The 144179-nt window shown below is 43.2% G+C and overlaps 1 protein-coding gene across 1 annotated transcript; it reads left to right on the forward strand.

Annotated features, from left to right (window-relative positions):
- The first annotated feature begins 18957 nt into the window (after positions 1-18957).
- Positions 18958-103618, forward strand: LOC126474220 (cytochrome P450 4g15-like). Its single transcript, XM_050101684.1, has 7 exons — positions 18958-19163; positions 40844-41045; positions 46777-47004; positions 66456-66689; positions 79549-79749; positions 93033-93391; positions 103453-103618. The coding sequence occupies exons 1-7, from the start codon at positions 18958-18960 to the stop codon at positions 103616-103618; spliced, it is 1596 nt and encodes a 531-aa protein (XP_049957641.1).
- Positions 103619-144179: the final 40561 nt, after the last annotated feature.

A 144179-nucleotide genomic window follows, 5' to 3' on the forward strand; every position in this document is an offset into this window, starting at 1 on the left:
TAGGATCCTACGCAGTGCCGTAGGGGACCGCACCGCCACTTCCCAGAAAATTAGGGACACTGTTGCTCCTGGGGTATCGGCGAGGACCATTCGCAACCGTCTCCATGAAGCTGGGCTACGGTCCCGCACACCGTTAGGCCGTCTTCCGCTCACGCCCCAACATCGTGCAGCCCGCCTCCAGTGGTGTCGCGACAGGCGTGAATGGAGGGACGAATGGAGACGTGTCGTCTTCAGCGATGAGAGTCGCTTCTGCCTTGATGCCAATGATGGTCGTATGCGTGTTTGGCGCCGTGCAGGTGAGCGCCACAATCAGGACTGCATACGACCGAGGCACACAGGGCCAACACCCGGCATCATGGTGTGGGGAGCGATCTCCTACACTGGCCGTACACCACTGGTGATCGTCGAGGGGACACTGAATAGTGCACGGTACATCCAAACCGTCATCGAACCCATCGTTCTACCATTCCTAGACCGGCAAGGGAACTTGCTGTTCCAACAGGACAATGCACGTCCGCATGTATCCCGTGCCACCCAACGTGCTCTAGAAGGTGTAAGTCAACTACCCTGGCCAGCTAGATCTCCGGATCTGTCCCCCATTGAGCATGTTTGGGACTGGATGAAGCGTCGTCTCACGCGGTCTGCACGTCCAGCACGAACGCTGGTCCAACTGAGGCGCCAGGTGGAAATGGCATGGCAAGCCGTTCCACAGGACTACATCCAGCATCTCTACGATCGTCTCCATGGGAGAATAGCAGCCTGCATTGCTGCGTAAGGTGGATATACACTGTACTAGTGCCGACATTGTACATGCTCTGTTGCCTGTGTCTATGTGCCTGTGGTTCTGTCAGTGTGATCATGTGATGTATCTGACCCCAGGAATGTGTCAATAAAGTTTCCCCTTCCTGGGACAATGAATTCACGGTGTTCTTATTTCAATTTCCAGGAGTGTATGTTATAACAAAATGATGCAAAAAAGACAATGCACAACCTGAGAGTTTTATTGCTTTAATGGCTTCGTTTGTGTCCCAGTATGACTTCCTAGGTTTTCTCCCTCGGCGGAGTTGTGGAAAAGTGGTGGGGGGCAAAAATGTACCACAAAAAGGGGGTATTTTTTTGGTTTTGTGATTATATCTCGTGAAAGACTCACAATATCGAATATAGGGGAGCGTTAATGCTCTAAATAAAAAAAATCAAAGCAATCAAAATTTTTATTAAAAAGTTATGTTTTTTAGATTTCCTGTAAAATTTGTCTTTTGTCAGGTACGTGGTCTCCGTTCTTAACCGTCGATATAATATAGTGATACCCATTCAACTGATATGAAGGAGGCAGGAAGAGAGAGACACTCCTTGAAATTATGTAGTGGTTATTATATTTCGTAATTACAAAATTTTATATGAGTGTATGAGATGAAAAGGGTAAAAGTAGGTATGTATACGTTGACGTTCGACTGTCATTGCACCACTCAGCTTCTCAAAGTCTGTAATTTCCGTGTCCGACACCCAGTGACTCGGCTCCTCAAAGTCTATTTTCTTGTGCTCCCCACACAAGGAACGTTGACAATTTACACGTCGAAGAAACTTTCCTGTCTTTCTGTCACAGAAATCACACCTTTTTCTGAATTGTGATGGTCCTGATACAAGAGCTTCCGCTTCGTCTTCTTATATCCCCAGTAATACTTTTACAGCCGCGAGGAGTAGCTGCGTCGTTTGAGGCGCCATGTCATGATTGCGCGGCCCCTCCCGCCGGAGGTTCGAGTCCTCCCTCAGGTATGGGTGTATGTGTGTTGTTCTTAGCGTAAGTTATTTAAAGTTAGCTTAAGCAGTGTTAAGTCTAGGGACCGATGACCTCAGCAGTTTGGTCCCTTAGGAACTCACACACAACTGAACAACTAATGCTTGTACTGTTTATCGAAGCTTTCCTGGAAGACGCATACTTCTCGTCATCCAGGTTTGAGTGAGGTCAAGAGCAAAGGTTTTTACGAAACCCGTTCTCTCTCCATGGGAGTAGTTCTCCAAGTTGAGGTTAAAGGTATGCAACGCGAAGCAGTTCACGTTAGCCATGTCACGAAGTACAAAAAAATATCTTAGTGGCCAGTGCCTGGTTGTCTGCTTGGTGGTCTTTCGTGGCTTAACTTGTCCAAGACGTCAGCTTCGCCCTTTGCTAGGTTATACAATTCTGTTATTTCAGGTTTCAATCCGCCCATTTGACCAGCACAATGAAATGAGGAAATCAGTGCCATTTTTTATTGTTCTTTGGGGTGCAGGAGATAATCAGGTTAGTATTGATATCTGCAAGATGAAACAGGTGTTTTAGAAGCGAACATAGATGGTGGCATTTGAGGTTGCTTTTACTGAGAATGATAACTGCCGTCGCTAACTCTTCTGCCAACTGGGTAGACGAAAATCATTTACCACATGTTACATTCCTGTTGAGGCCAGTAAGTGAATCAGTAATGATGAACACGTATTGTGCAGACACCCACATACGATATTCCGTTCAGGAAGTAGACGGTCCTCACCTCACTCAGTGAAATAATCTTGAGGCCGTAGATGTCAGGCTTTGAGAGGATATACATCCTAAATGGACAGTTTCCGCGAAAGCTAAGAAGGATCTTGTTTAAAAATGATTCAAATGGCTCTGAGCACTATGGGACTCAACATCTTAGGTCAGAAGTCCCCTAGAACTTAGAACTACTTAAACCTAACTAACCTAAGGACATCACACACACCCATGCCCGAAGGAGGATTCTAACCTGCGACCGTAGCAGTCCCGCGGTTCCGGACTGCAGCGCCAGAAGATCTTGTTTAAAGTGACATATCCTGAAGGAGTGTAGTATTTGCCAAAATTGTCTACAAATTGATTCCACATATGACGAAAAGGGATAAATTGACGCTGACTTCTTGTTACCTCGTCATAAAAATAAAGACTTCTAAGGAGGAATTTGAATCTGTTTTTCATATTCCGCAGCGAAACAAATATGGGCCGAAAATAGAAGAAAACGTGTCCGTCGTACGCTAGCCTGAATTTTCGATACACCACTTACGTAAAGTGTATCTAACAGTGCTTCTGTTTCTAATGCATCAGTATGAGACGCGTATCCCTCTGCAGATTTATACAACTTTGATGTACATCTGTTTCACTGCTAGTAAATCTCACAATAGACAATCATTTCTTCTATAATGAAAAGAGAAAATAATGTGATACTTTTTTTTACACCAGCATCTTCTCCTTTAGGACCAGGAAGAGGGGAAATCAATTTTTTTGGTGGTACCTTCGTAAATCGAGAAATCAGAGGCTTATTAATCCAGAAGGTTTCATTGTCCTTGGCAAATCAGAAATTTCTATCCGAATCGTTTTCCTGGAGAGTAATGTCGATGTCGTTCAAAAATGTTCAAATATGTGTGAAATCTTATGGGACTTAACTGCTAAGGTCATCAGTCCCTAAGCTTACACACTACTTATCTTACATTATCCTAAGGACAAACACACACACCCATGCCCGAGGGAGGACTCGAATTTCCGCCGGGACCAGCCGCACAATCGATGTCCTCTGCATCAAATGCATCCTCGATGTTATCGTCACTAGACAACGTACAGTCTTCGGTGTCTTAAAAATCTAGATCGAGCTGTTCCATACTTTCTGCATCCAACTTACACATTTCCCGGTTCAACTCCTGTAGAATTTCTTCTTCTCTACAAAAATATTTTGTACATTTTTCAAGGTACTGTAAACAAAAATAAAAGATAATAATTGTACACTAAAAACACAAATCAGGAAAGTGAGGTGCGAAAAAGTATGTTTCGAGATACCCTATCCTGGTAGGAGATAGTAACACAAAAACAAAAATAAGATGACTTATTACTGAATTCTGATAGTAAAATTACTCGTTATCAAGACGATGCGTCTAGGTGAAAAATGTAACGTAGAAGACCACGTGGGATCACGTGACCCCTAAACTGTCACGCGTTGTTTAAATGTAAGATAAGAGGCAATCTTCACTTACCTCCACGACGTAGCCTGACGGATGGCTGTAACGGTACAGGAAGAAAGGTTATCTGCAGAGAAATGGCTTCCCTGTATTTCACGAAACGCTAGGGAAGAGGCTGTGGCGCATGCGGTCGTGCGGACGCCACCTGGTGCTATTTGAGGGTAAATAGCAAACGCCACATTGCACCACTAGTCTCAAAGCAGAGAGGCGTCGTGGTATCCATCCCACCCTAACAGGTTAAAATCTAACCCACCTGATACATAGAACAGATTCTAACTTAACCACCTTCACCGCGCCAAATGCTGACGGAGATTGGACGCACCGCGGCCAAGCTGTTGGTCGGTGTTATTGGGCGACCTCTGGTGACGAGGTCTGACGACGGTTGTCGGCGCCACTGTGAATGCAGCCTAGTTACCGGCCAATTAGCCTCTTGCCGACCCTTGGCAAGGTGCTCGAGAGAGCGCTGTTGAAGAGGCTCCATGACACGCTTACAGCGCATGATGTTATACGACCCGAACAATTCGGTTTCAGAGACAAGTTATCTGCTGAACTTCAACTTCTACGGATCACCGAACGGATACAAGAAGGATACAACAAGTAGCACTTCACGACTGGTGTCTTCCTTGATATCGAAAAAGCTTACGATAAGGTGTGGCGGCCCAACCTTATCGTCAAACTGCATCGCGCTACCCCTATTGCGGCTTGTTACATTGGACTCATAGACAGCTTTCTGCAGGACAGGAAACTGTATGTCCGAGTCGACGATAAAAACTCCGAAATGAAACTGATCTCCGCAGGAATTCCGCAGGGCTCTGTCATTTCGCCTCCGCTTTACAACGTATATATAAATGACATCCCAACAGTCCCCCTTGTTACGGCGAGTTTTTATGCGGACGATACGGCCTTTCTGACAACTGGACGACACTTGGACCAGCTAATCGCTAGGATGCAACAGCAACTTGCTGTAATGGAACTCTGGGCGCTGCAAAATAAGATAACGATCAACCCGACGAAGACGGCAGCCGTTCTGTTCACACGGAGGAAACAAGTTCTGAACGACAGACTCCAAATAGCTAATCAATTTATCCCATGGTCGCCGGGAGTGAAGTATCTCGGTGTCTACCTTGACAAAAATGACTCTTCACGCAGCATATTGACGACAAGAAGACGCCAGCCCAGAAGATGGCCAGGTCATTGATTCCGTTCCTGAAGAGTAAGGATCTCAACCCGAAGACTAAACTCCAAATGTATAAGGCAACGGTGGAAACCACAATGTTATATGGCTCCACCTCGTGGAGAACTACGTGCGTCTCCAACTACAAAAAACTCCAAGCGCTGCAAAACATTTGCTATCGATGGATCACAGGAGCTCCATGGTGGACAAGAAACGTCGACATCCGCACCGCACTCCACGAGACCACTATGCAAGAGAAGGTCCATGACAAGGCTCTACGAGTTTTTAACAAAATTGATGCCCTTAGGGACGAAGTTCGACACTTAGAATCGGTAGGAACGGTAAACCCTGCAAGATGGCACAAGTATCGAGTACCGAAGTCAATAACGTTTCACCCCCCATAGGCAATCTGTCATAACACGAGGAAGCAGTCACACATAACAGCCTCGACACATTTCACCCTCGACAGGAGATAGATATCACCAAGGACAGCAAGCTAAAGGACCCATTGCGTGCCCAAGTCTAACTGAATGTGTAATAAATAAAGTGTTTTCCTTTTATCCTTACATCCCATCCTAGAAGAATAAGTCATCAAGGATGATCTCTTCAGTCCACACTACACAAATGCAGCCTTAGAGGCACACTTATTTTATATATGCGCGACTTTTCGATCGCACTGTAGATGTCACATAACATTACGTTCGATCTCTTGATCTACATCGCTACTACGCAAGCCTCCTTAAGGTGTGTGGGGGAGAATACCTATGATACCCTTAGCCCCCCTCCTCGAATGGTGCGTTGGGAAGAGAGACTGGTAATTAATTAACTTTTTATACCTAGGATCCACAGTCATATAGAACTTTATAAAAGACATCATATTTACGCCAGTGACCGTAACACTTTATTTCGCGATTGCAATTTCGGCCTTAGGCCATTATCAAGTGAAGATGTTGTGGCTATTAGGCCATGTCAACCTAAAATGAGCTGACACATTTATATGTCGTCGTCATTACTATTAAATACATTGGTTACGCTGTTACATAGTGCGAGCACACATATTCATATGTCATACAACAACATAGTCTGTCGATACTCATGTTCGTTGGCCCGTAAATATGATGTCTTTATAGACACTGGTAAGCCTCTTTGTGAGCTCGAATCTCTCTAGATTTACCATCGTGGTCTTAGATCAAGGAATGTGTGTCAGAAAGCAAAATACTGAAGGGCCCTTGTAGGAACGTACATTCTCGGGATTTCTACAATAAACTCTGTGAACAACGGCTGACTTGTAGCTGCGCTGGAGTTTGATGAACTTCGTAACACTCTCGCGCAGGCTGAAGCATCCTGAGATAAAACAATCCGCTCCTCATTGGATCTTGTTTCGGTAGTTGTGCTATAAAAATATTTGTTTGCAGTTATGTACTTACCCATTTAAATGGCATTACACGGCACCACATCCAGTCAAATTCTGGGTAATTTCCAAGAAGCGTTGTCTATCGAACGCGCAGGCTCCGAACTTTCATACATCGAACAGGTGGCTGTCGTGGCAGGAGATTGCATTGAACGCCGCCACGATGCCCTACAGACGTATTCGTCGTCGTCCTAAGCAGACAATCTACAAATCAATGGAGAACATCGAATTTACAACATCTGCTGCAGACAAGAAGAAGAATACTGTGAAGAACACTGCTGCTACTGCACTTGTCGGTGGACCATCTGTTTTCTGTGGCTGTAGACTTAACTTTAGCATTGACATTAATGATTCCTTTACACATGGTAATGGTTGGCTTACTGTAGCTATTGTACGAGGTGGTACTGGAGTTCCTAACGTGCCTGGCCTTGAAAGTTTTGTAGACAGAGACATTATTGCCTACCGTACCTATCATATTGGAGAACTTGCAAATAAAGACTTTGGTAAATCTGTGTATGTGTCACCTTCTCCATTGTCTTTGTATACCCGTAGTAAGAGAAAAATATCTGTAAACGAATCTGTATTCATTTGGATTAAAGGCAATGGTCTATGTGAATATGTAAAATTTGTTGGAGACTGTACTGTAATGGGGCCCCTTAGGGAAATGGCAGCAAGAGAGGGGAAGAAAACCAATGTGCACTCCGTGTGCATACCGGGGGGAGTCATTCCAGATGTGGAAAGGGTCCTTCCGGATGCCATGAAGGGTACAGGGTGCACCCATCTGCAGGTGGTCGCTCATGTCGGCACCAATGATGTGTGTCGCTATGGATCGGAGGAAATCCTCTCTGGCTTCCGGCAGCTATCTGATTTGATGAAGACTGCCAGTCTCGCTAGCGGGATGAAAGCAGAGCTCACCATCTGCAGCATCGTCGACAGGACTGACTGCGGACCTTAGGTACAGAGCCGAGTGGAGGGTCTGAATCAGAGGCTGAGACGGTTCTGCGACCGTGTGGGCTGCAGATTCCTCGACTTGCGCCATAGGGTGGTGGGGTTTCGGGTTCCGCTGGATAGGTCAGGAGTCCACTACACGCAACAAGCGGCTACACGGGTAGCAGGGGTTGTGTGGCGTGGGCTGGGCGGTTTTTTAGGTTAGATGGCCTTGGGCAAGTACAGAAAGGGCAACAGCCTCAACGGGTGCGGGGCAAAGTCAGGACATGCGGGGACCAAGCAGCAATCGGAATTGTAATTGTCAACTGTCGAAGCTGCGTTGGTAAAGTACCAGAACTTCAAGCGCTGATAGAAGGCACCGAAGCTGAAATCGTTATAGGTACAGAAAGCTGGCTTAAGCCAGAGATAAATTCTGCCGAAATTTTTACAAAGTACAGACGGTGTTTAGAAAGGATAGATTGCATGCAACCGGTGGTGGAGTGTTCGTCGCTGTTAGTAGTAGTTTATCCTGTAGTGAAGCAGAAGTGGATAGTTCCTGTGAATTATTATGGGTGGAGGCTACACTCAACAACCGAGCTAGGTTAATAATTGGCTCCTTTTACCGACCTCCCGACTCAGCAGCATTAGTGGCAGAACAACTGAGAGAAAATTTGGAATACATTTCACATAAATTTTCTCAGCATGTTATAGTCTTAGGTGGAGATTTCAATTTACCAGATATGGACTGGGACACTCAGATGTTTAGGACGGGTGGTAGGGACAGAGCATCGAGTGACATTATACTGAGTGCACTATCCGAAAATTACCTCGAGCAGTTAAACAGAGAACCGACTCGTGGAGATAACATCTTGGACCTACTGATAACAAACGGACCCGAACTTTTCGACTCTTTAAGTGCAGAACAGGGAATCAGTGATCATAAGGCCGTTGCAGCATCCCTGAATATGGAAGTTAATAGGAATATAAAAAAAGGGAGGAAGGTTTATCTGTTTAGCAAGAGTAATAGAAGGCAGATTTCAGACTACCTAACAGATCAAAACGAAAATTTCTGTTCCGACACTGACAATGTTGAGTGTTTATGGAAAAAGTTCAAGGCAATCGTAAAATGCGTTTTAGACAGGTACGTGCCGAGTAAAACTGTGAGGGACGAGAAAAACCCACCGTGGTACAACAACCAAGTTAGGAAACTACTGCGAAAGCAAAGAGAGATTCACTCCAAGTTTAAACGCAGCCAAAACCTCTCAGACAAACAGAAGCTAAACGATGTCAAAGTTAGCGTAATGAGGGCTATGCGTGAAGCGTTCATTGAATTCGAAAGTAAAATTCTATGTACCGACTTGACAGAAAATCCTAGGAAGTTCTGGTCTTACGTTAAATCAGTAAGTGGCTCGAAACAGCATATCCAGACACTCCGGGATGATGATGGCATTGAAACAGAGGATGACATGCGTAAAGCTGAAATACTAAACACCTTTTTCCAAAGCTGTTTCACAGAGGAAGACCGCACTGCAATTCCTTCTCTAAATCCTCGCACAAACGAAAAAATGGCTGACATCGAAATAAGTGTCCAAGGAATAGAAAAGCAACTGGAATCACTCAATAGAGGAAAGTCCACTGGACCTGACGGGATACCAATTCGATTCTACACAGAGTACGCGAAAGAACTTGCCCCCCTTCTAACAGCCGTGTACCGCAAGTCTCTAGAGGAACGGAGGGTTCCAAATGATTGGAAAAGAGCACAGGTAGTCACAGTCTTCAAGAAGGGTCGTCGAGCTGTTGCGCAAAACTATAGACCTATATCTCTGACGTCGATCTGTTGTAGACATTTAGAACATGTTTTTTGCTCGAGTATCATGTCGTTTCTGGAAACCCAGAATCTACTATGTAGGAATCAACATGGATTCCGGAAACAGCGATCGTGTGGGACCGAACTCGCTTTATTTGTTCATGAGACCCAGAAAATATTAGATACACGCTCCCAGGTAGATGCTATTTTTCTTGACTTCCGGAAGGCGTTCGATACAGTTCCGCACTGTCGCCTGATAAACAAAGTAAGAGCCTACGGAATATCAGACCAGCTGTGTGGCTGGATTGAAGAGTTTTTAGCAAACAGAAAACAGCACGTTGTTATCAATGGAGAGACGTCTACAGACGTTAAAGTAACCTCTGGCGTGCCACAGGGGAGTGTTATGGGACCATTGCTTTTCACAATATATATAAATGACCTAGTAGATAGTGTCGGAAGTTCCATGTGGCTTTTCGCGGATGATGCTGTAGTATACAGAGAAGTTGCAGCATTAGAAAATTGTAGCGAAATGCAGGAAGATCTGCAGCGGATAGGCACTTGGTGCAGGGAGTGGCAACTGTCCCTTAACATAGACAAATGTAATGTATTGCGAATACATAGAAAGAAGGATCCTTTATTGTATGATTATATGATAGCGGAACAAACACTGGTAGCAGTTACTTCTGTAAAATATCTGGGAGTATGCGTGCGGAACGATTTGAAGTGGAATGATCATATAAAATTAATTGTTGGTAAGGCGGGTACCAGGTTGAGATTCATTGGGAGAATGCTTAGAAAATGTAGTCCTTCAACAAAGGAGGTGGCTTACAAAACTCTCGTTCGACCTATACTTGAGTATTGCTCATCAGTGTGGGATCCGCACCAGATCGGTTTGACGGAGGAGATAGAGAAGATCCAAAGAAGAGCGGCGCGTTTCGTCACTGGGTTATTTGGTAACCGTGATAGCGTTACGGAGATGTTTAATAAACTCAAGTGGCAGACTCTGCAAGAGAGGCGCTCTGCATCGCGGTGTAGATTGCTCGCCAGGTTTCGAGAGGGTGCGTTTCTGGATGAGGTATCGAATATATTGCTTCCCCCTACTTATACCTCCCGAGGAGATCACGAATGTAAAATTAGAGAGATTAGAGCGCGCACGGAGGCTTTCAGACAGTCGTTCTTCCCGCGAACCATACGCGACTGGAACAGGAAAGGGAGGTAATGACAGTGGCACGTAAAATGCCCTCCGCCACACACCTTTGGGTGGCTTGCGGAGTATAAATGTAGATGTAGATGTAGGAGATATGGAAAGCGTTTAGTGCATTGCCGAGAGAAAGTCGTGTAACGTTTAGCGATGGGAACAGGAATGAGTGAAGCCGTTGTAGTCTCAAATGCGGATATTGCTACCTGGTGAAACGTAATTCCCCGATTGGGTAGTATGTAATCTTGTTTCGATTTCTGTTGGGAATATATATTGCTACCAAATGACAATTTCAAGACTTGTCAGAGTTGTCCTGGAGACAGATGTGACAAACTTCGTAAGAAAGTCGCCGATGCCGTTATCCTATTTCAATTGTACTGTGCGCAGCGTCAGAAAAGGATATCGATAAGAGAAAACACATGGATCGACAATTGTAAGTTCACTATCGAAAAGAGCATTATTTTAGCTTCGTGTTAGGTAAGAGACTATACCGTACAAGTGACCGCTTCCGAGGCTCAGTTATCGACAAGCACCGTTTGTGACTGCTGTGAGTTTTGTGAAGACTGGTATGCGATAGTCAGAAATGCCAGTGTTCCTGTCGGTGGAGAAAACAAGACAGTTGCAACAGACGAATGGTATATACCTATCGGAAATGCAAAAAAGGACGACCACTAGAAAACGAAATAGAAACGTATGGATCTTCGGAGGCTCTGAAAGGGAATCCCGGAAGTACTTCATAGAGTATATACGAGGTGCAAGAAAACTTTAGTGCCTCTTCGTCTTCCCAACGACCAAATTTATAGCTGACGACTTTAAGCCCTACAAAACCTTCAGGAAAGAAAGATTCAAACATGAATTTTAAATCATTCTGTGGAATCTGTCTCTTCAGACGCCCCATCTGTTCACACACAAAATAAAGAGCGTTTCTGGAAATCTGTCAAAACGTCGATTAAAAGACAGGGCCGATTGAAAGACAGGGACGAATTGTACCTGTTCCACAATTTGAGATTTCATGAGAAAATTCAACCTTCTGAGACTCTCCCAATATTCTTCAGACATATATCTAGTGTGCGTACCAGGATCACGAGAAACAAGGCTTACTTCCGGCGACGTATACAACCCGCGGAATGGTCCATGAAGAAGACGTGGCTGACGAGCAAAAACAAGTGAAATTATCTGTAATGAATGTTAACTTATTAAACGTTCGTATTTTGTCGTATCTGTAGCCAACAAAATTAGCAGTATCTGTATATTTGCCGCCTGGAGGGTGAATTACCTAAAACTTACAGCTCAAATGTTGATGTGCAGTTTTCACATAATGGATTAGTAGTCAGGGGCTCGTACTGTTAGCCAATAAACAGATTGTAATAATACTTAGAAAGTGTATTTTTTTTGTAAACATACACTTGTCAAATAGAAGAATGCCTATTGGCACTAACAAACTAAAAGTAGGGTAAATTAGAAAGCCATTGGTGATTACTGCAGGATCCTAGTGCGAGTCGTTTAGGAGGTATCGTATTTTGAAAACTTTACACACCGACTCTTGTACAATACCTGTGATACTACAGATTAAAGAACAGTGCATACACTATGTGGATTATGGCCGAGACAATTGACCATCACAAGTAGTGTTCAAAATGACCACCGGCGGTGGCAATACATCCTTCCAGTCTGGTATGGATCGATTGCTGCACAAGTGCTAGCATTTGAGCGAGATTCCCGAGCAGGCTGAGGTAATATGTCATTGCATATCATCGGTTGTAATTGCTATGTCCCCGCAGAAAAAGTCTACAGGCTTCAAATCCAAGGAACGGGCCGGCCAAGGTACAGGTGCTCTGAGTCCAGTCCAACGATTCGGAAACAATTCGTGAAGACATTGTAAGCTACCCCTTATTTGCAGATTTTACTTTATTTCCAGTTTTGCTATTTCACATACGTGAAGTGGATGTATCGACGCTGCAGTAGGTATGCAGTGAGGAGCGAGCGGTATGTTCCCTCGCTGGCAAGCGGAGGCGGTTGGCCATCTGGCGCTTTCTGGGTCAGTGAGATGAGGTGCCGATGCAGAAATTGCTCGTGACGTCGGCAAAGAGGTATCTAGGGAAAGGACGTTTATTCTGGCGCGAATCAAGTAATTGTTATTATTAAATATTTCCTAAAAAAGTGTGCTTTTTCCACTCAGCCAATAGGAGATGTCTACGGATCATAAATAGTGTAACGCCGGAAATGCATATCCTCCTATTTCCATCTATTGTACTATAAATTTTTTCCTTATTTTGTTACATGAAGGTATGACATTTCTGTGTCTTTAGATATTGTAATTGTTTTACTATATATATATATATATATATATATATATATATATATATATATATATATATATATATATATATATATATATATAGGTCTTGTGGAGAACCAGAGTTTTTAGGAACTTTGGTAGTGTTAACTCTGCCGCCTGGAGTGCGGGCAGAGGAGAGTCTGGCTGGAGTAGGGCGGTGGAGCAGGTGTGTTGTGTGACGCTCCCGCGAGTTGCCGCGCTTTCGGTCTTTGGCAGCATTTAATTGCGCTTGACTTGCTATGATAGTTTCTGACACGGTGTCGCGGACGGGAAGCATTAGCTGGCGCACATCAAGAGCCCGTTTCGCCTGGTGACCGTGTCGAGAAGAAGGCGCGCCAACATCCAGCTTCTGCAACAGCGACGGCCGACAATGAGTGACTGTCGCCACCTCCTCGATCGACGACTTCAAACCTTCAATCAACCAGCAAGGAAGACTGGAAGCACGTAAAGTTTTAGAACTGTATGGCAGACCTCAGCTTTTCGAACTGTTCAAATCACAAAATTACAGCAACGTAGCATGAACGTTTGTTGCTCATTGTCCCAATTGCATTACAAAGCAGGGTCCCTTCCTTTTCCGGAATGAACCCGAGTGTCGTTGAAATTCTAACGCCAGCATTAAAGCAATATTATTCTATTTCACTGCTTTAATTTCAAAGTTCAGTTAAGGTATTCATAGCTGGCTACAATATTTAGATTACACAAGCACAAATTAAGAGTGCGAGTTTTGTTACCATAGTTTAGCTTACCTGTGACTGCAGCTCAGCTTGGTACGTACAAAATTTTACTATTGTTAATTGTTCTGAATCATTTAATTCAAGTTCAAAGTTCAATCCCTTATTTCGTAATTGCGTAGATCCAAGTAGCTTTTGAAATGATTGTTGAGGTAGTCCAAGACTAACCTTATTTTATTGAATTTCGTAGTACTTCAGAAACAAATTTCAGTCACTAAATTAACTTTCAGTTTTCCGGTTTTATTAATTCTTTTGCTAAATTAAGTCAGAGTGTAGCGAAATTTATTACTTCTGACAAACTTTCAGTTTTCTCACTACACGTGTCAACCTTCAGTTGCCACGCTTTTAGTGCTAATTATATGTGCAATAACCTTTCTTTTTCAGTGGTGGCGGTGGTGGTTAGTGTTTAACGTCCCGTCGACAACGAGGTCATTATAGACGGAGCGCAAGCTCGGGTGAGGGAAGGATGGGGAATGGAATCGGCCGTGCCCTTTCAAAGGAACCATCCCGGCATTTGCCTGAAACGATTTAGGGAAATCACGGAAAACCTAAATCAGGATGGCTGGAGACGGAATTGAACCGTCGTCCTCCCGAATGCGAGTTTCTTTTTCAGTTATTATAGCAGTTGTCCATAGGACTGGCGACCGTAATTTTCCCCAAATCCCAAATATCTAATTAACGCCAGTTAATTGTTAACGTAACGACCGCACATTTACTTTCTTTATTAATTTTACCCTTTTCTTAAAATTAATTTTCACCAATTTCATTTGCATTTCTCCTTTCATTTAGATGTAACCCTTTCCTCCCTCTTTACCGACAAATTAACTTCGGTGACGATTGCTTTTCCCAAATTTCCATTAGGTGCACGCGGTTTAATTTTTCACTGTCATTAAGGTCGATAAGTGAGGGGGAGGTTACAATAGATCTAGTAATTTTACAATGCCGGGAAAAGTTGACATTAATAAACAAATGAATAACTTTGGCGTAACCGAAGAGCTACGATCTTATACGAACTATACCGATTGTATGCTCAAGTTAGACTGTGCTCCGTAGTCGGCAGTCGTCGATAGGATGCCTTTCGATCTAGTCATACGGTAAACAATACTCTCGTACCGTTAACTGTTAGCTTATATTAGTGTAAACAAGTTCATTTTACGGTGTTTCTTAAAGAAACGCACCATAACGGCATCCTGTGTAAAAAGTATTTGCCAAAAAAATAGCTTCTTCCCGCGTCATTACGTAAAACATAAACAGTAGTATTACACTTCCAGGATCCGACGGCGCTGCTATGGTTTTGCAAGGAGACATAAATTTACGAAAGGATATCCAGACAACAGTTAGGAAGAATTGCTACGCGGCGTCTCGCTAAGTCAGTTCAAGGACAGACCGGCTTAATTATCTCAAAACTCGGATGGGAAAGCATGGCCATTTGTACTGTACGCAACTTGTACCACCGGCTACGGACTCACAGGCTACAGTGAGACTTTTCTGGAGATTTAGCTCGAGTGGGGGGATTCTTGCAACGTGCTGTAGTACTTGGTGCACTATGGGCTGGAGAGCCATCATGGTACCACAGGTTCCTCCTGATCTGCAGAGGAACGTCTTCTAGCATCCGTGAAAGACGGGTGCGTGCTCTGTCTATGAAAAACGGGCCTGTCAACTTATGGTTCACTATCTCACACCACACGTTTGCACTCCATGGACACTGACGTTCTACCTGATGAAGCCAAGAGGGATTGTCAACACCCAATAACGTAGGTTTCGGCGGTTTACCTGGCCATAATTGGTAAATGTGGCTTCATCACTAAACAAAATACACCTGGCGTATCCTTACTTAATTTCCAGGTACGGAAGTTAACACCATTCTCGTAATCGTTTCCACGCAGCTGTTGATGGAGAGATGGAACATATGTCGATGGAGAATGCGTGGGACACTTTCCTGACTCATGCCACTTCCTCGTGCGATTGCGCGGGAGCTAACGTGCGGATTTACTGCAACAGCAGCAAGAACATTAATTTCACCCTCTTCTGTCGTCACTTCCTTCTGTTAACGTTGTCTGAGAGTTACAGTGCCACTTTCACGTAAGTGGTAAAAGAGGCTGATAAATAATTGACGAAAATGTTGATGTCTATGGGATACCTTGCTGCATACACCGTACTGGAACGAACTGCAGTCTTCCTACACTCTCCATACACCATGAGCATGTCGGCTTCTTCTGCATTGGTAAATCCCGCCGTCCACTCAGGATCCCCTGCTTGGATTGGCACACACTAACTAAATAGCAAGTTGTAATGCACTGCCGGCCGCTGTGGCCGAGCGGTTCTAGGCGCTTCAGTCGGGAACCGCGCTGCTGCTACGGTCGCAAGTTCGAATCCTGCCTCGGGCATGGATGTGTGTGATGTGCTTAGGTTAGTTAGGTTTAAGTGGTTCTAAGTCTAGGGGACTGATGACCTCACATGTTAAGTCCCATAGTGCTTAGAGCCATTTGAACCATTTCTTTTGTAATGCACTCAAGATATACACAAGCACATTGCAAGCAAACACAAAAACATCTTATGTAGCAACTGCGCAGCTTGAAAGGCGCAAAGAAGTGTTGGTGTGCAAACCTTACACAGTACGATATCTTGTAAACGACTCGCACTAGACTCCTGTAACAAACTCCACCGACATTCTAATTTACCCTATTTTTAGTTTGTTAATGTCAATAGAAATTATTTCATTTAAGAAAATGTATGTTTGCACAAAAAACCACTTTTTAAGTATTATTACAATGTATTGATTGGCCGGCCGTTGTGGACGAGCGGTTCTAGGCGCTTCAGTCTGGAACCGCGCGACCGCTACGGTCGCAGGTTCGAATCCTGCCGCGGGCATGGATGTGTGTGATGACCTTAGGTTAGTTAGGTTTAAGTAGTTCTATGTTCTAGGGGACTCAATGCCTCACATGTTAAGTCCCATAGTGCTCAGAGCCATTTGAACCCTTTGAACCAATGTATTGATTGGCAACAATAAAGGTCCCTGATTACCAGTCCATTTTATGAAAACCGGACATCAAATAGCACTTCCAATTTCCGCAGTAATTGCGGATAGGTTTTAAGTGATTCGCCTTTTATATCTTCCGGAGCCCGGGTGTTCGATAGGCAACGCTTCCCGGTAATTACGGAGTTTTGGTTCAAATGGTTGAAATGGCTCTGAGCACTATGGGACTTAACATCTATGGTCATCAGTCCCCTATAACTTAGAACTACTTAAACCTAATTAACCTAAGGACATCACACAACACCCAGTCATCACGAGACAGAGAAAATCTCTGACCCCGCCGGGAATCGAACCCGGGAACCCGGGCGCGGGAAGCGAGAACGATACCGCACGACCACGAGCTGCGGACTACGGAGTTTTGGAAATAACCGTGTTCTGTGAACCCCCACCAGATAGGAGGGTGTTCCACAGGACTGTATACCAATTAGGTTCCTTCGGAGTATGCTGATGCATTAATCCTACACTTAATCATATACAACCGTTCGCTCGACGAAAGATTCGTACCCAAAGACGGGAAAGTTCCACAAGTCACACCAATATTCAAGAAAGGTAGTAGGAGTAATCCACTAAATTACAGGCCCACATCGTTAACGTAGATATGCAGCAGGATTTTAGAACATATATTGTGTTCGAACATTATGAATTACCTCGAAGGAAACGGTCTATTGACACACAGTCAACATAGGTTTAGAAAACATCGTTCCTGTGAAACACAACTAGCTCCTTATTCACATGAAGTTCTGAGTGCTATAGACAAGGGATTTTAGATCGATTGCCGGCCGGGGTGGCCGTGCGGTTCTAGGCGCTACAGTCTGGAACCGCGTGACCGCTACGGTCGCGGGTTCGAATCCTGCCTCGGGCATGGATGTGTGTGATGTCCTTAGGTTAGTTAGGATTAAGTAGTTCTAAATTCTAGGGGACTGATGACCTCAGAAGTTAAGTCCCATAGTGCTCAGAGCCATTTTAACCATTTTAGATCGATTCCGTATTTCTGGATTTCCGGAAGGCTTTTGACACTGCACCACACAAGCGGCTCGTAGTGAAATTTCGTTCTTATGGAATATCGTCTCAATTATGTGACTGGATTTGCGATTTCCTGTCAGAGAGGTCACAGTTCGTAGTAATTGACGGAAAGTCATCTACTGAAACAGAAGTGATTTCTGGAGTTTCCCTACGTAGTGTTATAGGCACGTTGCTGTTCCTTATTTACCGTATATAAACGATTTGGGAGACAATCTGAGCAGCCGTCTTCGGTTGTTTGCAGATGACGCTGTCGTTTATCGACTAATAAAGTCATCAGAAGATCAAAACAAACTGCAACACGATTTAGAAAAAAATAGCTGAATGGTGCGAAAAGTGGCAGTTGATCCTAAGCAACGAAATGTGTGAGGTCATCCACATGAGTGCTAAAAGAACTCGTTAAATTTCGGCTACACGATAAATCAATCTAATCTAAAAGCCGTAAATTCAACTAAATACCTAAGTATTACATTTACGAACAACTGAAATTGGAAGGAACACATAGAAAATGTTGCGGGGAAGGCTAACCGAAGACTGCGTTATGTTGGCAGGACACTTAGAAAATGTAACAGACCTAGTAAGGAGACTGCCTACACTACGCTTGTCCGTCCTCTTTTAGAATACTGCTGCACGGTGTGGGATCCTTACCAGATAGGACTGACGGAGTACATCGAAAAATTTCAAAGAAAGGCAGCATGTGTTGTATTATCGCGAAATACGGGAGAGTGTGTCACAGAAATGATACTGGATTTGGGCTGGAAATCATTAAAAGAAAAGCGTTTCTCGTTGCGACGGAATCTTCTCACAAAATTCCAATCACGCGCTTTCTCCTCCGAATGTGAAAATATTTTGTTAACACTGACCTACATACGGAGGAACGACCACCACGATAAAATAATGGAAATCAGAGCTCGTACGGAAAGATATAGGTGTTCATTCTTTCCGCGCGCTATACGAGATTGGAATTATAGAGAATTGTGAAGGTGGTTCGATGAACCCTCTGCCAGGCACTTAAATGTGATTCGCAGAGTGTCCATGTAGATGTGGAAGTAGATGGTGATTCCCTGAGTTGTGAAGCAGCTTATCGCTGTAAACACATCGGGACGGTAAACACCGCTGCCTGCCTTCCTTCGCTTCGCCAGATCAACATTGTCTCACAGCCTGCTGACCTCTGGCCGTGTTTTCGTGTACACGGAAACGAAGGCCAGAGGGAGTTTCCGGACCGGCGCCGCCATGTCTGGCTGTGGATGCCGGGTAACGCATATATTGGGGCACCGGCGCGGACGCCGCTCACACGCGGTGACTGACTTCGCGCACGGAGATGTGGACGCAGCTGATGACGGGCGCGGCGTGGGCGGCGGTTTGGCTGGCGGTCGTGCTGTGGTGGTTGTGGGTGACGCGCGCTCGCACCTCGGCGCCGGGTCCAGCCACGCTGCCGTTGCTAGGCAACCTCATGCTCTTCCGCAAACTTCCTGTGCTCGTGCAACAGCTGAAGGACATGCACGCGCAGTACGGAGACGTCTTCAGGTGAGTTACTGGTCTCATTGTACAACGAGGTGACAAAATTCATGGGATACCTCCAAATATCGTGTCAGACCACCTTCGTCCGGCGTAGTGCACCAACTCTACGCGGCATAAACCAACATATCGTGAAGTCCGCGGGTCAATTCTAGTGTCCGATACCACCCGTCGGCTTTGACCAATGACGTAATGTGTGATGTTATTTTGTTTGTACCGCAGATTGCTGTCGATGAACATTAAATGATTTCTCTCGATTTCCTCGTTACGCGCATATATTTAAAATTCGATGTAGCTTCTTTTGTTTTCATCTCGTAATTTGTTTTCGACATCTTTTGTTAATGAAAGTAGTCGTGATTTGTAAGGTATTGATTTCTGACGCTGTTCGTTATGGATGAGGCAGTTGTTTTTACTGTGAAAATTCTGCTTCAGAAAATGAGTGACCGTAAATCAACTATAAAATTTTTGCAATCATTGGGCATAATTGCTGAATTTTGCAAGTACAGTGTCTGTGGAAATTATATGGTTTTGACGAAGGTTGCGTCATCACGAACTTGCCACGAATTCAAGTGGAGGTGCAGAAAAAGTAACATATGCAGATCCACACGCAGGGGGACGTGGTTCGAAAGATCGAGGCTGAATTTAGAAGTAATTGTCATGCTAACCTACTATTTTTTGCTGTGAATATTCTTGCAAATCTGTCATGCACGAAGCAGGGGTTTCGTGTGGCACTGTAGTCGATTGGTTCTCGTTTTGTAGAGAAGTCTGCGGGGAATTTATAAAGTATAGGGGGTAATTGGGGAAGGGGGGGGGGAGGCTTTATAGTTGAAGTAGATGAGTCACATTTTGGAAAGAGGAAGTACGAAAGGGGGCACGAGGTTGTTGGGCTTTGGGTTTTTGGAGTAGTAGTTTCTGGAGGAGATTGTGCTGATGTTGTATTTAGGGTTGTGCCAAATCGAACAAAGGAAGTCTTCACATCTTTAATAGAAGAATATGTGGAAGAAGGTTCTGTAGTCATGTCGGATGGGTTTGCTTCGTACAAGGGGTTGGGTGAAATGGGTTATCATCATTTGGTCGTAGATCACAACATTCAGTTTAAGGATTATAAGAGGGGGGGCATGCACTAATACTATTGAGAGGTGCTTGGGGGGGGGGGGGGGGGGCTGTAAAATCTGTTATCGGGCGAGGAAAGAGACGGATTTCTGTGTTGCAAGGCCATTTAGATGAATACTGTTGTAGGAAGAGTATTCCTAAAGGTTGTTTATTTCTTGCATTTATGAAAGCAGTCAGCAAAATGGAGAAGCCTCGTTTTGTTAGTTAGGTGTTGGTGGGTCTGATACTTTTTTCTTGTTTTAGGTTGCGTTTTTCTATGTTACTACATCGTGCCAGTGTTACCTTTTTGGTTTCTCTCGTGCCGAGTGGTATTGCTGTGTCTTTGCCGGAGAGCTTATGTTATTGACTCATGGTTTCATTTTTTTTTTTTTTTTTTTTACTATTTTAAAACTTTGCGTCTGATTGAGGACGGATGGTAGGGAAGAATTGATTTGGGTGGTACCTCAATCGTGCCGGTCAGTTTGAGTTTCTTATATTTTTCATTAGTTATTCTGAATTTTGTCTCCTTCGTTACTGTTCGAACTTCTAACATTATTATTTCTTGTTATGTCCTTATTTCGTTCTTGTCAGCCTCGATCTGTGACTCCTTTGGAAGTTCATATGCAGTAAGTTTCGTTTTATGTAGCCACTTTTATGTTTTTCTTTTCGATGTTTCTGCTACTCTTCTCTTATTTTTACTGTCACTCCTGGTGTATCGATTTTACTGAGTGTTATATGGAGCTACTGTAGCTGGTGTGACTTTCGGTAGTATAGTTATCGGTTGCAAGATTTGGTCATTTTTAAGTTTTATTTCTTTGCGTGTGCAGTAACGTGTGTAAAGAAGTTTATTTTTTGAAAGTCTAGATGTAATCTGTTGTTCACTAACAAGATCATTTTTAAAGCACGTTTCTGATATAAGATTTTTGCGCAACAAACAAATATTGGAATCGGTAACTATAAATGACCTCTTACATAGGTTGGTTGGAACTAGACGGTTCATTATTTAGATCGTTTTAGCAGTACGTGTGGGAAAATATATATGCACTCGTAATTGCTCACATTTCTTATTTATTTCACTCATCTTAAACTCGTTTAAATGAAATTCAAGCGTAAATAATAGTCGCATTAAATGTATTTTACGGCATGCTACATTCGTTTAAGAGTATGATCCGTTCCATTCATAGATTGTCCATTACAGCATCTTTGCCTTACGTATGACGTCATTGGTCAAATCCGACATGTGGTATCGGACACTAGAATTTATCCAAGTCACCTGCAGAAATATTGAGCCATGCTACCTCTACAACCGTCCACAATTGCGAAAGTGTTGTCGATGCAGGATTTTGTACACGAACTGACCTCACGATTACGTCAAATAAGTGTTCTATGGTATTCATGTCGGGCGATTCAATCAAATAATGAATTGTGGCCTGGTGACATGGGGCATTATCGTAAACAAAAATTACATCGTCGTTCGGCTCATGAAGTCCATTAATGGCAGCATATGGCCTCCAAGTAGCAAGGTATAACGCATTTCCAGTCAATGATCGGTTCAGTTGGAGCAGAGGACACAGTCCATTCCCTGCAAACACAGCCCAAACCATTATGAAGTCACCATCAGCTCGCATACTGCCTTGTTGACAAATTAGGACCATGTCTTCGGGGGTCTGCGCCAACTCGAATCCTACCATTAGTTCTCACCAATTAAAATCGGGGCTCGTCTTACTAGGCCACGGTATTACAGTCATCTAGGGACCAACCGATATGCTCACGAGCCCAGGAGAAACGCTGCAGGCGTTGTTGTGCTGTTAGCAAAGGAACTTGCATCGGTCGTCTGCTCCCACAGCCCATAAACGCTAAATTCGCAGCAATGTCCTAACGGATACGTTCGTCGTACGTCCCACATTGATTTCTGAATTTATTTCACGCAGAGTTGCTTGCCTGTTACCACTGACGAATCTGTGCAAACGCTGCTGCTCTCGGTCGTTAAATGAAGGCTATCGGCCTCTGCGTTGTCCGTGATGAGAGGTAATGCCTGAAATTTGGTATTCTCTGCACACTCTTAACACTATGTACCTCGGAATATTGAACTTCCTAATTTCCGAAACGGAATGTGGCATTCGCCCAGCTACCACTCCACATTCGGTTGATTCCCGTCGTACGGCAATAATCAAGTCACGAATCTTTTCACATGTATCACCTGATTACAAACGGCAGGTCCTCTAATGAACTGCATTTTCATACCTTGTGTACGCGACGCTACCACGCTATGTATATGTGCATATCGCTATACCATTACCTTTGTCACCTCAGTGTATAGTAAACATTTCCTAATTTATTGGTGCCTCAGAATATATCCTATGAACCGATCTCTTCTTTTAGTCAAGCTGTTCCATAAATTTCTATCTTCTTCAGTTCGATTCAGTAGCCGGCCGCTGTGGCCGAGCGGTTCTAGGGGCTTCAGTCCGGAACTGCGCTGCTGCTGCTGCTGCTGCTGCTGCTGCGGTCGCAGGTTCGAATCCTGCTCGGGCATGGACATGTGTGATGTCCTTAGGTTAATTAGGTTTGAGTAGTTCTAAGTCTAGGGGACTGATGACCTCAGATGTTAAGTCCTACAGTGCTTAGAAATTTTTTTTCGATTCAGTACCTCTTCACTAGTAATTCGATCACGCCATCTAATCGTACACATTCTACTGTAGCAGCCGAATCGACGGGCAACAGTTGGAATCAATCAATAGATACAAATACATGGGTGTAATACTTTGTAAGGATACGAAATGGAATGATCACATAGGCTGAGTCGTAGTTAAGGCAGGTAGCAGATTTAGATTTATTGGTGGAATACTAGGAAAATACTATCAGCCTACAAAGATAGTTGCTTACTTATGGCCGGCCGGAGCGGCTGAGCGGTTCTAGGCGCTACAATCAGGAACCGCGCGACCGCTGCGCTCGCAGTTTCGAATCCTGCCTCGGGCATGGATGTGTGTGACGTCCTTAGGTTAGTTAGGTTTAAGTAGTTCTAAGTTCTAGGGAACTGATGACCTCAGATGTTAAGTCCCATAGTGCTCAGAGCCATTTGAGAGCTTGCTTATGTTTGTTGCGACAAGGGTCAGAAACGTGATAATATCCTGAAAGTAATGAAAGGTTTCCTGCAACGAATGTTTTGTCCATTTTATTTTTATTTTCCGTGCTACGACATTTCGGCTTTGTAGCCATTATCAAGTAAAATCTTTAGTCTGTTAACTTCATATGTTTTGGGTTAGTTATTTTCAGAGACAGTCCGTGCTTGTCCAGACCTTAGAACTGTAGCGATAATATTCGATACAGTATAAACAGCAGCACACAACTACGCTTTATATGTATATAAAACAAACGGTGCTCGAACTCTTACGGGAATCGGCGCTAAAGCCGCAAGTAATGAGTATGATGGGCAGGGGCACAATGACTATAATGCGGAACAATAAGTTGCGAATGTGGGTCTCACGGGAGGCGTGCCAGAGATAAGTCCCTGCAGTCGCACTATCGTCTGTGTCCTCGGTGACTCAGATGGATAGAGCGTCTGCCGTGTAAGCAGGAGATCCCAGGTTCGAGTCCCGGTCGGAGCACACATTTTCAACTGTCCATGTTGACTTATATCAACGACTGTGTGCAACTAAGGGTTTTCATTTCATTGTAATTTGCGCAATTTGCTATTATCAGGTAGCACTCAACTGTGTGCAACGGCACCTCGGCGCCATGAGGTGTGGCTGCGCACAGTGGTAAGCAAATCAATATTAAATATAAATAAAGAACAGTCTCTGCAAGAAACGTATTTCTTCCAAAAAGCTTACAAATCGCTCGTGCGATCCATCTAGAACCGACTTTAAATGATAACTGTCAAAATATACTAAGACTCCTTACGTATCGGTCTCACAGGGATCTTGAGGGAGATTTGATTAATTACAGAGCGCACAGGGGCTTTTAAACAGTCATTTTCCCGCGCTCCATACGTGAATGGAATGAGAAGCAGCCCTAACAGGTACAATGGGAGGTACTCTACACAATGATTTGCGGAGTGTGAATGCAGATGTAGATATAGATTTCAAAACCTTCTTTTCCTTTCTTGTCTGAACTGTATATCCTTCACGTTTCACTTCCATACGGGACTGCACTACAGGCAAATCTATATCTACATGATCACTCTGCAATTCACTCCTAAGTGTTTGGCAGAGGGATCGTGGAACTACTCTCAGGCTGTTTCCCTATCGCCTCGCCGGCGGGAGTGGCCGTGCGGTTCTAGGCGCCACAGTCGGGAGCCGAGCGACCGCTACGGTCGCAGGTTCGAATCCTGCCTTGGGCATGGAAGTGTGTGATGTCCTTAGGTTAGTTAGGTTTAATTAGTTCTAAGTACTAGGCGACTGACGACCTCAGAAGTTAAGTCCCATAGTGCCCAGAACCATTTGAACCTATCGCCTCATCCCCAGTCAGAGCGTGGAGAAAGTGAAGACTTAAATCTTTCCCTACAAACTCTGATTTCGCTTTTATGGTGGCGATCTTTTCTCCCGGTGTAGGTGGAAATATTTTCGCACTTGTAAGATTTCACCACAACTAGAGAAACCCTTGTTTCAATTTGAAATTGTTTGATGCCCGCCGCCAGTAGATCAGAAGAGTACGGACTAGCGAAGTATAGGCAATCTCTTAAGAATTTGTTGCATGTCGTAAGTGTTCTGCCAATGAAACGCAGTCTCTGCTTCGCTTTCCACGCAACGCTTTCTGGTGTTGGTTCAGTTTAAATTATTCGTAATTGTAATTCCTAGGTATTTAGTTGAATCAACAGCTTCTCAATTTGAGTGATCTATTGTAAACGAAATTTAAAGTTTTTTTTAGTACTCAGGGGGAGGACCTTACACTTTTTGTTTAAGCTCAACTGCCTCTTTTCGCACTATATAAACAGCTTGTCTACATCATTTTGCAATTAGTCTTGACCTTTTGATGAGGGCTGTTTATATCTTCAAAGTCGTTTATGATGTACAGATTGGGAACAGCTGAGGGCCTACAACGCTTCCTCATGGAACCTCAGATACCACTTCTGTTTGTCTCCATTATTCCCGGTCAGTTATTACGAACTGTGAAGTTTGATAGGAAATCACGAATCGAGTCGCGCAACTGCAATGATATTAGATAGTCGCGTAATTTGTTTAGGCGCCGCTTGGGAGGAACGCTATAAAAAATCAAACTATCGAATCAGTTTGAGGTCCCATATCAATATGACTGATTACTTCGTGTGAATAGAATCGATTGTGTTTCTCAAAAATATTTCCTGAGACCCTGATGGTCGACGGATTTCATAACGTAAAAACAGACATGTTCCAAAATTACTGCAAATAGATATCAGTGAATGGGTCTTTGATTCAGCGGATTAGTCTATTTCTTTTCTTGCGTAATTATGGGACCGGTGCAACTTTCCAGTCTCTAGGAACAGATCTTTCGTCTAGCGAGCGGTTAAGCAGTATCTAGTCACATTAAGGCGACATTGTATGTCCTATGCCGCCAATGTTAAATTATTGAACTTTGTTACTCACTATCTTGGAAACTTTTAAGACACCAACTTACAATTTTACTTATTGAATGCACCTTTCTAGATACAGTGAACTAGAATTATTATTAAAATTGTCGAACCTTAAGTCTTTCATAGTTCCCACCATTAAAAGTTACTACAACATCAGACACTGCTAACTTTAGTCATAACACCAACAAATACATTTTTAGGCTTGCGGCACCACACTACGTTATTGAAGGACTCATTCACATTCTGGGTCTTCCCATGTAAACACTTCTTTAGTAGCTCAGGATTTGCCAAATCTCTGTAAATAGGTTTGATTGCCTCCATTACTGCCAAAGGAAGAGAATGTTTGTGTGTACATTCATGCAGGGTGCCAGAAAATTCAGCTTGCCTATATTTACACCAAGTGTTTGTTGGAGGTGGACACAGAGCATGAGATGGCTTCCTTCACCACTATCACACGTGTTTTCAAGTACTTCAGAAGAAAATGCAGGTCTCACATATCTGTTACCCGCAAATCTGCGTTTCTTGAAGTTACTTTTACGCTAGGTCATTTTATTTACGTATAAAAAGCAATAGAAGTTAGCTTACTACAAAAATAGCCGATAATCACACTACTTTCAACGAAAACTAGTATCAGAAACAAAGGACTCATTTGTTTATTCGTAATGCCAACTTCTGAGACGTAGCAGTAGGCACAAAACAAAACAATTCACAGCCTTGTAGACTGTGTAGATCCCAAGATATTACTGCTCAACTGTGGCAATATATGCATATCCACGAAATTTTAGTCACACGTCAACATTCAAATTATTATTTGAAGGTCTCACAATTGTCTGATTTTATTTGTATTATATACCAAAATGTTCAGGAAAGCTCAAAGTACATTATGGAGTAAAAAACTGAAAATGGCAAATTTCAACGAATTTCACGTACGATGTCCCCTTAACGTGGTCACCTGTCAAAAGCCTGCGTAACCACCTTTTGCAGTACGGACTGTTGCGAGACGTGCAGGAAGAGTGGATGAGGATCTGGAACGTACAGCCATGGATACTGATTCCAATGACGTAGCCAGCTGTGCTACGTTTCTCGATTGACGGTCCGTGGCGCGAACAGCCTGATCGATTTGGTCGGGGTGTTTGGTGGCCGGAGGAGTACAGTAAATTTATTCTGGTGCTCTTCGAACAACGCAAATACACTGTGAGCTGTGCGACGCGTCACATTGTCCTACTGGTAGATGCCGTCGCCCCGAGGGAAAACAAACAGCACGTAGGGGTGAAAATAGTTCCAAAAGGATATATGCATACTTGCGTTGATCATTGTGCCTTCCAGAATGACGAGGTCACCCAGGGGATGCCGCGAAAACGTTCCCCGCACCATTACGCTGCCTGGATCCTTCAGACTATTGTTACAGGGTGTTTGCTTTCGGGGTTGCACGCCGTACGCGCATAAAGCGTGATTCGTCTAAAAAGGCGACCTGTCTCCACTCAGTGGACGTCTGGATGCATTATAGGCGTGGGAACTCCAGCCTCCGTCGACGATGAATAGCAGTGAGCATGGGTGCACTAAGTGGGGGTCTGCTGAAGGGGCCCATACAAGGCAATGTTCGCTGAACGGTCATTGAGGAGACACTGTTGGTAGCCCCTTGGTTCATCTGGGTCATCAGTTGCTCAACAGTGACACATCTATTCGCCGCACGTATGTCCATAGTGGCGGTTTCACCCCTGTCATCTATGGTCCATGGTGCATCACAGATACCTTCGCGCTCGTATTGGATAGCGCCATTTTGCCATGCGTGGTATACTTCAAACACAGCGACTTGCGAGCAGATTACAAACTTAGCCGTTTCGGAAATTCTTCCACCCTTGGCACGAAATCCAAAGCTCTATTTTCCACCCCACCCCCCCTTCCCAACATGCTTTATATACCCTCCACAGCTAGTGCTGCCACCGGCCGTCTGTGCGTGATTATGACGTCGAACATAGGCGATGAGCACATTAAAGTGACTGGACCGCGTCTATGATCGATAAAAATTGAATTATTTCATCAGAATACTCCGAAAGGAACCTAACTGGTATAGAATATGGGCCCGCAGACTTTCGTTTATCAAGTGACTTAAGTTGTTGTTGTACGCAGAGGGATATCTACTTCTAGATTACTCATGTTGGCAGCTGTTCTTGATTCCAGTTCTGAAATATTCACCGAATCTTCTCTGGTGAATGAGTTTCCCAAAACCATGTTTAGTAACTCCGTGTTAGTGGTGCCGTTGTTGTTGGTAACATTACCATTGCTATCACGCAGTGAACATGTTGCCTTGGCGTCGGTAAACTTTACATACGATCGGAACCTCTTCGAATTTTCTGCCGTATTTCGAGACTGTTTTGTTGTGAAAACTATTAAAAGCAACTCGCACTAAATTCCGTGGTATGTTTAGAGCATCTTTGAATTTTGCCTAATTTGGAGATCATGTGTTCTTTTAAAAATGGCCTGCTTTTTCGTTGTTTCGGCAACAATGTCCTGAACTGTGTTGTGTACCATGGGAACCTATTCCACGTTCTATTATTTTACTTAGTAAAGAACTACAAATTTCTGTAAACACATCTTCAGAAAATACTTCCAAGCACATAAATGTATAAGCGATGTTAACAAAATTTTCAGAAACGAGTTTCTTGCTATTGCCAGTCTGCATTTTATATCCTCTACTTTGGCTATCGTCAGTTATTTTATTGCTCAAAACACTCATCTACTACTTTCAGTGTATCATTTCTTAATCTGATACCCTCAGCATCTCCTAATTTGACTTGATTACTTTCCGTTACCCTTCTTTTACTTTTCTTGATGTTCAACTTAACCTCTTCTCAAGAACCTAAGCATCCTATTCGACTGATCTTTCAGCCGCGCGGGATTAGCCGAGCGGTCTTAGGCGCTGCAGTCACGGACTGTGCGGCTGTTCCCGGCGGAGGTTCGAGTCCTCCCTCGGGCATGGGTGTGTGCGTTTGTCCTTAGGATAATTTAGGTTAAGTAGTGTGTAAGCTTAGGGACTGATGACCTTAGCAGTTAAGCCCCGTAAGATTTCACACACATTTGAACATTTTTTCGACTGATCTTTCAAGTCCTTTATCTGACTTAATTTACTATGCAATCAGGTAACCTCAAAGTTTTTGTTTTAAACCCGTACTCCCAATTGATTCTCATCATTAACAATAATTTGTAATATGATCTTGGAATATATACATAGTAGAAAAAATATTTCGCCCATTAAGCACTGCTTGTCAAGGACTGTCATAATTATTTCTTCATGAAGGATAACATCATGAAGACTTCAACTGATAATTCACAATTTTGTATTGATAACACACAATTTCTGCGTTAGTCACTTATTTATTGCACCACTACGCATTTCGAAGTTCCATACCATCTTCAGGGGAAGAATTGTGTAGTTACATTCTTGGAATAGTGCAGAGACTAGAAGCCTTTCTCACAGTAGCGGGCAAAGTACAAAACAGATTGTATTTCGTTCTTGCTGGTGATAATTTTTATTTCAGAAGCAGAACTGCTAAAGCAATCAACATGAATTAGGCAAGAACAAAACGATGATCCGTACTGCTGTTCGTTGAATTCTCTCTTCACTGTACATAAAGTGTTACACTGTAACTTTACACAGGGCTGTTACACATGTTATATGACGCTACATTTACATTAAGTACAAAGAGCCATCTTTGTTATCCAAGAAATCATTCAAGAAATATAGATACTTGCCATATAAGTAAAATTATAGTAGGTTGGTGCACAAGTTCGGAGCGTTTTTGTTTTTCATGTTGGTATTCCAGTTGCTTTGGGTTTATTTATGATTGTCATTTTTTATTTGTGTTCACTGTTGGTATTTGAGTTTACATATTGTCATTTTGTCATTAGAACATAGTGAGTCGAGCTGTGGACGCTAGAAAATAGTGACAAGTGGAGAAGTCGGAACATTTCAGACTTGTTCTTCTGTTTGAGTTCAATAGGAGTGACAGCATCGCTTACGTCTACGTGATTACTCTATTTACAATAAAGTGCCTGGCAGCGGGTTCAATGAACCACCTTCAAGCTGTCTCTATCATTCCACTCTCGAAAAGCGCGCGGGAAAAGCGAGCACTTAAATTTTTCTGTTCGAGCCTTGATCTGTCTTATTTTATGGTGATAATCATTAGAACTATGTACGAGGGTAATCCCAAAAGTAAGGTCTCCCATTTTTTATAAGTACATAGACCTGTTTATTTCTACAATGGTTTACATCAGTTTACAGCTTGAACATCTAGCTATTTTTTCGACATAATCACCATTTCTGTCGATGCATTTTTATAGACGCTGTGGCAGTTTTTGTATGCCCATGTCATACCAGCTCGCCGCCATGCTGTTAAGAAAGTTATGAACCTCTTCTTTCACCTCGTCGTCGGAGCTGAATCGCTTTCCGGCCAAATGTTCTTTTAACCTAGGGAACAGGTGATAGTCACTGGGCCCCAAGTCAGGAGTAGAGGGTGGGTGGGTCATCATGTCCCATTGAAACTGTTGGAGGAGAGCAACAGTTTGCCGAGCGTTATCATAGAGAATGTGTACGCCCCTGCTCAAAATTCCTCTTCTCCGGTTGTGAATTGCCCGTTTGAGTTTTTCCAGCATCACACAGTACCTGTCGGCATTAATTGTGGTCCCAGCGATTCAGCTCAGAGGAGGAGGTGAAAGAAGAGGTTCATAACTTTCTAACAGCATTGCGGCGAGCTGGTATGACATGGGCATACAATAACTGCCACAGCGTCTACAAGAATAAATCACCAGGAATGATGATTATGTCGAAAAATAGCTAAATGTTCAAGCTGTAAACTGATGTAAACCATTGTAGAAATAAACAGGTCTATGTACTTATAAAAAAGAGGAGACCTTACTTTTGGGGCTACCTTCGTAGGTGGGTGCCAACAGAATGTTTTCCCAATCGGAAGAGAAAACTGGTGATTGAAATTTCATGAGAAGATCCCGTGGCAACGAAAAACGCTTTTGTTTTAATGATTGCCACTCCAATTCTCGTATCGCGTCTGTGGCACTATCTCCCCTATTTCGCGATAATACAAAACGAACAGCACTTCTTTGAACTTATTCGATTTCGTCAGAGGCGGCCAGAAACATTTGCGCCGTGTGTGGGGATAATGTCATTGTACAGAGCACGGCAAGATAATTGTTTTCTAGTTTTAGGAAGGGTCGTTTTGACATTAGTGACTCTCCATCTTAAGGAAGACTTTCGGAATTTGACGAGGATCTTTTAAATGCATTAATCTACAATGATGCATGTCAGTGTACTTGAGAACTGGCAAATGCGATGAATTGTCATCATTACGCCATCATGCGATATTCGCAAGCAAAGAGGAAGGTTCAAAAATCTGGTTTACGGGTGTCGCATACTCTAAGCTAAAATAATAAAATATTAACTGGTGGCCACATGTTCGTCTCTGCTTGCACGACATCAATTGGCTCGTGGACGACACCGACTATTCCTATCCTGTACCGTTACTAGTGACGAGAAATAGTGTCTTTATGCTAACATAAGGAAAAGGGAAAAGAAAGGACTGTTTGAGCCCAAACGAAGCAGCAACTCCCCGTACAGACCTGCGTGCTTCCACAAAAGACAATGTTTTGCATCTGGTGGAGCAACGACGGTGTGGTGTACTACGAATTGCTTTTCCGAGGTATGACCGTCACTGCTAATATTTATAATCGATAACTGAGATGTCTTGCAGACGCACTCCAAGAACAATGACCAGGAGACTGCGTGAAGTGATGCTACTTAACAATATCGTCCGCTCGCATTCTGCTGGACTGACAAGAAAAGCTGGACAGGTCTTTGGATGGGAAGTCTTTCCGCACCCACATTATTCACTGATCTTGCGCCCTCAGATTTCCACCTTTCCCGCTCTCTATCGAACAACCTTGAAGGAGCTTCCTTTCCGGATGAAAATGCGCTCCAAACATGGCCCTATGAATTCTTTGCCTCAAAACCATTGTTGGCAGACTTGTGAATACTGAAGGAGAATTCTAGAGTATTCTTGATGACTAAAGTCTATGTTATGTGGAACTACTGTGTTTATTAATCTAATAGAAAAACGCTAAGAACCTATGCACCAACCTAATACACTGAAGCGCCATAGAAACTGGTATAGGCATGCGTATTTGAATACAGAGATATATAAACAGGCAGAATAAGCTATAACACTGCAACATTATGAACTGATCACAAGTTAAGTCTCTCTCAACTAAATACTTTTCTATTTAGAATGAAAGTTTAATGGAATCCACTAACAGGTTACTTCTCAATGTCTTTTGAATACAGAAATTGTTTTCGTAAATAGTTGTCTTTCTGTTAATTATTATTTATCATGAGCATAAAGGATAACCTGTGGATCCTATTACACTATTAATAGGCGCTTTCAATACACAAAAGAAACAAGTGTTTAGCAAGCATGAGAATATAACTTTCCACAATTGCAGATTTCTACTTTTACTACAGTGAGACACAAAATTAACATATTTGTAAGATACTGACTCACCTTTTGCGATTTACAACAGGCAGCAATGTGATCATTTACTAAGAAAAACTTTATAAGCCTCAGTCTTAAGAACTTTTAATTTTGAAGTTGGCAACAACATATTAATAAGCAGTTTTAATAGGAAAATTATTTTCAGTAAGCATCATTTACTATAACTCACTCTCTTGCCACATTAACTTTCTTTTTACTATGTTCAAGGGGCATTAATTAGTTAAAACAATAGGCTTTAATGTTCTTTCAATAAGGACACTCGGTAATCGTTTTAGTTCAAACGGAGAGGAACCTAAGAGGTGTTATGATAAGGAAAAAAATCGAGGTAGGTACATAAATTCAGTTATAAATTACCTTATATTTGAGCACACTAACACATCCAATAAGCTGATCCTTCACTGTACATTACTATAGTGTTCCATGATAGTGACTGTGCAATGTGGTGGCGATTGCATGTTGGTAGGTGGATTTGCAGGTAGAATTGCTGGACTGTCATTTCTTGATGGCGATGATAGATACTAATTTCAGAATAATTCCAGCTCTTTATCCATCCATCAGAGGCATTGGAAAGCGTCAGGAAAACCTCTCTTGGCACCAGCACAATATACAACTTTTACATGAGCAGTTGAGAGTTTGGTAGCTCGTCCCCGACTGACTCTCAATTCCACCTTTTCTACCTAGGCCAACCACACTTTGCGCGCGCTACACAGTTCCGTTCCCGAGGGAAACCATAACACCTTTTACATACATAATAACTAAGAACCCTAAGTGAAGGCAATTACATAACAGCAAACAAACATTTTAAATAAAAACAGAACATTTGCATATATTGACATTTCTACAAAAAATTATTTAAATAAAATTATTTAATTTTAAAGATAACCAAAGAGATTATATGACAAAGACAAAACATATCATTACAGAGATTATACTTCATTACAGTATCGAATTAATCGTACACTAATTACAGAAGTTCAACGATGAGATGTTGAACAAAATAGAAAGCCAAATGAATCAACAAAAGGTATGTAGTGTCTAAGCTATGGTGTTACAAAACACTGTGATCGGCAACGCCTATATGAGAGAACAACTTTCTGGCGCAGCTCCTAGATCGGTTACTGCTGTTACAATGGCTGTTTATCAAGATTTAAGTGAGTTTCAATGTTGTGTTATAGTTATAGTCAACGCACGAGTGATGGGACACAGCATCTCCGAGGTTGTGATGAAGTGGGGATTTTCCCGTACGGCCATTTCACGAGTGTACCGTGAATATTAAGAATCCGGTAAAACATCAAATCTCCGACATCGCTGAGACCGAAAAAAGATCCTGCGAGAACGGGACCAACGACGACTGAAGAGAATCGTTCAACGTGACATAAGTGCAACCCTTCCGTAAATTGCTGCAGATTTCAATGCTAGGCCATCAAGTGTCAGCATGCGAACCATTCAACGCAATATCATCGATATCGGCTTTCGGAGCATAGGGACCACTCGTGTACACTTCACAGTACCAAGTGCATGATGGGAACTCATCTAGTGAAACAGAAGTTATATCTGGTGTTCCTCAAGGATGTGTAAGAGTCCGTTTACTCTACTCAGTCTATATAAAAGCTTTAGGAGACTATCTGAGCAACCCTCTTAAATTTTTTACAACCGATATCTACATTTACCGTCGAGTGCAGACAATGAATTCCTAAATGATTTAGATACAATATTGAATCTGTCTCTGGTCAGGGAAGCCTGTGAACATAAAATTATTAAAGCATAGATGGAAACTTGTAAACTTGCTACGAAAGCGTCGCCACCATTACTGGTACATTACCAGCTAAATGTAGAAGCTACAGCTCTATAGTTTAAAACAGTGCTGGCCAAGATTTCGGCTCACGGCCCTGCCCTAGCACAATTCCATAGCGCTCAGCCTCGCTGCACGTTTCCACCACCACCACCACCACGCTATGCCTTCTGAACGCTTGGATGGGTTAGAGGGGGAAGCTGGGAACACACTGCATTTAAATGGCAATGCTATCGCACTGTTTGTGACCTGGTTTTGTATTTGTCATTTCTCGACAACATAGATCACAAACAAAACAAATTTTCAGTATTTGATTATTTTGACACACTGAAAACGTGATATCGTATTTATCTGGTACAAATTTTCGGATTACGGACAAACGCTGACAATTTCACAGATATTCTCACTCAAGTTACCATTTAATCGTGATTATGTAGTTGCATAATCGAACAAAAATCTTTCATACAAAGAAATCGAGCGAAATATTGCAACACTTTTGCAGCCTCATTATGGATATGTGGAAAAACTGCCTGAGGAAAGCTATTTAGAGGTTCTGGACAGTTTCGACGTAAAAGAATTTGCCATTAAAATGGGAATTACCTTACATGTCAATCAGTTACATCAGCACATGCACAGGGACACTTTCGACTAGAACGGTAAACGCTCTCGCAAACAGCTCGAAAAACAAATATGAGATTGAAAGTGACCTCAAACCCTTTAGGAAACTATCCTTGTAGCTCATTCAAGGAAACACTAAATTTTTCAAACCTGGCGTTTCTATAACTGCAGCGAGCTTAGGGAATTGGACTGTGTTTGTCAGAATGTGTCCCGTCTATAACGGTATTTTCTTTTCAAACGCATCCCCATCAAACCAAAAAGTAGTTGTCTCTTATCGTACATGTCTTGCTGTGGGCATTGTGCAGTCGAGTCCACTTAAAATGCGACTAGTGCAATAAGTTCTGGATGTTCTAATTTTCGTTCCTGCATTCCTTTCTTTTCTTCATAAATTCAACAATAGCGAGTTTTAATTCGAAAAGCCCTTCCAAGCATACCCCTTTACTTAACCAACCTACTTTGCAGTAATAAAGTCTCCATACTCTTCACTCATTTGCACCTAAAACTGTTGTAACTGACAGTGCAATAACGTGTTTGTTGTTGTTGTGGTCTTCAGTCCTGAGACTGGTTTGATGCAGCTCTCCATGCTACTCTACCCTGTGCAAGCTTCTTCATCTCCCAGTACCTACTGCAACCTACATCCTTCTGAATCTGCTTAGTGTATTCATCTCTTGGTCTCCCTCTACGATTTTTTCCCTCCACGCTGCCCTCCAATACTAAATTGGTGATCCCTTGATGCCTCAGAACATGTCCTACCAACCGATCCCTTCTTCTGGTCAAGTTGTGCCACAAACTTCTCTTCTCCCCAATCCTATTCAATACTTCCTCATTAGTTATGTGATCTACCCATCTAATCTTCAGCATTCTTCTGTAGCACCACATTTCGAAAGCTTCTATTCTCTTCTTGTCCAAACTATTTATCGTCCATGTTTCACTTCCATACATGGCTACACTCCATACGAATACTTTCAGAAATGACTTCCTGACACTTAAATCTATACTGGATGTTAACAAATTTCTCTTCTTCAGAAACGCTTTCCTTGCCATTGCCAGCCTACATTTTATATCCTCTCTACTTCGACCATCATCAGTTATTTTGCTCCCCAAATAGCAGAACTCCTTTACTACTTTAAGTGCCTCATTTCCTAATCTAATTCCCTCAGCATCACCCGACTTAATTAGACTACATTCCATTATCCTTGTTTTGCTTTTGTTGATGTTCATCTTATATCCTCCTTTCAAGACACTGTCCATTCCATTCAACTGCTCTTCCAAGTCCTTTGCTGTCTCTGACAGAATTACAATGTCATCGGCGAACCTCAAAGTTTTTATTTCTTCTCCATGAATTTTAATACCTACTCCGAATTTTTCTTTTGTTTCCTTTACTGCTTGCTCAATATACAGATTGAATAACATCGGGGAGAGGCTACAACCCTGTCTTACTCCCTTCCCAACCACTGCTTCCCTTTCATGTCCCTCGACTCTTATAACTGCCATCTGGTTTCTGTACAAATTGTAAATAGCCTTTCGCTCCCTGTATTTTACCCCTGCCACCTTTAGAATTTGAAAGAGAGTATTCCATTCAACATTGTCAAAAGCTTTCTCTAAGTCTACAAATGCTAGAAACGTAGGTTTGCCTTTCCTTAATCTTTCTTCTAAGATAAGTCGCAAGGTCAGTATTGCCTCACGTGTTCCAGTGTTTCTACGGAATCCAAACTGATCTTCCCCGAGGTTGGCTTCTACTAGTTTTTCCATTCGTCTGTAAAGAATTCGTGTTAGTATTTTGCAGCTGTGACTTACTAAGCAATAACGTGTGCCACCTCAAAAATTTTACTATTTACAGCATCAGCTTCCCCACGCGTTGCATGCCTACAGATTTAGCAGAAAGTTCTTCCTGATGCACCGAACAATGAATCCCGTCGGTCGACCAAATGGCTCTGAGCTCTATGGGACTTACCATCTGAGGTCATCAGTCCCCTAGAACTACTTAAACCCAACTAACCTAAGAACATCACAACATCCATGCCCGAGGCAGGATTCGAACCTGCGAGCGTAGCGGTCGCGCGGTTCCAGACTGAAGCGCCTAGATCCGCTGGGCCACAGCGGCCGGCTGTCGGTCGATCGCTGTAATTTTTTTCTTTTCCATTGTTAACTAAATCTTTAAATTCTTTTTGTGTGGTATTGTAATATCGTTTCATAGCAAATTTGCAGTTCCCATTACTTAGGAGACTGCAAATAGGTACTGAGAATTCTCATCCCTCTCTTCTGTCAGTCCCGTTCATTTTAAAGGCTTCATAGATCGTTAGACTGCCTCTTTTTCTGCAAATAGCTGCGATAACTACGAACGTCCTTCATATCACAAAGGAAAAGCACGGACACCACGATTCTGCCGAAATGGAGAGAGTTGTGACGAATGAAAAATGCAAAAAAACGCAATTCAAAATGAAATGTCGCGCTGTGCCGGATACTTCCGGGATGGAGCACAGCTGTGGCCAGCACGTGGCCCGCACACGCTGCACACGTGAAATTTAGCGCGGGCCGACCCTGCTCTAGGATATAATATAGGCGCAGGTCCTTCAAAGACGGCTAATGCCCAGTTCTGGGGCTCCAAGGATTTCTACTTAGGTCCAACGGAGCACGCCATGGATTAAGTTTGTAAACAAGCAGTAGAATATGAAATTTCAAGGGCTTGATGTATTGATTCACCAATTAACGATAATGCTATACTTCAGCTTAAGGCCTTTAGGATGGCCGTTGCTTTCCTCCGACCTTCCTACGCTCTATGTGTGGCTCATAAAGTGTTAACCAGAATCTCATTTTCCGGATCGAATCTAGCAAATGTTTCGGCGAAAAAAGAAGAGATTAGGTTTTAGCACCCTGGCTGCATTATCAATAGCGAAGACGAACTAGGACTGGGCAATGTTGACACAGGAAATAGGTCATGGCATTATTGAAGGAATCATACCGGCATGCACACAGTTACAAGGTAGTCGGGAACTTTTGCTTTATAGTTGTTGACCATAACCAAAATTTAGTGCCAACAGAATGAGTGAAAATAAAGTTCATAATTATACGCTATAGAATGGAAATGAGAGTTCCTCATTAGAAGCTGTTCTCGAACTGGAAATATCAGATCGGTAAAATATGCAATCGTCGTTCTGGTGCGCCAGATATCTTGCGAACCATGGGTGAAGGGTATCAGACGGATGCCATATTCCTTGACTTCCGGAAAGCGTTTGACTCGGTGCCCCACTGCAGACTCCTAAATAAGGTACGAGCATATGGGATTGGTTCCCAAATAGGTGAGTGGCTCGAAGACTTCTTAAGTAATAGAACCCAGTACGTTGTCCCCGATGGTGAGTGTTCATCGGAGGTGAGGGTATCATCTGGAGTGCCCCAGGGATGTGTGGTAGGTCCGCTGTGGTTTTCTATCTACATAGATGATCTTTTGGATAGGGTGGATAGCAATATGTGGCTGTTTGCTGATGATGCTGTGGTGTACGGGTAGGTGTCGTCGTTGAGTGACTGTAGGAGGATACAAGATGACTTGGACAAGATTTGTGATTGGTGTGAAGAATGGCAGCTGACTCAAAATATAGATAAATGTAAATTATTGCAGATGAATAGGAAAAAGAATCCTGTAATGTTTGAATACTCCATTAGTAGTGTAGCACTTGACACAGTCACGTCGATTAAATATTTGGGCGTAACATTGCAGAGTGATATGAAGTGGGACAAGCATGTAACGGCAGTTGTGGGGAAGGCGGATAGTAGTCTTCGGTTCATCGGTAGAATTTTGGGAAGACGTGATTTATCTGTAAAGGAGACCGCTTATAAAACACTAATACGACCTATTCTTGAGTATTGCTCGAGCGTTAGGGATCCCTTTCATGTCGGATTGAGGGAGGACGTAGAAGCAATTCAGAGGGGGCTGCTAGATTTGTTACTGGTAGGTTTGATCATCACGCGAGTGTTACGGAAATGCTTCAGGAACTCGGGTGGGAGTCTCTGGAGGAAAGGAGGCGTTCTTTTCGTGAATCGCTACTGAGGAAATTTAGAGAACCAGCATTTGATGCTGACTGCAGTACAATTTTACTGCCGCCAACTTATATTTCGCGGAAAGACGACATAAGATAAGAAAGATTAGGGCTCGTACAGAGGCATATAGGCAGTCATTTTTACCTTGTTCTGTTTGGGAGTGGAACAGGGAGAGAAGATTCTAGTTGTGGTACGAGGTACACTCCGCCACGCACCGTATGGTGGATTGCGGAGTATGTATATAGATGCAGATGTAGCAGAACAAAACTATTCTGCAACTCAGTTGTGGGCAAAGAAAGAAACCATAAGTTATTCTTTCGATCGAATTCTAGGAACTTCATTATACAGATGTATTCTAATAACATAACCGAGAGAAAGTGTGCATTTCCCGTTGCGGGTCGCCTCGCGTCAACAGCATTCCAGACCAGAATGAGAACTATTGTTGGCGATACAGTGCTTGTAATAGTTATCGGTTCTTGGCTGTGCATTCGGCCTAGTTTTGTGCCTATCGGTCACTGCTACAAGCGTTTGGGAACTGGCTGTCAGTGTTTGTTCCTTCGCCTGATTAATGAATATTTTGTACATTACAGAGTGCTTGATTGATAGATTTACAGTCTTATATCTTGTCTGTCTAAAATGGTTCAAATGGCTCTGAGCACTATGGGACTTAACAGCTATGGTCATCAGTCCCCTAGAACTTAGAACTACTTAAACCTAACTAACCTAAGGACAGCACACAACACCCAGTCATCACGAAGCAGAGAAAATCTCTGACCCCGCCGGGAATCGAAGCCGGGAATATCTTGTCTGTCTCCTCCCTTCTGAAACAGAAAGGTACTGCATTATACTTGTTTTGGAGACTTGTGTTCCTCGACACAGATGCTGTAAATATTTATAAAAATTACTTTTGTGTTAATTTTCCTCTGCTGTCAATCATTGTTACTGGAACATTTTCAAGCACCTGCTCCATTTTTTATACTAACAACGGCGTTATACGCAACGTGTGGCGTATTACTTCCCGAATGTTACTGTTTTCGTTATTCACCATCCGTTTTTGATCCATTCCTTTAACTACAAAAAGACGAGATGGAATGCTCATTTAATTTTCTCGCTGTTTTTAGTTACTGCACCGTTTTCCATGTTAACTAATGAAATGTAGTGTCGACCGTACATACGTCTCCTTTTGCTCTTCACACTTTTTACTATGCATAATATGTCAAAAGTGCACGTGGACTTATGTAGATGAAAAATCTGTGATAGAATGTTAAAATTTGTAGACTTCTGCAGTTTCGCCCCGTTGGAGCGTACTAATTTCTCTCCGTTGATTCAGACTCACACAGGCCGGCCATGGTGGCCGAACGGTTCTAGGAGCTTCAGTCCGGAACCGCGCGACTGCTACGGTCGCAGGTGTGACTCCTGCCTCGGGCATGGATGTGTGTGATTTCCTCAGGTTAGTTAGGTTTAAGTAGTTCTAAGTTCTAGGGGACTGATGACCTCAGATGTTATGTCCCATAGCGCTCAGAGCCATTTGAACCATCAGACTCTCACTAACCACGTCTATCACGTAAAGTATCTATTTTCCAGTGATGCCGTTGTATGGTTTACCATTCTATTGGCTCTTATCGGTTTGGCTAGCACTCTTTTAAGACGATAAAGATCAGGTTCCCTGTTACCGACAACAGGTATCTATATGGCAGGTCTGAAGCACTGTATAACGCAAGCGCTCTTTTTTTGTTTTTAGGAATTTTTGTTTCACCGACTAAATCACATTATTATACTGAACTGCTCATTTCAGTGGTCACTTTCAGATCATATTACTGCTATGGCAATAATTTGATCTGAAGGTGGTTATGACAATCTGAGCAAGTAATTCAGTGCAGTAATTGGTTTCTAAAAGAAAAAGAGGTAGTCACGGCGAACCTTTCCGTTGCGACATAATGGCTTTGCAATACTTGCATTAGTGGTTGAGAGTCTAGTAAATTGTGAGATTTGAGTGATGTATTGTAGAAGCTGCGGACGGTCATGAGATGTCTGCTGGCTCTAGGTTCTACGTGGGGCCCAAGCTGTTCGTGGTGGTGACACAGCCCGAGGACGTGAAGGCGGTGCTGGTCGACTGCAAACAACGCCAGAGGGATCCCTACTTCATGCGGCCCATGCGCTTCTTCATCGGAGATGGGCTCATCACAAACAAGGATGAAGCCTGGAAGGCACACCGCAAGATAGTCCTGCCGACGTTCCACACTGAGGTCAGTCGCCACACAATTAACTCAGCTGGGAGAGACATCAGACGCAAGAATAGTTGTTCTGAAACTTGCTGGTACTTCAATATTGTTAGCAGCCCTGGGATTCACACCGAAAACATTGTCTTTCAAAGACATTAATACTACCGACTGAGCTATACAGGCGCGACTTATGACTGCTCCTCACAGCTTTATTTACGACAGTGCCTCCTTCCTATCTTCCAAACTTCCTAGAAACTCTTCTTCGTAATTTCCAAGACTAGCACTCCTGCAAAAAAAGATATTGCGGAGGAACGGTGTAGCCACAGCCTAGGAATTCGTTTACAGAATAAATCCTTCACGCTGCCGTGAATTGTGGACTATTATGGAACTTCCTGTCAGATTGAAACTTCGTGGTGTTTTTCCCACAGACATATCACGTTCGGCTACCGTGTCATCATCGATTGAAACAATCATGCATGGCTCACGACCCGCTCTGAGCTTCAATGCCATCAGCGTCTCTCTAACTCCCGGCCCAGGGCTTTAATTTTCCAGGAAATTTGAAAACAGGGCACTCTCAGCAGTAAAATGGTTCAAATGGCTCTGAGCACTATGAGTCTTAACATCTGAGGTCATCAGTCCCCTAGAACTACTTAAACCTAACTGACCTAAGGAGGTCACACACATCCATGCCCGAGGCAGGTTTCTAACCTGCGACCGTGGCAGCAGCGTGGTTCCAGACTGAAGCGTCTACAACCGCTCGGCCACAGCTGCCGGCTCGCAGTGAAAGATAAACTCTAAAAAAAATCTGCTACGTTGCCGATAAGCCTTTTCTTCGGTAACATCCTTTCTTCCAGCGGGTGTTAGCATCGCAAGATAAAAAGTGTTTCGGTGAAGTTGCGACCTTAGGAATGAGTTACTGGTGGCAATAAAGTTGTGATGGAGGGTGGAGATAACTGGGTAACTCAGCTCAGTTGGTAGAGCACTTGCCCGCGAAAGGCAAAGGTCCCGAGTTCGAGTCTCGGTCGGGCACACAGTTTTAATCTGCCAGGAAGTTACATATCAGCGCACACTCCGCTGCAGAGTGAAAATCTCTTTCTGGAAACTGGGTAACTGTCGGTAGTTTTGTCCACGAAAGTCATGATTTAGTGTTGGAATCCCATTCTACACTACTGGCCATTAAAATTGCTACACCACGAAGATGAGGTGCTACAGACGCGAAATTTAACCAACAGGAAGAACATGCTGTGATATGCAAATGATTACCTTTTCAGAGCATTCACACAAGGTTGGTGCCGGTGGCGACACCTACGTGCTGACATGAAAGTTTCCAACCGATTTCGCAAAAAAAATGGTTCAAATGGCTCTGAGCACTATGGGACTTAACTTCTAAGGTCATCAGTCCCCTAGAACTTAGAACTACTTAAACCTAACTAACCTAAGGACATCACACATATCCATGCCCGAGGCAGGATTCGAACCTGCGACCGTAGCGGCCTCACGGTTCCTGACTGTAGCGCCTTTAACCGCTTGGCCACCACGGGCGGCCCGATTTCTCATACACAAACAGCAGTTGACCGGCGTTGCCTGGTGAAACGTTGTTCTGATGCCTCGTGTAAGGAGGAGAAATGCGTACCATCACGTTTCCGACTTTGATGAAGGTCGGATTGTAGCCTATCGCGATTGCGGTTTATCGTATCGCGACATCGATGCTCGCGTTGGTCGAGATCCAGTGACTGTTAGCAGAATATGGAATCGGTGGATTCAGGAGGGTAATACGGAACGCCGTGCTGGATCCCAACGGCCTCGTATGACTAGTAGTCATCCGCATGGCTGTAACGGATCGTGCAACCATGTCTCGATCCCTGAGTCAACAGATGGGGACGTTTGCAAGACAACAACCATCTGCACGAACAGTTCGGTGACGTTTGCAGCAGCATGGACTATCAGCTCGGAGACCACGGCTGCGGTTACTCTTGACACTGCATCACAGACAGGAAAGCCTGTGATGGTGTACTCAACGACGAACCTGGGTGCACGAATGGCAAAACGTCATTTTTTCGGATGAATCCAGGTTCTGTGTACAGCATCATGATCGTCGCATCCGTGTTTGGCGACATCGCGGTGAACGCACATTGGAAGCGTGTATTCGTCATCGCCATACTGGCGTAACATCCGGCGTGATGGTATGGGGTGCCATTGGTTACACGTCTCGGTCACCTCTTGTTCACATTGACGACACTTTGAACAGTGGACGTTACATTTAAGATTTGTTACGACCCGTGGTTCGACCCTTCATTCGTTCCCTGCGAGTATAATGCACGACCGCATGTTGAAGGTGCTGTACGGGCCTTTCTGGAAACAGAAAATGTTCAACTGCTGCCGTGGCCAGCACATTCTCCAGATCTCTCACCAATTGAAACGTCTGGTCAATGGTGGCCGAGCAACTAGCTCGTCACAATAAGCCAGTCACTACTCTTGATGAACTGTGGTATCATGTTGAAAAACAGCTGCATGGGCAGCTGTACCTGTACACGCCATCCAAGCTCTGTTTGACTCAGTGCCCAGGCGTATCAAGGCCGTTATTACGGCCAGAGGTGGTTGTTCTGGGTACTGATCTCTCAGGATCTATGCACCCAAATTGCATGAAAATGTAATCACATGTCAGTTCTAGTATAATATATTTGTCAAATGAATACCCGTTTATCATCTGCGATTCTTCTTTGGGTAGCAATTTTAATGGCCTGTAGTGTAGTACACATTGTTACTGTCCCAGTTTAGAAACAGTTTACACTATGCTGCAGAATGAGAAATCCATTAAAGATTAGATATAGGCCTATTTGTTAGACGCCACAAGTACAGGAATTGCTTAAATGCCCTATAGTTGAAATCATTTATCATTGTTCTCGCTTATGTAGCCGAATTTTGGAACGCCACATGTTCATTGTGTCAATATTACGGGTTCCTTGTCAATACATTAATACAAAGAGACCGTCAACTTATTACATATTTATTTTATAAACAATCAACCATCACACGACAACATAAACCAACGTAGGTAACTTGTTGACATCGTAACATCACTAAAAACAAAACGGCATCTTGTAGACGGCTACAACAGACACAAACTGGGTTCGTAAGAGAGCTCAGCACGAAGTCCTCCCTTCCGTCTGAAGCGGTTTTACTTAAAAACAACATTTCCACTTCGTCATTTAGTGTGAAAAGGCGTTTTCACTAACGTAATTGTTAGCTGACACCCAGGTTCCTCCGTGTATCAATAAGATTACAGTTTTAAAAGATGCCCCCCCCCCCAGAATGCCTTTTTGTGTTGAACCAATTTTTGTAAATTACAATCAAAATTAGATGAAAGAGTTTGTAGGCTGCAGCCGAAATTTAATAGAAACACTGAATATATTTTAGGTTTTTTGTCTTTTTCATACATTTTCACCTTAACAGTGGATCGCTATGGTATAATTTGTTTAGGCCCCATACACCATAATGGATTGGAATCCATGTCTCCGGCTTTTTTATTCAATGACATACCACCTGTTAGCCGTATTATATTCTGGCGGACAATGAATGTTGGCTTCTAAGATCCGAGCTTTTAAGCTGTAATGTTTTCGTTGTGTATGTATAACTACATACATAAACACATCAAAAAATTTTGCATCACCTCCGTTCCGAGACTTGCGGAACCTGTGTAGAAAATTGGAGCAGAGATCAACATAAACATCATTTTCGCCCTTTTTATTGCTCATGAAAACCACACATTGCATGTTGTACCACCATACAGTGAGACCTTCAGAGATGGAGGTCCAGATTGCTGTACACTCTAGTATCTCTAATACCCTGTAGCGCATCCCCTTGCATTGATGCACGCCTGTATTCGTCGTAGCATAGTATCCGCAAGTTCATCAAGGCGATTCGGCGTGGATCCCTCAGTGTGGTTGGTGGGTCATGTCGTCCATAAACAGCTCTTTTCAGACTATCCCAGGCATGTTCGATAGGGTTCATGTCTGGAGAAGATGCTGGCCGCTCTAGTCGAGCGATGTCGTTATCCTGAAAGAAGACATTCACAAGATGTGCACGATGGGGGGCGCGAATTGTCTTCCATGAAGACGAATGCCTCGCCAATGTGCTTCCGATATGGTTGCACTATCGGTCATAGGATGGCATTCACGTATCGTACAGCCGTTACGGCGCCTTCCATGACCACCAGCGGCGTACGTCGGCCCCACATAATGCCACCCAAAACAGCAGGGAACCTCCACCTTCCTGCACTCGCTGAACAGTGTGTCTAAGGCGTTCAGCCTGACCTGGTTGCCTCCAAACACGTCTCCGACGATTGTCTGGTTGAAAGTATATGCGACACTCATCGGCGAAGAGAACGTGATGCCAATCCTGAGCAGTCCATTCGGCGCGTTGTTGAGTCCATCTGTATCGCTCTGCATGGTGTCGTGGTTCCAAAGATGGACCTCACCATGTACGTCGGGAGTGAAACTGCGCATCATGCAGCCTATTGCTCACAGTTTGTGTCGTAACACGACGTCCTGTGTCTGCACGAAAAGCATTATTCAACATGGTGGCGTTGCTGTCAGGGTTCCTCCAAGCCATAACCCATAGGCAGCGGTCATCCACTGCAGTAGCAGCCCTTGGGCGGCCTGAGTGAGGCATATCATCGACAGTTACTGTCTCTCTCTGTATCTTCTCCGTGTCCGAACAACATCGCTTTAGTTCACTCAGTCGCCTGGACACTTCCCTTGTTGAGAGCCCTTCCTAGCACAAAGTAACAATGCGGACGCGATCGAACTGCGCTATTGACAGTCTAGGTGTGTACCTCCATCCTGGTGGAATGGCTGGAACTGATCGGCTGTCGGATCCTTCCGCCTAATAGGCGCTGATCGTGCATGGTTGTTTACATCTTTTGGCGAGTTTAGTGACGTCTCTGAACAGTCAAATGGACTGTCTGTGATAAAATATCCACGGTCAGTCTATCTTCAGGAGTTCTGGGAACCGGGGTGATGCAAAACTTTTTTTGACGCGTGTACTTTAATATTCTTATGCAAGAGTTTTTAAAAGCTTTTATTTAAAAAAATGAAAATCTTAAAATTTAAAAAAATTACCATATCAGTGGCTGTCTCAGGGTTATTATTCCTTCTTGATTTGTTATGCTGATGTTCACCTGAATGTCTCCTAGTGCCTTGAAAGCCGGTCTTAATCTAAAAATAAATGATTAAATACAGCTACACAGGTTTATTAATATCCAAGATGACTCTTTAACTACGGAGATGGCATTGTCAATGGAGACATTAATTAATCAGCCGCCGTTGAACCATTGAGCTGTACTTGTCATAAAAACCTTTTTCCTAACAATTATTGGATATTAATACATAACAAGATAAGAAACATTTATTGTCTCAGCGACAAACTGTATATTTGTTTCAACATAGCCGTCCATATGAAGAAAACTGCTAATATGTGTCCCTGGGGAATCGTCACAGTAATTTTATTTATGAGAACAGGCAGGATTTAGACACAAAAGATGTGTATATTGATGTCCAGTCAGGGCGCTGATAATCAGGCTGTTGAGCGCCCTAAACCTGTTATCTTCATCAAATGTGTGAAGAGCAGGGAATAATCTTCTGAAGCTAGGCTAGTTTTATTTACTGTTACCAACCTGACAGGTAAGTTAAGACGTTAGGTAGTTTAGTACAAGTTCAGTGGAGTAACTGATGCGCTGGTGGGTGCGGAACTGCAGGTGCTGGGCCGGTTCATGGGAGCGTTCAACGAGGCGGGCCGCTTCGTGTGCGAGCGGCTGTCTGCGGCGGAGGGCACCGAGCTCAACGTGTACCCCACGTTCTTCCAGTCCGCTCTCCGGACCCTCACCTCCACTCTGTTCGGCGTCGGCCTGGACCAGCTGGAACCAGACCATAGCAAGCAGGTGCACTTCGCTACGGAGTTTTACAAATCCATGAAAGCAATCCAGGTAAGCCTACGCCGTCTGACCACTATTAACAACTAACTTACAAGGAGACGGCACGACCGTGGGGTCGAGGATTAGTCCGAAATTTTGTGTGGTGAAAGAGGACCCCTAACACCTCACGTGGTTAAATTATTAGCACGCACTACCCGGAAAATCCCGGGAAAAATCGATCCAAAGAAAGTTTCTTAGGTGCCTTATGAGTATAAAATGTTAGCCCATTTCCGAGCCGCCGTCTGGCCTGGATGTTTAGGGCGCGGACTTTTACGCCAGAGGTCTCGGGTTCGATTCCTCCTCCAGCACTTTTTACCTCTTCTGTTTCATTTTCTTTGATTATTCCACCAATTATTCAGAAAGATTCCCAAACCTACATTATCTTTAATAAATTAGTTATATTATTGAATAAAAAGTATTTTCTTTTTGTCCAACAACACAATTCATGGCGGTGGGTTTTCCATTTTTCATTGTAAAGTATATGAGGGGAAACATTGCGTTTTTAATCAGAATAACAAAGTCGATTGGGAAACATTCAATTATTTTTATACATATAATAATTATAAACAAGAACCGCAGTGGTAATTATCGTAAAAACAAACAAAGCAATAATTTTTGCGACATGGTTCAAATGGCTCTGAGCACTATGGGACTCAACTGCTGAGGTCATTAGTCCCCTAGAACTTAGAACTAGTTAAACCTAACTAACCTAAGGACATCACAAACATCCATGCCCGAGGCAGGATTCGAACCTGCGACCGTAGCGGTCCTGCGGTTCCAGACTGCAGCGCCTTTAGCCGCATGGCCACTTCGGCCGGCTTTTGCGACATCTTCCGCAGCATATAAAAGAGGATTTCTTACAATCACAGGGCGTTTGCAATAAATCTGTATAAAAATATGCCCCATTAACATTTACGAAAATGTTTTGAGTTTCTGATAATTTTGAGGCAAACCAGACATACTGAATCATGTCTCGGGATATTGGTGACGATAATTGATGGTGAATTATAGAATGAATTTTTATACAATCTTCCCGGGAATTAATTTCACGATTCTCCTGTAACAATGCGCTGCAATTTTGCAAGCAACAGAAGAAAAAAAAAAGTGCCGGAGGAGGAATCGAGCCCGAGACCTCTGCCGTAAGAGTCCGAGCGCTAACCATGTAGGCCAGACGGCAGCTCGGCAATGAACTAAATTTTATACTTATAAGGCACCTAAGAAACTTTGGATCGATTTTTCTCGGGATTTTCCGAGTAGTGCGTCCTAATATTTTAACCACGTGAGATGTTAGAGGTCCTCTTTCACCACACAAAATTTCGGACAAATCCCCGACCCCACGGTCGTGTCGTCTCCTTGTTAGTGGCCGCTGCTTCGCTCGCGTAAATTGTATGGCCTGCAGAGATTTTTTGTTTTTATTTAATCAAATTTGTAAGTTGTTTACAAACTGAAACACCTTCTAAGCTTTTCAAGTAATTATGTCCATGTAAGAATGGTCTTTTCCGAACTTCTGACCAAAAAGCGGTTTTGGTAGCTGGAATCCAAAGTTTTGTTACTCGTGCCATCTGCGCTCTTGTAGACATATTTCCATAGCAACTTTCACGCCTTAACAAATATTTCTTTATATCTAACCGCGAAGTGAAATACCGATTTTCATAAATTTGGCTTTAAATTTTTTTAATGTAACTAAATATTTTCATACAAATTTTCATCACCTATTGTACTCCCTTAGGGGCTGAATTTGCAGAAACACTGAAACACGCATTTTTTTATTTCCTACCGACAAGCCAAATAGCACATGCCATTGATGTAGCCTTAAAAACCCGTAAGTACTTCTTTAGTAATTATTTATTTTCAAATAACACTTTCACCCACAATTTTACCCCCTTAGTGGTTGAATTTCCAAAAATGCTGAAACATGTATTTTTTATTTCCTGATTGAGACATCAAATACCAGTTTTGCCTACTTCTAGCTTCAAAGTTCCCTTAATACCGATATAAGAGGTGTGGCTAGAAAAAAACCGGACTAGTACTGGTGAAACAATAAAACGAATGCAATAAGGCTGAAAGTCGCGTGGCCTGTCACGTGACTCTCGCTTCTCCTACTGCTCGAGTTTCATCTGCCTCCTGCACTCAGTCTTCCCGTGGCGTCTGTTTTAAGTAGTTGACGTTTTGTCTGTGCGTCGGAAAATGTTGAGTGTACAGAAAGAACAGCGTGTTAACATCAAATTTTGTTTCAAACTAGGAAAATCTGCAAGTGAAACATTTGTAATGTTACAACAAGTGTACGGCGATGATTGTTTATCGCGAACACAAGTGTTTGAGTGGTTTAAACGATTTAAAGATGGCCGCGAAGACACCAGTGATGACACTCGCACTGGCAGACCATTGTCAGCAAAAACTGATGCAAACATTGAAAAAATCGGTAAACTTGTTCGACAAGATCGCCGTTTAACAATCAGAGCAGTGTCTGAGTTAACAGGAGTTGACAAGGAAAGTGTTAGGCAGATTCTTCATGAAAGTTTCAACATGAACAAAGTGTGTTCAAAAATGGTTCCAAAGTGTCTCACAATTGAACAGAAGGAACGCCGAAGAATGATTTGTTCTGACATCCTGGAAAACATTGAAAGTGATCCCACCTTCTTAGAAAATCGATGCATTGGAAAACTCCTGGTTCTCCACGACAAAAAAAAAAAGCACGAATGTCAAAATCGAAATTCAAGGCAATGATGATTGTTTTTTTTTTGACATCAAAGGGATTGTGCACATTGATTGGGTACCAGAGGGACAGACAGTGAGTCACCATTACTACATTAGCGTCCTGGCTACCCTACGTGAGCTAGTACGGAGAAAACGGAACGATTTGTGGAGGAAAAAAGTCATTGATCCTTCACCAAGACAATGCCCCAGCTCACAGTGCGTTGTCAGTGAAGACGTTTTTGGCAAAACACAACATTCCCATCTTAGATCATCCACCCTACTCACCTGATTTGGCCCCCTGTGACTTTTTTCTTTTCCCTAAAGTCAAGTCAGCTTTGAAAGGAACTAGATTTGAGACTGTTTAAGCAGTAAAAGAAAAAGCGACGGAAGTAATGTATGGACTTACCGAAAATGATCTGCAGCATTGCTATGAACAGTGGAAAATTCGTATGGAGCGGTGTAGAGACCGAGGAGGAGAGTACATTGAAGGAGATAACATGAAATTGTAAATAATTGTAAATAAATGTTTTTTCCAGCATCAGTCCGGTTTTTTTCTAGCCGCACCTCGTACTTTCAAAAAAATCTTTCATGTGCTATTTCACCCCCTTAGGGTTGGAATTTTGAAAAATCCCTTCTAAAACGATGCCTACATTATAATATCCACATCTTCTCCAGATTTCAAGTTTTTAACCTTAGAGGTTTGGGCTGGGTGGTGATGTGTCAGACAGTCAGACAGTCAGTTAGTCGGGACATTGCCTTTTATATACAGAAAAGATGAAACCTATATTTTTGAGTGTAATGTGGATCACCCTCAGAACCCAACCGGTTAAATGATTAAGATCTTGTCATTGCAAGCCTAACAGTTCGGGAGTAAGGCAATCGGTTCCGAAGCACTAGATTGAGGAGGGGTGGGGTGGGGGGCGGCAAGGGAGAGGACTTCCTTTCACATAGAACTCACGCACCCGAAAGGAGTGTTAAAGGGCCGCTACCAGAAACAGATTTCAGGTTACCCGAGTGGTTAACGTGAAAATTTCATTTCCATCACTGGATATGTTAAGCATAAATGTACAACGTTCTACAGTAATGTCCAATAAGCTTTGCACGAATATGGGCCGAGTGAAGTTGTTACGGATGAGAAAGACCGGCCGTAGTTGGAGAGCTGCGTCAGAAAGCTGCTACAAGAGCAAAGAAAGCTTCACTGTAAATTTAAACGTAGCCAAAATCACACAGGCAAACAAAAGCCAAACGAAGAAATATTAGCGTAAGGAAAGACTTACTTGTAGCGTCCAACAAATTAGAAATTAAAATTCTGTCAACCGACTCGACAGAAAATGCTATGTTTTGGTCCTACATTAAATAAGTAAATGGATCAGATCAGTCTGTACACACACTGCCTTATCATAATGGTTTCGAAACGAAGGATGGCATAAAGAAGGCCAGAATACTAAATGCCCAAAACTGTTCCACTGAGGAAGCCCACACTGCAGTTCCTCCTTTACCTCGTCACATTAACGTCAAAATGACAGATTTCAAAATAAGTGACACGGGATTTGAATATACTGTAATAAATTTGACATATTACGGGCACACAAATAATACAGCAAGAGGTCCAGATCTTTGGACAAAAAGCATAAAAAATGGAGAGCCTCTAATTGCACACAGCTGCGCTAATTTGTATTTCAGCGCTACGTTTGAGCAACTGCACAAGTCTAATAATTCTGTGTCAAATTCATACACTGTTGAGCCAAAACACAATGACCACCTGCTTAACAGCTTGTGTGTCCATCTTTGGAAATGGTTCAAATGGCTCTGAGCACTATGCGACTTAACTTCTGAGGTCATCAGTCGCCTAGAACTTAGAACTAATTAAACCTAACTAACCTAAGGACATCACACACAACCATGCCCGAGGCAGGATTCGAACCTGCGACTGTAGCGGTCGCGCAGTTCCAGACTGTAGCGCCTAGAACCGATCGGCCACGTCGGCCGGACGAACGGTAATATGTGCATTGACGGTCTGCCATGCAGGAACGTAATGCTTTAGGATAACACCATCACAGACGTACACGAGAATCGCCATAACTTTCACCACAGTGGGGCTCTGACGCACTTTCGACTTTCGCGGCGACCCATAATGACGCCATTCGTTGCATTGGCGTTTCAGCTTTGGCTCGTAAGATGTGGCCCATGTCTCATCCAGTGCTACGATACGACGTAAGAAAGTCTCTCCTTCGCACTCACAGCGCTCCAAATGCGTCTGAGCTGCGTCGTAACGCATCCATTTTTGCATTTCCGTCAAGTCATGCAGAACCCATCGTGATGCAATTTCTCGCATGCCCAGGCGTTCCTTCAGAATGCGAAGCACAGTCGTATGCGCTAATGCGGTTTTGTGGGCGAGCTCACTGTCTACTAACGCGGCAACAGCATGAACTACTTCTTCAGAAACGCTAGGATGACCTGCCCAATGCATTTGTGCCACGGTTTGCCGACCTTCGTTGAAGGCTTTTACCCAACGTGCCACTGTTCTGTACGGCAATGCCGATTCCCCGCACGCCTCTTGAAGACCTTGATGACACTGTCGTGCTGTACGACCTCTGGCACATTCAATCTTGATCCAACCCCATTGTTTGTTTCGAAAGCATAGTGACACCGTTACGTTAGACCGCTCGCTCACTAGTGACTGTGTTTTCCTCGATTGTGCGCACGCCGGTGACGTGGAACGGGCGAGTCCATTTGCTCGGAGATAAGGTAGGTACGTCAACAACGTGTGCTATCAGCGACGATAGTAGATTCCACTACATAGTGTCCCCACAGCAGTGTTGTCACTATTTAAGTTGCAACCTACGTATCTAGGAGTTTTTGCTCTTTGGCACAGCGGGGATGTTACACTAGCGTGCAAACTTCAGGACGAAAATAACACAGATCGATGGACCATACATAGAAATAACTGCTGCAATATAGTACATGACGTAACGGGAAGAAATACGCAATGAGACGAACATACAGGGTGGTCCATTGATCGTGACCGGCCCAAATATCTCACGAAATAAGCGTCGAACGAAAAAACTGCGAAGAACGGAACTTGTCAAGGTTGAATGGGAGAACCAGATGGCGCTATGTATGGCCCGCTGGATGGCGATGCCATAGGTCAAACGGATATCAACTGCGTTTTTTAATAGGAACCCAATTTTTTATTACATATTCGTGTAGTACGTAAAGAAATACGAATGTTTTTAGTTGGACCACTTCTTTCGCTTTGTGATAGATGGCGCTGTAATAGTCACAAACATATGGGTCTCAATTTTAGACGAACAGTTGGTAACAGGTAGGTTTTTAAAATTAAAATACAGAACGTAGGTACGTTTGAACGTTTTATTTCGATTGTCCCAATGTGATATATGTACCTTTGTGAACTTATCATTTCTGAGAATGCATGCTGTTACAGCGTGATTACCTGTAAATACCACATTAGTGCAATAAATGCTCCAAATGATGTCCGTCAACCTCAATGCATTTGGCAATACGTGTAACGACATTCCTCTCAACAGCGTGTAGTTCGCCTTCCGTAATGTTCGCACATGCATTGACAATGCGCTGACGCATGTTGTCAGGCGTTGTTGCTGGATCATGATAGTAAATATCCTTCAACTTTCCCCACAGAAAGAAATCCGGGGACGTCAGATCCGGTGAACGTGCGGGCCATGGTATGGTGCTTAGACGACCAATCCACCTGTCATGAAATATGCTATTCAATACCGCTTCAACCTCACGCGAGCTATTTGCCGGACATCCATCATGTTGGAAGTACATCGCCATTCTGTCATACAGTGAAACATCTTGTAGTAATATCGGTAAAACATTACGTAGGAAATAAGCATACATTGCACCATTTAGATTGCCATCGATGAAATGGGGGCCAATTATCCTTCCTCCCATAATGCCGCGCCCGCATCTCGTGGTCGTGCGGTAGCGTTCTCGCTTCCCACGCCCGGGTTCCCGGGTTCGATTCCCGGCGGGGTCAGGGATTTTCTCTGCCTCGTGATGGCTGGGTGTTGTGTGCTGTCCTTAGGTTAGTTGGGTTTAAGTAGTTCTAAGTTCTAGGGGACTGATGACCATAGATGTTAAGTCCCATAATGCCGCACTATACATTAACCCGCCAAGGTCGCTGATGTTCCACTTTTCGCAGCCATCGTGGATTTTCCGTTGCCGAATAGTGCATATTATGCCGGGTTACGTTACCGCTGTTGGTGAATGAGGCTTCGTCGCTAAATAGAACGCGTGCAAAAAATCTGTCATCGTCCCTTAATTTCTCTTGTGCCCAGTGGCAGAACTGTACACGACGTTCAAAGTCGTCGCCGTGCCATTCCTGGTGCATAGAAATACGGTACGGGTGCAATCGATGTTGATGTAGCATTCTCAGCACCGACGTTTTTGAGATTCCCGATTCTCGCGCAGTTTGTCTGCTACTGATGTGCGGATTAGCCGCAACAGCCGCTAAAACACCTACTTGGGCATCATCATTTGTTGCAGGTCGTGGTTGACGTTGCACATGTGGCTGAACACTTCCTGTTTCCTTAAATAACGTAACTATCCGGTGAACGGTCCGGACATTTGGATGATGTCGTCCAGGATACATAGCACACGCCCGTTGGGTATTTTGATCACAATAGCCATACATCAGCACGATATCGACCTTTTCCGCAATTGGTAAACGGTCCATTTTAACATGGGTAATGTATCACGAAGCAAATACCGTCCGCACTGACTGAATGTTACGTGATACCACGTACTTATACGTTTGTGACTATTACAGCGCCATCTATCACAAAGCGAAAAAAGTGGTCCAACTAAAACATCCATATTTCTTCACGTACTACACGAATATGTAATAAAAAATGGGGGTTCCTGTTTTTTTAAAAAAAACGGTTGATATCCGTTTCACCTATCGCAGCGCCATCTAGCGGGCCATCCATAGCGCCATCTGTTTCCCCTTTCAAGCTAGACGAGTTTCGTTCTTCGTAGTTTTTTAGTTCGACGCTTATTTCGTGAGATATTTGGCCCAGTCACTATCAATGGACCACCCTGTATGCGACACTTTTATTCAAAGCCAGTAATTACACTGAAGTCACTGTGTTTCATGATGGTTCCCTGACAAAAAGCAAGACATGATTCTTAACAGAGAGTGTGGTCACCACGGACGCCTAAGCATGCTCTGCATCGTGTTCCCATGATGGCCACAAGGTTGGTAAGAAGTTACCGTGGCTTTGCTTTCCGTTCCTCAACCAGCGCGATTGACAACCGCTGGATGGTGCACATCTACGCGCTGCCGTACGTCTCCCCAACGGATCCCACATGTGTACGATGCTATTTAAGTCGGGGGTACGCGTAGGCCAGTCCATTCGCCGAATATCCTCCACATGCACAGTTTGATGCGATTGCGCTTTGTCATTCTAAAAAATGAAGTCAGGGCCGAATGCACTTCTGAAGAGACGCATGTGTAGAGGGAGTACAGTACCACAATAATGTTGAGCGGACAACTTACCGTGTCCAAAGGTTTGGAGGTCAGAACGCTCATAGATAATGTCTTCCCACGCCTCGGCACCTGGACCACGAGAACGATCATGTTCGATGATGCTGGACGCACACTCAAATGGCGAGAGGCGGGAACGCGGAAAGCTAAGAGAATAGCGTAGAACATGATCGTTTTGGAGAGCCAGACGTATGGTGCGGAGAGGCATTATGTTGCACGAGAATATTGATCTCCGAAATTTTGAACACTGTACACTAACCGATTGAAGTTACTGTGACATTGTAATCCTTCTCCAGGTGCGTCTTTTCAGATATGCATTCGGCCCCGATTTCGTTTTTATGGATGAAAATACGCGCCCGCTCTTGAAACGAGAGGATATTCGGCGAATGGACTGGGCTGTCTGTTTCCCCGAAGTTAATCCCATCGAGCACATGTGGGATGCTTTGGGGAGACTTATTGGGAGTCGTACTGCAGCTCATCTACATGCGCCAACGACCATCCACCAGTCATGAACCGCGCCTCTGGAGGAGCGGAACGCAGTATAAGAACTCCAAACCAACCTTGTAGCCAGCATATGAGCGCGTTACGGGGCATGCACTGCCGACCTCGGTGATCACACACACCCCATTAAAAATAGTCCTGCAATTTGCAATGTCCAGTTGACCGTCGTCAATCGCTGCAATTTGAGTGTAATTATTGTCTTTGAACAAAAGTGTTACTTCCGCTCGTCTCATTGCGTATTTCTTTCAGTATTTTCTGTGCTACACTGTAGCATTTCTTTCTATGTATGATCGAAGCTTCATCGAGCTATGTTAATCGGCATTGACACATGAGGCGAAAGTTACTTTCATCGCTAAGTTTGGACATCTTTGTAGTTGTGTGGATCACTTCTACCTCCTATTTTTACACAGAGGTGTGACCTTTACCTCTTTCCAATGACATGGAACATTTCTCCTTTAGCCTGTGCATTAAATTACAGGAAATTGGAGCTAACTCTAAACATACAGTCTACATGACGCTTTAAGGCTTGTGGTAGAGGATACTTCTAGTACCAGTATAATTTCCTTACTATCTACATCTACATTTATACTCCGCAAGCCACCCAACTGTGTGTGGCGGAGGACACTTTACGTGCCACTGTCATTACCTTCCTTTCCTGTTCCAGTCGCGTATGGTTCGCGGGAAGAACGACTGCCGGAAAGCCTCCGAGCGCGCTCGAATCTCTCTAATTTTACATTCGTGATCTCCTCTGGAGGTATAAGAAGGGGGAGGCAATATATTCGATACCTCATCCAGAAACGCACCCTCTCGAAACCTGGACAGCAAGCTATACCGCGATGCAGAGCGCCTCTCTTGCAGAGTCTGCCACTTGAGTTTGCTAAACATCTCCGTGACGCTATCACGCTTAACGAATAACCCTGTGACGAAACGCGCCGCTCTTCTTTGGATCTTCTCTATCTCCTCTGTCAACCCGACCTGGTACGGATCCCACACTGATGAGCAATACTCAAGTATAGGTCGAACGAGTGTTTTGTAAGCCACCTCCTTTGTTGATGGACTACATTTGCTAAGGACTCTCCCAATGAATGAATCTCAACCTGGCACACGCCTTACCAACAATTTTATATGATCATTCCACTTCAAATCGTTATGTACGCATACTCCCAGATATTTTACAGTAGTAACTCCTACCAGTGTTTTTTCTGCTATCATATAACCATACAATAAAGGATCCTTCTTTCTACGTATTCGCAATACGTTACATTTGTCTATGTTAAGGGTCAGCTGCCACTCCCTGCACCAAGTGCCTATCCGCTGCAGATCTTCCTGCATTTCGCTACAATTTTCTAATGCTGCAACTTCTCTGTATACTACAGCATCATCCGCGAAAAGCCGCATGGAACTTCAGACACTATCTACTAGGTCATTTATATATATTGTGAAAAGCAATGGTCCCATAACACTCCCCCTGTGGCAAGCCAGAGGTTACTTTGTAGACGTCTCTCCATTGAGGACATCATGCTGTGTTCTGTTTACTAAGAACTCTTCAATCCAGCCACACAGCTGCTCTGATATTCAGTAGGCACTTACTTAATTTTTTCAGGTGACAGTGCCGAACTGTATCGAACGCCTTCCGGAAGTCAAGGATAATGGCATCTACCTGGGAGCCTGTATCTAGTATTTTCTGGGTCTCATGAACAAATAAAGCGAGTTGGGTCTCACACGATCGCTGTTTCCGGAATCCATGTTGATTCCTACAGAGTAGATTCTGGGTTTCCAGAAATAACATGATACGCGAGCGAAAAACATGTTCTAAAATTCTACAACAGATCCATGTCAGAGATATAGGCCTATAGTTTTGCGCATCTACTCGACGACCCTTCTTGAAAACTGGAACTGCCTGTGCTCTTTTCCAATCATTTGGAACCTTCCGTTCCTCTAGAAACTTGCGGTACACGGCTGTTAGAAGGGGGGCAAGTTCTTTCGCTTACTCTGTGTAGAATCTAATTGGTATCCCGTCAGGTCCAGTGGACTTTCCTCTGTTGAGTGATTTCAGTTGCTTTTCTATTCGTGGATGGTGTGTGCAAAGAACAACTGACTGTAAACATCTGTGAGCTCTAATTGCTCTGAATTTCTTGTCGTCGTCATTTGACGAGGCATATGTGAGAGGAAGTAATGTGTTGCCCGACTCCTCTTCTTGGAACGTACCCTTTCGTAATTTGAACAGAAAGCGTCTGTCATGCACAATGCGTCTCTTGTAAATGTTGACAATGGAATTTGTTGAGCATCCCTGAAGCGCTCTCGAGTTACTGAATGATCTGGTGACGTAAGGAGCCACTCTTCGTTGGATCTTATCTGTCTTTACTATCTAATCAACATAAGGGTCCCAAAGAGCCAACACATAATCAAGAATAAGTCGAGCTAGTATTCAGTAAATTACATCTTTCGTGTATGATTTTTTTTCTTTCAATATCAGCCGGATATTTGCATTTTCCAAAACTAGTTTTGAGTAGTTAAGGTTCCTAGGTATTTAATGGTTGTTACTTTTTCTAGTGATTTACCTTCAATAATGTAATTATAAAACAACAGATCTCTTCGCTAATTTATGCGCGATAAGTTAGCTGTGTTTACATTCAGAATCAACTGTCAGCTCTTGCGGCAACCGTAGGTCTTCACGTATTTTGTTAGTCTTCTTGCGTTCAAGCTTTCTGAAAACAGCAGCTTTGTCCGATATGTGTCACAGAGCTTCCGATGTTAGCTACTAGATGGCTCTGCCTACAGCTGTTAGCCGTAACGGCCCTATAACACTTCCTAGAGGCTACATCTGTCTGCTGTGGCTCCTTTACAATGAGGTATTGAATTCTGCTCGGAAGTCCTGAATCTATCCACAAAAATTGTCCGACTCTCGCTAAGATCGTTTTTTGTTAATCGATCAGTGTGGAACTGTATCAAATACCCTTCTGGACCTCAACAAACACGGTGTCATCGTGGGTGCCTTAGTCTATTACGCTCTGTGCCTCATGGACAAAAAGACGGCAAAGTTTCGCAATATCCGTGTTTGCGAAATTAATGTTGATATTTTTATAGTGATTGTCGTCAAAAACTGCCCTTGCCGTTTTCGTATAGAATTTGATGGGATTACATCAGGCCTTGGAGTCTACCGAGTTTTCACGAATTATGCTATTCTAACATTAGATCTACATCTACATCTACGTCATTACTCTGCTATTTACAATAAAGTGCCTGGCAGAGGGTTCAATGAACCACCTTCTAGCTGTCTCTATACCGTTCCACTCTCGAACGGCGCGCGGGAAAAACGAGCACTTAAATTTTTCTGTGCGAGCCCTGATTTCTCTTATTTTATCGTATTGATCATCAGAACAATGTAGGTGGGTGCCAACAATGTTTTCGCAATTTGAGGAGAAAACTGGTGATTGAAATTTCATGAAGATCCCGTCGCAACGAAAAAGTCTTTGTTTTGATTATTACCACTCCAATTCACATATCATGTCTGTGGCACTACCTTCCCTACTTCCCGATAGTACAAAACGAGCTGCCCTTCTTTGTACTTTTTGGACGTCATCCGTCAGTCCCATCTGATGCGGATCCCACACCGCACAGCAATACTCCAGAATAGGGTGGACAAGCGTGGTGTAAGCAGTCTTTTTAGTAGACCTGTTGCACCATCTAAGCGTTCTGCCAATGAATCGCAGTCTTTGGTTGGCTCTACCAACATTATCTATGTGATCGTTCCAATTTAGGGTATTTGTAATTGTAATCCCTAAGTATTTAGTTGAATTTACAGCCTTCAGATTTGTGTGAGTTATCGTGTAATCGAAATTTAGCGGATTTCTGGTAGTACTCACGTGAATAACTTCACACTTTTGTTTATTCAGGGTCCATTGCTACTTTTCGCACCATACAGATAACTTATCTAAATCAACATGAATGTGATCTTGGATTTATGATGTGACAAACGTCACCAGGAATATGGCAGATGAGTAAAACAAATTCTGGTAGTGAATAGTGAAGCTAGATTTGAAGCACAGACAAATGACGGCGCAGTTAAGACATGTAGAAAAATTTAACAATGTAGGGGCATTTATTGACAAAAATGAATCGCATAATACAGAAGTAAAATACAGAATACAAGGTGTATGAACTCTTTCTGGTGGAACAAGATCGTTTCCAACAACAGTAAAAAGCTGTTGGGTAGGATAATGGCTGAATTTGTCCTATGCTATGAATTAGAACTATGGAGTTTCGGTACTAACCTCAAAAGAAGTCTAGATGTAGAAATGGATTATTTACGAATGAACGCCAGAATATCAAGAATCGACATAGAAAGTAATGAGCGAGGATAAATGAAACAGAAATAAAATCACTAAACTGGTATGAACAATGGTTGAGAATGCCATATCATCCATGACCAAAGATAATTTTTGAGCGCGTGAGGTGCCAATTGAGCAATTTAACATAATCCTGAAATGCTACAGAATATGTCTACAGTGACCTACAGTGATAGATAATTCCCCATAAGATCATGCGAATTAAAAGAAAACAAAGTTGCGCAACTGATAACGGCTTGTCTAATTAAATTACCAGGGGAGGTACAATTAAACCTGAAAATATGGGCACCGCAACTCCCACAGACAAACGGATAACGAGATCCATCAAAACGGGTCACTATAATAATCGGGTATTTTGCTAAAAGACATAAAAAATGTTGTATTGACTCAGTCAGGAATATAATCAATTATCGAGGGAACCGGAAATTGAAAATACCTTTGTACAGGTGGCTGGATACATGATAGGAGCGATATAAAACTGTGTTCACGAATGTGGCCAAGGACTGCCGAATACTTTCTGAGGTACAGAAAAGTCCCAGAAAAGTACGTACACCAATTCTTCGCCTAAATGCGTAGGCAGTTGTGGATTGCTGTGATAGATTGTGGTGTTGTACAATTTTGGGTAGGATTGCCACAAAACCAGTTACTTATTATTAGTGTAACATGAGGTTCTATTTAATAATTACTTCTGCCGGCTAGTGATAGTTACTTTGTTAAAGAAATCTCCACCTGGGAACGTGTAGCAATGTTGTCTGTCAAGCAGTGTAAACGGCACTAAGTTCATGCACAAAAGTGATCTTATACAACCAGCAAACAATTTAAATGCATGTTAAGTAATCTCAACTATACAAGAGTAAGGATTTTTAGCAATCTTCAGTGCTTTTGCCTAATAGTCTCATCACTAGTTGTTGATCATCTATACAATTTACCGCTGCTCTTATTCGAGGAGGCAACACTTTTCTTTAAGCAAAATGAACAGTTTTGACACACAATACCATACGCGCACAACACTAATGTATTGTTCAGTGTTAAAAATATTTCATAAAAGTTGTTACGAAATAACCAGGCTTCATACATCAGCAGAGTACACTGGGGTGCACTCAGTCTCGTGATGCCAATTGAGGAGCTATTCGACCGAAGAGTAGCGGCTCCAGTCAAAGAAAACCATCGTAACGACTGGGAGAGCGGTGTGCTGACCACACACCCCTCCTATCCGCCTCCTCAGCTGAGAGTGACACGGCGGTCGGATGGTCCCGATGGGCCACTTGTGGCCTGATGACCGAGTGTTAGTGCTGTGCTAAAAGACAGTCAACACGTGGCCATCTTTAAGACAATACCAAAATCACATATAGTGTGCTTCTTAAGCAAGGCAGGAAATTGTAATTGCCAAGACTGACTTAAAGAGACGAGCCGCAAAGATTTCAATAGTTAAAGGAACAATAAATTACAATCTGGAGGTGATTTAAAGAAATGTGACAGATAATTGTTTTTTAAAGAGCAATAATTGCAATATGAAAGTGGTTTATGAACGCACTGCAGTTCACTATGAACCCAAATAACACAAGCAGCAGAACAAGTTAACAATTAATAAAATTCATTCCCAAGGAAATTAAAAACATTTTTTTTTCTTAAATATACAAGAAATACGTTAAAAGTTTACCAAACGGGCCGTGATTCAGGCTGCCCTGGGCAAAAGGCGACTTTACTTAAAATGCCGGAATCAGCAGACCAGGCGTCCAAAACAACACCTAAAAGCCGGGGCCCAACCGGGAGTCGCTTCCCATTAGACGGCACGTCACAGCTTCTGTGCACCGAAGCGAAACGTGGCGCTGCTCCCACACCCCCCCAACTCGCAGAAAACTGGAACACAAACAGACACGGCAGACACCAACCAAACATAAATTAATATAAGTTAAGAGATCAATAAATAACAATATAAATGAAGAAGCAATTGCTCTAGTACTGAGTGCATTCAAATAAATGCACATATATAAAGGAACTAGCTTTACAAAATACGAGTCTTTACTACTAACTGAGTGGGTGCTTTCAAATAAATGCACGTATATAAGTGACCCAAATTTTACAGCAATATAAAAGTGACGTCGACTTGATGGCAATCAAAATACACTGAAAATCTCATACAGACAATACATAAACTTCTGTATACTGTTCCAAAAAGCCAAAAAAATATAACACAGGCACCTTCGTGCTAATCAGCTACCTAATAGTAATCCAACCAGCGGATTTTTAAAAAGGAAGTAGTAACTGCTGGTCTCCATGCGGTCACACACTTTGCCGGCTGCTCTTAGGCCGGTATTACACTATCAAATATCTTTGTCCAATATCTTCGTCAAAGATATTTGATAGTGTAATAGGGACTTTGTCAAATGTCGTCCAATATTTGATCAAATCTAGGGCCTCGCTGTATATGTGATCAAAGAAACCGCTTGTCTTCTGTTCGCTGCAATGTGACATGTTACCACATGGAGCGCTAGCATCGCTGCAGCGTTCTGTCGTCTGTAGTGTTTTTATAACCATTGCCGGTAAATACAATTGGTGTGTGCCGACAACTACAAAATTAATAGAGATGTCTGAAGCTGATGAGGCGCTTTACAACGTGAGGCACCCTGAATACAAAAATAGATTAAGAAGATTGGAGACCTAACCTGACCTAACCTAACCCAACCTAACATAACCCTCTCCTGTAGCAAGGAATCGGAGTGTTATAGTGAGCCTGTCTTCTGAAGATGTAGCAGTTCTTAAGTGAATATTGTGCTTTGTGATATGAGGATACACTTCACTGAGCACATACAGAAATGTATGCTCATCCATTCTTCAGTAATTGATGTACGACTTGACGTCTTCCACTGTAAGCTCACGTAACAAGTTTTGTTGAATGCTTTTATCGTGTCGTCGTAAAACCGACGGCTTCACCCAGATTAGATTAGTTTTTCGTTCCATAGATCCGTGCTCAGGAGATCCTTATGGATGTGGAACATATCGATTTCTTTTAAGCTGAAATAACAATACTAATAGTATGAATAAATACAATACATCATTTGTTTCTATAAAAATTTCGCGAATGGAGTAGGAGGAGTTGGCCAGTAGTAAGTCTTTCAGGCTCCTTTTAAACTGATCTTTATTTCAAACATAAATTTTTTGTTTGCTGGCAAATTATTGAAGATGAGTGTTCCTGTGTAGTGGACCCCTTTTTGAACTAAAGTAAGTGCTTTTAAGTCCTTGTGCAGATCATTTTTGTTCCTGGTATTGTATGTATGAACTGAGTTGTTTGTTGGAAAAGATATATATTATTTACGACAAATTTCATTAAGAAGTAAATATACTGAGAGGCAGTAGTTAGTATACCCAGTTCTTTGAAGAGGTTTCTGCAGGAGGTCCGTGAATTTACTCCACAAATAATACGTATTACACGCTTTTGGACCTTGAAAACTTTTGTTTGACTTCAAGATTTACCCCCAAAATATTATCCCACATGACATTATGGAATGAAAGTATGCAAGCTTTTTCATTTTTATGTTGCCTATGTCTGTTAACACTCGAATTGCAAATACAGATTTGTTAAGGCGTTTCTGCAGTTCTGTGGTGTGCTCCTCCCAACTGAATTTATTATCAAGTTGTAATCCCAGGACTTTTAAGGCTGTCAACCTCGTATGTATGGTTCCATTTTTTTCCCCCACTTCTTTTCCGCATATGCACACAATGCAATTGGAGTACGTAGAACTGCTGCGGTTAATAATAAGTTGTTGTCAGCCATCTTGAACTTTGACGAAAAATTTGATGACAGTGTAATACCCCTTCTAGCACTACGTCAAAGATCTTTGTCAAATATATTGGACGGAATATTGGATCACATCTTTGATCAAATCTTTGACAAAGAAATTTGATAGTGTAATACCGGCCTTACTTCAGCAACGCGTACATTAGGGCAACCAAGCAACAATTACACTCGCTGGAACGCAAATGGTTCAACGAAACGAAGGCACCAAAATCACTTACACCTTCGATGGAGAGAATTGTTCGAGATGGTCTCCAGGGATGGGTCTCTCCGAGAAAACAAGGCAATGCGACGAACAGCGTCCGGAGTTGACATCAGGCAGGTCCACCACAAACTCGCGACCGTCTTACGAGGTAGGCTCGGCATGCCGCTGCTGACCGAGCTCGCGTGTTTTCCTCTTTCGTCCACCCAAGCACGTCCTAGCGCCCCTTAGCGAGTCCAACACCAACTGCCGCGAGCGCGAAACACCCGCGAGATCACAACAGGGGCAATGATCCTAGTACGGCCTGTGGGGCGGCGAGCAAGTTACATAAATGGTTTAAAGTCTTGATGCCGTCTTTAATCACGTGAGCCTGACAACTAATTTGGTGGTCAGCCAGAAAGCGAAAGGAAACATACTGACCTTAGATTCCAGTCAGCATGGTCACATTCCGGTCCAGCCCACTGAAAGAAAAGTGTGTATTTCCCATTTCTTTGCGGGATAAGGACTATGACTTCAGTAAAAGTTTAAAGTTCCAATCAAGATTTAATTTAGTTAAAGTTTCTCACAAACAACACTTAAAATTGCGTTATGTTCAATTGAAAACAAGTCTTTCTAATCTAACGGCACCTTTAGCAGTTCAAAGGCGACCTCTACGGTAACTTCCTACCAGATTGTTTTTCGCCCTGACTAACATCATTCAATTGAAAGCTCGCAATAAATGTTCAAAATTTAATGCTCGACATAAAAGTGGAAATAAATTCACCACTTGCCACGCGGAATTGAATTTCACACGGACGGCACACTAACAGTTATTTTATCGAATTCTAAACGATCCAGGACGGTGTACATTCCTCGCGAGTTCACTATCCGTTTTCACTGCCAAATACGCGCTTGTCACAGCTCGGCTCTGACGTCATCCGAGGCAGAGCGCGACCAAACGTTTAACTGGCGTGGACCTCACAGTGTCTGAGAGCGAAGTGAACCTTCCTACTGCTTCAGGGGCTGTATTTATAAGGTGCCGGTGCGGACTGCCGAGATAACATCTGTTGTCTCTGTCTATTTGCATACGCCGGCAGTCTACAAACGACCGCTATCTCGGGCACATAATCTTTAATAATATAGTTAGCAATTACTTCAGAAAGTTCTTAATTTTTGCTGGTATGCAGATAAGCAGTGTGAAAGCACGTAGAAAGTTTCAGCTCGCTAGAATGAAAACTTTGCTTAGTAGAATTTATTTAGTGGAACTAACGGTAGCTTGTTACCTCTGAACCATACCTTTGCTAAGACTTATATCAGTTGCTATTTATGTTAAGTCTTAAACTTGGTTTAGCTCTATTATTTGATATATTTGATCATCTGGTTTAACCAAAATCCTCTATCATTAAAATTTCAAGTACTTAATCTAGAACGCTTAGGTACATTTTTAGTTACAAAATTAGTTTTTATTTAATTATTCAAAAACTATAAGAGGTAGATTAACGTGGACTCTGTGTTATTATTTTTGGGGTGTACTGAAGCACAAAACAAATTTTCAAGTTTCCAAGTCCATTATTTAGCGCCTCTGATTTGTCCGAAAAACGTGGATTCTGGCGTTAATTTTTGTTTTATGGTTTTGGAAACTAGCATCACTTATTTATAACTTCTAACTGCACCTTCTGATCGTATTCTGGCTTCCTAGCGTCATTATTTAGCGCCTCTGATTTTTCTCTTAAAACGGCATTTTCCGTAAACTATTAAGTTTAGAACATCAAGACTTGGTTTTTGGAACATTATTACACTAAACTATAATTTAACAAAGTTTTAAATATAAATTGTGATTTTTAATTTCATACTAAATTGTGGTGCAATACTGGTGCGCTACATGCAGACTCGTTAAGGTGACGTGCCGCTACTAGCAGTGAACTGGGGTAAGTAACGGCGCACTCGCTCGCCTCTGTATCTCACACGTGATACAGCGCTTGGTTTGCTTCAGGCCGGGTAATCGATAGTGTCGTGCCAAAGAGCTGGTGTCGAGAAAAGGCGCACCACGGCTCAGTTATAACGATCGTATCAACGAAATCATGGAGTGTATATACTAAGATGGCATCTGTTCTTTCGGACATGTCCGAAAGAACAGACACCACCGGTGACCGTGCAGCTCGTTAGAATGAAATTACAATGAAATGAACACCGTTAGCTGCTTACAGGCGTTGACAAACGTCAACGGGGACAGATGAAAGCTGTTGATTTCACTGAAATCTTAGAGTATCGTGATGTGTTCAAGGTCGACGCCCTGAATGGAGACGTTTGGCAGAAGATAACAGGAAGACAATAAAATGCTGTTATTAATGAATCCTGTGCAGTAATTAATTCATTGGAAGGCGCTGATCTGTGCCTTCGGTGTTGCAGCGCATAGTGTTCCGGCCGTGGCTGCAGGTGGTCTGCATGGTGTCGACTGCGCTGGGCGCGCGCTGGCTGCGGGAGCGCAAGGGCCAGATCCATCGGCTGGTGGCGCGCGGCATCGCCTACAAGAGGCAGCACCCCGGCGGCGACCGGGAGCCGGCCAAGAGGCGGCCGCTGGCCGAGGTGCTCATCGCGCCGCACGGCCAGCTGCTGCTGTCACCGCAGGAGGTCCACGACGAGGTGTGTACGTCACAGGTCTGCCTTAATAGCCAACTGGGTCCGGTAGCTTCGGCGCACCAGTTACAGGGCGACAGTGCCAGTGCAGTGTTAGCATTTCGGCGCTCAGCCACTGCACGGTCGCGATTAGTACTGGGTGCTTATACGGTAATTAAATTGCAGCTACTCAGGAAGGTCTAGTGTGGGCTGAAATTATACGAGGGGCGTTTGAAAAGTCCGTGCAAAAATAAAAACTACTTACGTGTTTGGGGTAAACCTTTTTTATTTTTCGACATACTCTCCTTCTAGACTTATACACTTCCTACAACGTTGTTCTAATTTGTTGATCCCTTCCGAATAATAGGAATTGTCCAAGTCTGAAAAATAGCTATTAGTTGCTGCAATCACCTCATCGTTTGAACAAAATCTTTGTCCCGCCAGTCGTTTCTTCAAATTGGTGAACAAATAGTAGTCTGAGGGAGACAAGTCTGGAGACTAGGGGGGATGTGAAACGAGTTCGAATCCTATTACCATTAATTTTGCGACCACAACTGTTGAGGTGTGTGCTGCTGCATTGTCGTGATGGAAAAGGACTTTTTTGCGATCCAATCGCGGGCGTTTTTCTTGAAGCTCGGATTTCAAACGGTCCAATAACGATGAATAATGTGCCTGTAATAGTTTTACCCTTTTTCCAGATGGTCGATGAGGATTATCCCTTGTGAATCCCAAAAGACAGTCGCCATAACCTTTCCGGCCGAAGGAATGGTGTTCGCCTTTTCTGGTGCAGACTCTCCCTTGATAACGCATTGTTTAGATTGTTGTATGGTCTCGGGAGTATATTAATGCACCCATGTTTCATCCACAGTGACGAAACGACGCTTAGTCCTGCGGATTCTTCCTGAACAGCTGCAAACAATCCTTGCAACACTTCACACGATTCCGTTTTTGGTCAAGCGTGAGCAATCGCGGAACCCATCTTGTGGATAGCTTTCTCATGTACAAATGTTTATGCAAAATATTATGTACCCGTTCATTTGAGGTACCCACAGCACTAGCAATCTCACGATCTTAACTCTTCTGTCATCCATCACCATATCATGGATTTTATCAATGATTTCTAGAGTCGTAACCTCCAGAACGTTCAGCATCACTTGTGCCCATGTGGCCACTACGAAAATTTTGAAACCACTTTTAAACTGTTATAATCGAAAGTGCAGAGTTACCGTAATATTTATCAAGCTTCTCTTTAGTCTCCTGAGGCGTTTTGCCTTTTATAAAGTAATATTTCATCACCACAAGAAATTCTTTTTCGTCCATATTTTGACAATCATTCGACTTCCTTGATTCACACGAATGCCAGACACAAAGAAATAGACCAATGTGGCTCAAACTTGGTGTGCGTTCTTTCCAAAGATGCTACTAACTGCAGGTGACCTCGTTACGTGCCGGTGGTGCCATCTCTCGGACTTTGCGCAGACTTTTCAAACGCCTGTCGTAGTATGGCAGCGAAACGTTTTAGATGTGCTAACGCGTTAATTTGGAATCAATTTACGCTGAAAAAAATTAGTTGCAGTTTTAGCCACCAGGCACAAATCTGACGCTGTACAGCATCTCGTAGACATCTCCAGTGCTCATAGCGAACTAATGGTGTAAGTGGCAGATAATAATAAAATCAATATTGTGCCTTTCTCATTTGTTTGATCTTTTCTGCCCACATCCACTTTCTAATCCATTACATACGGAAACATTTCTGTACGTGTTTCTTGCATTCACAGTACTAGATTTGCATCTTGTGGCCGAAGTTGGAGCAATTTTTTTAATTTTTTTCAGCTTAAATCGGTACCGCATTAACGCATTAGAATATCTACTAAGTTTCGCTGCCATACGATAATTGCAGCGCGCACTGTACCTCTGTGACTAGCTGCACATTAATTATAACCAGCCGGTACTAGCTAGGTAATGTAGGGCTTGCCACTCGGCTGAGCCGTCCCTGTCAGCAAGAGTGAGCAGATAAGGGCACCTGCAGCAAACAGGTAGGCAAGGGACGGCGATCTCTACGAAGTGGTGGTTGGACAAACGGTGTCGTCAGAAATAAATGCACCAGTAGGACCGTATTCAGGACCTATTGGCCCCCTAGGCTGGACCTGTGTTGTGGGCTCTACAAGGGACATTTTAGAGAAATTTTCGAATTAAAAGCGCGTAACACAGTAATAAATTTTATTATATAATTATATACAATTTTACTATACAATTTACAGCTTAATCAATTCATCATCTCAGATTAAAGAACTGAAATCATTAAAATATTCAACACGACTTATAAACATCGCTTTGACAAAGAATTTAATTAACAATCTAAAATTTGTCATGCCTCTCATAGATCTGCATTTCTATTTTAAAAGTCGATTAGCGTAACTACAAGTACACGGAAATGTTAGGCAAAAAGAAGGTAACAGAAGTAATGTATTAGCCACCCAGGCTACGAGAGAACGAAAAGGAACCTCGCAGGTTGAAAGGGTATGAGATGCTGTTTCGCCAATTACAAAATGGTGGACTTTACAAAGACCTTGACATTATGAACCCACTCATCAAAACGACATCCACGCACTCATCCGAAGGGTGTTATAAAGCCGTTGTATTACCTTCTGCCGGCCAGAGTGGCCGTGCGGTTCTAGGCTCTACAGTCTGAAGCCGAGCAACCGCTACGGTCGCAGGTTCGAATCCTGCCTCGGGCATGGATGTGTGTGATGTCCTTAGGTTAGTTAGGTTTAGGTGACTGATGACCTCAGAAGTTCGCGTAGTGCTCAGAGCCATTTGATCCATTTTTTATTGCCTTGTGATGTAATCCGGTACGCAACTGTTTTAACCAGTTATTCATATCTTCGTTACTGGAACTGGGATAGAGCTGATGTCTGAGCTGATCCAGCACGAAACTGTCTGAGCGCCTTCCTGACCACGGGAGTATCTCAACATCATGTAGGCAGTTCATAGAGAACAGGCTAAAACAACAGTCTAGATCGCAATGATATTTTACTAATAATCAGTTTCGACTTCATGCAGAAGTCATCTTCAGAAAATGAACCCCGTCTGGCTGCTGCTGGGATGATCACGTGGCAACACAATCGCAAACTGATGCATTGTCGCGTGAGCATCCGAGTAGCCGCCAGCAACTGCCAGGTGGTGCTAGTTTTCGGCAGGTGACTTCTACATGAAGTCGAAATCTGTCATTAGTAAAATATTATAGCGATCTACACTGTTGTTTTTAACCCAGTTGTGTTACCAGATCACTGTTACTCCTCTGACCCATGTTGTTCAAATTTATAAAGAGTTCACAGATATATTTGCCATGTATGGACGAGCATTACCCTGTCGCATGAGAGGTAGACACGAGGACGCAGGATGTCCGTCTGTGTTCCCACAATCGCTACCATCCATGACATAAACTCATACCCGATGCCCTTCCGCCTCCCCCTCCCCCCTCCACACACACGATTATGAAGAAGTAACATGAAGAGATTGAAGGAATGTGGCGGGTTTCTCCTCAGGTCGCTACCAAACAAGCCGACGATACTCACCCGAGGTAGTAGAGAACCGCGATTCATAGCTGAACACGCCATTTCTCAGCAGTCTGTGCTTCCCGGTACAGCATCACTTCAAATGCAGCCGTGTGTGCTGTGGTTTTAACGCAGCCCACTGGTGGGACACTAATTCACAATTTTCAAACAACTTACGGGAATTCAGCCCGGCAATATTAACAGCAACCGCCGATATTTCGGCGGGAGCACACCCCGCTATTTTGAAGGCAAACTGCAACGGACAGGTAATCTAACATTGACTCTGTCCCTCTGTTTTTGTTTTTTTTTTTGTTTTTGATTTTTTGTTTTTTCAAAGGAGTGGGCAGGATTCCAAAGAGTTTAAATAAAAACCTCCATCCCTGTTTAGAAGGTTGCTCGCTAATTTAATCTCAACTGCCTCCTTAATAACACTGTCCCATTAGCTGGACGTGCATGCCAATACCTCGGTGTTGTTGTGTAATATAGGGTGACCAGTATCCAAGCAATGTTAGACAATAGCGGATATACTTGGCTGCTGTAATCATGTGTGCCGTTTATGCTCAGTACATCGGTCCTCCGCGGTCCTCATAGTCTGACCAGTATATGCCATGCCACAGCTACAAGGAATGTGATACACACCAGCCTTACGCAAACCAAGATCATCCTTAACGGAACTCAAAGCATTCTAATTTTAGATGGAGGTCGGAAAACACATTTAACATCGTATTTCTATGAAATAGACCGATCTTCTTGTAAGTGCTTCCTACGTAAGGCAAAAAGACAGTAGACTTAGGTGTCGACTCAGTATTATCATCAATCACCCGATGCACAGTTGGTTGATAGCGCAACGCACGTTCAATCTGTCTTTCACTATAACCTTTTTGACGAAAAGTAGCGTCAAGATGGGACAGCTCAGCTGGCAGTCTCAGTGTCGGAAATGACATGTGCCCTGTGTACCAAGGTACGAAGTACCCCTACACGCTGATCCAGATGGTGACAACTATTAGCCTGTAATTACAAGTCGGTGTGAGTACGTTTCCTGTAAACTGCATGTCCCAGTGATCCATCATCCTTCCTCCTAATCAAAACGTCAAGAAAGGGAAGGCAACCATCCTCTTCCACCTCCATCGTAAAACGAATGTTCGGGTGTATCGTGTTCAGATGTTCTAGAAAACCATTCAAATTCTCCCTACCATGATCCCAAACAACAAAGGTATCATCAACATATATGAAGGAACAGGTGGGTTTCAAAGGCGCCGACTCCAATACACCTTTCTCGGAGTCTTCCATAATCGAATTTGCGATCACAGGAGACAACGGACTACCCATCGCAACTCCATCTGTCTGTTCGTAATACTGGTCATTGAATAAAAAGTAGGTGGATGTCAACACATGCCGAAAGAGATTAGTTAATTCGGCACCAAAACTAACCTCAATTAACCGCAACGAATCACAGACGAACACGAGTGAAGAGAGAGACCACGTCAAAACTCACTAAAATATCAGAGTTATTCAACCGCAGTCGCTCCAAACGACGTAAGAAATCAGCTGAATTCCTGTTACGATGTTCACACCGACCAACTTGTGGACTCAACAGCGAAGCAAGATGCTTTGCCACACGATACGTCGGTGCGCCGATATTACTCACTATAGGACGGAAAGGAACCCCTTCCTTGTGTACCTGCTCTCTCCTTTGTCAAAAAACAGGGGGGCAGAGTCAATGTTAACTCACCTGCTCGTTCGTAATCTCACTATCGATATCTATGACTTTGGTAATCTTTGGTGGCACTAGTGTTCAGTGTGTGTTATCTTTCCTGTATTAGTCCAAGAACCGAGGTTTTAAATTTGCCTGTACATCGCCTATCCGTTGCAATTTGCCTTGAAAAAGGTGGGGTGTGCTCCCGCCGAAATATCGGCGGTCACTGTTAGTATTACCTGGCTGAATTCCCGTAAGTTGTTTGAAAATTGTATGCGCCAGGAGAAACTCGGGTCTCACTGTAATTCACAAGTCCGTCTGCTGCTTTTCTCCGAACAATGGTGCGGGATGATAACGGAATGTTGCGGGGAATTGTCCTCAAATTGCGGGTACAATTATGAAGGGCTTATGATCTGCCTGATACACAACACGGCGATCTTAATTTGTAGCGGTCAGACGTGTTCGACCGTAACAACGACGACGAGTGTGCCTGCCGTCTTGTTCCCATGCAGTCCAAAACATGAGGCCACTGTCACATCCGAATGCCCGCACGTCTGCATACTGTCCCAATCGATGAGCCGGCCAAATGGTCGCCAACGGCGAGGCGGCTTTCAGACTCTGTAACTTGCTGATAACCCTGTGTCACACGAACTACGTATGCATGATTGCTCAGCAATTCAGAATCAAGTGCCTGGCAGAGAGTTCATCTAACGACCTTTAAGCTACTTCTCTACCGTTCCACTCTCGAACAGCGCGCGGTAAAAACAAACTCTTAAGTCTTTCCTTGCAAGCTCTGATTTCTCTTATTTTATTAAGATGATCATTTATTTAGGTGGGTGGCAACAAAATATTTTCACACTCTGAGGGGAAAGCTAGTGATTGAAATTACATGAGAAAGGTCCTGCCGCAGCGAAAAACGCCTTCGTTTTAGCGACTGCCATCCCAGTTCGTGTATGATATCCGTGACACTCTCTCTATTATTTCTTAATAATATAAAAAGAGCTGCCCTTCTTTGAACTTTATCGATGTCGTCCGTGAATACTATCCGATGACAATCCCATTCCGCACAACAGAACTCCAGAAGAGGGCGGACAAGCATAGTGTAAGCTTTTACCTTTTCTAAGTGTTCTGCAATGAATCTCAGCCTTTGGTTTGTTTCCCCCACAACATTATCTATGTGATCGTTCCAATTTAAGTTTTTAAAATAATTGAAAAGCCACGATAGCTTCAATCGTTTATTAGATGACCGGTTTCAGCACTCTGAAGGTGCCATCATCGGATCTGAAACGTGGATTAACATCCATAAAACCATATGGACATCATGGCATATGAGGCAGAGCATCTGATAAAATCATTGTCACTACCAATAAAAAATAATGCACTGCAGTGATGATGCCGACCGGTGTTAGGCGAGCAGTGGTAGTTTCATCTGGTGACTTCAGTTCTATATTTTATGGAAAGAACGACCATGAGAGCAGTTTTTTATTATTTTTTATTGGTTGTGACAATGATTTTATCAGATGGTCTGCCTCATATGCCATGATGTCCATATGGTTTTATAAAATGTTAATCCACGTTTCAGATCTGATGATGGCACCTTCAGAGTGCTGAAACCGGTCACCTAATAAACGACTGGAGCGATCGTGGCTTTTCAATTATTTTAAAAACAGAATGATCGCCCCACGACACACCATGTGTTCACTCCAATTTAAGTTATTCGTAATTGTAATCGCTACGTATTGTGTTGAGTTTCCAGCCTTTAGATTTGTGTGATTTATCGCGTAACTCAAGTGTAACGGTTTCTTTTTAGTTTTCAATGGATGACTTCACACTTTCATAATTTAGAGTCAATTTCCACTTTTTGTACAATAGATATCTTGTCTAAATCACTTTGCAATTAGTTTTGATCATCTGATGAATTTACACGAAGGTGAATGACAGTATCATCTGCAAACAATCTAAGAGGGCTGCTCAGACTGTCTCCTACATCGTTTACGTAGATCAGGAACAACAGAGGGCATACAGCACTTCCTTTCGGACGCCAGATATCACTCCTGTTTTACCCGACGTCTTTCCGTCAGTTACTACGAACTGTGTTCTTCCTGACAGGAAATTACGAATCCAGTCATACAGCTGAGACGATACTCTATAGGTATGCAATTTAATTAAAAATCGCTCTTGAGGAACGATGTCAAAAGACATCTGGAAATCTAAAAATATGAAATCAGTTTGACGACCCCGTCGATAGCACTCATTACTTCGTAGAAATAAAAAAAGACACAGCTGTGTTTCACAAGAACGATATTTTCTGAATCCGTGTTGGCTGTCAGTCAGTAAATCATATTCTTCGAGGTGATTCAAGTTAGAGCTCAGCATATGCTCCAAAGTCGTACTGTAAATCGACGTTAGTGATATCAGACTGTAATTCAACGAATTACTCCTACTTTATTTCTTGGTTATTGCTGTGACTTGTGCGACTCTCAAGTCTTTGGGTACGGATCTCCCTAGGAGCGAGCGGTTGCATATGATTGCTAAGTATGGAGATATTGTGTCAGCACACTCTGGAAGGGATCTGACTGGTATATAATCTGGCCGGAAGCCCTGCTTTTCTTAAGTGTTTTAAGCTGCTTCGCTGCACAGCAGATATCTACTTCTAAGCAACATATGCTGAGAGTTGTTCTACATTCGAATTCTAAAATATTTACATCTTCTTCTTTTGTGAAGGAATTTCGGAAAACCGTTTTAGTAACTAGGCTTTAGTGGCAGTGTCAATCAATGTCACCAGTGTTATTGCGCTGTGAAGGTATTGGTTGCGGCTTGCCACTGGTGTACTTCACTTATGACCAGAATCTCATTGCGTTTCCTCCCAAATTTCGAAACAGAGTTTCGTTGGAGAAACTATTAAAAGCATCTCGCAATGAAGTTCGCGCTAAATTTCCAGCTTCTCTTAAGCTTCACCAATCTTGGGGATTTTGCGTTCGTTTGAATTTTTCATGCTTTTTTTTTTTTTTCGGTGCTTCTGCAGTAGTTTTCAGGCCTTTTTTGTGTACCATGGGGGATCAATGTCACCTCTTATTATTTCATTTATTATATATCTCTCAACTGGCGTCGACACTATTTCTCTGGATTGAAGCCACATGTGGTCAACGCTTACGTAGTCAGACTGGAGGAGCAGGACGAGATTAGTGTTGAACGTTCCGTCGACCACGAAGTCATTAGAGACGGGAGACGGAGCACAGGCCCGAATTAGGGAAGAATGGAGAAGGAAAGAGGCCGTGCACTTTCGAAGGAATCATCCCGGCATTGGCCTTAAACGATTTTGGGAAATCACAGAAAATATAAACCAGCATGGCCGGACGCTGGTTTGAAACGTCGTCCTTGCGAATGGGAGTTCAGTTTGCTGACCACTGCGCTATCTTGCTCCGTTAGTCGGATTGTAAGTAATGGAGACTCTATCTTGGGAAGGTGCCAAGTTGATTTTTATCTGATTTTTTTTTTAAATTGATGGATTCTGCGTATATTTTGATGAGTTCGGAATTTACGGTATTCAGTCTAGCTACAACCACCTTGTGGTCACTAATCCCAGTATCTGTCATAATGCTCCCTATTTGGTCAGCATTATTTGTTGCTAAGGGGTCAAGTACGTTTTCGCATTCATTTACACTTCGAATGGGCTCCTGAACTAATTGTCCGAAATAATTTTCTGACAAGACACTCAGTACTATTTCGGACGACGTTTTGTACCTACCACTTCAAACATGTATTTTTGCCAACATATCGAGGGTAGATTGAAGCCATCACCAACTATAATGGTAATAGCGGGGTACCTATTTGAAATGTGAGCCAAGTTTTCTTTGAACTGTGCAGCAATTGTATCATCTCAGTCGGGGGTCCGGTAAAAGGAACCAGTTACTAATTCCTGTTGTCGAGTGTAGTCTCTACCCCCCACTAACTCATAGGAACTACCAACTTCAATTTCACTACAAGGTAAACTACTTCTGACAGCAATAAACACTTCACCGCCAACTGTATGCAATCTATCGCTTCTAAACACGGTTAGGTCCTTCGTAAAAATTTAGACTGCACTTATTTCCCGCTTTAGCCTGCTTTCCATACCTATAACGATTTGGGATTCAGTGCTTTCTATTAGCGCTTGCAGTTCTGGTTCTTTTCCAACACAGCTACGGAGTTTACAAATACAATATTGAGTGTTCCTATGTCTACTCCCTTCCTGTGTTCGTCCTGCACCACTTGAAACTCAAGCTCTTTCTTCACTTTTCTGACATCCTCTAATCTGCGCGGCACCATAGTGTTCTTCAGGCCTATCACTCATCATCTGACTCTCTACACGTCCCTTGCATACCCTACCAAAACTGGTAACACCACTAAACACGAACAACACATGTGCACACTAGTGGCCGTTCTATCTGTCATAGAGAAGTGAAACTCTAGATCATTTTCATGGCCTCCTACCATGTCTTCTGGGTGCATCTTTTTTTTAATCAGGCAGTGTATAAGCACACATACTTTTTAGTCAAATACGAGGAAACAAAAAAACTGCATCAGCCATGCAAATTTTACCTATATTAATACAAAAGCAATACTTTCCCAAATAGTCAACTTTAAATTGGAAGTTTAATCCTATTCGTTAATTGATTTGAACCTACATTTGATACTAACGAAACTACTTACACCATCTTCATGACTCAGTTGTCTTAAAACATTACTTTCAGTATGAAGCGATGCAAAAACGTTGAGCTCGTCTTCTAACACGGGAGGTTCGAAGCATGTTTTTGTTAAACTTCAATTCTCAAAATACTTATTTTCCACCGTAAGTAATATTAAGTGACAGGTACATTCGTAGAGCGCTCTCGATGTTAGAAAATCTTTGAGGTCTCATAGGTCCTAGTTTGGGTGAAATGAGTTGGGGCTCATATTTAGAAGTAGTGAGGTTCAAATCGCTTCTGGCCACTACAGTTTACATGGTACAGTTCATGGTGTTGGTACGTAATTTCAAACGAAATAAGAGATGAGTTCTTCAGGAAAGATATGGTCAGTATCCTTCCTTCATTCACTCCCAGTAACGATAGTAGCTTCCTTCCTTTCCTGGACTTCCTGAGTGTGAAAAACACTATCAGTGATGCGCAGAATCAAAATTTTGACCATAGAGGTGATCCCATATCTTTAGGACCAAAAATTATACAGATCGTAGAGGATCCTAAACTGTGAATTTGGAGAGGAATCAGTGACCGAAAACGTGTGATGTGAGGACTTGTATAAACAATGCGTGTGAGTCATGTGTTTGTAAACTAAAGTTTCATAAGAAATAACTGCCTGTCGTTTCGGCATTGGTGGCGCTATCTTGAAAAACACACACAATAGCATATGATGCTTTGCACGGCGCTGTCTACAGTTGATCCCTGGGTATCGAAGACAGAACGTAACTTGTTACAGGAACTTACAGATATGGTGTAGCAAAATGTAGGGGCCAGAAACTCAAACGATTGTTCAGAGAAAAATTTCTCGTCAGGTGTCTTTTTAATTGGAACAAATTTATCGACATGGACAGAAATATGAGTAACTGCGTCTTCAATCTAGTCATAATATCAACGTTTTTGACAAAGAATTGTTCGAAAGGGAAAAATTTCATCAATAACTGTATATCATCTTGCCCACGAAATGCACACTTCAAAGAAAAGCATGTGGAGAGTACATCGCCAGACCAGCAATTACACCCCTATAGTGAACACTGTGTGCAACTAATGGTGCCAAATGACTTTGAACACTGATTTCTTCCAATTCTTTCAATGGATAATCCAGTGCACAGTGAATTACTGAAATGTCCATCTTCCTACAGTTTATAGTGCCCATAGATGTGGCATGACGGTGTTTCCAAATGCCACAACAACCATGTATGGTGTCATGAAAAGCCAATATGCTACACTCCTCTCTAATCACCACCAAAGATTCTCTACCTACTAATGGCCTGAAATTATACAATTTCAACTGATAGGATTTTATTTGCTGCCGCACAGTCTGAATGGTGCACGTTACCTGAAGTTCATTGAAAATGTTCTGCCACAGTTGTTGGAGATTGCATCTTTTGTAATGAGAGGGGTTCTGGCTACGACATAATGAAGCACCATCTCACTTCATTATTAATTTCTAAAAACCTGAACAATGGATGCTGTTTCTGTTGGATTGGAAGAAGTGTTTTTCTCCAGTGACCAGCATATCATCGGATGTCTTAGAGATTTCTTGATTGTAGTGCTGCACAAAATCGTTGGTGCATGGAATCCTAGAAGAAACTGAATAGGGTCCTAAGTGTCCCTCTTTATTGGTATGTATAAAGCCTAAATCCAAATGTGTGTATGTGTGGGATCTCCTCCCAAACCCTGGATCGACTTCAACCAAATTTGGCTCAGAAACAATGGATCTCAAAAGTATCAGGACTGTGGGGTTCATAACTGCCTAGCTCCAGTAGGAGCAGAGACACAGAAAATTGTTTTTTTTGCAGCCCCTGGCCTATAGACTACCCTCTGACAGGTACAGTGTGTTGCAGTGTTGGCCTGCTTCATGGATATGCTTTGCATGGTTGCCTGCATTTCAGGGGGCGAGCAAATAATTTTTCAAGCTCCTGATGTGTAGCCTGCCTCCATGACAGGCATGTTGTGGAAATAGTAGTGGCCTGGTTTATTGAACTGTATTGCACGGGCTACACCTGCCAATGAGCTTTACTAAGGACAAGTTGAGATAGACAGAAGAGATGGACAGAGTGAGAGAGGAGGAAATGGACCGAGAGAAGGGAAGAACGAGAGATGCACTAGGTATGTGGAAAATATAGAGCGGTATTGGGCAGGTGGAAAAGGGGTGGGGGAGGTGAAGGTGGAAAAAGAGAGGGGAGAGATATATTCAAAGGGAGGGGGAAGAAACATATGATCAGAGGGAGAGGTTGAAATAAAGGGACAGAGTGGGGGAGGAGGAGAAAGGCAGATAGCGATGTGGGAATGAAATCGATGGATTGAGGGAGAAAGAGGTTTATACAGAAAAGGTATTAGGAGGTGTGTTCATTACATGTGTTGAATTCATGCATTGGCAAAGACTCAGGGAAAAGACGAATTGTGCAATAAATAACAAGAAAATCTCAGTATGGCAAAATTTTTCATATCATTGTAGTGTGTGTGTTGAGACTATGTTTGCCATTTTGAAGAGTTGCTGTGAGCCTTATTGGTGCTGTAAGGCCCAAGTTCTGATGTTAATACAAACCAAATACGCATTTGCATCTATTAATCCTTTATCCTAAAGTACTCAGTTAAGCGTCCTCTACAATCTGTAAAATTATAGCCCTAGACGCTTGAAACCCATCTGAAGTGACCTTGCGCTGCACAGTAGTGACGAAGGTGGTGTGGTGCTCAAAACTTTTGGACTCGTTTTAGGGAGACGCTGCGTCCAAAATTTAATCTGGTCATCCTGGCGTTTTGTACTTCAGCTTCAGGAGAAGGACATGGACGATTTCCCCCCCCCCCCCCCCCCCAGCCCTCACCATCCTTGCCAATGTATCCAGTGCTGGGTCGCTAAGGACCCCAGTGACAATTGGAGGCGCCGCATATGACACGGTTTCGTTGCTGGACAGGTATGCACGTTCGCCATGGCGGGCACAGAGACGACTGCCTCCACGCTGGGCTTCGCCCTGTCGCTACTGGGACTTCACCCCGAGTGGCAGGACGTCGCTCAAAAAGAGCTCGACGCCGTCTTTGGGAATGGAGACGACTATCTGCGGCCCTGCACCATGGAGGATCTCACACAGCTGACTGTCATCGACAGCATCGTCAAGGTAGGCACACTAGACTCTAGACTAATAGAGCTAGTTTAACTTGTACGGGCAGTTTTAAGACATGGTCCGATTGAGAGACTGCAGGGAAGTCCTGTTGTAACTGATATTTTTTTTATATGGCCTTCAGTTAAATGTTGAGTAATATTGACTCTTGTGATAGGCTGTGGTGTGTAACTAAATTGACATAATTTTATGTTAGGATAATTTTACATTGCACAAGTTAAGGATGTAATTTATAGAGGCTTTCTAAGATAATTTTTGTTATAGTTTTTTCGAAAGTTGGTTAAACGTAAAGTATCGCAATCATACATTATCCTGAGTGGAGTCGAAGAAATCCTTCTTTGCATTTCAAACGTCCAATTTACTGTTTTCATTGGTAATAGCTGTGTCTATATTGTTGACCCTCCCCCACCCCCCCTTCCCGACTAAAAATTATAAACACAGTCTCAGACTTTTTGATCATACATTGCCTGACACATATTTTAAATTATCAGGAAAGTTCCCAGTAGTGCTCGTCCCACATTCAAGTGTTCTTGCATAAATGGATTTAGGATGACTGATGACTTTCACTGCAGACAGTATGAATACGGTAGACATTTTACTACTCAGAACGTCATAAAACAGTGACTTAAAGCCCATCTTGTGTTCTCACGTTCTGGGAGCACTTTGAAGTTGCTGTTCTTATTCGTGCAGTGCAAGGCTACTCCATACTTCTTAGTAAATAAGGATAATGGAATTGTTGCAAACCCTACTATGCTTCGTAAAATGTAAAAGTAGTAGCTAGTGATGCGTATGTGTGTCCTCTTCTGGTTCCCCTCCCAATTCGCTATGTGCATCTCAGATTGTATGAGATCTCTCCGGAGACTTCAGCTATCCAATGATTTACTGGAAGTGGAAAATTTTGGTCTTTACCCAAAAAACTAGTGTTCTGCGTCTGTGGTAAACTTTTTTGAGAACCATAACGAGATAGAACACCGGTTATTGTTCATCACAGATACCATCAAGTCATACTATTACTACCTCTGCCTACATACAGGGTAAAGAAAAATTTTAACCTGGATAATATGGTTCAAATGGTTCTGAGCACTATGGGACTTAACAGCTGAGGTCATCAGTCCCCTAGAACTTAGTACTACTTAAACCTAACTAACCTAAGGACATTACACAAGTCCATGCCCGATGCAGGATTCGAACCTGCGACCGTAGCGGTCGTGCGGTTCCAGACTGTAGCGCCTAGAACTGCCCGGCCACACCAGCCGGCTCATCTAATGTGGTTGGTATGTCCTTGTAGGCTGTGTCCTTCAGCTTCCCCCATACAAAAAAAATCCAAAGGCATCAGATTTGGGAATAGGCCTGTCAAGGTATAGGTCCGCTTCGTCCAATCCATAGATTTGGAAACGATCATTGAAAACATAAATTCGTAATTCGTACACTGAGTCGGACAATCATCTTATGAATATGTTTCCTCCGAGACTGAAAGAGAACGTCTTGTAACATATGTGGAAGATGGTCCGGTAGAAGATTCAAATACTTCCGCGAATTCAGTGTTCCATCTACGAACAACGGGCCTGTGAACAAATGGTGCACTATTTCACACCACACGTTGAACCTTCATGGAAGCTGACGTACCACCTGACGAAGCCGACAGGTATTGTCAACAAACCAGTAGTGTACGTTTCTGAGATTTACTTGTATATGACAAGTCTGGAACCACGTGACTGCTACAGTCGCAGGTTCGAATCCTGCCTCGGGCATGGATGTGTGTGATGTCCTTAGGTTAGTTCGGTTTAAGTAGTTCTAAGTTCTAGGGGACTGATGACCTCAGAAGTTGATTCCCATAGTGCTCAGAGCCATTTGAACCATTTTTTTTCCTTCATCTGTAAACAAGATACATGACACACCCGGAATAGCATGTCTTAATGCCCATGTACAAAAGTTCACACGATTCGCAAAATCATTTCCATGCAGCACTTGCTGTAGAGAAATATGGCAGAGGTGCAACTTACAACGATGGAGAACGCCTGACTCACGACGTGGGATTGCACGGGAACTACTTTGCTTATCTAGCAGTCACAACATTAATTTCACCCTCCTCTCCAGTCACACATTTCATTCTGTTACATATTTTAGGCGTTGCACTACTGCCTGCACGTAATTGTTTGAAGAATTTCACAAATAATTATCGTGATCATCAACGTCCGTTGGGATATCTTCCAGCGTACACAGTACACGAACGAACAACATTATTTCTACGTTCACTATAAACCATGAGTGTATCCTCTCTTTCCGCATTGGGAAATACCATCTTCCAAGTACATCCTACTGCGCCCACTATCACACAGTGACAGAACCGTCGCAGTGTACACACAACACAATGTACACTCCTGGAAATGGAAAAAAGAACACATTGACGCCGGTGTGTCAGACCCACCATACTTGCTCCGGACACTGCGAGAGGGCTGTACAAGCAATGATCACACGCACGGCACAGCGGACACACCAGGAACCGCGGTGTTGGCCGTCGAATGGCGCTAGCTGCGCAGCATTTGTGCACCGCCGCCGTCAGTGTCAGCCAGTTTGCCGTGGCATACAGAGCTCCATCGCAGTCTTTAACACTGATAGCATGCCGCGACAGCGTGGACGTGAACCGTATGTGCAGTTGACGGACTTTGAGCGAGGGCGTATAGTGGGCATGCGGGAGGCCGGGTGGACGTACCGCCGAATTGCTCAACACGTGGGGCGTGAGGTCTCCACAGTACATCGATGTTGTCGCCAGTGGTCGGCGGAAGGTGCACGTGCCCGTCGACCTGGGACCGGACCGCAGCGACGCACGGATGCACGCCAAGACCGTAGGATCCTACGCAGTGCCGTAGGGGACCGCACCGCCACTTCCCAGCAAATTAGGGACACTGTTGCTCCTGGGGTATCGGCGAGGACCATTCGCAACCGTCTCCATGAAGCTGGGCTACGGTCCCGCACACAGTTAGGCCGTCTTCCGCTCACGCCCCAACATCGTGCAGCCCGCCTCCAGTGGTGTCGCGACAGGCATGAATGGAGGGACGAATGGAGACGTGTCGTCTTCAGCGATGAGAGTCGCTTCTGCCTTGGTGCCAATGATGGTCGTATGCGTGTTTGGCGCCGTGCAGGTGAGCGCCACAATCAGGACTGCATACGACCGAGGCACACAGGGCCAACACCCGGCATCATGATGTGGGGAGTGATCTCCTACACTGGCCGTACACCACTGGTGATCGTCGAGGGGACACTGAATAGTGCACGGTACATCCAAACCGTCATCGAACCCATCGTTCTACCATTCCTAGACCGGCAAGGGAACTTGCTGTTCCAACAGGACAATGCACGTCCGCATGTATCCCGTGCCACCCAACGTGCTCTAGAACGTGTAAGTCAACTACCCTGGCCAGCAAGATCTCGGGATCTGTCCCCCATTGAGCATGTTTGGGACTGGATGAAGCGTCGTCTCACGCGGTCTGCACGTCCAGCACGAACGCTGGTCCAACTGAGGCGCCAGGTGGAAATGGCATGGCAAGCAGTTCCACAGGACTACATCCAGCATCTCTACGATCGTCTCCATGGGAGAATAGCAGCCTGCATTGCTGCGAAAGGTGGATATACACTGTACTAGTGCCGACATTGTGCATGCTCTGTTGCCTGTGTCTATGTGCCTGTGGTTCTGTCAGTGTGATCATGTGATGTATCTGACCCCAGGAATGTGTCAATAAAGTTTCCCCTTCCTGGGAGAATGAATTCACGGTATTCTTATTTCAATTTCCAGGAGTGTATACAAACATAACATCGTCGCCTAGCATATAAGAGGTTCACAATACGATAACTAGTAACCAACTTGCATACCTTCCTACAACGAACACCGTTGACATTCTCATTTACGTTACTTTTAGGATATGACTGTCAATAAGCGTGATACTATTTAAAAATTTGTAACTATTGTAAATAACTGCATTTTCGTAAACGTCGCAAAATATGTATTGGCTGCAAATACGTGTCCTTGCCTACAATTCAGTTCCGTGAAAATCGCGTATCGATAACGCCTTCCATATCTGAAATATTTGCGGTGCTAGTGTTCGGTGATTCCCGCTGTATGTACGCCGGAATATTTAGAAGCTTGTATGCTCCTGAACAACTCTTGACCATTTATTAAATTTATTTTTGGTGCTATGCCCATTTACATGCAGAACGGGATGTACAGCAGTCTATTTTTTGTCAAATTAAGGGAGAGACTCAACGTGAAAAAATGATTTTGCATTCTTTTCAAAATATCTTTACCATATTTCTGGTCTGGAAAAACACATATACTCGTAATGTACCAGCTGCAACTAAGACTGAACCTTGCGGAACCTCCTTAATGGTTCTGTGTCATAAAACACACTACCTCTTTAGCAGGAAAACATACAACATTACACACCATTTTCAATAAAAATGATAGTCAATTGCCACTTCATTAATTCTTACATACTATGTGGCCAGAAATTTATTGACACCCCTTTGAATACTCTGTGTTGTTTCAAGTTATGTATACAAAGCTTTGAGTAGGGTACAATGCTCCATCACCGTGGATTCTTTTTTCCAGAAAGAAGCAACGGAGAAAACTGAGTGAGTTAGAATGGAACGTGACTGTAGTTGGTCATAGGTTCATGCATTCTGGCGTAAATTTCCAGGTAGTTACATGTTGTCCTTAGATCGTTTTTAGTGATTTTATAGTGAACTGTAAACGTTGGGAAAGCTCTAGACTCAGTAATCATTCTTGTTGGTGGAAGGAATTAACTGATGGACACACTGGCTTTCGAGACGAAAATTAGCTATTGCAGAAGACATCTTTCATAGCTTATGTGTTCAGATATCAGGGAGACGACAATACGTTTATGTGTGGATGAACACGTTGATGTTACCCGTAAAACGAGCACCAACGTTTAGCAATGTCATAAAACTCACATTTGATAGATACCAACTCTCTCTCTTTCTCAAACCCATAAAGATTCACCTCGCCCGTGCAGTGAGAAATCAGAATAAAGGAACTGATGCCTAATCGCAAAATATACGCGAGATTACCATAATTGTTCAAGATATTCCATACCTTTTTCGTTTCAACAAATATTTGCAGCAGTTTCACCTAACAGTATTCTAGAACAGCTCATTTTTTTCTAATTCATAAAACTCGTAGTCTTCGTCCGCAAAATCTAATACAAGAGGACTACAGATTTTCTTGCCACTCTCATTCAAAAGTTTTGGCAGGTCCATCGTAATATTTTATTACATTTTTACAGGTAGTTCAGTTCAATGACATCAAAACTTAACAAGTAGTACGATGTTTCATGTAGTATACCACATGAAAATTACTTTTTCTTACAATTTGCACATTGCATAATGAATATATTGCTCATTTCCTTCATTCAAATTGTCACTGAAATGACAACCAACATTATTTAGTTCCTTGGCAAACTGCACCGTCGTGGGACTGACGAGCAGTGGGAGGCTGTTTCATGCAATTATGGGGAACTGTGAATGAATGATGAGGTACGTGAAGACCTCACCAAAGGCTGCTGTTATTTACGGCACTGTATTTTAATGAGAGTGAAACTCGAAGCTATATCATCGTTTGAGGACTATTTTTTCACAGTCTGTGCTTGTATCTTAGTATTACGAGAAGGCAAAATAAAAGTGGTTTGATATCATCCTTCAATAATTCAGAGCTAGACTTGTGTATCAACATGTTAACGTTTCTGTGCACGAAAAGTGATCATTGCACAATGGGTTGAAGAAAACCGCATTGATTTTCGTGTTTCTGCCCTTGGATGATCTGGAATAAGTTTATGCCAGATCAGTTCGTCGCCCCGAAACAGAATAAAAACTGTTTATCATGCTTCAAGGCCAATGTAAATAAATTTCCTGTCCAATGTGTTATTAACTAGAGGAAAGTGTGCCATGAAGGTTAAATCCTGTGATAGGCCTCGAAGTGAGGTGATTTTGAAACACAGAAAAGATACTTATCATACTGTATGATATTTTATTAACACTTTACAAAATATTGACAGTATAACAATAGATATAAATATACAATCCGCTACTAGACATCCACTGTTCATGAAGACCCCACCTGCTCATTGCAGTACATACACCCATTCCCTTATGCATGTTTCTATAATCCGTTCATCATAAGAATAAACCTGATGTAAACATTGCACTATGTATTCTTCCGCGTTTGCTGGAACCTCGTTGGATTTCCGTTTCACGTGGGACTGCAGCGAAGCTGCCCCGAGTACTGTGAAGTACGATAATACGGGAACGTTTTGTGCTGTGCGTTACGCGCACACCGACTTAGCGATAATACGGGACAACAGCTTTGCCGGCGCAATTAACTTGGGCAGCACTGGGCCGGTCAGCTGGTACAGCTAGCCTGCAGTGACGTGGCCAGCTGTAGTTCACACGTAAAAAGAAACAAGCAGAGGAGCAATACAGCTTCGAATGTTCAAATGGTTCAAATGGCTCTGAGCACTATGGGACTTAACTTCTGAGGTCGTCAGTCCTCTAGAACTTAGAACTACTTAAACCTAACTAACCTAAGGACATCACACACGTCCATGCCCGAGGCAGTATTCCAACCTGCGACCGTAGCGGTCGCGCGGGCTTCGAACGTCATTTAATTTTCAAGCAGAATGAAATAATACTTTTCAAATCTCCCACAATACGCTCCTTAGACGACTAGACGAAAACCGCAACACGTTGTCGTTTTTAGCTAACGCACTGTTGTAGTTAAAAAACGAGAATGAAGAAAATTCCTCACTGAACCACTGGGTAGTTTTTCTGCATAAGCTGTGTGTAACGTAAGAGAGTATTGAAGGATTTCACCGTATAGTTAAATATTGTAGCCACTGAAGGTTATACTTACAGTCAGTCGTCTGGTAATCACTTACTTCCTTCCTTATCCGAATCCGAGAAATACATTTCAGTTCTGGAAGTGTCACATCCTGCGTTGATAACGATCCTATCAACAACAGAATCCACGATGCCGACCAGGCGCAGCATTTTCTCTTCTTTTATGACGAGCCGTTCTATATCCCGCCAGCGTTTAGCACTGACGTGTGAAAATGCTGTGTGCGTTACTTCCAGTACGTGTGGCAGTTTAACAGTCTTGTTACTTCTCCGGCCAAAAGCCGCAGCTTGGCTCCAGATCCGTTCTATTGCGTTCATGCAATGCAGCATTTGTATGAATTGCTCGATGCTGTGAAAATGATTGTTTTTCATGTTTCTACGATACTTATTAAACGCGCAAACGAAGTTGACACTCGGCGCGCTGGCTGATGGGAGCGGCTGTAAATTGGAAATGCCTTCAAAAATGTGTGTGAATTCCTGAGGGACCAAACTGCAGAGGTCATCGGTCCCTAGGCTTACATACTACTTATTATAACTTATGCTAAGAACAACACACACACACACACACACACACACACACACACACACACACACACACACACACACACACACACACACCTAAGCCCGAGGGAGGACTCGAACCTCCGGCGTGAGGGGCCGCGGAAATGCCTTTGCAGTCCTTCCCATCAGCCACCGCGGCTAGTGTCAGCTTTGTTTGCGCGTTTAGTATCTACCTCTGTGGTATAAAACGGTGGGCATGCTCCAAATAAAGATGATTTGGTTTTCCATGTGTGCCTTAAATTTAAACTGTTATGTTTTCATAAATTAAACAACTTCTATAAACAGTCTTTCCTAAAACATCGATAATTAAAAATTTGTATTTGAAATGGAAACAGGAATTTCGCGTCCAATGTGTAATTAAACAATAAGACGTGCATTATTCATAAAAAATGAGTTTTACAACTAGGAGATGTAGGTATTTCAAATTGAACGAGAAAAAAATGACGCTATGTAGATTTCAACCGCCGCACGATTAACGGCATTTAATTTGCATTCCAGTACGCTATCGACTGCGCTACACGTACACAAAGAGTTTGTTTATCAACTGACCGCTCCGAAAACTTGAAAGCCGATTATATCCGTAAATTTATGAAAAATATTAAGAACAACGTATTTCTCGACACTTTTTAAATGTGTTCCGCGCGCGTGTTTCACTGCGGAACAGAAAGCAGCCTCAGTCATTATCATAATGCGCATTAATAGCGCGACAATCAGAGCACGACGCTGCAGAGGCTCTGACTGTACACGATTTTTTTAAATAAAAACTACGTAGCTAAAGCGTGATTAAGAAAAACGTTGATGGTTGTTAATACATTTAAATATCTTAAAGATTCATTTAACGTAACTTAGTAATAAGATGTATAATACATAAGTAGGACCTACTTCCAAGAGCGTAACACCATCAGTGTACGTGTGCTACGGCTTCTGACCAATCATGGCGTTTGTGTTTGTTTAAATCAGGTTTATTCTTATGATGAACGGATTATGTGTAACCATCTGCCATTAGGTCATCATCTCAGTCGTACCTTATTTCTTGGGGCCCAGTAAAGATCTTCCATGGTCCAGGGTACCATTGATTCTCCTGACTATCCTTGTCAGCCACATCTTTCATTTTCATTATGGTCGTAATTACAGCTTTTACTATAGTCTTTTTCCTAACCCATTATTTTGCTTTGCTGCTTCCGTTAGAAATTCCCAGCATTCATCTCTAGATGAAAAATCCTCGTTTATTTGGTGGTTTTTGAACTGAAGATCCCTATCCCATTGTCGGAAGTCAAAACTGATATTGCACAGTGATCGCAAACTTTTATTTCCAAACATATCAAAGGTTAGTTTTAAAAATCATACACAGTTTACCAAAGGCACTCCACGTAGTATATACTCTTTTATTTATTTCTTTTACTGAACATCCAGTCATGGTTTCCAACTGTTTTAAATAAAAATCCCAACAGTTTCTATGACTCCATTGTTACCTTGCGTAATTTTCTTTTCCTTGCAGTCAACGTGCATTTTAATGTTGCTGTAATTCATTTTGCAGTATAACTTTTAAACTTAATCTGTGAAAGTCTACCATTCGTTTTTTAAATTTATCTGTACTAGAGGCAAACACTACAATGTCAGTAAAATAAGTGATTCAAACATCACTCAGTACCTACTGCAACCTACATCCTTCTGAATCTGCTTAGTGTATTCATCTCTTGGTCTCCCTCTACGATTTTTACCCTCCACGCTGCCCTCCAATGCTAAATTTGTGATCCCTTGATGCCTCAGAACATGTCCTACTAACCGGTCCTTTCTTTTTGTCAAGTTGTGCTACAAACTCCTCCCCAATTCTATTCAACAACTCCTCATTAGTTATGTGATCCACCCATCTAATCTTCAGGATTCTTCTGTAACACCACATTTCGAAAGCTTCTATTCTCTTCTTGCCTAAACTAAGAGAGCTATCCACAAAGTACATTACGTTTTCATTTGTGTCCGTTAGGGGCGGGGCTAGCGCGGCCATCTTGGTGTCATGACATTCCGCCGCTCAGTCGGCATCCTGCCGTGCTAGTGAGAGGTTCGTGCTGTACTCCGTTGAGTTACTGTGACAGTTCGAAATGTCAGCATTAATTGAAAATGCCGCGAAGTGTGAAGTGCGTGCTGTAATAAGGTTTCTGACTGCAAAAAACTGTACACCGATAGAAATCTATCGGCAGCTTTGTGAAGTGCATGGGGACAACAAAATCACTGAAGGTGGAGTGCGTCAATGGGTCATAAAATTTAAAAATGGCCGAACTAACGTTCACGACGAAGAGTGAAGTGGAAGACCCATCATAGTGACTGCCGAACTTGTCGAAAAAGTCGATGCTGCGGTCCGTGAAAACCGTAATTTCACAATAACGGAACTCTCTATGATCACAAATTTCACGAAGTTTGTTGCACGAAATCATTACCGAAAAGCTTGGTTACCACAAGTTTTGTGCAAGATGGATACCAAAAATCTTGACAGAGATTCACAAAAATCAGCGAATGGCTGCAGCGTTAAGGTTTTTGGACGCTTACGAGAAAGATAGACTCATTACTCGATCGCATCGTTACTGGTGACGAAACATGGGTTAAGCATGTGAACTGCGAGACAAAATTGCAGTCAATGCAGTGGGGGCGCACACATTCCTCCAAAAACCCAAGAAATGCATGCAGACAATGTCGGCAAGGAAGGTGATGGCGACTGCCTTTTGGGACAGAAAAGGTGTGATTTTTGTGGATTTCCTGGAAAGAGGCACTACAATAAGCTGTCAAAGGTATTGCCAAACTCTGCACAACCTCAGAAGACAATACAAAACAAGCCTCGGGCCCACACGGCAAATGCCACTCGTGAAGTTCTCGAATCTTTTAAGTGGGAATTGTTTCCTCATCCGCCACACAGTCCCGACCTGGCACCGAGCGACTTCCACTTACTCCCAGCAATGAAGAAGTGGTTGGCTATGCTGTGTTTTGATGACGACCCACAGCTTCACGAAGAGGTAACCACGTGGTTGAAGTCGCAGGCGGCCGAATTTTACGACGAAGGAATCTCCAAGCTCGTTCATCGCTACGATAAGTGCCTTAATTTAAATGGCAACTATGTAGAAAAGTAGTATTTAAGTGTGGCTTTCATCTGTATGTAATAAAAAAAAATTCCAATACTTTATTTTTAATTCCAAACTGTAATGTACTTTGTGGATAGCCCTCGTATTTATCGTCCATGTTTCACTTCCATACATGGCTACACTCCACACAAATACTTTCAGAAACGACTTCCTGACACTCAAATCTATACTCGATGTTAACTAATTCCTCTTCTTCAGAAACGCTTTCCTTGCCATTGCCAGTCTACATTTTATATCCTCTCTACTTCCGCCATCGTCACTTATTTTGCTCCCCAAATAGGAAAACTCCTTTATTACTTTGTGTCTCATTTCCTAATCTAATTTCTTCAGCGCCACCCGACTTAATTCGACTACATGCCATTATCTTCGTTTTGCTTTTGTTGATGTTCATCTTATATCTCCTTTCAAGACACTGTCCGTTCCATTCAACTGCTCTTCCAAGTCCTTTGCTGTCTGACAGAATTACAATGTCATCGGCGAACCTCAAAGTTTTTATTTCTTCTCCATGGATTTTAATACCTACTCCGAATTTTTCTTTTGTTTCCTTTACTGCTTGCTCAATATACAATTGAATAACATCAGGGAGAGCCTACAATCCTGTCTCACTCCTTTCCCAACCACTGCTTCCCTTTCATGCCCCTCGACTCTTATAACTGCCATCTGCTTTCTGTACAAATTGTAAATAGCTTTTCGCTCCCTGTATTTTACCCCTGCCACCTGTAGAATTTGAAAGAGAGTATTCCAGTCAACATTGTCAAAAGCCTTCTCCAAGTCTACAAATACCAGAAATGTAGGTTTGCCTTTCTTTAATCTATTTTCTAAGATAAGTCGTAGGGTCAGTATTGCCTCACGTGTTCCAACATTTCTGCGGAATCCAAACTGATCTTCGCCGAGGTCGGCTTCTACCAGTTTTTTCATTCATCTGTAAAGAATCCGTGTTGGTATTTGCAGCTGTGACTTATTAAACTGATAGTTTGGTAATTTTCACATCTGTCAACACCTGCTTTCTTTGGGATTGGAATTATTACATTCTTCTGGAAATCTGAGGGTATTTAACCTGTCTCATACATCTTGCTCACCAGATGGTAGAGTTTTGTCAGGACTGTCTCTGCCAAGGCTGTCAGTAGTTCTAATGGAATGTTGTCTACTCCCGGGGCCTTGTATCGACTCAGGTCTTTCAGTGATCTGTCAAACTCTTCACGCAGTATCGTATCTCCCATTTCATCTTCATCTACATCCTCCTCCATTTCCATAATATTGTTCTGAAGTACATCGCCCTTATATAGACCATCTATATACTCCTTTCATCAATTAAATTTAATATTTATTCTGTTACCCAAGGATTTCTACTAGCCCTCCGTCTTTTTACCTACTTGATCCTCTGCTGCTTTCACTACTTAATCCCTCAGAGCTACCCATTCTTCTTCTACTGTATTTCTTTCCCGTATTCATGTCAGTTGTTCCCTCACTCTCTCCCTGAAGCTCTGTAAAACTTCTGGTTTAGTCAGCTTATCCACATCCCATCTCCTTAAATTCCCACCTTTTTGGAGTTTCTTCAGTTTTAATCTACAGTTCATAACCAACAGATTGTGGTGAGAGTCCACATCTGCCCCTGGAATGTCTTACAATTTAAAACCTGGTTCCTAAATCTGTCTTACCATTATATAATCTATCTGATTCCTTCTAGTATCTCCAGGATTCTTCCATGTATACAACCTCCTTTCATGATTCTTGAACCAAGTGTTAGCTATGATTAAGTTATGCTCTGTGCAAAATTCTACCAGGCGGCTTCCTCTTTCATTTCCTGGCCCCAATCCATATTAACCTGCTATGTTTCCTTCTCTTCCTTTTCCTACTGTCGAATTGCAGTCACCCATGACTATTAAATTTTCGTCTCCCTTCACTACCTGAATAATTTCTTTTATCTCATCATACATTTCTTCAATTTCTTCATCTGCAGAGCTAGCTGGCATATAAACTTGTACTACTGTAGTAGGCATGGGCTTTCTGTCTATCTTGGCCACAATAATGCGTTCATTATGCTGTTTGTAGTAGCTTACCCGCATTCCTATTTTCCTATTCATTATTAAACCTACTCCTGCATCACCGCTATTTGATTTTGTATTTATAACCCTGACCAAAAGTCTTGTTCCTCCTGCCACCGAACTTCACTAATTCCCACTATATCTAACTTTAACCTATCCGTTTCCCTTTTTATATTTTCTAACTTACCTGCCAGATTAAGGGATCTGACATTCCACGCTCCGATCTGTAGAACGCCAGTTTTCTTTCTCCTGATAATTACGTCCTCTTGAGTAGTCCCTGCCCGGAGATCCGAATGGGGGACTATTTTACCTCTTCAGCTTACTAACGTAGATTGGATCAGTGCCCAGTTGCTTAAAGGCTGTTTGTATGAATTTGGTTGAAACTGGTTCAAATATTTTCTCCAATTTTATGAATTGCAGACACATTGACAATTTACTATCGTTCTCCATTTTGTAAATTTGTCGTGGCCTGAAAAAGGCCCATTCTATTGTATTGTCTTTTTAAGTCATCTTGTTGCTTTGCCTGATTAGATTCTAACTTTTTTTTCTATGATGAGTAGTTGTGCATACGGACAATGGAAAACAAGACACTGAATTACGCTAAGCAGACGGTAGCGCTGAACTGATCTTGTTGCAGGAGACACTGAGGCTGTTCTCGGTTGTGCCAACACTTCCACACTACGCAAGTGAAGACATCCAGCTGGCGGGCGGTCGCTACACGGCCTCTCGCGGCAGCTGCGTGCTGCTGGCGCTGTGCCTGCTCCAGCGACAGCCACACCTCTTCCCAGACCCAGACAAGTTCGACCCGGGCCGCTTCCTGGAGGGTGGGTCTGCCCACTCCAGGCTGCCGTACAGCTACGTGCCGTTTGGCGCCGGGTCCCGCATGTGTGTGGGTGCACGCTTCGCCCAGCTGGAGATAAAAACTGTGTTGGCTTCGGTGCTGAGAAGGTTTCACATATTACCTGGCTCCAGCAGAGAAGAGCTGGAAGAGGTGGCGTTGGCTGTCACTGGACTGCCCCTCAGTGGACTCAGGGTTTCTTGTGTACCGCGAAACAACCTACCAGTGCGTCCAACATAATCCCATTGGATGACTAAATCTATGACTGCTTGTACGAGGGTTGATAAGCCACCACAACTTGCATCCTTATGTAGTTTCCCGTTCAGAGAGGCCAAAGTTTGCTGAAAGATGCAAATTTTGCCACTTTTTTTACTCGGACCTGGTGGACAACATTCACTCCAGATATGGAACCTATACACTTTTTCAGGAAACTCAAACCGATAAAGTCATGCTGGCTTGTCTTGGGCTCTGATTCAAATCTTTAGTCGGTCAGTTCCTCTCTCATATTCATATACTTGCGTATGTTGTTGGACAAGTACTCCTATAAGGTTTGATTCAGTTGCAATCAGGGTCCTGGCTGACTGGAGATTTTGTTAGATGCATGGGCTGTGAACAATAGATGTGTGTGTAGTGTTAGTCAGGCTGATCCATTACAGCCCACATTCCGCTAAAGACTAACTTTGAATTGATTACTTTATCAATAACGTAGAGCATTCAAGACAATGCCTGGCCTATTTTAAGAGCAGAGGTATTATTTATAGTTATTTATTTATTTGTGGAACGTTAAATACATAATTGTCTGATTTTATTTTAAATGAGTGTGCTAATGGCTTCCCTTGTTGGAAGATTGGTTGACGTAAAATCATTTTACATAAGTTAATAAACACAATGTGTCTGTTCTAGTTTTAGGTGTTAGACAGAGCTAGGAACGCTATAAGAGTTAAACATTAATCATTATTATTTAATGCTATATAAATATATGTCAAATTTGCTATTGTTTGGAATAACTTGTTATTGTTTCTTGACAGCATCAAATGAAATTCGATTAGAAGCTCTATGTCCTCCCTTTATTTTATGTCTTATGTCCACAATAGCTGTTAATTACCTTTTATACACTGTAAAATATTAGTAAGCTTAAAAGATTGTGTATTCAAATGGCAACTAGTAAATCTATCTGTATAAATAAAAATGTAAATGTTCGTTTGTTCAAAATCGTATATCTCCAAAAGTTCTTTACCAATTCCTTTAAAATTGTGACACAATACTGCATTCGAATATTCGGGTTTTTACATACCAATTTTTAATATATATATTTATTTATTTATTTAATTATTTATTTAATTATTTATTTAATTAATTAATTTTTATTTATTATTTATTTATTATTTATTTAGTGTGTGTGTGTGTGTGTGTGTGTGTGTGTGTGTGTGTGTGTGTGTGTGTGTAAGGGACATAGAGGAAGAGGAGAAAATGGACATAGAAAGGGGGTGACAACATGATGGACGAAGAGAGGAGACAGAGGTATAGGAGGAAAAGTAGAGGGAGGGGGAGGAGAACTTGGGCAAGGAAAGGGGAAATGAGGTGATGGACAGAGAAGGGGGAAAAGGGGGGGCAGGATGAAATGTGTGAGAGAGGGGAGGATAAGATGGATAGAGGAAGGAGTTGCTGGACAGAAAGAGGGAAGGTGGAGCTGAGGAAAAAAGAGAAGGGGAGGAGGAGATGGACAGAGACAAGGGGAAGGAGGTTAGGCCATATATCCAATTTCAACACATATTATAAACATGCATTTTCTCTTTTCTTTCTTTTCCATTTAACATCAATGAAACACTGCAATGCATGGTCACTAACAGCTAGCTATTAATGACAGTCAAGCCAGGAAAAACAATCATAGAAGCTACGGGAAAAAGAGAGTTCTAGTGCAGACATTAGGCTTACATCAACGTCAGTATCATGAGGTCCATGGTCAGGCCTTGCCCTGCCCTTTGTACTCACCCCTCCACCTATCCCCTCTGTCAACCCAAGTTGTCTGTGCAATTCGAGATGGCGATTTGTCCTGGCATTTGCTACCATTTGTGCTACCCACATTTCCCCATACTTCGCTCCTCACCCTCCCTGTCTCCTCCTGTCCCCCTCCAATCCCCAATCCAAGATGGTGAACTAGCTCACGTGTGTTTAAATATGGACGCATTTCATTAATTATTTAAACAATTACATTGAAACATGCTTGGCAACTTTTATTGTTTATAATAAAAATCTCTTCCACCCTTGGATCCAAGAAGAGGGAAGCACCACTTTGCTTTAACATGCTGTCTGCTAAGAGGTCGGTGCTGGCCACAGCAGAGGTTATCACATGACGCCATGTTCTGCCAGCAGCCACACACTGTTTAGTACAGTATATAGTGCAGTACTGCGTTTCTTGATTAAGCTGACGCCAGTGTACAGGACATCAGGTACTGTACCTTGTTATTCACGACTTTACAAAAAATGGTTCAAATGGCTCTGAGCACTATGGGACTCAACTGCTGTGGTCATAAGTCCCCTAGAACTTAGAACTACTTAAACCTAACTAACCTAAGGACAGCACACAACACCCAGCCATCACGAGGCAGAGAAAATCCCTGACCCCGCCGGGAATCGAACCCTCGACTTTACACGCCATCCGAGGACTTACTGTACTAAAGAGTGGAGTGTGTGGTCCCTGATGGGCACATGGCGTCGGGCGTGAGGCTCTGCTGTGGCTGACAGTTACCTAGCGAAAGTCAACGTGTTAAAAGTGTCGGAAATGCGTGCTGGAATCGGTGTCCTATTATTATTTAATTATTTAATTATTTATTTATTTAATTATTTAATTATTTATTTATTTAATTATTTAATTATTTATTTAATCATTTATTTAATTATTTAATTCTTTAATTATTTATTTAATTATTTATTTATTTATTTATTTACAATTACTCTGGAGCAGTGGCGTGAGGGCAATGAGTGTGAGCAGGGGGACAGAATTGGTTAGCACACATGTCATTCGGCACATTCTGTTGTGCAGCCACTTGTCCCCCGGATTTCATCCGTAGTTTCGCATCTTATAATCCAGTGGATCATATCGCGTAACTCGAGGTGCCACGTCACATAATCCAAGTGCTGCACAGTACTAATTTCTACATACACCAGCGTGTGGCTAGCACCTACACTGACACGAGCGCACACGCGGTGTGCTAACCACGTTACTGAAATGAGTGGCAGGGTGAGTGTGCAGTGCATGCTGGGTGTTCCGACATGAGCAATAATTGCATATGACAAAATTTATTCACAACAGATACTTTAAAATTTACGCTTCATTCAACAGAGCATTTGAAAAGCCTTAAGACATACTTGATAATGTCAAACACATTAAACAACTCCGCATATAGTCTAAAATAGATCAGGCAGTACAACAATCAATTTCTATCTCAACTGATATCTTAATCAGTTCATTTAATAACAACTAACTGCACCAGCTTTTCATTAACCCAACCCAACAGACATGAGAGGCAATATTAACACACAATAACAGCATTCACACAGTTACTACATGTGGCTAGTTCTGTGCAATTATTATTTACGTAACAGTCGTCATAATTCAGATATAACTAAAATCTCTTATTTTAAGGCTTAGTTCTAAATGCGACACTCAAGTCTTACAATAAATTGCTACTTCCAACAGGAATGAACCTGTTACATATGACAGCTTTAAGTACATAATAAATGTCTTAATATTAATGTCACATAAGTTTAACAATTTACTTCGCCAAACAAACTCGTAAAAAAAAAAAAAAAAAAAAAAAAACCCTTTAACCTTCATTTGGCACAGGACATGTTCTCAGCAGTGTACAATAAGGGGGCGTTCAAAAAGAAACGAGCCGGAGGCATAATTACAGAAACAGTAGCTGTATGTTGGAAGTATTGACCCTGGTTGTTGAGACACTTCTCCCACTGTGACACAAGGCGGTGAGTGGCTGTCTCATAAAATTCCAGGGGCTGCGATGTTAACCAGTTCTGCACGTACAGCTGGACGTCGTCGTCTGAGGTGAATCGTTTGCCCTTCAGAGCCTTTTTAAGGGGACCAAAGATGGCGTAATCACAGGGAGAAGGGTCCGGACTGTGTGGAGGATGGCTGAGAACTTCCCATTTGAATTTCTGCAGGAGTGCCGCGACTGTGTTGGCCGTATGAGGCTTTATATTGTCGTGGAGCAAAATGACCCCACAGGTGAGATTGCCTTCGTTCGGCGAAGGGTGGTCAAGGTTTACGAGTTGCACTGGGCCTTCACTGTGTCCCGTGCTCAAGGAAGTGAGTCAGAAGGGGGCCATCTTGGTCAAAGAAGAGCGTCAGCGTTACCTTTGCTGCACTCGTGTGGACGGCGACATCCAGCTGTAGGTGCGGGACTGGTTAACATCGCAGCCCCGAGAATTTCATGAGACAGCCATTCACTGTCTTGTGTCATAGTGGGAAAAGTAACTCAACAGGTACTGGTTTCTGTAATTATGCCTCCGGCTCGTTTCTTTTTGAACGCCCCTTATACATCCAACAGGGCAGAACCTGTTATGCGTGACAGCCAAGTGCGATCAATTATGCTCAACTGGAATTCCTAGAGAGAACCAGTTCGAAACAAACTATATGCACAACTGTCTCTTAGGAAGCAGTTCAGACTTACAGCAACACCAAACACAGTGGTTGAATCAGATTGAATAATTCATTGCAATGCCCTCTAACATTCTCATCATCGTTCAGTGTCTTACTCCAACAACTTAAGCTTGATGCTATAGGCAGTCCCATTACGCGCTACAGCGCAATCTAACACGTTCTTTATTGCTCTAACAAAATATCCTAACCAATTTGAGACTCCAGACACCCGCTGATATCAGATTCTCGCTAGCGAAATTCACCACCGTCTACTAGCTACCCCACCGACCTGTGTGCAATCTGCATTCTTCGCTTCTGTCCACATTCGATAACTGGTATAACGGAAGGCAGCACGCTGCAACCACAGCCACTTGCCCTCTTTGGTCCAGAGACGTCGCTTCAGCGAGGGGGAATCTGGACACCGTGCTTGAAAGCCACGCACAGTCTCTGCTAATCTGATTGCACCCTGCACCGTGTTGCTTACTTCCTCTCACTTCGGCAGCTGCTTCCTTTCTACACTACGGACACTTGCATCCTCTGTCTCTCCAGCTGCAGCTACCTCTAGCTGTCGTTGATCAAGTTTTCTCTGGGTCAGAGAGGCTCCTACTTGCTGCTAGCACAGATCTCTCAGAAATCGATAGCTGCTGTGACAGCTCAGTTTTAATGCTACATGAGAATAATTACGAGGCTAGTACAGAAAAACTGCATAAACAATACAGATAGGAAAGCTGGTCAAAGGGGACTAACCACCAAGCTAGACTTAAAATGCCAGAGGAATCAAGACTGTCATTAGACAAGTAGCCAATAGTTAAGTGACAATGGTTGGTTGGTTGGTTGGTTGATTTGGGGAAGGGACCGTACCATCGGATTGGGGAAGAGTGGGGAAGAAAATCGGCAGTGTCCTATCAGAGGAACCATCCCAGTATTTGCCTGAAGCGATTTAGGGAAATCACGGAAAACCTGAGACCGTATGACGGGACGCAGGTTTGAACCGTCGTCCTCCCGAATACGAGTCAGGAGTGCTAACCATTGCGCCACCTCGCGCGGTCTGACAACAGTAAAATAACAAAAAAATGGTTCTGAGCACTATGGGACTCAACTTCTGAGGTCATCAGTCCCCTAGAACTTAACTTAAACCTCACTAACCTAAGAACATCCCACACATCCATGTCCGAGGCAGGATTCGAACTTGCGACCGTAGCGGTCTCGCGGATCCAGACTGCAGCTCCTAGAACCGCACGGCCACTCCGGCCAGCAGTAAAATAACATTTGGGCATTTTAATAATTTACAACAGATTTCCTTTGACATCCTAAAAACAATCTACCTAACGTTTTTCAACAGACTTAATTTCCTGACAAGCAGCAACAAAACGGGGTCGTGTCGTACAGGCGCTGCAGTTCGAGCTCCGCTGTGTAACGCACATCGGCACATAAAAATTACAAATGGCAGGGGAAGCCACAAAACTAAGAAATTTAACTGACACCACACCTAGTGCCTTACTGCGGTGGCACCGTAGCTGCATGTGTGAACACTGGCGTCACTCAACTGAAGCAACTTTTGTCATGTCATACAAAGCTCACCTCGGTTGTACTTTGTGATGCCACTTTCCTTACCCCGGCACCGAATAGCGTCATTCGACTCCCACCTTTTGGCTGAATTTCGAAGCTCATCGCTGTATTTTGGTTTTCGTGTTTGTAATTTTCTCATGTGTGCTTCGTAGGGCCAAAAAACTTCTAAAAAGCGGTCGTTAACAAGAAACGTACAGTTTCTCGAATTGTTCAAGGAGATACCTTGTTTGTGGAAACACAGAAACGAGTTCTAAAGATTCAGACGTCTAACAGACTAAGGAGTGCTTGATATTGTGAATGGTATGCGAGAAAACATCTGAGGTTGTGGTTTATGTATCACAAAAGCTAAAATAAGAAGCAATCGGTGTCACTTTGGCATCCCCATTTGTCCTCCCTTCACGGGAATAAGCTCCAGATTATTAAGCCTCTCTCAGCGTCTTGGACGACTTCCTCTCGGCCCTCCTGCCGGGAAGAGGTCATTTTAACTAGGTTGCGTATTGGGAACTGCCTTTTTAACCGTCGCCATTTGTTAAGTGGCGCTGCCCCACTACTTTGTGCACATTGCACCCAAGTTTTAAGTGTCCGCCATTTCCTGACGGAAAGCCTATTTTTTAACCGTTTACGTCCCCGCTTGGACTTGCCGTTTGAGTTATCGGCCGTTTTAGCGAACGACGCGCGAGGTGTCAACAGCGTTTTACTTTTTATTCGTCGTAGCAATATGTCGAAGGCCATTTAAATTTTAGGTTTGGATCTCTGTTTCTCTATGGTGTACTTTATAGACCTTCCTCCACGTCCCTGTTTTTAGCTGTCTTCTCTTACGACGATTGGGTTGGTTCAAACGGTTCTGAGCACTATGGGACTTAACATCTGTGGTCATCAGTCCCCTAGAACCTAGAACTACTTAAACCTAACTAACCTAAGGACATCACACACATCCATGCCCGAGGCAGGCTTCGAACCTGCGTCCGTAGCAATCGCGCGGTTCCGGACTGCGCGCCTAGAACCGCTAGACCACCGCGGCCGGCTTGACGATTGGGACTGACGTGTTCAAGCAGGCTATTTAGGTTTTTATGTTGGTAACACCACGTAGCGCTCTGTATGAAAATCACTGACTGTGCTGTGTGCAGGCTGTGGCTTGATGGCATTGTTGGAAAATTTGCTATTGTAGTGTTGTGAACAGCGCATAGCGTTGCGCAGTTGGTGAGCTGCCAGCAATGGTGGATGTGGAGAGAGAGAGAGAGAGAGAGAGAGAGAGAGAGAGAGAGAGAGAGAGAGAGAGAGAGATGCCAGAGTTTTGAGAGGTTACTATAAGCGGACGTTCTGGGCGTGTATCCGCCAGAAAAAGGAAATTTGTAAAGATGGATGTCATGAATTGATAGATATATACAGGATGACTTTTGAACATTATTAAGGTAAATACATTTTTTGTTCTGTATCAAAATCTTTAATTTGCTAACTACGCCTATCTGTAGTCAGTGCTTTCAGTAGTTAGAATATTTTATTTAGCTGCCAGTATTGGCGCTCGCTGTATTGCAGTAGTTCGAGTAACGTAGATTTTTGTGAGGTAACTGATTCATGAAAGGATTAGGTTATTGTTAGTCAGGGCCATTCTTTTGTAGGGATTATTGAAAGTCAGATTGCGTTGCGCTACAAAAATGTTGTGTGTCAGTTTAGTGATGATCAGAATAAGTAAAGAGAGAACTGTCGGAGTACGTTCAGTTTTACTCAGCTGCCTCAGTATCAAATAACGTGGAAGTTTACCAGCACTGTCATTCACAATTTTTCAAAGGGGACGTTTCAGTGTAGTCGTTTTCTAACTCCTCTCTGTCTTCATGTTCTGTAGTTTTGATTGGGGCACGTATGACCCCTGTTGTTTTTGCGCCCCAAAACAAAACAATGTCTATATACGAACACAACACAGTGTTAAAATCTTATAAGAGTGATGCGTTTGCATGACCATCTGGTACCCAAAAAGATTGCTTTCAGTAAATGTATGGGTGTACATAAAATAAATTATACACATAGAAAGCTTGTCGCTTTCTTTTACGGGTGTTTAGAAAAATATCCTGCATATTCTTCAAAATGTAAATGAAACGTTTTGTGAAAGTTGGATAAAAATGTATTACTGTAGTTAGCCAAATACAAAAAAGATATTATTTTGGCTGTTACAATACGTGTGCAGCTATCATGACAACAAAATGATGTGGAGTATGATTTCACTCCGTAGGCTTAGTACCAAGCAACTCTGAGCACACGCGTGTTTTTATTCTAAATTCTATTTCATCTGAACCGTGATAACATATTTTATACAGGGCAGTCAAGTGAAAACCGAACACCCGCCTCAATGGGGCCTTGGAATGGTTCCATTCAAAAGTAATCACCACACGTGTTAAAACATTTATCCAACTGGGAAAAGAGACGGCCGCTGACGGATGCACAACCGCACCCATTCTTGCGCCTCCTTGCCCGACTGGAACCGACGTCCACACACGCCTTTCTTCAGGTCGCCAAAGATGTCAAAATTGCATGGTGAGAGATCCAGTTTGTAGGGAGGATGTTGCAGTGTTTCCAAACGAAATCATTGAAGTGTAGCCTTCCCTCGATTTGCAATGTGGAGGCGGGCGTTATCGTGCAACAGCGTGATTTCATCCGACAGCATTTATGGGTGTCTTGACTTTATGGGACGTAGCAGTTTGGTTAGCACACTGGACTCGCATTCGGGAGGACGACTGTTCAATCCCGTCTCCAGCCATCCTGATTTAGGTTTTCCGTGATTTCCCTAAATCGTTTCAGGCCAATGCCGGGATGGTTCCTTTGAAAGGGCGCGGCCGATTTCCTTCCCCATCCTTCCCTAACCCGAGCTTGCGCTCCGTCTCTAATGACCTCGTTGTCGACGGGACGTTAAACACTAACCACCACCACCACGCAGCAGTTTGTACAAAGCGTGTTCATAGCCCTGCGCGTTGATTGTGGTTCCACGGACGACGAAATCGACGAGCAGAGGGCCCCTGCAATCAAAAGAGGAGGTTATCATGACCTTATCAGAGCTTGTGTGAACAGGTTTGGATTTCTTTGGCAGGGGGAGATGTTAGATGTTTCCAGTGTTAACCTTACCGTTTGCCCTCGGGCTCCCGGAAATTTGTTGGATAGAATCACCTTGTTGTTCGATAACACCCGCTCCCACATTCAATCAGACGAAGGCTACGATTTGGTGATTTGGTTGGGAAACATTGCAACATCCTCTGTACAGGATGGATTTTTCACCGCGTGATTTGCACATCTTCAGTGACTTGAAGATAGACATGCTTGGACGTCTGTTTCAGTTGGACGAGGAAGTGCAAGAGTGGACCTGATTATGGATCCGTCAGCAGACGACTGCGTTCTATGAAACTAGAATTAACTGTTTCGTCTCCCAGTGGAATAAATGTCTTAACACATGTGGTGATTACTTTTGAATCGAACCATTCCATGGTCCCATTGTGGTGAGTGTTCAGGTTTCATTTGACCACCCCTCATAATAGGAAAAAATATTTACTTTCTACATCCAACATAGGTGGTATTCACAAGTTTTGTTCTTGCTTTTATGAGCAAATAATGGTTAATTTGCGTGGTGAAACCATAGTATTTCTATAATACAGAAAAGCTTTGTTTGTGGGTAAGTAAGTGTATAGCTCTGGGGTGACTTGATCTCTACGCTGAGTGGCAGAGCCTTTCTTCTGGAAGTGAAGATGGCGTTCAGCTACGCATTCTGTGTGTGGTCGCAGTGAGTCAGTGGATAGGAGCCAGGCGAATGTATACAGCATGATGTTGTTGGAGACATGGGACAGTGTGAACTTTGGTCCAAGTGTGCACTGAGCGTGCTGAATCAGCACGATGTCCTCGTTGGTGTGGCCATCTCACAACGTAAGTAGGCCATAGTGGGGCTGCATCCCGCCTCAGCCGTACGGCGGCGAGGAAATGCTGAGTCAGGGTACCAGCTCATGTGGCTTACAGCTGTGACAGCCTGCGAGGCAGGAACCCACACCAGTTTTTGCTGGCGTGCAGATCAGTGCAGGGCAATCCAGAATGTGTCGCTTTGAACAGTGGACCCCAGCAGAGACCGCAGCAACAGTGGCTGGCAGCAGTAGTGTGCCCACGTGGTGCAATCCAGCAGCAGTAGTGACCCACACGAGGTTGGTGCCTTGGCTCAGATGTGAACCATGGTCCCCAAGTACAAGACGTGCAGTTAATGGAAGTCAACCAACAAGTGGCCTTCCGGTGCAAGACACCAGTTAGACTCCAAGCAGCATGCGGACGGGTGCAGCAGGCAGACTCACAGCTTAGTGCAGGCAGAATCTAGCAATGGCAACTAGATGATGCATTTCAGGGCGATGACTGACGTAGAATTCCTCTTGTAGATGGCTGCAGGCAGTGTCTGATATTGCTTGGGTAAAGTGGCTAGACCGATGTTTTGACAGCTAGGACTCCTTGCCATGTAGTATGCCAAATTCAGAAGAACTCAAAATCCCCAAGACTGGGTAAGTTTCGCGGAAGCTCGAAATTCAGTGCCGATGTCAATGCGAGATACTTTTAATAGTTTCCACAATGAAATATTGTCTGAAAATATGGTAGAAAGCCCAAAGAGATTGTGATCATTTGTGAAGTACACCATTGGCAAAAAACAGACAATACCGTCACTGTGCGGCAGCGATGGAAATATTACCGATGATGGTGCCACTAAAGCGGAGTTACTAAATACAGTTTCCGTAATTCCTTCACGAAAGAAGACGAAGTAAATATTCCAAAATTCGAAACCTGAACAGCTGTTAGCATGAGTGACATAAAAGTAGATACAGGGTGTTTCAAAAATGACCGGTATATTTGAAACGGCAATAAAAACTAAACGAGCAGCGATAGAAATACACCGTTTGTTGCAATATGCTTGGGACAACAGTACATTTTCAGGCAGACAAACTTTCGAAATTACAGTAGTTACAATTTTCAACAACAGATGGCGCTGCAGTCTGGGAAACTCTATAGTACGATATTTTCCACATATCCACCATGCGTAGCAATAATATGGCGTAGTCTCTGAATGAAATTACCCGAAACCTTTGACAACGTGTCTGGCGGAATGGCTTCACATGCAGATGAGGTGTACTGCTTCAGCTGTTCAATTGTTTCTGGATTCTGGCGGTACACCTGGTCTTTCAAGTGTCCCCACAGAAAGAAGTCACAGGGGTTCATGTCTGGCGAATAGGGAGGCCAATCCACGCCGCCTCCTGTATGTTTCGGATAGCCCAAAGCAATCACATGATCATCGAAATATTCATTCAGGAAATTAAAGACGTCGGCCGTGCGATGTGGCCGGGCACCATCTTGCATAAACCACGAGGTGTTCGCAGTGTCGTCTAAGGCAGTTTGTACCGCCACAAATTCACGAAGAATGTCCAGATAGCGTGATGCAGTAATCGTTTCGGATCTGAAAAATGGGCCAATGATTCCTTTGGAAGAAATGGCGGCCCAGACCAGTACTTTTTGAGGATGCAGGGACGATGGGACTGCAACATGGGGCTTTTCGGTTCCCCATATGCGCCAGTTCTGTTTATTGACGAAGCCGTCCAGGTAAAAATAAGCTTCGTCAGTAAACCAAATGCTGCCCACATGCATATCGCCGTCATCAATCCTGTGCACTATATCGTTAGCGAATGTCTCTCGTGCAGCAATGGTAGCGGCGCTGAGGGGTTGCCGCGTTTGAATGTTGTATGGATAGAGGTGTAAACTCTGGCGCATGAGACGATACGTGGACGTTGGCGTCATTTGGACCGCAGCTGCAACACGGCGAACGGAAACCCGAGGCCGCTGTTGGATCACCTGCTGCACTAGCTGCGCGTTGCCCTCTGTGGTTGCCGTACGCGGTCGCCCTACCTTTCCAGCACGTTCATCCGTCATGTTCCCAGTCCGTTGAAATTTTTCAAACAGATCCTTTATTGTATCGCTTTTTGGTCCTTTGGTTACATTAAACCTCCGTTGAAAACTTCGTCTTGTTGCAACAACACTGTGTTCTAGGCGGTGGAATTCCAACACCAGAAAAATCCTCTGTTCTAAGGAATAAACCATGTTGTCTACAGCACACTTGCACGTTGTGAACAGCACACGCTTACAGCAGAAAGACGACGTACAGAATGGCGCACCCACAGACTGCGTTGTCTTCTACGTCTTTCACATCACTTGCAGCGCCATCTGTTGTTGAAAATTGTAACTACTGTAATTTCGAAAGTTTGTCCGCCTGAAAATGTACTGTTGTCCCAAGCATATTGCAACAAACGGTGTATTTCTATCGCTGCTCGTTTAGTTTTTATTGCCGTTTCAAATATGCCGGTCATTTTTGAAACACCCTGTATCTTAGGTGTTGCCAAAGAACTCAAATCACCTAAGAAAGGCAAGTCTAAAGGTCAAGATGGTATACCAGTCAGGTTCCTTCCAGAGTATGCAGACACAATAGCGCCTTTCTTAGCAGTCATATACAACTTGACGAAAGCTCCGTTCCTAAAGACTGGAAAGTAGCACAGGTCACACCAATATTCAAGAAAGGAAATAGGAGTAACCCATTTAATTACAGACCCATATCATTGACCTCAATTTGCAGTAGGATTTTGGAGCATATACTGTACTCGAACATTATGAATCACCTTGAAGAAAACGACTTATTGATACACAACCAACACGGATTCATAAAATACCGTTCTTGTGCAACACTCTTTATTCCCATGAAGTAATGAGTGCTGTCGACAAGGGATCTCAGATCGATTCCATATTCCTAGATTTCCAGAAGGCTTTTGATACCGTTCCTCACAAGCGACTGTTAATCAAATTGCGTGCTTGTGGAGTATCGCCTCAGTTGTGTAATTGGATTCGTGATTTCCTCTCAAAGAGATCGTAGTGATAGACAGTAAATCGAGTAGAACAGAAGTGATATCTGGCCTTCCGCGAGGTATTGTCATAGGCCCTTTGCTGTTCCTGATTTACATAAATGATCTAGGTGATAATCTGAACAGCCCCCTTAGATTGTTTTCTGTAATTTACCGTCTAGTAAAATCATGAGACGATCAATTCTAATTACAAAATTATCTAGACAGAATTTCTGTATGGTGCGAAAAGTGGAAATTGGCACTAAAGAAAGAAAAGTGCGCGGTGATCCACATGGGTACTTAGAAGATGCGATAAACCCGCTAAAGAGACAGCCTACATTACACTTGTCCGTCCTCTGCTGGAAAATTGCTGCGCGGTATGGGATCCTTACGAGGTAGGATTGGCGGAGGGCATCGAAAAAGTGCAAAGAAGGGCAGCTCATTTCACGTTATCGCGCAGTAGGGGTGAGTGTATCACTGATATGATACGCTACTTGGGGTGGCAGTCACTGAAACAAACGCGGTTTTCGTTGCGGTGAGATCTACACTCCTGGAAATTGAAATAAGAACACCGTGAATTCATTGTCCCAGGAAGGGGAAGCTTTATTGACACATTCCTGGGGTCAGATACATCACATGATCACACTGACAGAACCACAGGCACAAAGACACAGGCAACAGAGCATGCACAATGTCGGCACTAGTACAGTGTATATCCACCTTTCGCAGCAATGCAGGCTACTATTCTCCCATCGAGACGATCGTAGAGATGCTGGATGTAGTCCTGTGGAACGGATTGCCATGCCATTTCCACCTGGCGCCTCAGTTGGACCAGCGTTCGTGCTGGACGTGCAGACCGCGTGAGACGACGCTTCATCCAGTCCCAAACATGCTCAATGGGGGACAGATCCGGAGATCTTGCTGGCCAGGGTAGTTGACTTACACCTTCTAGAGCACGTTGGGTGGCACGGGATACTTGCGGACGTGCATTGTCCTGTTGGAACAGCAAGTTCCCTTGCCGGTCTAGGAATGGTAGAACGATGGGTTCGATGACGGTTTGGATGTACCGTGCACTATTCAGTGTCCCCTCGACGATCGCCAGTGGTGTACGGCCAGTGTAGGAGATCGCTCCCCACACCATCATGCCGGGTGTTGGCCCTGTGTGCCTCGGTCGTACGCAGTCCTGATTGTGGCGCTCACCTGCACGGCGCCAAACACGCATACGACCATCATTGGCACCAAGGCAGAAAGGACTCTCATCGCTGAAGACGACACGTCTCCATTCGTCCCTCCATTCACGCCTGTCGCGACACCACTGGAGGCGGGCTGCACGATGTTGGGGCGTGAGCGGAAGACGGCCTAATGGTGTGCGGGACCGTAGCCCAGCTTCATGGAGACGGTTGCGAATGGTCCTCGCCGATACCCCAGGACCAACAGTGTCCCTAATTTGCTGGGAATTGGCGTTGCAGTCCCCTACGGCACTGCGTAGGATCCTACGGTCTTGGCGTGCATCCGTGCGTCGCTGCGGTCCGGTCCCAGGTCGACGGGCACGTGCACCTTCCGCCGACCACTGGCGACAACATCGATGTAGTGTGGAGACCTCACGCCCCACGTGCTGAGCAATTCGGCGCACGTCCACCCGGCCTCCCGCATGCCCACTATACGCCCTCGCTCAAATTCCGTCAACTGCACATACGGTTCACGTCCACGCTGTCGCGGCATGCTACCAGTGTTAAAGACTGCGATGGAGCTCCGTATGCCACGGCAAACTGGCTGACACTGACGGCGGCGTTGCACAAATGCTGCGCAGCTAGCGCCATTCGACGGCCAACACCGCGGTTCCTGGTGTGTCCACTGTGCCGTGCGTGTGATCATTGCTTGTACAGCCCTCTCGCAGTGTCCGGAGCAAGTATGGTGGGACTGACACACCGGTGTCAATGTGTTCTTTTTTCCATTTCCAGGAGTGTATTTACGAAATTTCAATCACCAACTTTCTCTTCCGAATGGGAAAATATTTTGTTGACGCCCACCTACGGAGGGAAAAATGATCATCATCATAAAATAAGAGAAATCAGATCTCGAATGGAAAGATTTAGGTGTTCCTTTTTCCCACGCGCCCTTCGAGAGTGGAATGGTAGAGAAGTAGTATGAAAATGGTTCGATGAACCCTCTGGCAGGCACTTAAGTGTGAATTGAAGAGTAACCCTGTAGATGCAGATGTGCCCATTACCAGGCCAGACCATACATAACCCCAGTTCGCATAACTCTAGCCTGACTTCATACTTCTACTGTTAGCCGTGCTCGACCCTGCCGTTGGTGATGAAACCTAGATGGTGATGAAACCGGGGTGACTGTTGCCGTGTCAGTTCTGGTTGTTCGTGGCAAATAATGTCTCGACGGCCTCCCTCTGTCCTGCTTCCCTGACACTTCTTACACCAATTTGTGATGACCTCCCTCATTAACACAGCTCCGACAAGTCAACCAGAGTCGAGGCACAACACGCCTACCCCCTCCAGATGAACCAGTCCACTGATTTCAAAACATCGGTATTTCTCAAAAAGGTCTTGACAACACCTCACATTTAATGTACCTTATATTCAGGTTTCTCCCATACTAGTTCAGCTTAAATGACAATGTTCACTGGCTGATACTCAACATATTCTTACCTCTAAGGTTGAACCCATCGACTGATAACTGGTACACAGGGACCTCAGGAGGGTGAGCAGTTCAGCTCATTGAACTTACATGGCTTTTCACCCATAGACAATACTACAAGGTGTCTACAATTGAAGTTGCAGTACCAAAATTCTGCAGAAAGAAAACCACTGCTCAGAATGATGTCTAATTTGAACAGCATCATATTGAGCAGGACAAAAGTCATGGAACAAAAAAAACGAAAATTTTACCGAGCTCTAAGTCTATTTATGTACATATATCTCAGCTACAAATGACAGACGAATCGAAATACGACGATTATAGTTTGAGTTGCACGTTACACCATCCGTACCGTTCAGTGTGCATGACTGCACAAGTTCGGCAGTCAGACGTTGTGGCACTGTTAGGTAAGCCCATCCAATACGAAAAGATCTTACCACATAGGACAGGGAAAATCGTTTTTTAGTTGTCCTGACGCAAAATACCGCTTAAAAAGCAAAATGACATCGGTTTTTAATTGTCCTGAGACCAAAAACTGCATCGGTTTCTAATTTTCATGAGACTGGCACAAGGTGTGTTCATTATGTTGTCCACCGTTTTCTGCTACACGTTGAAATCGAGAAACAGCAAGTTTCACATCAGATCTAAGTGTCTCGGGTGCCGCGTCCAAAACACGTTGAGCAATGCATGCCTTCAATTCAGCTACATTCGTAATTGGAGCACTATCACCATACCTTCCAGGTAACTTCCCAGCCAGAAGTCACACGGATGAAGATCAGGTGATTTGGACGGCAAGGTTGTAAGGAGTAACGGCTGGTTATTCTAGCTTTTCTGTAATGTCTCTGCAACAGGCTCTTCACTGGCTGTGCAATGTGCGGAGGAGTACCACCCTCCATAACAGTGATCCTATCCACACATCCACGATGTTGAAGGGTTGGAATGACTCTGCGCGAAAAGACTCTCATCGCGTTTACCAGTGATCGAACAGGTAACGGGACACGCAGGAGTCATCTCCTGTAAATAATTCGGCCCTACCATAAATGATGCTGTCAACACACATCACCCAGTCACCTTTGCAGAATGAAACACTACTGCCTGATGTGTGTGCGAATATTCCGTTGCCCATTTTTCTGCTGTTCTGCTTCAGGGCTCCTGACGCACAGTCACCGTTCTTGTAAAAGAGCCTTACCAGCAGTGCACAACCTTCCATAGAGATAGTCACATTGGGCTTGTCGGACGCAAAGTTATGGACAGCCGTGTGCCGCTTACAGCACCATCTCATGGACAAATTCCCCCCCCCCCCTCCTCCTCTCCCTAGCCTCAATAATGTACTGTTCAAATCTGACGTCTTTCGTAGCAGTGGTTCTCTGTCTTTAGCGTTTCGAAGGAGTAACTTTATGGACACCCTATGTATTGAGGTATTACGAAACCAACTAATAAAATAACACTGAAAAACCCATTCTTCTTTACAAAATCCCATAACATATCGTCTTTTAAATGGTTATACTCAACTGATTTATCATCCTCTCGTTTATCTAATGGTTTCTTCACCCGTTGTTTAGGTACATCCCTCGGTACTTCGTTTTTGAAACAAAAGTTTTCCTTACGTTTTCCCAGTAAATTTATCGCTACAACTATATTGACACATAACCCACAGTTTAATTGGTTTGTCTTTCATGGCAGACGAACTTTGTGACAATACATCGTTGGCAACAGTTCCCCATAGCTGGAATATCGTTCGCCCCAGCTTCCACCGTGCTTTACCAAAGATCAATTTCTGCACGACAGTTTCTCTTACCCCCTCCCACCTTCTGAGGGAGTGCTGCTTACACTAGTGCCAATCGAACCCTTTAGAAATAAATGCGTCTTTACCATTTATTCCTAACATTTGCAACATAATATTATTGGCATCATCAAACGTTTCCAGTGCCTCCATCGCATCATCCGAAACAAAAATACCAGCTACTCTCTGCATGACACAAAAGTAACTGGCACACTTACTTCCCTGTACATATCCATTCGGGAATACACCTGACGCAGGCTCCACAGCCTACGTAAAACACCAGTTAGCTTACGCTGGCGTAGGCACTACTGCATCTAAATTGATATCATCCACGTTGCTATTCACACACTCGTTCACCTCAGTACAGCACCCATTAATTCGTCTGTGACTACAGCTAATTCACATACTGAATTCACACACGATACTGGAGCTGCTAATCCCACATTATTTTCCTTAATTTCATCAGTCTTATTACCTTTTGCAGCAATTAACTCCTTTCTCCTCGCTGTTTGCTTCACGTAAGTACTGCTGTTATTTAATTTCTCCATTCCTCACGCTCACAATATTTTGCCCACTGATCAACAGCCTTGTCCGCATTTCTAGACATCTTCGCTCCACTATCTTTCGTTTTTTTCTACAAAGCTCTCGACAGAATTAACTAGGCCATAGGTAATTGAAACTATTGCGGGAGCAGGTAAACTGGACTAAGCCTTTTCCCCTCTAATAGTCGTTAACTGCTTAAGCGTGTCCACATTATTTGCACTCAACGGAGCTAACTCAACAGCCAAAGCTTACAATATTTCCTCAAGGGTAACCCCCTGCGGCTCTAACTCACACTGTGGAAGCTCTGCCCAATACACAGGAAACAAACAACAGGGGAACAAAATAGGTTGATGTGAAGAACACTTAAATGTGACACTGTCATAACACTTCTTGCTATAACACCGATTCTCCACCTGAGTGGCTGCTCATGGTTATTACTTTATACACCAAAAACAATCTATACCCCTTGCTCACATTGACCATAGTAACCAGGTGTAAACTAACATACGTTTTTACACGTCCCCAGGACATTGTCCGAGTTTGCTTGTGACAAACTGCACGTGAAAACAAAATGTGGTAGAAGACTGACACGCCATTACGCTTCCAGATGAAGAAAACAAAAAAAAAAAAGTCTCTGCACTCACCCTACCGTGTTCTTGACGTTGCACATCCTGGCTGCCATGTAGTCCACACTCCAGCTGCTTCCATGGCAGAAACATTTCTGACACCAAATGTAGAAGCGTATGGTGATTTGATCTTCAAGGTAGGTGGAAGAATCATTCTTCTGGAGGGCAGGATGGTGTTTAGCTCTACCTGGCCAGCGTAGCATAAAAAAAAAAAATGGTTCAAATGGCTCTGAGCACTGTGGGACTTAACATCTTAGGTCATCAGTCCCCTAGAACTTAGAACTACTTAAACCTAACAAACCTAAGGACATCACACACATCCATGCCCGAGGCAGGATTCGAACCTGCGACCGTAGCAGTCCCGCGGTTCCGGACTGTAGCGCCTAGAACCTCACGGCCACCGCGGCCGGCGGCTGCGGTCCAGCGAGGCGATGGGCCGGAGCCAGGTGGATATTTTCTGATAAATGAAAACGATAATGATGTTGTAGTCAATTCATCAGTATAAAGCATTATGTTGTCTCAGACAGTGGACAGTTCGGATGCCGGCCCTGGTGTCAATGAAGAGTACTGAATTCAGCGCATAGCCTTAGCTGGTGTAATCAGCTTACGGCATAAGCAGGTCATAGTGGGCCTATGACCAGCCATCAGCAGTACTGCAGTGAGCAAACACTTAGTCAGGGTTCCACCCTAGGTGACATACAGCTGTGACGGTCTGAGGAAGGCGCTCATGCTGGTTTGAGGGTGTACTAATCAGTGCAGGATGCGTCAGAGATCGTGTAGAGTTAAACTGCGCAGACTGCAGTGATAACAGGTAGCTATGGTAGAATGTGACCACATCTGGCGAATCAGCAGCAGTAGAGTATACACGCACAAGGGAGCTTGGCAGGCTCAGTTGTGAACAACAGTTCCCAAAGTAAGAGACCTGCAGTTGGTGGAAGTCAGCCAGTAGGTGGTCCTGCAGCCTAAAGGCACCAGTTCGACTCCCAATGGCATCCAGTCTAAGGTCCATCAGGCAGACCAACAGCTTAGTGAAGTTAGCGTCTAGCAGTGGCAGCTACATGACCCATTTCAAGATGATGACTGGCATAGATTTCCTATTGTAGCTGGCTACGCATGGTGACTGATACCGATTGAGCAAAATGGGTAGTATTGATGGGGGCCTGACCCACTGACGGTTTGACAGGCTGTCACTCTTGTCACGTAGGACAGGGACGAATCTGATGCTGGGCTAGGCCATGCGATAACCCCAGTCAACGTTACTCCAGTCTGGCTTAGTACTTCTGCTGTGCTAGCGGTGCTAGCCTCGCCTGCAGCAGTGAGACCGAGATATGTGGTAGTTTTACTTACATAATGGCCTGGGCAACGAGTTTTGCTGCATCAGCTCTGGCCACTCATACAAAAGAACACCTTCATGGCCTCCCTCTATTCTGCTTCCCTGACGCTTCTTGCATCTCTCATTAACTCGGCCACACCAACTGGAGCAGTGGCGCAACACAGTTAACTTGACTGTACCTTTTAAGAAGGGAGATGAATATCCAATGACCAGCTATATTACAATGCCTTTTAAAGCACTTGCACAAAGTATAACTTCTAAACTCAGTATAGAATAAATTTGTTCTGTCTTATTTAACTAATACCAGGTGTAAGTATGGAAATATTAGCTTTCAAATAAGACTTCTACTTATCTTAAATAGCATCTAACACATGACAAAAGAACATTGAAATTGTACTTTGGGGATGTGGTCTAAATATTGAGGAGATGAAAGACTTTCTCCAGATACAAAATATCAAAGTGTCACTTGTCGTTCCAGTCAGTAATGTAACTTTAATCTGAGTATTGGATTTTTTAGAGAGTTCAACTTGTAGCTTAACAAGTTCTCGAAATTTGCTTCTGTTATTCGAAAGTGGTTCATAAATGGATCATCGTTTGAGCGTTCCTTCTGCAAATAGCATCCAGCATTTCACAAGAGAATACTAAAATTCTGTTCTTAGGGACATGGAAGGTATACTCTAGAGATAACATCCCAGATATGTAAGAGTTACTTCCAGTTTCACACGAACTGGAACTGCATCCTCTGATTATGTGTATCAGATCTTTAAATGGAGCTCGATACGTGATTCAAAAAGTACTTGAAATTCTTATCAATCGGAAACGGTTTACGAACAGGCTTTCATCTTTCAATGTTAATTCTTTTACAGATGTATTTGTAGCCCCCATTTTATTCCCACACGAAATCCATTTTCAAAGCCAGTCTCTAAAATTCTTCTCTTTGTATTAAACTCTTGGTTCTATTCGAATGCCACAATCCGCACTATTACACAACATCTCGTCGAATCATCTCCACTGATGTCAAACTGAAAATTGTGCAACTGTGAAGAATTTGTGTCGTCCTGTGTGAACAGTAGCTCACAGTGCCACTAAAGAATGCCGCAAGCTGTGGTGTCACTTCAGTCACAAGGGTAAACCTGGCTACAGTTAATGTATATCATTGTATATATAGAATGAAACGCAAAAAAAGTTAAACTCACTCTAATACAGACATAAATGTGTATAGTTTACTAACTAATTTTATTGATGGTGTAATGGCCGTTAACAATGAGTTATCAAAATAAAAGAATCGATGTCCATGGGTTATTGTTTTACCACTGACAAAATTTTATTTTTCTAAGCTATATAACAGTATCAACCTAAGAAAAAAGTGTAAAGATCATCACTGCAGTACTAGTCACTTCTTTGGATATACTGATCTTTTTTCTCCTCAAGGTATCTTGGCTGTTGGCCTGTGTGGCGTTTAGCTGCAGTTTCATAACTTGAGATTCCATAGTTGTGCTTTTGTGCTTCTTTGCTGGTAGTCTAACTGTTTTTGAGACTGTATGTTATTTTTCTTTGTGCTAATGGTCTGTCTGTCTTCGTTTCTGGGTCATCAGTCAAGCACTCGTAAGTTTGACATGTTCAGTGCTTTGTGAAGCAGCAATGGCTTTTGTCTAGAAAACGTCTCCAAATTCATCAGTTTCTGTGAGTACTCCAACATGTCGCTGATGTCTTGTATTTCCTTGTCATATCCAGACTTTTGTTTAAAGTAATTTTTAAGTCTTGCTTGCACATCTGCAATGGCTTGTTCTTTTTCCAGTAACAGCTTATACTCTTTCTTTCTGGCAACTGTTTTCATCAAATAATCCTGGTGTGTTTCTTTCTTTACTTCCATTTACAGTTTTCATGAGACTTTAACATCCACTTGAAGGATTAAATTCTTCAAGAGAAAATGATTTAAATTTGTTCTATATATTTGTTCTTCTTTTAAGACATTTGGAATAATATGATTCTTGAAAATCAGATTTAATTTGGCACTATCTGTATTTGGTGGTACTGTGCAGAACGATGTACTTGATTGAAGAAACTGTTTCTCTAGTTTTAATATAATACTTCTGTTTAATACTTGTATTGCCAATGGCCTCGCCAAGGTGGTAGCACCGGTGCCTGCCAGTTAAGCGCTGTCGGGCTTGGTTAGCAGTTGGACGGGTGACTGTCCAGGTGCGCCAGGCGTTGTTGGCAAGCGGGTTGCACTCATCCTTTGTGAGCCAATTGAGAAGCTACTTCATCGAGGAGTACCCTTGGGCCTTCCGAGGCCTGTTCAGATGGAGTTTATAATATTTGTGTTGTTCTTGTTGGAGTTTATGTTAACAATTTCCACATTATTTACATGTAAATAATTCAAACTGTAAGCAGACAGAATGTACCCTCTTTTTACTTATCGAATTACTAGTTTGAAAAGAATTAGATTATTTGGATGCAGATTTAAAGTATAAGTTAAAAATTAAGATGGATACTATTAAAACTACAGCAACCAAAAATAAATAAACAATTATTTTCTGTGTGTAATACATATGCAAAAATTAATAAAGATTTTGTACAAGAATATTGATTTTCCTATTTGTTACCCCGTCAAAATTTCTAAAAATTATTTCCCACTTACGATAATCTATATGTGCCTTCTGGATGGTGGTTGGTTGGCCGGTTGATTCGGGAGAGGGGACAAAACAACGAGGTCATCGGTCCCATTGGATTAGGGAAGGATAGGGAAGGAAGTCGGCTATGTCCTTTCAAAGGAACCGTTCCGGGAGTTACCTGAAGCGATTTAGGGACATCAAGAAAAATCTAAATTACGATGGCTGGACGCGGGTCTGAACTGTTGTCCTCCCGATTGCGAGTCTACTGCGCTAACCACTGCACCACCGCGGTCGGTCTGGATGCTGAAGAACTGTCTACAGGCGTTACGTAAATGCCAATACTTATCTCTGATGTTAGGAATTTACCGTGTTTTTCTATTATATAGCGTGTGGCAAGTGAAAAAAAATCTATTCGCTTTATGGTGAGTAAACCTGTCTTGTTCAATTAGCTGTCCTCTACTAGGAAACTATAATAGCCTTGTGCTGTTTAAGACTTTCCAGGCGTAGTAATACTTCATCGGGTCACGGGTGTCGCGTCAGATAATGTTGTGGAAGCAGCACAATATTTGGACGAGACAACTGTTCGTCACGTTCAGGTGCTTACTGACGTGTTGCTGCAATGGTTCGCCAATACAATAAAAAATAAATAGTCTTGCTATTCCAGGACTTGGAAAGAGTTGTTATGTGACCTTTGAAAGTTCAGACATGATAGAGTTATGTATCCATGAAGAAGTTCAGGAGGACTTGTAGTCCTATTCCTCTTTCAGTTACAGAAAAACTAGTTATTGCGGATGTCTGCGGATCACAGAAAGATTATTTCGTTTTAATATTCTGTTATAAAACTTCACTCAAGTCGGCCCTTGTTTGGTAAATGGTTTCCTCTCTCTCTCTCTCCCTCTCTCTCTCTCCCTCTCTCTCTCTCTCTCTCTCCAATTACCAATATATATCATATATTTTCTCGAGACTGAAAAGAGGTATGACTTTCCTTAAAGGTTGAAAAATAATTTCGACATTTTAGCTACATTTCGTATGCAGCTATTTTGATGCAAAATGCACCAAACAGAAATTGGTCAGTGACAACATCTTTTTTACAGTAAGCTCTTCTATTATTTATAGTGTATTACTTAATTTCGAAATAATGTAACAACTGTAACATCCACCAGGGGCCGAACTGCACAATAACTCTGGGTTCGGTGTGGGGCGGCGGAGCGGTGAAGTGGAATGCGGTAGTCGTCGTGGGGTTGCGGACCACTGCGGCTGCGGCGGGGACGGAGCCTCTCCGTCGTTTCTGGGTCCCCGGTTAACATAACATAACATAACAACTGTGGCAACGACGAAGAGAAAGTGAGTTCATTATCAAGCTATGATTTGAGACTACAAGATGCGAGAGACTCATTTTTTTTATTTAATAGTTTCCTGAAAACAGAATGAGAAAGACTGCATAGGGAGAACACATGCAAATCCAAAAAGCCGTTTTTTCTAATGTTTTACCTGAAAAGTAAAGGCCTTATTAAGACGCTAACCACATAGATAAATGTAGCTTTGCTATATTTAGATAAAACAATTCTTTTAGAGCTACAGCAGATGAGTGGACATTTGGCTATCACGAGTTGGCTGTAGGACTCTGTATCTTGTATTTCATAAACAATCCACTAATGTGGCCCCTGCATTAGTGTTACAATGATTTCATTTCACTTTTATTTCCAAGGTTCTGAACTTTTTGCTTAGCTTGGTAAATTAATATTGTGGCAGAACTGCATTATAACATATAGTATCTTCCCTTATACTCTCATTGCTTGCTGACTAGTTATGCTCGTTTGTCCTACGGTGGAATGTGGTACAAATCAAGAAATTTCTTTACACAAAGTTCTCTGAATCATTTGTTGTTATATTTGCTTTCCCCACTATAATCAGACTTCACAGAATACTGTATACCACTACCTTTAACACAGCCTACACTGACACACACAAGTCATCCCTCAATGTTAGTGGCGCCCTCCATCGGTAATCCTGGATTTCAGTATGGTGTTGGTCCACCCTTAGCCTTGATAGCAGCTTCCACTCTCGCACGAAACGTTCAATCAGTTGCTGGAAGGTTTCTTGGGGAGTGGCAGCCCATTCTTCACGGAGTGCTGTACTGAGGAGAGGTATCGATGTCAGTCAGTGATGCCTGGCACGAAGTTGGTGTTCCAAAAACATCCCAAAGGTGTTCTATACGATTCAGGTCAGAACTCTGTGCAGATCAGTCCATTACAGGGATGTTATTGTCGTGTAACCACTCCGCCACAGGCCGTGCAGTATGAACAGGTGCTCGACCGTGTTGAAAGATGCAGTCGCCATGCACACATTGCTCTTCAACAGTGAGAGGCAAGAAGGTGCTTAAAACATCAATGTAGGCCTGTTCTGTGACAGTGTCACGCAAAATAACAACGGGTGCAAGCCCCCTCCATGAAAAATACGACCACACCATAACACCACCGCCTCGAAATATTACTGTTGGCACTACACACACTGGCAGATGAAGTTCATCGGGAAATCGCCATACCCACACCCTGCCATTGGATCGCCACATTGTGTACCATGATTTGTCACTCCACACAACGTTTTCCCACTGCTCAATCGTCTAATGTTTACTCTCCTTACACCAAGCGAGGCGTCGTTTGACATTTACCGGCGTGATGTGTGGCTTATGAGCAGCTGCTCGACCATAAAATCGAAGTTTTTTCACCTCCCGCCTAACTTCCATAGCACTTGCAGTGGATCCTGTTGCAGTTTGGAGTTTCTGTGTGATGGTCTGGATAGATGTCTGCCTATTACACATTACGACCGTCTTCAACTGTCGGTTGTCTCTGTCAGTCAACAGACGAGGTCAGCCTGCACACTTTTGTGCTGTACGTGTCCCGTCACGTTTCCACTTCACTATCACATCGGAAACAGTGGACCTAGGGATGTTTAGGAGTGTGGAAATCTCGCGAACAGACCTATGACACAAGTGACACCCAATCACCTGATCACGTTCGAAGTCCGTGAGTTCCGCAGAGCGCCCCATTCTGCTCTCTCACGATGTCTCATGACTACTGAGGTCGCTGATATGGAGTACCTGGCAGTCGGTGGCAGCACTATGCACCTAATATGAAAAACGTATGTTTTTGTGCGTGTCCGGATACTTTTGAGCACATAGTGTATAAACTAAGCCCACTTTCACTCTCTCTCTCTGTGCAGTGGTACATTTAGTTCCTGTTATGTCTTCAAGATATGTATGTGACAATATTCCTCACAATGCTTATTTAACACCAGATTTAATAACTCCTGAAGCAGTTCATGTTCAACAACAAGGGGCATCCATGCACAGGAGATGAGTAGGAGGAAGGCTGCAGGTATTTCCAGTGTTACAGGAAGTGCTTAGCATGTGGCCTCCCTCCAGCTGCCGCATGCCAGTGCTTTGGGCCCGACACATGGCTTCTTCTAGTGGCCGGCATGAACGCCAGCATTTCCAAGTCCCTCTAGCGCACTCCGACTCCGGGCAGCCTGTGCAGGTGGCGAGACGCAAGAAAGTTTTCCAGATTCGTTTAAGCAATTGGTGACAGTATAACTACATGGTTTCTTGCACGATTGGAATGAAAAAGAGCCACAGTTGTTTAACGTCGTCTAAATTGTGTAAAACACCAGCATCAGTTCGAGGTGTATTGCGATTTCTGAAATAAACAATATTCTTAAACAAATTGTTTAAACAATGCCTTGTGCCTGCTATACTAGCCTACCATCATGAGATCCAGCAGCTAGACACAGATTGATCAAATTTCCCGCCATTTTCCCCTGGGCCGCCATCTTGTATTACATTACAGGAGGGGAGAAAGAGTGCCTACAGTGCCCTCTGGATGGGGTGTTGTGCGCCAGGCCAGTTGGACTCCTGACCTCAAGGTGAACACATTGGATGGAGCTACCGTCTACGACAACTCAAATTGTTCAAAGAAAACAATGTACCACAATGCATACAAAATAAAGATTTATGTCTGTTCTATCCGGCAGCCCAGCACAGAGTACGTTTCGAAGACCTTAACGTTTTTTGTCGAAAATGGCATTACGGAAATTCTGAAAGACATAACAGCCAATTTCCAAATTAAACTAAAAAATGTTCTTAAACGCACACACTTCCTGCTGACAGAAGCCGAAAAAAGAAGATGTGTTATCATGAATCCAACGGCCCCCAAATTAAGATCACAGGTGAAGATACGTAAAGATCTGCATTCGGTTCGTCCGATTGTTAACGGTCGAAATAGTCCAGCATACAAAATAACGAAATTGTTGAACCAAATTCTGAAAAAGACTTACGTGTATAAAAATAACTATTCGGTGCGTGGTAGTATGACCATGATAGGTGAAATTAAAGACACGCCAGTCACTGACACTTCCCGTTTGGTTTCGTTGGATGTTAAGAACTTATGCTCCAGTGTTCCGGTTAACGAAACTATAGAAATCATTAAGAGAAATTTCCTTAAATACGGTAAAATTTCAACGCAAGAGACAATTGAATTTATTGAACTCCTGCAGCTCATTACAAGTTTTAATTAATTTACGTTTAATAACAAATTTTATATTCAGGACGATGGGTTACCCATGAGGTCCAGTATTTCAGGAACTATGGCGGACATTTTTATCAACGACCTTGAAGATAAAGTTCTAAATTCTGACGATAACATTATGGATAAAATTGTTTTATTACAAACGTTATGTTGACGACACTCTGTTACTTGTCGATGGTTCCCGTGAGGACATTGAGGAAATAGTAAAAAAGTTCAACGACGCACATAATAAAATAGAATTTACTGTGGAGTATGAAACTGACAATTGTTTACAGTTCCTGGACCTGAATATAAAAAAGCAGGGCAACAAACATGCATTCTCCGTTTATAGAAAACAAACTACGACTGATGCCGTGATCCCGGATGATTCATGCCATCCGCAGGCTTATAAAGAAGCTGCTTTCCGTAGTCTCGTGCATAGGGCAGTCAATATACCTATGGGCGAAAAAGATAGGAAGACTGAAATTAATACCGTTAAGAGAATAGCGATGAATAACGGTTACAGAATAGATATGGTTAAAAAACTGTTACGGAAAAGTAATAAGCGCAAAAAGAAAAAACCTGATGGAGAGAAAGAGAAAATTATCACGATGCCATACTACGGAACAGTCTCACAAAAGATAGCAAATATTTTTAAGCCATACGATGTTAAAATAGCTTTTCAGACTAATAACCTAGTGAGGTATAGCCTTAAGCACGATATTGGCGAGAAAAGAAATAAGTTTGAAAGATCGGGAGTTTATAAGATTCAGTGCAGAACTTGTGATGCAAAATATATAGGGCAGACAGGAAGATCATTCGCGATCCGGTATAAAGAACATAAAGATGCGTTCAGGTTAGGAAATTATGACAAATCAGCTGTTGCGAACCATATATATGAAACAGGCCATCCCCTTAATAGCATAGAAGATAAGTTTGAAAGATCGGGAGTTTATAAGATTCAGTGCAGAACTTGTGATGCAAAATATATAGGGCAGACAGGAAGATCATTCGCGGTCCGGTATAAAGAACATAAAGATGCGTTCAGGTTAGGAAATTATGACAAATCAGCTGTTGCGAACCATATATATGAAACAGGCCATCCCCTTAATAGCATAGAAGATAACGTAGAAATATTGCATGTAGAAAAGAAAAAATGGTTCAAATGGCTCTGAGCACTATGGGACTCAACATCTTAGGTCATAAGTCCCCTAGAACTTAGAACTACTTAAACCTAACTAACCTAAGGACATCACACACACCCATGCCCGAGGCAGGATTCGAACCTGCGACCGTAGCAGTCCCGCGGTTCCGGACTGCAGCGCCAGAACCGCTAGACCACCGCGACCGGCTAGAAAAGAAAGGGAGGAAACTTGATTTACTAGAGGAATTCGAGATAGCTATCCATGAAAAGAAACAAAGCAATATTCTAAATGCACAAGATAATTTTAAAGAAATGAGATTTTTTAGCGGGTTTTTAGAATTATTTTAGGGTAGGTACGCGACTTTAAACTGGTAGCATGTCACTGACGGAGTTGCGAGAGGCTAACGATGCCAGACCAATGCAATAAGGAAATAAGGCGCCCAATAGCATAGCGTTACTGTCAAGCACACGGCTGTAACCACGCCACAACACCTAGGCACGTCAGTCCACAACAGCTCCCGAGCCGGCACAGTGCGACAGCATACTTGGTAGCTATGGGACGGCCATCGACTTGTGTCAACAACTTCAATGTAAGACGAGGACCCACAGTCCAATATACTTTTAATTCTGTTTTACTCTATGGACTTCCCAACTATTTGTGATGGTATTTTGTCTTTTTAGTCCGTTTAATTTCATGACATAGACTTTACAACCTGATGATGAGAGCATTGTCTCTTGAAACGCGTTGTTAAAATATATGTATAAGAATCGCGGTTGAATGCTAACAGTGATAACCCGAATAAGCATTCATTTTACTCTTTTGCTACAGTCCTTCGTTTATCTACATGAAAACCGTTGAGTACATTCTCCATGAACATTTACTAGTTTTGTGTTAACTCACTTATTTAGTGTTTTCTGCCTACTGGTAAATTCTGACAATACAATACTGTGTTATACAAGTCATCAACATTAACTGTTTGAAAATACCTGCAATGATTGTCCTTCAGTGTTTGTAAATTATACCTTTTTCATTACAGGATATCATTTTTGTGTATTAGGTGTATAACTATGTCACTACAATGATTGTGTCAGTGAATAGCTGCAAGACAATGGTTGGGTAGCTTGTGATCATTTGTAGATGTACACACATGCTTGGCACTCTTATCGGCAACTTATAGTATCTGGTCTGACCCCTTGTGGTTTGGTAGTATGATACCTCAATTTAACTTCTATAAAGTCTGACATATTGTAGCCTTTTCATGAGCACACATTCGCACTATCACATTCACACAGTTAATTTCATTCCTACAATTATTTATATTACGGTGAGGTCCTTTTGATTTGGTACCTAGCACCTAACCATTAGTAGTGGAATAAAGCCTGTGCACCCCATGCTGGACTGTTGCAAAATTTATTCAAGATGCTGGATCCAAGATGGCGGCCATAGACGTGGCAACGTCATGCTGACTTCATGGCGAGAAACTCAGATTTTGTTAGGATAATCGGTCAATTGGGCTGCCTCAAGTAACCTAACTCCACCCCCTCCCTCCTCCTTCCCCTCACCTCTCTGCCCCTCTCCTCTCTTCTCCCATCTGTAAATTGGTGGGAATAGGAATCAGTCTGTGCTGGGCTGCTAGATAGGACAGACATAAGTCTTTATTTTGTATGCATTGTGGTACATTGTTTTCTTTGAACAATTTGAGTTGTCATAGACGGTAGCTGCACCCAATGTGTTCACCTTGAGGTCAGGAGTCCAACTGGCCTAGCACACAACACCCCATTCAGAGGGCGCTGTAGGCCCTCCTTCTCCCCTCCTGTAATGTAATACAAGATGGCGGCCCAGGGGAAAATGGCGGGAAATTCGATCAGTCTGTGTCTAGCTGCTGGACTGGGAGGATCTCACGATGGTAGGCTAGTATAGCAGGCACAAGGCATTGTTTAAACAATTTGTTTAAGAATATTGTTTATTTCAGAAATCGCAATACACCTCGAACTGATGCTGGTGTTTTGCACAATTTAGACGACGTTAAACAACTGTGGCTCTTTTTCATTCCAATCGTGCAAGAAACCATGTAGTTATACTGTCACCAATTGCTTAAACGAATCTGGAAAACTTTCTTGCGTCTCGCCACCTGCACAGGCTGCCCGGAGTCGGAGTGCGCTAGAGGGACTTGGAACTGCTGGCGTTCATGCCGGCCACTAGACGAAGCCATGTGTCGGGCCCAAAGCACTGGCATGCGGCAGTTGCAGGGTGTCCACATGCTAAGCACTTCCTGTAACACTGGAAATACCTGCAGCCTTCCTCCTACTCATCTCCTGTGCATGGACGTCCCTTGTTGTTGAACATGAACTGCTTCAGGAGTTATTAAATCTGGTGTTAAATAAGCATTGTGAGGAATATTGTCACATACATATCTTGAAGACATCACAGGAACTAAATGTACCACTGCACAGAGAGAGAGAGAGAGAAAGAGAGAGATTTGCAGATGATGCAAGAATATTTAAACAATTTGCGATGTAATTATACATTCATTCTGAGGAATATCATCACCACACTTGAACACAGACTCTAAAAAGAGATCGCAGCACCCATGTGAAACCATTCCTGAGACGAGCTGCTTGAGAAATTATTGAATCCAATTGAATATGTCTCTAGCTTGCTTCAATTTTGCTATGTATACCGGCACAATTTAACACAGACTCTAAAAACGATCGCAGCACACTCGTGAAACCTCCGTCTCCACCCCTCAGACGCTTCACGTACTTTTGTGGGAAACAGATTCTGAAACCGATATCAGCTGCACTATCCGATTTTACACACGAAAACAATGATATTTGGAAGTCGAAATAAGTATCTCTATAACTCTAAATATGACACTCATCACTTTTAGAGTTTTAGCTGCTTGGTTGGTTGGTTGGTTTTGGGGAAGGAGACCAGACAGCGAGGTCATCGGTCTCATCAGAGTAGGGGAGGATGGGGAAGGAAGTCGGCCGTGCCCTTTCAAAGGAACCATCCCGGCATTTGCCTGGAGCGATTTAGGGAAATCACGGAAAACCTAAATCAGGATGGCTGGACGCGGGATTGAACCGTCGTCCTCCCGAATGCGAGTCCAGTGTCTAACCACTGCGCCACCTCGCTCTTTAGCTGCTTGTTTGAGGGCACTGCCAGAGAGAGAAAAATTTCTGATGTGAGTCCTACAGCTGCTATGGTCTTCATCACTTCTCTGTAACGCCGAGTGGGCTTAGCTTATACACTATGTGCTCAAAAGTATCCGGACACCCACAAAAACATATGTTTTTCATATTAGGTCCGTAGTGCTGCCACCTACTGCCAGGTACTCCATATCAGCGACCTCAGTAGTCATGAGACATCGTGAGAGAGCAGAATGGGGCGCTCTGCGGAACTCACGGACTTCGAACATGGTGAGGTGATTGGGTGTCACTTGTGTCATACGTCTGTTCGCGAGATTTCCACACTCCTAAACATCCCTAGGTCTACTGTTTCCGATGTGATAGTGAAGTTGAAACGTGACGGGACACGTACAGCACAAAAGTGTACAGGCCGACCTCGTCTGTTGACTGACAGAGACAACCGACAGTTGAAGACGGTCGTAATGTGTAATAGGCAGACATCTATCCGGACCATCACACAGAAACTCCAAACTGCAACAGGATCCACTGCAAGTGCTATGGAAGTTAGGCGGGAGGTGAAAAAACTTCGATTTTATGGTCGAGCGGCTGCTCATAAGGCACACATCACGCCGGTAAACGCTAAACAACACCTCGCTTGGTGTAAGGAGAGTAAACATTAGACGATTGAGCAGTGCGAAAACGTTGTGTGGAGTGACGAATCATGGTACACAATGTGGCGATCCAATGGCAGGGTGTGGGTATGGCGATTTCCCGATGAACTTCATCTGCCAGTGTGTGTAGTGCCAACAGTAATATTCCGAGGCGGTGGTGTTATGGTGTGGTCGTATTTTTCATGGAGGGGGCTTGCACCCGTTGTTATTTTGCGTGACACTGTCACAGAACAGGCCTACATTGATGTTTTAAGCACCTTCTTGCCTCTCACTGTTGAAGAGCAATGTGTGCATGGCGACTGCATCTTTCAACACGATCGAGCACCTGTTCATACTGCACGGCCTGTGGCGGAGTGGTTACACGACAATAACATCCCTGTAATGGACTGATCTGCACTGAGTTCTGACCTGAATCGCATAGGACACCTTTGGGATGTTTTTGGAACACCAACTTCGTGCCAGGCATCACTGACTGACATCGATACCTCTCCTCAGTACAGCACTCCGTGAAGAATCGGCTGCCACTCCCCAAGAAACCTTCCAGCATCTGGTTGAACGTTTCCCTGCGAGAGTGGAAGCTGCCATCAAGGCTAAAGCTGGACCAACACCATACTGAAATCCAGGATTACCGATGGAGGGCGCCACTAACGTTGAGGGATGACTTGTGTGTGTCAGTGTAGGCTGTGTTAAAGGTAGTGGTATACAGTATTCTGTGAAGTCTGATTATAGTGGGGAAAGCAAATATAACAACAAATGATTCAGAGAACTTTGTGTAAAGAAATTTCTTGATTTGTACCACATTCCACCGTAGGACAAACGAGCATAACTAGTCAGCAAGCAATGAAAGTATAAGGGAAGATACTATATGTTATAATGCAGTTCTGCCACAATATTAATTTACCAAGCTAAGCAAAAAGTTCAGAACCTTGGAAATAAAAGTGAAATGAAATCAGTGTAACACTAATGCAGGGGCCACATTAGTGGATTGTTTATGAAATACAAGATACAGAGTCCTACAGCCAACTCGTGATAGCCAAATGTCCACTCATCTGCTGTAGCTCTAAAATAATTGTTTTATCTAAATATAGCAAAGCTACATTTATCTATGTGGTTAGCGTCTTAATAATGCCTTTACTTTTCAGGTAAAACATTAGAAAAACGGCTTTTTGGATTTGCATGTGTTCTCCCTATGCAGTCTTTCTCATTCTGTTTTGAGGAAACTATTAAATAAAAAAAATGAGTCTCTCGCATCTTGTAGTCTCAAATCATAGCTTGATAATGAACTCACTTTCTCTTCGTCGTTGCCACAGTTGTTATGTTATGTTATGTTAACCGGGGACCCAGAAACGACGGAGAGGCTCCGTCCCCGCCGCAGCCGCAGTGGTCCGCAACCCCACGACGACTACCGCAGTCCACTTCACCGCTCCGCCGCCCCACACCGAACCCAGGGTTATTGTGCAGTTCGGCCCCTGGTGGATGTCACAGTTGTTACATTATTTCGAAATTAAGTAATACACTATACATAATAGAAGAGCTTACTGTAAAAAAGATGTTGTCACTGACCAACTTCTGTTTGGTGCATTTTGCATCAAAATAGCTGCATACGAAATGTAGCTAAAATGTCGAAATTATTTTTCAACCTTTAAGGAAAGTCATACCTCTTTTCAGCCTCGAGAAAATATATGATATATATTGGTAATTGGAGAGAGAGAGAGGGAGAGAGAGAGAGGAAACCATTTACCAAACAAGGGCCGACTTGAGTGAAGTTTTATAACAGAATATTAAAACGAAATAATCTTTCTGTGATCCGCAGACATCCGCAATAACTAGTTTTTCTGTAACTGAAAGAGGAATAGGACTACAAGTCCTCCTGAACTTCTTCATGGATACATAACTCTATCATGTCTGAACTTTCAAAGGTCACATAACAACTCTTTCCAAGTCCTGGAATAGCAAGACTATTGATTTTTTATTGTATTGGCGGGCCATTGCAGCAACACCTCAGTAAGCACCTGAACGTGACGAACAGCTGTCTCGTCGAAATATTGTGCTGCTTCCACAACATTATCCGACGCGACACCCGTGAACCGATGAAGTATTACTACGCCTGGAAAGTCTTAAACAGCACAAGGCTATTATAGTTTCCTAGTAGAGGACAGCTAATTGAACAAGACAGGTTTACTCACCATAAAGCGAATAGATTTTTTTTCACTTGCCACACGCTATATAATAGAAAAACACGGTAAATTCCTAACATCAGAGATAAGTATTGGCGTTTACGTAAGGCCTGTAGACAGTTCTTCAGCATCCAGACCGACCGCGGTGGTGCAGTGGTTAGCGCAGTAGACTCGCAATCGGGAGGACAACAGTTCAGACCCGCGTCCAGCCATCGTAATTTAGATTTTTCTTGATGTCCCTAAATCGCTTCAGGTAACTCCCGGACTGGTTCCTTTGAAAGGACATAGCCGACTTCCTTCCCTATCCTTCCCTAATCCAATGGGACCGATGACCTCGTTGTTTTGTCCCCTCTCCCGAATCAACCGGCCAACCAACCACAATCCAGAAGGCACATATAGATTATCGTAAGTGGGAAATAATTTTTAGAAATTTTGACGGGTTAACAAATAGGAAAATCAATATTCTTGTACAAAATCTTTATTAATTTTTGCATATGTATTACACACAGAAAATAATTGTTTATTTATTTTTGGTTGCTGTAGTTTTAATAGTATCCATCTTAATTTTTAACTTATACTTTAAATCTGCATCCAAATAATCTAATTCTTTTCAGACTAGTAATTCGATAAGTAAAAAGAGGGTACATTCTGTCTGCTTACAGTTTGAATTATTTACATGTAAATAATGTGGAAATTGTTAACATAAACTCCAACAAGAACAACACAAATATTATAAACTCCATCTGAACAGGCCTCGGAAGGCCCAAGGGTACTCCTCGATGAAGTAGCTTCTCAATTGGCTCACAAAGGATGAGTGCAACCCGCTTGCCAACAACGCCTGGCGCACCTGGACAGTCACCCGTCCAACTGCTAACCAAGCCCGACAGCGCTTAACTGCCAGGCACCGGTGCTACCACCTTGGCGAGGCCATTGGCAATACAAGTATTAAACAGAAGTATTATATTAAAACTAGAGAAACAGTTTCTTCAATCAAGTACATCGTTCTGCACAGTACCACCAAATATAGATAGCGCCAAATTAAATCTGATTTTCAAGAATCATATTATTCCAAATGTCTTAAAAGAAGAACAAATATATAGAACAAATTTAAATCATTTTCTCTTGAAGAAATTAATCCTTCAAGTGAATGTTAAAGTCTCATGAAAACTGTAAATGGAAGAAAAATGGTTCAAATGGCTCTGAGCACTATGGGACTTAACTTCTAAGGTCATCAGTCCCCTAGAACTTAGAACTACTTAAACCTAACTAACCTAAGGACATCACACACATCCATGCCCGAGGCAGGATTCGAACCTGCGACCGTAGCGGTCACGCGGTTCCAGACTGTAAATGGAAGTAAGGAAAGAAACACACCAGGATTATTTGATGAAAACAGTTGCCAGAAAGAAAGAGTATAAGCTGTTACTGGAAAAAGAACAAGCCATTGCAGATGTGCAAGCAAGACTTAAAAATTACTTTAAACAAAAGTCTGCATATGACAAGGAAATACAAGATATCAGCCACATGTTGGAGTACTCACAGAAACTGATGAATTTGGAGACGTTTTCTAGACAAAAGCCATTGCTGCTTCACAAAGCACTGAACATGTCAAACTTACGAGTGCTTGACTGATGACCCAGAAACGAAGACAGACAGACCATTAGCACAAAGAAAAATAACATACAGTCTCAAAAACAGATAGACTACCAGCAAAGAAGCACAAAAGCACAACTATGGAATCTCATGTTATGAAACTGCAGCTAAACACCACACAGGCCAACAGCCAAGATACCTTGAGGAGAAAAAAGATCAGTATATCCAAAGAAGTGACTAGTACTGCAGTGATGATCTTTACACTTTTTTCTTAGGTTAATACTGTTATATAGCTTAGAAAAATAAAATTTTGTCAGTGGTAAAACAATAACCCATGGACATCGATTCCTTTATTTTGATAACTCATTGTTAACGGCCATTACACCATCAATAAAATTTGTTAGTAAACTATACACATTTATGTCTGTATTAGAGTGAGTTTAACTTTTTTTGCGTTTCATTCTATATATACAATGATCTACATTAACTGTAGCCAGGTTTACCCTTGTGACTGAAGTGACACCACAGCTTGCGGCATTCTTTAGTGGCACTGTGAGCTACTGTTCACACAGGACGACACAAATTCTTCACAGTTGCACAATTTTCAGTTTGACATCAGTGGAGATGATTCGACGATATGTTGTGTAATAGTGCGGATTGCGGTATTCGAATAGAACCAAGAGTTTAATACAAAGAGAAGAATTTTAGATATTGGCTTTGAAAATGGATTTCGTGTGGGAATAAAATGGGGGCTACAAATACATCTGTAAAAGAATTAACATTTAAAGATGAAAGCCTGTTCGTAAACCGTTTCCGATTGATAAGAATTTCGAGTACTTTTTGAATCACGTATCGAGCTCCATTTAAAGATCTGATACACATAATCAGAGGATGCAGTTCCAGTTCGTGTGAAACTGGAAGTAACTCTTACATATCTGGGATGTTATCTCTAGAGTATACCTTCCATGTCCCTAAGAACAGAATTTTAGTATTCTCGTGTGAAATGCTGGATGCTATTTGCAGAAGGAACGCTCAAACGATGATCCATTTATGAACCACTTTCGAATAACAGAAGCAAATTTCGAGAACTTGTTAAGCTACAAGTTGAACTCTCTAAAAAATCCAATACTCAGATTAAAGTTACATTACTGACTGGAACGACAAGTGACACTTTGATATTTTGTATCTGGAGAAAGTCTTTCATCTCCTCAATATTTAGACCACATCCCCAAAGTGCAATTTCAATGTTCTTTTGTGATGTGTTAGATGCTATTTAAGATAAGTAGAAGTCTTATTTGAAAGCTAATATTTCCATACTTACACCTGGTATTAGTTAAATAAGACAGAACAAATTTATTCTATACTGAGTTTAGAAGTTATACTTTGTGCAAGTGCTTTAAAAGACATTGTAATATAGCTGGTCATTGGATATTCATCTCCCTTCTTAAAAGGTACAGTCAAGTTAAAATTGTATAGCAAAAATAAACCTTGTTGCTGCCTTTCTCAAATTAACTCAACATGTGTTTAAATGCATTTATGTTGGCAGCACTGTAATTTGAATATACAGTTTCATGATTTGTCGAATTAAGTGACCTGCTGTGAAACTACAAATCATCTTTCACTAATTACTTAAAAATAACTGTGTTGCGCCACTGCTCCAGTTGGTGTGGCCTAGTTAATGAGAGATGCAAGAAGCGTCAGGGAAGCAGAATAGAGGGAGGCCATGAAGGTGTTCTTTTGTATGAGTGGCCAGAGCTGATACAGCAAAACTCGTCGCCCAGGCCATTATGTAAGTAAAACTACCACATATCTCGGTCTCACTGCTGCAGGCGAGGCTAGCACCGCTAGCACAGCAGAAGTACGAAGCCAGACTGGAGTAACATTGACTGGGGTTATTGCATGGCCTAGCCCAGCATCAGTTTCCTCCCTGTCCTACGTGACAAGAGTGACAGCCTGTCAAACCGTCAGTGGGTCAGGCCCCCATCAATACTACCCATTTTGCTCAATCGGTATCAGTCACCATGCGTAGCCAGCTACAATAGGAAATCTATGCCAGTCATCATCTTGAAATGGGTCATGTAGCTGCCACTGCTAGACGCTAACTTCACTAAGCTGTTGGTCTGCCTGATGGACCTTAGCCTGGATGCCATTGGGAGTCGAACTGGTGCCTTTAGGCTGCAGGACCACCTACTGGCTGACTGCCACCAACTGCAGGTCTCTTACTTTGGGAACTGTTATTCACAACTGAGCCTGCCAAGCTGCCTTGTGCATGCATTCTCTACTGCTGCTGATTCGCCAGATGTGGTCACATTCTACCATAGCTACCTGTTATCACTGCAGTCTGCGCAGTTTGACTCTACACGATCTCTATCTCTGACGCATCCTGCACTGATTAGTACACCCTCAAACCAGCATGAGCGCCTTCCTCAGACCGTCACAGCTGTATGTCACCTAGGGTGGAACCCTGACTAAGTGTTTGCTCACTGCAGTACTGCTGATGGCTGGTCATAGGCCCACTATGACCTGCTTATGCCGTAAGCTGATTGCACCAGCTAAGGCTATGCGCTGAATTCAGTACTCTTCACTGACACCAGGGCCGGCATCCGAACTGTCCACTGTCTGAGACAACATAATGCTTTATACTGATGAATTAACTACAACATCATTATCGGCCCACCGCCTCACTGCAACGCTGCCCAGGTAGAGCTGAACACCATCCTGCCCTCCAGAAGAATGAATCTTCCATCTACCTTGAAGATCAAGTCACTGTAGACTTCTACATTTGGTGTCAGAGATGTTTCGGCCAGGGAAGCAGCTGGAGTGTGGACCACATTGGCAGCCAGAATGTGCAACGTCAAGAACACGGTAGGGTGAGTGCAGAGACTTTTTTTTTTTTTTGTTTTCTTCATCTGGAAGCGTAATGGCGTGTCAGTCTTCTACCACATTTTCTTTTCGTGTGCAGTTTGCCACAAGCAAGCTCGGACAATGTCCTGGGGATGTGTAAAAACGTATGTTAGTTTACACCTGGTTTTTATGGTGAAACAGTCGTGTTGTGAGCAAGGGGTATGGATTATTGTTTTTGGTGAATAAAGTAATAACATGAGCAGCCACTCAGGTGGAGAATTGGTGTTTGTTTCTTGTGTATTGGGCAGAGCTTCCACAGTGTGAGTTAGAGCCGCAGGGGGTTACCCTTGGGGAAATATTGTAAGCTTTGGCTGTTGAGTTAGCTCCGTTGAGGGCAAATAATGTGGACACGCTTAAGCAGTTGAAGGCTATTAGAGGGGAAAAGGCTTAGTCCAGTTTACCTGCTCCCGCAATAGTTTCAATTACCTATGGTCTATTTAATTCTGTCGAGAGCTTTGTAGAAAAAAACGAAAGATAATGGAGCGAAGATGGCTAGAAATGCGGACAAGTCTGTTGATCAGTGGGCATAATATTGTGAGCGTGAGGGAATGGAGAAATTAAATAACAGCAGTACTTGCGTGAAGCAAACAGCGAGGAGAAAGGAGTTAATTGCTGCAAAAGATAATAAGACTGATGAAATTAAGGAAAATAATGTGGGATTAGCAGCTCCAGTATCGTGTGCGAATTCAGTATGTGAATTAGCTGTAGTCACAGACGAATTAATGGGTGCTGTACTGAGGTGAACGAGTGTGTGAATAGCAACGTGGATGATATCAATTTAGATGCAGTAGTGCCTACGACAGCGCAAGCTAACTGGTGTTTTACATAGGCTGTGGAGCCTGCGTCAGGTGTATTCCCGAATGGATATGTACAGGGAAGTAAGTGTGCACGTTACTTTTGTGTCATGCAGAGAGTAGCTGGTATTTTTGTTTCGGATGATGCGATGGAGGCACTGGAAACGTTTGATGATGCCAATAATATTATGTTGCAAATGTTAGGAATAAATGGTAAAGACGCATTTATTTCTAAAGGGTTCGATTGGCACTAGTGTAGGCAGCACTCCCTCAGAAGGTGGGAGGGGGTAAGAGAAACTGTCTGCAGAAATTGATCTTTGGTAAAGCACGGTGGAAGCTGGGCCGAACGATATTCCAGCTATGGGGAACTGTTGCCAACGATGTATTGTCACAAAGTTCGTCTGCCATGAAAGACAAACAAATTAAACTGTGGGTTATGTGTCAATATAGTTGTAGCGATAAATTTACTGGGAAAACGTAAGGAAAACTTTTGTTTCAAAAACGAAGTACCGAGGGATGTACCTAAACAACGGGTGAAGAAACCATTAGATAAACGAGAGGATGATAAATCAGTTGAGTATAACCATTTAAAAGACGATATGTTACGGGATTTTGTTAAGAAGAATGGGTTTTTCAGTGTTATTTTATTAGTTGGTTTCGTAATACCTCAATACATAGGGTGTCCATAAAGTTACTGCTTCAAAACGCTAAAGACAGAGAACCACTGCTAAGAAAGACGTCAGATTTGAACAGTACATTATTGAGGCAAGGGAGAGGAGGAGGGGGGGGGGGGGGGATTTGTCCATGAGATGGTGCTGTAAGCGGCACACGGCTGTCCATAACTTTGCGTCCGACAAGCCCAATGTGACTATCTCTATGGAAGGTTGTGCACTGCTGGTAAGGCTCTTTTACAAGAACGGTGACTGTGCGTCAGGAGCCCTGAAGCAGAACAGCAGAAAATGGGCAACGGAATATTCGCACACAAATCAGGCAGTAGTGTTTCATTCTGCAAAGGTGACTGGGTGATGTGTGTTGACAGCATCATTTATCGTAGGGCCGAATTATTTCGAGGAGATGACTCCTGCGTGTCCCGTTACCTGTTCGATCACTGGTAAACGCGATGAGAGTCTTTTCGCGCAGAGTCATTCCAACCCTTCAACATCGTGGATGTGTGGATAGGATCACTTTTATGGAGGGTGGTACTCCTCCGCACATTGCATAGCCAGTGAAGCGGCTGTTGCAGAGACATTACAGAAAAGCTAGATTAACCAGCCGTTACTCCTTACAACCTTGCCGTCCAAATCACCTGATCTTCATCCGTGTGACTTCTGGCTGGGAAGTTACCTGGAAGGTGTGGTGATAGTTCTCCAATTACGAATGTAGCTGAATTGAAGGCATGCATTGCTCAACGTGTTTTGGACGCGGCACCCGAGACACTTAGATCTGGTGTGAAACATGCTGTTTCTCGATTTCAACGTGTAGCAGAAAACGGTGGACAACATAATGAACACACCTTGTGCCAGTCTCATGAAAATTAGAAACCGATGCAGTTTTTGGTCTCAGGACAATTAAAAACCGATGTCATTTTGCTTTTTAAGCGGTATTTTGCCTCAGGACAACTAAAAAACGATTTTCCCTGTCCTATGTGGTAAGATCTTTTCGTGTTGGATGGGCTTACCTAACAGTGCCACAACGTCTGACTGCCGAACTTGTGCAGTCATGCACACTGAACGGTACGGATGGTGTAACGTGCAACTCAAACTATAATCGTCGTATTTCGATTCGTCTGTCATTTGTAGCTGAGATATATGTACATAAATAGACTTAGAGCTCGGTAAAATTTCCGTTTTTTTTTTTTTTTTGTTCCATGACTTTTGTCCTGCTCAATATGATGCTGTTCAAATTAGACATCATTCTGAGCAGTGGTTCTCTTTCTGCAGAGTTTTGGTTCTGCAACTTCAATTGTAGACACCTTGTAGTATTGTCTATGGGTGAAAAGCAATGTAAGTTCAATGAGCTGAACTGCTCACCCTCCTGAGGTCCCTGTGCACCAGTTATCAGTCGATGGGTTCAACCTTAGAAGCAAGAATATGTTGAGTATCAGCCAGTGAACATTGTCATTTAAGCTGAACTAGTATGGGAGAAACCTGAATATAAGGTACATTAAATGTGAGGTGTTGTCAAGACCTTTTTGAGAAATACCGATGTTTTGAAATCAGTGGACTGGTTCATCTGGAGGGGGTAGGCGTGTTGTGCCTCGAGTCTGGTTGACTTGTCGGAGCTGTGTTAATGACGGAGCTCATCACGAATTGGTGCAAGAAGTGTCAGGGAAGCAGGACAGAGGGAGGCCGTCGAGACATTATTTGCCAAGAACAACCAGAACTGACACGGCAACAGTCACCCCGGTTTCATCACCATCTAGGTTTCATCACCAACGGCAGGGTCGAGCACGGCTAACAGTAGAAGTATGAAGTCAGGCTAGAGTTATGTGAACTGGGGTTATGTATGGTCTGGCCTGGTAATGGGCACATCTGCATCTACAGGGTTACTCTTCAATTCACACTTAAGTGCCTGCCAGAGGGTTCATCGAACCATTTTCATACTACTTCTCTACCATTCCACTCTCGAAGGGCGCGTGGGAAAAAGGAACACCTAAATCTTTCCATTCGAGCTCTGATTTCTCTTATTTTATGATGATGATCATTTTTCCCTCTGTAGGTGGGCGTCAACAAAATATTTTCCCATTCGGAAGAGAAAGTTGGTGATTGAAATTTCGTAAATAGATCTCACCGCAACGAAAACCGCGTTTGTTTCAGTGACTGCCACCCCAACTAGCGTATCATATCAGTGATACACTCACCCCTAGTGCGCGATAACGTGAAATGAGCTGCCCTTCTTTGCACTTTTTCGGTGCCCTCCGCCAATCCTACCTCGTAAGGATCCCATACCGCGCAGCAATATTCCAGCAGAAGACGGACAAGTGTAATGTAGGCTCTCTTTAGCGGGTTTATCGCATCTTCTAAGTGTTCTACCAACAAAACGCTGTCTTTGTTTCGCCTTCCCCACAATATCATCTATGTGGTCTTTTCAATTTACGTTGCAAGTAATTGTAATTCCTAGGTATTTAGTCAAATTAACAGCCCTTAGATTTGTGCGATTCATCGTATACCCAAAATTTGTCGGATTTCTCTTAGTACCCACGTGGATCACCGCGCACTTTTCTTTCTTTAGTGCCAATTGCCACTTTTCGCACCATACAGAAATTCTGTCTAGATAATTTTGTAATTAGAATTGATCGTCTCATGATTTTACTAGACGGTAAATTACAGAAAACAATCTAAGGGGGCTGTTCAGATTATCACCTAGATCATTTATGTAAATCAGGAACAGCAAAGGGCCTATGACAATACCTCGCGGAAGGCCAGATATCACTTCTGTTCTACTCGATTTACTGTCTATCACGACGAACTCTCTGAGGGGAAATCACGAATCCAATCACACTCAATAAGCACGCAATTTGATTAACAGTCTCTTGTGAGGAACGGTATCAAAAGCCTTCTGGAAATCTAGGAATATGGAATCGATCTGAGATCCCTTGTCGACAGCACTTACTACTTCATGGGAATAAAGAGTGCTGCACAAGAACGGTATTTTATGAATCCATGTTGGTTGTGTATCAATAAGTCGTTTTCTTCAAGGTGATTCATAATGTTCGAGTACAGTATATGCTCCAAAATCCTACTGCAAATTGAGGTCAGTGATATGGGTCTGTAATTAAATGAGTTACTCCTATTTCCTTTCTTGAATATTGGTGTGACCTGTGCTATTTTCCAGTCTTTAGGAACGGAGCTTTCGTCAAGTTGTATATGACTGCTAAGAAAGGCGCTATTGTGTCTGCATACTCTGGAAGGAACCTGATTGGTATACCATCTGGACCTTTAGACTTGCCTTTCTTAAGTGATTTGAGTTGTTTGGCAACACCTAAGATATCTACTTTTATGTCACTCATGCTAACAGCTGTTCTAGTTTCGAATTTTGGAATATTTACTTCGTCTTCCTTCGTGAAGGAGTTACGGAAACCGTATTTAGTAACTCCGCTTTAGTGGCACCATCATCAGTAACATTTCCATCGCTGCCGCACAGTGACGGTATTGACTGTTTTTTTGCCAATGGTGTACTTCACATATGATCACAATCTCTTTGGGTTTTCTACCATATTTTCAGACAATATTTCATTGTGGAAGCTATTAAAAGCATCTCGCATTGACATCGGTACTGAATTTCGAGCTTCCGCGAAACTTACCCAGTCTTGGGGATTTTGAGTTCTTCTGAATTTGGCATACTACATGGCAAGGAGTCCTAGCTGTCAAAACATCGGTCTAGCCACTTTACCCAAGCAATATCAGACACTGCCTGCAGCCATCTACAAGAGGAATTCTACGCCAGTCATCGCCCTGAAATGCATCATCTAGTTGCCATTGCTAGATTCTGCCTGCTGCACCTGTCCGCATGCTGCTTGGAGTGTAACTGATGTCTTGCACCGGAAGGCCACTTGTTGGTTGACTTCCATTAACTGCACGTCTTGTACTTGGGGACCACGGTTCACATCTGAGCCAAGGCACCAACCTCGTGTGGGTCACTACTGCTGCTGGATTGCACCACGTGGGCACACTACTGCTGCCAGCCACTGTTGCTGCGGTCTCTGCTGGGGTCCACTGTTCAAAGCGACACATTCTGGATTGCCCTGCACTGATCTGCACGCCAGCAAAAACTGGTGTGGATGCCTGCCTCGTAGGCTGTCACAGCTGTAAGCCACATGAGCTGGTGCCCTGACTCAGCATTTCCTCGCCGCCATACGGCTGATGGCGGGACGCAGTCCCGCTATGGCCTACTTACGTTGTGAGATGGCCACACCAACGAGGACATCGTGCTGATTCAGCATGCTCAGTGCACACTTGGACCAAAGTTCACACTGTCCCATGTCTCCAACAACATAATGCTGTATATATTCGCCTGGTTCCTATCCACTGACTCACTGCGACCACACACAGAATGGGTAGCTGAACGCCATCTTCACTTCCAGAAGAAAGGGTCTGCCACTCAGCGTAGAGATCAAGTCACCCCAGAGCTCTACACTTACTTACCCACAAACAAAGCTTTTCTGTATTGTAGAAATACTATGGTTTCACCACGTAAATTAACCATTATTTGCTCATAAAAGCAAGAACAAAACTTGTGAATACCACCTACGTTGGATGTAGAAAGTTAATATTATTTTCCTGTTATGAGGGGTGGTCAAATGAAACCTGAACACTCACCACAATGGAACCATGGAATGGTTCGATTCAAAAGTAATCACCACATGTGTTAAGACATTTATTCCACTGGGTGACGAAACAGTTAATTCTTGTTTCATAGAACGCTGTCGTCTGCTGACGGATCCATAATCTAGTCCACTCTTGCACTTCCTCGTCCAACTGAAACAGACGTCCAAGCATGTCTATCTTCAAGTCACTGAAGATGTGCAAATCACGCGGTGAAAAATCCATCCTGTACAGAGGATGTTGCAACCAAATCACCAAATCGTAGCCTTCGTCTGATTGAATGTGGGAGCGGGTGTTATCGTACAACAAGATGATTCTATCCAACAAATTTTCGGGAGCCCGAGGGCAAACGGTAAGGTTAACACTGGAAACATCTAACATCTCCCCCTGCCAAAGAAATCCAAACCTTTTCACACGAGCTCTGACAAGGTCATGATAACCTCTTTTGATTGCAGGGGCCCTCTGCTCGTCGATTTCGTCGATCGTGGAACCACAATCAACGCGCAGGGCTGTGAACACGCTTTGTACAAACTGCTACGTCCCATAAAGTCAAGACACCCATAAATGCTGTCGGATGAAATCACGCTGTTGTACGATAATGCCCGCCTCCACATTGCAAATCGAGTGAAGGCTACAATTCAATGATTTCGTTTGGAAACACTGCAACATCCTCCCTACAAACTGGATCTCTCACCATGCAATTTTGACATCTTTGGCGACCTGAAGAAAGGCGTGTGTGGACGTCGGTCCCAGTCGGACGAGGAGGTGCAGGGATGGCCGCGGTTGTGCATCCGTCAGCGGCCGACGGCGTTCTACGACACAGGAATTGACAGTCTCTTTTCCCAGTTGGATAAATGTTTTAACACGTGTGGTGATTACTTTTGAATGGAACCATTCCAAGGCCCCATTGAGGCGGGTGTTCGGTTTTCACTTGACTGCCCTGTATAAAATATGTTATCACGGTTCAGATGAAATAGAATTTAGAATAAAAACACGCGTGTGCTCAGAGTTGCTTGGTACTAAGCCTACGGAGTGAAATCATACTCCACATCATTTTGTTGTCATGATAGCTGCACACGTATTGTAACAGCCAAAATAATATCTTTTTTGTATTTGGCTAACTACAGTAATACATTTTTATCCAACTTTCACAAAACGTTTCATTTACATTTTGAAGAATATGCAGGATATTTTTCTAAACACCCGTAAAAGAAAGCGACAAGCTTTCTATGTGTATAATTTATTTTATGTACACACATACATTTACTGAAAGCAATCTTTTTGGGTACCAGATGGTCATGCAAACGCATCACTCTTATAAGATTTTAACACTGTGTTGTGTTCGTATATAGACATTGTTTTGTTTTGGGGCGCAAAAACAACAGGGGTCATACGTGCCCCAATCAAAACTATAGAACATGATGACAGAGAGGAGTTAGAAAACGACTACACTGAAACGTCCCCTTTGAAAAATTGTGAATGACAGTGCTGGTAAACTTCTACGTTATTTGATACTGAGACAGCTGAGTAAAACTGAACGTACTCCGACAGTTCTCTCTTTACTTATTCTGATCATCACTAAACTGACACACAATATTTTTGTAGCGCAACGCAATCTGACTTTCAATAATCCCTACAAAAGAATGGCCCTGACTAACAATAACCTAATCCTTTCATGAATCAGTTACCTCACAAAAATCTACGTTACTCGAACTACTGCAATACAGCGAGCGCCAATACTGGCAGCTAAATAAAATATTCTAACTACTGAAAGCACTAACTACAGATAGGAGTAGTTAGCAAATGAAAGATTTTGATACAGAACAAAAAATGTATTTACCTTAATAATGTTCAAAAGTCATCCTGTATATATCTATCAATTCATGACATCCATCTTTACAAATTTCCTTTTTCTGGCGGATACACGCCCAGAACGTCCGCTTATAGTAACCTCTCAAAACTCTGGCATCTCTCTCTCCACATCCACCACTGCTGGCGGCTCACCTCCAACTGCGCAACGCTATGCGCTGTTCACATCCAACTGCCCAACACTACAATAGCGAATATTCCAACAATGCCATCAAGCCACAGACTGCACACAGCACAGTCAGTGATTTTCATACAGAGCGCTACGTGGCGTTACCAACATAAAAACCTAAACAGCCTACTGAAACACGTCAGTCCCAATCGTCAAGCCGGCCGCGGTGGTCTAGCGGTTCTAGGCGCGCAGTCCGGAACCGCGCGACTGCTACGGTCGCAAGTTTGAATCCTGCCTCGGGCATGGATGTGTGTGATGTCCTTAGGTTAGTTAGGTTTAAGTAGTTCTAAGTTCTAGGGGACTGATGACCACAGATGTTAAGTCCCATAGTGCTCAGAACCATTTGAACCATTTTGAACCAATGCAGATTACACACAGGTCCGTGGGGTAGCTAGTAGACGGTGGTGAATTTCACTAGCGAGAATCTGATTTCTAACAAATCAGCGGGTATCTGGAGTCTCAAATTGGTTAGGATGTTATGCTAGAGCAATGATGAACGTGATAGACTGCGCTGTAGCACGTAATGGGACTGCCTACAGCATCAAGCTTAAGAGTGTTTTGTTGGAGTAAGGCACTGAACGATAATGAGAGTGATAGAGGACATTGCAATGAATTATTCAATCTGATTCAGCCACTGTGTTTGGCGTTACTGTAAGTCTGAAGTGCTTCCTAAGAGACAGTTGTGCATATAGTTTGTTTCGAACTGCTTTTCTCTAGCAATTCCAGCTGAGCTTAATTGATCCCACTTGGCTGTCACGCGTAACAGGTTCTGCCCTGTTGGATGTATAAGGGGCGTTCAAAAAGAAACGAGCCGGAGGCATAATTACAGAAACCAGTACCTGTTGAGACCCTTGTCCCACTGTGACACAAGGCGGTGAATGGCTGTCTCATAAAATTCCCGGGGCTGCGTTGTTAAACAGTTACGCACCTAGAGCTAGACGTCGCCGTCCACACGAGTGCAGGAAAGGTTACGCTGACGTTCTTCTTTGACCAAGATGGCCCCCTTCTGACTTACCTACTGCAGCACGGGACAACAGTGAAGACCCAGCGTTACTGGCAACCCTTCCCCGCTCTTCGCCAAACGATCAAATCAAAACGACCAGGCAATCTCACCTGAGCATTCTGCTCCACGACAATGCAAAGCCTCATACGGCCAAAACAGTCGCGGCACTCCTGCAGAAGCCGGCCGCGGTGGTCTAGCGGTTCAGGCGCTCAGTCCGGAACCGCGCGACTGCTACGGTCGCAGGTTCGAATCCTGCCTCGGGCATGGATGTGTGTGATGTCCTTAGGTTAGTTAGGTTTAAGTAGTTCTAAGTTCTAGGGGACTGATGACCACAGATGTTGAGTCCCATAGTGCTCAGAGCCATTTGAACCATTTTTGAACTCCTGCAGAAATTCAAAAGGGAAGTTCTCGGCCACCCTCCATACCGTCCGGACCTCTCTCCGTGTGATTACGCCATTTTTGGTCCCCTTAAAAACGCCCTGACGGGCAAACAATTTACCTCGGACGACGACGTCCAGCTGTACGTACAGAACTGGTTAACATCGCAGCCCCGGGAATTTTATGAGACAGCCACTCACCGCCTTGTGTCACAGTGGGACAAGGGTCTCAACAGCCAGGGTCAGTACTAACACACAGCTACTGGTTTCTGTAATTATGCCTCCGGATCGTTTCTTTTTGAACGCCCCTTGTAGTACACTGCTGAGAACGTGTCATGTGCTACATGAAGATTAAAGGGTTTCTTATGAGTTTGTTGGACGAAGTAAATTATTATTAAACTGTTACGTGACACATTAACGTTAAGACATTATTATGTACTTATAGCTGTCACATGCAACACGTTCATTCCTGTTGGAAGTGGCAATTTACTGTAAGACTGTTGAGTGACGCATTTAGAACCAAACCTTAAAATAATAGATTTTAGTTATTTCTGAATTATGATGACTTATGTAAATAATAGTTGTACAGAACTAGCCACATGTAGTAACTCTGTAAATGCTGTTATTTTATGTTAATATTGCCTCTCATGTCTGTTGGGTTGAGTTAATAAAAAACTGGTGCAGTTAGTTGTTATTAATTGAACAGATTAAGATATCAGTTCAGATAGAAATTGATTGTGGTACTGCCTGATCTATTTTAGACTATATGTAGAGTTGTTTAATGTGTTTAAAATTATCAGGTACGTCTTTTAAGGCTTTTCAGATGCTCAATAGAGTGGAGCGTAAATTTTAAAGTATCTGTTGTGAATAAATTTTGTCATCTACAGTTATTGTTCATGTCGGAACACCCAGGACGCACTGCACACTCACCCTACCACTCATTTCATTTCAGCAATGTGGTTAGCACACCGCGTATGCGCTTGTGTCAGTGTAGGCTTGCCCTCACAGGTGCTACCCACACGCTTGTGTCCGCACAAGTTAGGATTATGCAGCACTTGGATTGTGTGTCGTGGCGCCCCTAGTTACGCGATATGATCCACTGGGTTATAAGTTGCAAAACTACCTATGGAATCCTGGGGGAAAAGTGGCTGCACAACAGAATGTGGAGTGGGCCATCTGCCGAATGACATGTGTGCTAACCAATTCTGTCCCCCTGCTCGCACTCATCACCCTCACGCCACTGCTCCAGAGTAATTGTTTGTGAATAAATAAATAAATAATAATAATAAAAGGACACAGATTCCAGCATGCATTTCCGACACCTTTAACACGTTGACTTTCGCTAGGTAACTGTCAGCCACAGCAGAGCCTCACGCCTGACGCCATGTGCCCATCAGGGACCACACACTCCACTCTTTAGTACAGTAAGTCCTCTGATGGCGTGTAAAGTCGTGAAAAACAAGGTACAGTACCTGATGTCCCGTACACTGGGGTCAGCTTAATCAAGAAACGCAGTACTGCACTATGTACTGTACTAAACAGTGTGTGACTGCTGGCAGAACATGGCGTCATGTGATAACCTCTGCTGTTGCCAGCACCGACCTCTTAGCAAACAGCATGTTAAAGCACAGGTGGTGCGTCCCTCTTCTTGTATCTGGGGGTGGGAGAGGATTTTTATAATAAATAATAAAAAGTTGCCAAGCACGTTTCAGTGTAATTGTTTAAATAATTAATGAATGGCACCCATCTTTAAACATACGTGAGCTAGTTCACCATCTTGGATTGCGCCGCCATCTTGCATTGGGAATTGGAGGGGGACAGGAGGAGACAGGGAGGGTGAGAGGAGAAGGATGGGGAATTGTGGGTAGCACAAATGGACAAACTCTAACGTGGTAGCAAATGCCAGGACAAATCGTCATCTCGAATTGCAGTGACATCTTGGGTTGACAGAGGGGAAAAGTGGAGGGGTGAGTACAAATCGCAGGGCAAAGCCTGACCGTGGCCCTCATGATACTGACGTTGATGTAAGCCTAATGTCTGCAGAAGAACTCTCTTTTGCCCGCAACTTCTATGATTGTTTTTCATTGTTTGACTTTCATCAATAGCTAGCTGTTCCTGGCCATGTATTGCAGCGTTTCGGTGCTGTTAATTGGAAAAGAAATAAAAAGAGAAAACGCACGTTTTTAATATGTGTTGGAATTTGATATATGACCTAACCTTCTTCCCCCTGTCTCTGTCCATCTCCTCCTCCCCATCTCTTTTTCCCTCACCTCCACCTTCCCTCTCTCTCTCTCTCTCTCTCTCTCTCTCTGTCCAGCAACTCTTTCCTCCTTCCTCTATCCATCTTGTCCTCCCCTCTCTTACACATTTCATCCTGCCCCCCCTCTCCCCCCACTCTGCCCATCACCTCATTTCCTCTTCCCTTCTCCAAGTTCTCCTGCCCCTGCCTCTCCCTTTCCTCATGATCCCTCTTTGTCTCCTCTCTTCATCCATCGTGTCATTATCTCCTTTATACGACCTCTCTCTCCATCTCCTTCTGGCGCCCCTCTGTCCATC

Source organism: Schistocerca serialis, chromosome 4 (assembly GCF_023864345.2).
Source record: "Schistocerca serialis cubense isolate TAMUIC-IGC-003099 chromosome 4, iqSchSeri2.2, whole genome shotgun sequence".
Classification (NCBI taxonomy): Eukaryota; Metazoa; Arthropoda; class Insecta; order Orthoptera; family Acrididae; genus Schistocerca; species Schistocerca serialis.

Bases quoted from the DNA above. Each gene is read 5' to 3' on its own strand.
- LOC126474220 (XM_050101684.1), top strand. From the start codon at position 18,958: ATGTGGACGCAGCTGATGACGGGCGCGGCGTGGGCGGCGGTTTGGCTG. The intron at 47,005-66,455 runs GTAAGCCTACGC...TCGGTGTTGCAG, and splicing joins AATCCATGAAAGCAATCCAG to CGCATAGTGTTCCGGCCGTG. The intron at 66,690-79,548 runs GTGTGTACGTCA...GTTGCTGGACAG, and splicing joins CGCAGGAGGTCCACGACGAG to GTATGCACGTTCGCCATGGC.